We start from the raw sequence: 119,998 nt of genomic DNA on the forward strand, positions 1-119,998 counted from the left end.
CCCTCCCTGGAGGTTTTTAAACTGAGATTGGACATGGCACTTAGTGCCATGATCTAGTAAATGGACTGAAGCTGGACCAAGGGTTGGACTTGATCTCTGAGGTCTTTTCCAACCCAGTCGATTCTGTGATCCTTAGAGTAGGAGCTGCACATCTCCTGTAGTACTGCTATGAAGGCATAGCACCACATTGTCCTTTCATTGTGCCTAATACATAACAGGAGGCCTTCTCCTTTGATTTAGTGCAACAGCCTCTGGCTTTCCCAAGGCTCTGTGTGCTGCTGGTACCCATAGAGGACAACTCTTACCAAGTCTCCAAGCATGACTCCATCCATATCTGATCTTCTCCTAACTTTGGACTCTTCTCCCCCTTACTGCTTCCCATATGGTTTCTTTAACTTCTCTTCCAAGTGCAAAATTCTGTCAATTTTTACTCTTCCTCATACTCTTGGTCAGACTCTTGTATACTGCATGTTATTCAGTTGTCTTACTATTCTAATTTTCTACATCACTCAGTAGCTCAAACCTATAATTAAGAATGAAAATTTCATTCCAGCCATGGCACAATTGTGGTGGATCAATTTGAAAAGACTGAGGACACACCAGGATGTTTGTCAGCAGAGTGGACAAAGATGTGAACAAACTGACAGCTCAGCAAACCTCTCCTCTTCTTGCACATATAAAAAACTGTAATACAGCAAGAGATGCATTGCAGATGCCCACGTAAGAGAAAAATATTGGTAACAATGACATCATGCTTATGAAGGCCATAAAGCGCCTTTGTACAAAGCACAACCTGAATAATGTTAGCCTTCTTTGCTAAATTACTCCTGCACAGTTTTAAGCTCATTCTTCTTTAGCAGTTCTTGCCATATTTAGTATCACGGTGAGTTTGCAAAACTCAAAGCCTCATATTCAAGTGGGGCCCCTGGGATCTGCAACTTCTCAGAACAAGAACTCAGGGAAGAGAAAACATCCTGAGAAAGACCATTCCACCCTCCAAAATCATTACCCCATCAGGTGAGGCATACTTACTGGCATATTTACTTTTGACTCAAACTTCACATGAAGTCACAGAGCAGTCCAGACTTTGAAGGACTGTCTAGAAAAAAGCAAGAGCTCTACATGTGCCACCTTGTGCCTGTCAAAGAATGTGAAGACTGCAAGGCTTATCTGTCAGAGCTTCACTGAGGAAGCTAACAACAGAAAGGAAAATTGGATATAGAAGGAGATTACATGGGACTTTAAGTTTGCAGAGGAAATTTGATTTGGCAAGTCTGAGCAGCAGAGATCATGCTCTCTCTGAATTGGGAGTTAGTTTCAGCTAACTGAAAAATTTATTTTTGAAAGAACAAAAACATGTTAATACACTGTAAGCCTGTGAAGAAATCTCATGACTGAGAACTGGCAACAAGCAAAGTCATTCCCCTCTAAATGTTACCTGGGGGAATTTAAAGCAATTCAAAATTATGTACCTCTATAAACTTATTTCATCTTAAAAGAAACATAAATTACATCCATATATAAATGTTTCTTTTCATGTGTTGGTGTAACCAGAAACCATTTGTGTTATTTTTTTCATAAATACTGCATAGAGAATGATAGTGGTAACTGCATAGAGACAGAGGGCTATAGCTGTCACTGACTAGATCATTCTAAAGAAAGATTTCTGCTTCCCTCAAAGACTTAGGGACTGGCAGGAAAAAGGAAACGGAAAGAAAGGTGGCAGTAAGAATTTTCCAGTTAAGTTCCCTACCAGGTTGTCTTCCAGTGGGCAGAGGCACTGGGGTCTCTGTAACAGAGGGCTCTGCTTGAAGCTGATCATTGTGCAACACTCCAGAGGTGTATGGCAGTTCTGTCTCCTTGTGCTGGCTTTATGGTCATGTCATCGATGGTGCTTGAGACTTTCCAGGCTGTGTAGAAGGACATGCACTGGCTCACAAACATGTATATTCCATTTGCTTTTTGGTTAGCTATTTCCACTGCAGTCATATCCACACTTCCAGCAGAAGCAAGAAGTTTGGGACTAAGCCAGGATAACCTATGAGAAAAACAGAGTGACAGATTATTCTTTTCACTGAAGACAGAGGATAATGCAAGCAAGATGATGATCAGTCCTGGTCTTGTGTCCTCTTAGCATGTAGAATGAGCTGGAATAAGATTTGAAGGCACTGTATGGTTGCTAGGGAGAAAGAGAGTCACAGTAGAGATGGCAAACTGCTTTCTGGATGTCCTTGCAATGAGAGATGACTTTCACATGGACTCCAGATCCAGTGCAGTAAGAGCCACGTCTGTAGCCTCTCCTACGATTGACCAAGTAGGTGGAAGCTCTGTAAATGTCCCTTTGATAACTCTTGTTTCTTCTCTCATGCATTTCCCAATGTTGCAGCTTTCCACCTGAAGATATAAAACCAAATCAGGTGGCTGCTTGGAAGAGACTTTCTCCATAGACTCTCCCTCTCCCTACAGCTATTAAGGAGCATTCATGTACAGTAAAGTGTCTTTCACATTTCTGTGGTCTCACAGTGAGTCTTCACTGCTTTTATCCATTACAAATCACAATTTGGTTCACAAGAGTTTGACTTTTCAATATTTTAGGAATGTTGTTTAAGCATTAATTATGGTTGTTTGCAGAGGAGCAACCACAGGTGTTGCTAACTCAGATTGCCACTGGGAACGGGTGAATACTCTGGAACCAGTTTCAGTAGAAACTAATCCTAAGAAAAACTTACCTAAAAGTTCAGCATTAAACTCTGTACAGGAGGTAAAAAGAGCTGACAACCAATTAAATATACTGGAAACTGAAGGGAAATGTGGGGGTGGAAGGAAAATGGAGACATTTTGCTGTTCCCTGACTGTTGCCCTTGAGAAAGTCATTCCATCCTAAATTTCTCCAATGCCATATCCTTTGTAAGGTTTCAAAACCAACATTTAAAAAATATTTTTAAGGATAACCATGTCTGAAAGTTAAAGCCCTTTGGGGGAGAATAAAAGAAGGACTTCAAAGTAACAAAATGCTAAATCTGGCAACTTGTTTTTAATGGAAGTAAAAACCTTCACAATTTAATACTTTAAAGTGTAATAAGAAGAGGAATGTCACACATAGAGTTCAATTTCTACCCGTGGAATTGTGCCCCTGATTTAACAAATTCCAACTTCAATGCTTCCACCACAACTGAAAAATGTTTTACTGACCTCAAGCTCATTGTGCAGCAGAGGTCCGACAGTATTGCGAGGACTGAGATCAAAGAAGTAGCGGTTTTCAAAGCATCTTGCTAGCCTGACGTGAGCAAAATCCAGCTGGTTAACATTTTGCAATCCAGCGAGTGCCGAAACCCCCTTTTTTTTTGTGGACTTTTGTTCAGGATGAGTTTCTATGTGTTGCATCAAAATATATTTTAGCTTCAGAGGAGTGTCTGGTCTCTCCCTCACTGAAGAGCATTGCTGCACATGGTGCTGAACAAGGATCTAGTTTGCCTTAGATCAGACTTCAGCATCCCAGGATGAGCAGCCTGAGCATTGGCCTTAAGCTGCACTTACCCAGATTGACTTCTGGTGTTATGGCTTTCCCTTAGTTATGAACAACAGCCTTTCCACATGTAGCACTGCATGAAATCAATGGTTTTTTGGTAAATAAATCAATAGAAAATTCTAATCTACCTGTATAGTTTTTAAAAATGTCTTTTTTTTCATTATTATTTTCTCAACAATTCAGTCTCCACAAACTTGAGTACCTGGTTTTAGTACTCCAGATGTGTGACAGAATTCTGGTTGCTGCCACCAAACTGATGCACATCCTGAGACACTAGTCAGGATCTGTCTCAGAAAGTAACACTGATGCAATAAATATCAGCTACGTGCCAGGTTATTTTCAGCTCTCCACAGTGGGAAACTGCTGTCTTGGATAACAGAATGTCTGCAAGTTATTAAATTTTGACCATTTAACCTGCTGGTACTTAACAGGGATGTTATGATTAATGTTTATGGTGTGTTTTGGAGATGAAAGCCACACCAAAATGTGATTAATGATTTGGCTGTTGAGCCAGTAGGACTAACTGGTAGGAGCAGCCTGAAGATGGAGTTGGGTTTGAGGACTGATCTGCTGTGCCCAGCCTCGGGCTCTAGCCTGGCGTGGCTCTGGTTCTCAGAGTGCAATGGCACAGGAGCACCAGCGGAACCTAAACCAGGAGGCAGGATGCTGAGCTGTATGTTTTCTATCTGGTTTAGCTGGCATAAATATCAGGGAAAATGCAATGCTTGGGCAAAGGTAGCAAACATTGCAGTGACAGAAGCACAGCTCAGAGCATCTGCATGAGTTCCTGAGGAGACCAGGCAGAGTGACATGGCCTTGCACATCTCAGGGAGACTAAAGGGGTACTGAAACTCAAATTTGGGTAATGTAAACCCTGTTAATGAATGGTAGGGCCTCTCAGATCAATTCAGAGTAAAATCATTGGTCCCTTTGGATTTAGGACCCCAGAAGAGCGAGATGCAGAGCAGGGAACTGCCTACAGCTAACAGGAGGTGTTAAATACACACGGGTTTGAACTCCTGTGTCTCCCCACTTGTTGCAGGGCTGAGTCATCTCTGCTGACTTAGGAGTCAAAGCCGGGTGGACAACCCCAGGTAAACACTAAACTGAATACCTCTAAGAAAAAACTCACCACCCAGCCCATGGCGAAGTGCATGCTTTAGTTCATTAAATTTAGTTTTCTCACCAAACTTATTAACTCTAATCAACTTCTTCCTATTTCAGGAGCTGTCAAGAAGCAGAAGATCTTTGTTGACAGGGAAAAAGAGGTCATATTCTATATGTTCTATTGAACTTGTGCTTCAAAAAAGCCTGTCAAGAAAGAGTTATGTGACCAAGAAGAAAGGTCTGGACCTCAGATCTTCCCCATACCATCTGACTGCCCTGATCTGTAGGCTACTGTCCACCTTCTTTAGTCATACTCCCAGACCTACGTCAACCCACTAATAGCTATGGCCAAAGCACTCACTTGAGACGTGACTTGTTAGCTGCAGAACCGTTCAGACAGACTAAAGCCAAGACAACAAAACTGATTGACTGACTCAACACACTGCTAACACAGTACTAACAACTCAACACGCTTGGAAAACAAACAGCAAAATAAGTTCAGCTCTCACCAATCTTCCTTCATCCAGATGGTCTGGAATCACAAGGCGAAAGATCCATACACACAGTGCTTCCCCTCAAGAAATAGGTTATTCAGGTTCTATCTGAGGAAAGAGGTCTCTTATTTGATGAGAGGAATAAAGGAAGGACCAGGCAAATTCCAATTTGTCGTTTACAGGCACATCCCTTTTTTGGTGCTGATATAACAATTAGCATATCTGTGCCAATGGCAATTTGCTAGTCTCCCACTGTGCTGACTTTGGCTGTGTCTCAGCTGCAGGGAGAGTGAGCTCCATAGCATTTTGCCACTCTGAGTTGCCCAGTTATTCATATTACCCTCATTTGGAAAGGAGGGCAGACGATCAGACACATGTGCACCCATTTCTCTTACTAATGCATAGTGAAGATGGGGTAAGCGCAGACTAAGACCCAGAAGCTGGGAAATGTTCCCACCTTTTGGGTGGATCCATTCAATTTCTGGAGGGTTTTGGTGAGAAATCTGGCATAAACTATGTAAGTACAACATAGCAACATTACATGCATGATTGATGTAGATTATGACACCTCTCAAGATGTTTCCCTCTCTCCTGCAATGTCCCAGATATCGTAGCCAAGCAGATGTTCACCATTATTTTGAGCCATGGAAAAAATGTAGGATTCACACTAAAAGAAAAAATACAGAGCATGGAAGACATCTGAACTATTCTCTGTTTGCTTGGTCTTGCAAGTCATGAGGAATTTGTTTTTTCTGAGTCAGAGCTGGAACTGGAACACAGACACCTCACGTTCTGGAGGGACCTCGCTATCCAGTACCTCCAGCCATTAGGAACGTTGTGGTTTGTGTTCCTCCCTCAAAATACTGTCCTGTTTTTATGTGGAAAAGCAGCACATTTCTGTGAAACAGAGGAAGAAAGAAGAGATCTTTCCGATGATATTCTGCTCAGTTTCTTGTTCGAGCACATTATTGTGCCCAGTGTCTGCAGGAGGGAAGAAAGACCTCACTGCTCTTAAGATGCAACGGCTGCTGGCTCCATTGTCTTTCTGGGAGTAATGTTTGTTCCGTAATTATAACCCTATTTCACTCTCAGCCATGAAGCTTTCCATTTCTTTAAGATTTCAAGACTCATTTCTATTTAATATGAAATACACCCCTCAAAATTTTCCAGAAAAACGGTTGGCGATAAAAATCCACTATTGTCCATTGTTGGCACCAAAGAAAGGCTGTTGGAACATGGCACGTAGCCATTCCCTCCCACCATTCCCTCCCAGCATTAGCAGTGTTGTCACTGACCCACATAAATGCATTGTTGCCTGAAGCAAAGAGAATAAAGTTATTCTGAACTGATAAGGCTCCTCCCTGATTATTCCCTGCTTGGACTCTGTTACTAGAAAGATGGTCCCCATCTGACTTGGCTGTTCCTCTTGGAATAACCCCAGATCTTCTCTATACTCCAAGTAATTTGACATGTTTTCTTCTCTCAGCAGCACATTTACCCATGAAGAACCAAAGAAGAAAAGCTCACTAGAGAAGGAAGGTCTAAACAGCTCTACAACATCTCACCTCATCAGGAGGTGTAGTAATTAGGCAGGGTAAATTTTATTTAGCAACACACTCACCTGCTTACAACAGGTTTCAAAGAAAATGTGGCTGCTGGAAATGCTTCCATTTCAGACTCTCGTGTGAGCAGCGATGGTTATTGCATGCAGCTCCTCCTTCCACTTCAAGCCAAGCCAAGTGTCACTGCTCAGCTTGGGCTGCTCTCGTGCTAAAGACAGGACCAGGTACTCATTGACCTGGCTGCCCATCTCAGGGACCCGGGGAAGCCAGCTCTGTAGTGGTGCCGAAGCCTGGCTCTATCCTTCTTTGCCAGGCCTGCAAAAGCTGCCGGTCGGTACATTTTGTGCAGTCTCAGGAAATGGCAGTTCTGCTGAAGGTCAGGGCTTGTGAAACAGACACCTTATTTAATTTTTTTTTTCCTTTTCTGGGGATTTTTTTTCCACTCCCTTCTCCATCCTCACCCCACACTTTCCCTGGGTCTCTTCCAAGAACAACCCTGGTGCCATTCTCTCCCACCAAAGGCACAAAGAGTTTCTTTTACCGACCCACTGGCTGTTCAGGATACAAAGAAGTTAAACTAACAATACAGCGATGCAACAGCCCATTACAGGCAGATCTGGATGAGTCACAGAAATAAAGGTTAGGAAGGGATTTAAGAGGCCACCTTCCCCTCTTCCCCAAGGCAGCATAATAATTTTCTCCTAATACATTTTCCAGTGTCCCTGCTATTTCTGCTTCCTTGGAGTACAGCAAGCTCTTGGTTTTTCCTCAAGATTAGTATTTATTGCCAGGATTTATTACTCCTCAGAACAAGTTTGCCTAGTCCTTGTGCTTAGTAAGGGAATACACCACCTTTAATTGCGGAGTTTAACCCCAGAACAAAATACCATCCGAAAACAGCATTTTAAGGGCACATTTAATCTTGGAAAGAGGCTAGTATTCCTCTCTGAAAGTGTTTCTGTTTATAAGATCTAGGTTGCCTAATAGCTGAGATCAGGGCAGATTCAGATGGAGTGGATGTTACATGTACTATACGGTGAGTGGCATCATTTTCAAGTACTTGCTCTAGTGAGCAGAGGTTTAGGAAGGAAGATTGAAGATTTAGAAAGAGATCTGGAATTACTGCATTCAACTGCTTAAAAGATGTGGTATCATCTCAGCATTACTACCCTGACACCACTCATCAGAGATGTCTGCTCCTACAGCCAGCCATAACAGAGATATCTACCTGGTTATACTCATCTTGCATGAAAGTCCAAGAGAATTTGTCTGCCCAACTCCTGACACAGGCCCAAGTCATGTGTAATATCCTCTACTATCACTTGTGCCTCATTTGCAGACTGCTTTGCTCTTCTATCTATTTTAGTAGAAGGTTGTTCTCATCGCTCTAATGATCAGGAGAGGTTTTCTACTTCTTCTGGATTAAATATGAACACAGAACATCTCAAACTACCCAGATCATCCAGAGCACCTACAACATTAATCTAGGTCCCACTGAATAAATAGCCCCAGGAGTGAAGCAGCCCAGACATGTGGGTAGGACAGTCCCCCAGGGCACGGTGATGTGGTGGGGCCAGAATCATGGTCCCCACTGGTTTGAGAGCTCCCAGTTTTGGTAGGAAACCCTTGCTGGGCACAGAAGCTGCAGAAGTGTCTGATGGTGATGGTCTCACTCTCTTACAACATGTGCACAAAGCCCAAGGAGCTCTGCCTTTTATTGGAAGGTGAGGCACTTCCAAGGGTAATAAAACAACCTGAAACAACACACAACGCACATAAAAATGCCAAAACCGGTTTGGTTCTGCACCTGAAAATACAGAGACCACTGGGGACCTACCTGGGGTTTTCTCTGGTGTGGTACAATGTGGTATCACCTGGAGGCCAGCTGAGAGTTTCCTTGCTAACAGACAAATAAAGTTCTTCAAAAGAGCCTGTTAAATTAAAGCCTGCTACTGTGATCTGAGCAGGTTTGCAGTCTGCAGCTGTGCAGCTCTCGTTTTGCATCCTCCTGTGGCTGCTCATGGGTTCTTCATCCCTCACAAATCGGGCCTGATCACCCACCATGTGTCACCCGGCCACCCACCAGCGAGACACGGCTCAATAAGAAGGCACTTGTATTCTGTCCCTGTGCCCATACCATTAAAAAAACACCACTACCATTATTCTTAATGGGGTCAAAGCAATTTTCACATCAAGGTCTTGCAAACAAAGGCAGGCCGTCATCTACAAGGTAAATATTAACAACTCTTGGACTATTTGTAACCTAATGAAATGCTTTTATGGAATATTTCCTACCTCTGTGAAAGCCAGATGCTGTTTCTGTTGGGTATGAATCTGTGGGTGTATTAACTGCTGTAAGATAGAACAAAACAAGGAAACAAACAAACAGCGCAAAGCAAACAGTTCTTTAATATTTTCATGTTAAGGATGCAATTTCAGTGCTGAATAGGTTAAACAGGAGGGGTGGGCTCAGTTCAGCCCAACCTGCAGCTTCATAACACTAGATGGAGATTATTGTTGGCTGATAGCACTAAAATTCTGAGTAAGTTTTCTGTATTTTGGTTTTGTTGGGGTATGATTTTGTTGTTGTTGTTATTTTTTTTTGTTTGTTTGTTGTTTGGGCTTTATGGGACTTTTTGCCTTTTTTGTTTGGTTGGTTTTTAGGAAGGGGATTTAAACAATCAAAAAACAAACTTTAAATGACAATTTTTTTCTTGAACCAAAACCATTGGTCTGACGTTTTGTTCAATTTGACCTGGAGCAGCTTCACTCATGGCTCAATTCAAATGGAAACTGAACTGAAAAATGCATTGGTTCCTCTCTCAGGGCTTTACCAGGTAAATTCATAATAAAGCTGCATGGAAATAGAAGCTCCAGACTGTGTGAAGGAGCTTGGAAATTCCAGGCGTGCTTCTGCCTGAATCAGAGCAAAACCACAAAAATTTCAAGATTCTACATGAAGAAGAAATTAGCTCAAGTTTGATCTTTTTAGTTCACTGAAATATTTCATTTTTTTAAAAAAACAGCATTTAATTTCAACTTTTAAAGGCTACTAGTATGCAAAGGAAAAAAATTTAAAATAAAAACGTGCTTCATAATAAAGAGTTAGTGGGATCCATTTCTAAATCTCCAAATGGAAATTTATAACTGTTTTCTAACATTTTAATGATTTTCTACCATTAGGCACGTAATGGACTGTCCTTTGTGAAATGTACAATTTTTTTTGTTTCAACTTAATTTTATTTCTTAAAAATTTCTCTGATCAATTTTCTCATAATAAAAGCTGTGTTAATTTTGCATATCTGGAAAGTGTTTTGCATGGACAATGCTTTTCATTAACGGTGAAGAGCGTCACAGGCTGAAAATAATTAACAACATAATTGAAGACCTATTTCTATTAGATATGGCATTAAATATGGCACATGGCTAACTTCAAACACAGAATTAGCATCACAAATTTAATGGGACGAACCAGACCCTTTTCCATTATAAAATGAGGCAGCATGTGCTAAATGCTTTATTGGATTGGAACATCAGACCAGAGGCTCAGAAGATCTGGTTTGTGCTTCTACCTCTACCATAAATGTCACAGGTGACTTTTTTATGTACAAGTGCTACAGAGATGCACAGCATCAAACCAAGCTTAAATACATTAATAATAACAAAGATCTGAAATTCATAAACGTTCTTTAGAGAAGAGATTTGAGCACATCTACACAAGGCAAATAGCTCACTAGACAGAGTAACCTCCAGTTCGCAATCCGCTTATTAACACCCAAAATGAGTGTTATGGTAATTAAAGCTGTTAATCAAGAGAGAATATTATCTAGAAAATGATGGACCGAAATAATGATCCTGTGCTGAGCCTCAGTCAGTCCAGAACAGTTTTTTTAATTATTATTTTTTACAATAAGTTGCTGATTTTAACTTGTAATAACAACATCTCCAAACTTGGAGTAGGTTTAGTCAGGTTAGACTGATACAACAAAGCAGGGTAAGTGAAATCCTGGCATGATCTATATAAGACTCTTTTTAACATACATTTTCCGTGCACAGGCTTATATTACAGAACAGCTAATCAATGGAAACATTGTGCTGGCATCTGTGGGTAAAATCTAGACCTTGATGTTGACACCTTTCAAATATTTACAGTGGCTATTGTATCAACATCCTAGTGATCTTTCAGCCAAGTTATACACACGTGCCCACGTCTTCAAAAAGCAGTCTTTTGAACAGCGTATTTTTTTGCTGTGGGCTGCTGTGTGTATCAGATTTGTACTAAGAATATAGTTGTGCAACTGTTCACCTCAACTTCAAATTCGATGTGCATGAATGAAACTGTTGTGTGCAACGTTTGACTGCAAACATCAAAAGCACAGGTACTAATTTGACATAAGAGTTTCAAACTACAATGGCAGGACTTTTCAGGATGTCTGAGGTCGTAGTCCAACTTAAGCTGGTGTTTTCCCTTATCTGTGCCAAATCCAGGCTGTGTTTAGATCACAGGGCAACGTCTCCGAGGCAGCACTGCTCCAGGATATCTCTCCACAGCGACAGCACAGCTCATCCAAGCATCTCATAGAATCATAGAATGTCCTGAGTCAGGAGAGACCCACAAGAATCATTGAGGCCAACTCCTGCTCCTGCATGTGACAACCCCAAAATTCACACCATGCGTCTGAGTGTGTTGTCTTCTTGAAAACTGACAGGCTAGGGTCCATAACTGCCTCCCTGGGAGTTTCTCAGTGTCATACCAGCACAGCTGCACAACGAACCATGTAAACCTTCTTCTGCCTCCTCCCATCTGCCCTGGAGCTCCCCAGCATACAGCATCATAGCTTGAACATGTGGTCTTGGAACCAGCAAGTGCTCAACATAACCCGAAGAGAAGGTGCTGGGTGGGCTTTGCCTTCATCCCTTGCACATGAGGTGCAGGATGTGCTGGCCATCTCCTGTAGTAAGGTGGGATGAGGAGGACAGGAGAGGAACAACTCACTCTCTGAAGGCATCTCCCTCATGCTCCAAACTGCACAGCAAACCTGGATAACATGGTCAAGCTGAAACTGGAGCCTGCAGAGGGACAAGGCCACAAGCCCATCTGGTCCATGCTGCAGTCACCTGGCTCTGGTTTGTGTTTGCACCCCAGACTGGTCACAGCCTTTTGCTGTCGCCTGGGACAAACTGGTCTCTCTGCCTCAGTTACCACTCATAAAACACAAAGGTAGCACTCCTCTCCTACCAGTTATTCCTGTGTGTTTAACTTGAAAATCCTATTTAGCAGATGCATATTTTGGTCTTTTGTGGGTGTGACTGTGCTACAAGCCATACATTACTCCAAAGCCAGGAAGCTTCTCTCGATCACAGACTGGACATGGAAAAAGAGATATTACAGTCCCCTTGACAAGACCTCATTTGTCATTTAAAGTCCGCTTCCATTGATTTTTTTACTTTTCTACCAGACAGCAAAATTAATAAAGATCTGATATTCAGCATTCTTTGCTTGTTTGAATTTGTAAAGACTAGAAGCACCCCAGGCAGACACATAGAAAACTGCTTGTATGACACTAGTCCAACACTTTTCAAAGTGCTATGAATATTTAATTAGAATAGGCACTTTCAAAGTGCAGACACTTCCATGGGCATTTTGCTTCTGAGCTGTAGTTTCTTCCTATTCGTATGTAGAAATCAGATGAGTATCACACTCATTGCCCAGCCAGGGTTTTTTTGTGAGATCTCATAGCCAAAATAACAGCCTTATTTAGGAGCTGCATCAGTGTTTTAACAGACTTACAAAAGGCAGCCCTGTATCCCATCTCAATATTGGCACTCAGGTTGCTTGGTTGGAAGCAGTTGCCTTGTATACACGTATACTTGCAAAGATTTTCTGTTGCTGACAGAAAGAAATCACTGTTCTTCTACTGAATAAACAAGTCATTGTGGATGTCTCTCTTCCATTGCCTCAGCCACTGCAGAAATCCTTACGTCAAGAACTAAGATATATTCCTTCGATATGGGGGTTGCTCTCGTTCAGTGAAGAGTTGACAAACGAAATGTAGCAGGCTTTGCCCTGTGCTGAAGTTAATTTGTAAGTGCATGAAGGAGTGGGGTGCTTGTTCAAGTTCTGTACTTCAGAAAAGTCCTCTTGAGATTTATTTTGTGGCCATTTGCAATAGTTGAGAAACATCTGCAGTTCCCCCGTAAGAGCATGAACATAAACCCACGTTTGACTTGGCCATCCCATTGGAGTCACCATCACAAGTTGAAACTGTTGCATCTGTTGCTGGCATAAGACACTTACCAAGAATGACAGGAGGTGGAGAATCCAGTCACTTCTCATGGGAAATTTTCCCAAAGTTTATTTGTTCCTCCATAAAAACATGTCTGGTTTCAACTTGGCCATGCCTCTGTCCATAAGAGCAGAGGGACTATCGGCCTCAGTACTTTTCTGTGTGTGAAAGAATGTACAGAGTGAAATTAATTCATCTCTTGACCTTTATTTTCAGTCTTTTTCTGATAACCTAAGGTCTTGCTTCATAAATCCCTCATTACAAATTATTTTCTTTGGCTGTGAAAAAAATTTGCTGCAATAAAATCTTTTTTTTTTTCCTCTTGACCTCTCTCTCATCTCATAATATCTTTACTAAAATGTGGATTCTACAAACAGACACAATATTCCAGGATCTGTCTAATTAAAGCTTTTAATGGAGGTAAAGACACTTCCCCCACTCAGTCTTGCTGCTCCTCTCTTTGTCCCTTATGTACCGAAGAAATCACTTTCATCTTGACATTCACTTAGTGGAGGTAAAATTTTACACATGCCAATGTGTCTCTGTGTGCAATATTATAGAGATACCATGTTATGAAAAATTATTAGAAGTGGCATATTTAATCACTTGTAGTTGCAGTTAAATCATCGCTGATGTGCCAGTGACACTGTGAGTAAAGGCTTGTCAGTGTTTCCATTGTATTTGTCTCTATTTTGGAATGTTTCAGATTACATTAAAAAGAAAAATGCAGCATTTCATTTGCCAGACAGGATGTAAATGGCTTTGCAATTTTCAATAACATTCTAACCCGTATTGTGTGCAAGAAGCAGCATAATGTTCCCACACATGGGGTTAGCTAACTGTAATGAGGACAGCTCTATGGCTTTCTTTATTTCTTTGAAATGCAATGAGAAATTATGAGGATTATATTTCTGTTATTTAAATGTTGATTAATTAACAGGTCTGAGTCCTGTTTTTGTCAACATCTCCTGGGAATCACAGAGGACTCCCAGGCAGGTGCCCAGCTCTTCAGGAGAATGTTTGGCATCTAAAATATTTAACAATGGCACATTTTCTCCCAAATCTTTGTCAGCCATTCAAATAAAACTTTTGATTATACCACAAGCTGCCAAAACATCATTGAAGTAAATTGCTTGGGGAGAAGAAGAGAGGAAAGATGCAAGTCAGAAAAGTACCTAAACTGTTGGGGGAAAAGAATGTGACAAACTTCATTTTTTATTTCTGTGACAATGAACAATGTCTGGTGTCTTTTTGTTCAGCTCTACTAGATTTAGATGTAAGGAAAAAACATCTTCTAAGGCTGGAAAGTTAATGTGCAACCTGTTATAGGTACAAAGATGTTCTTTTTGTCTTTATGTCCTTAACACATTTTGTGATTAGCTAGATACTTTTCTACATATGCATTTACAGGTCTGTGTGTACAGAAACACATTATTATATGAGGTGTAATACCAAATACTGGGCACATGTTTTCAATATCACATTCACAAAAATTCAAAGCATAGAGATAGACACAGGTCTAGAGGGTTGGAGAGCTGGGAAAATGTCTTACACAGAAATGTCAGGCACTCTTCTGAAGTCCTCAAAAAGATCAAGGGGGATATGATTTCAGTGTCAAAAACCCTGCACTTCTTTTCTTTAAAGACAGCATATATCACATATCAAAAGGCTTTTTAACATAGGAAAAAAAAAAAAAGAAGGAAAATTAAAGGCAAAGACATCCCAACAAGAGATATGGCCCAATTATCTACAGTGAGTCTGAGCAAACAAATTATACAAGGAAATGGTGGGTTCCCACCTCCTGAAGCATCTCACAGATGCTGTCAGCTTCATACAAACAAGTCATTTGCCTGTGTGTAGAAGTCACTCCGTGAAATATGATGGCTCTGTCATGACTAAGTGCAGAGTAGAGACAAATATAGCTCCTCTTCACCATACCATATGTAACTGCAAGGCTGATCAATCTATGCCCTATACCCTCTTTTCCCTGGGAAACTGTCACTGTTGATTACCAAACTCTATGCTGCTATTCATTATTATTTTTATTATGATAGGGCCTACAGTGCAGAACACAACATGATAACCTTTACACAACCAAATTCTTCTCTCTAAGGGTGCTTGCATTTCATCCAGGAGAAAAACCCCCTTCAGCCACATTATTTTTCACTGGACCTAAAGGGACTCCGCAGAAGCTCAGAACATCTTGCAAGCAAATTCCAAGCAGATATAAGCATTTAGGAAAGCAAGCAAATGTAAAGAGGAACATAATAATCACAGACATTTACACACTGCTGTAAACACAGTTAATGGAAGAACTTGTACCCCACGTTTCTTTTACCCTAAGGACTGTTTGCCGTATTTAACATGCATCTGCCCTCCTACTACATGCAGAATAGGAGAACTCCAAAGCCTCAGTGATTGTGCTTGTCTTCAGATTCCTCTCCTTCAAAATATCAGTTGTAACCAAATGTGTGCAGACACAAAACATTTTGGATGGGATTTCCAAAAACCGCAGTTTCCAGTGAACTCTGCAGCTATTGAAGCCAGCTGAAGGTTTAGGGGGCGAGAGCTAAAGGATCACTACAAATCCTGCTCTTCATATCTATCATAAACCAGACCCTAATCGGAGCATACCTTCTAATAACTCATCTAAGCTACCGAGCTTAGGATCACAAGTGGCAGCCTGTTATATTAAACTGGTTAACATTTGCCAGAGCTTGGCTTTGTGCATGGTCATATTCTGTTATTGTAGTCTTTCTTCCCTGGTTTTCATTTACGGAATATTCCCTCTTTTGAATCTGTGACAGCTTATTGTCTCTGTTTCAAGATTTTAGCATTTTGGATATTCTGAAGCATATTTTCAGGATATCGTTTGACCCCGTTAAGTAGATACATACTTCCAACTATGTTTAATAGGAGTGAAGCACTGCAATTTTTATTCTGTTACAACAGCATAATCTGTAAAAGTCTGGCTTTCTGCTTAGAAATGTTGTATTGTTAGAATATGTTATATTTAAAACTCTGTTTTAACACACAGTGAAATAGATGTAAAACTACATACAAGTAATTAAAATAACCAAAGAAAAAAATGTATATAATTAGTCTTTCTTGGTAGGAAAACAATATAGATATTTCATCTTGTTTCCAGTGTTGTGGGTTTTTTAAGGAATTTTCTTTGACTGCTGCTAAGTACAAAGTTTTAATAACATATTTTTTTCTCTCTTCCTCTATGATGTTTCTTCTGGTTTACCTTTCAGTTATTCACAATGGCGTTAACTCTGTTGCTTTTGCTGTTATTGGTCCAGGATGCACAAGGTTTTTGTGACAAATTTCTGAGTTTGTAGAGAACGTCAGCGCTGGTGATCACAGAGAGTCAGCCTGGAGGGAATGTGGGTCTGGAAGCAGCACTGCTGATGCTCCCAGTGTGGAAATGTTCCAGTGCAGAAGCCTCTGGGCAAAACAGAGAGCAAAGATATCAAACCTGGGGGTCATGATGGCTCCTTCTAGCTTTAATTTCAGCAGAGCTCAATAAGTCGTGACAAAATACGCACACTTCCAAAAGAGGATTGCCCCACCAAAATATCTGAATCACACCTGGAGGCATCTCTCTCTGCACTATGCACAGAGGATGCTCTGGCAATAAATCAGAGCTAAAACATGTGAAGCATGATCCAAGTTTCCAGGTAGCACAGTGATGTTCAACATCACACCCAAGGCAGAGCTCTGGGAAGGCCATCAGCTTCTATGAGCATCCTGCTTTGAATTCAAGTCATCATGAGCTCTTATAAACCGGTTTATAAAAGAAAAAGGGTTGTATCTCACACATTATAGCAAATAAATTCCTAGACAGCACCTGCCTTTGGAAAACTAATAGTTTCCCATAGTTTCTCAGGGTGGGAGCTACTAGAGATGACATCTGAGAAGTGAAAACAAGATGGGAGGGCACCTGTGAAATCCCATCAGCAGCTCCCTTACAAGCTCCTGATTTGCCAGTCTGAACCCCTGGCAGAGAGATTGTCTGAAGATATGAATCACAACGACATGACAAATGAATTAAATCTGCAAACTCCCATTTCATTTACAAGGCTCAGTTTTCATTATTTCCCATTGCAAAGGAAGTGCAAGACTAAAACATCTGGTCCTGTCGATGGCTTTCAGCCAAAGCTTCAACGTCTGCCACTGAGCTGAAACAACAGCAGCCTAATCTCAGTATTGTCTTTAGGTTTTTCCCAAAAAAACTCTTCCTCCACAGTGAGGCAGCGGAAAGAATCTTCCCTCAGTGTTTTATTTCAGGCATAACACATTAAGCTGCAACCGCACACCAACAGCAGATACTTTTCTTCCAGAATTCTGCCACTTTCTAAAGGCAATAAAGTTTCAGACAGGGAGGTTCATCAGGGATAAGGAATTTGTTTCTCTCAAAGGATATTCTTTACGAAGGTCCGTTTAGGAGCAAGTGGTACCTGTTTCTGAACAGCTGGAAAATGCTCCCAGAGAATGTGGGAGGCAAGAAACAAGGAGGTCCCGGCAGAAATTAAGGAGTTTTGTGTCTGAGAACATGATAAGATTCATGGAAAAATGTATTTCAGACTGGATCCAAACTTGATTCTGACGCTTGAGTGTCTACACAGTGCCTGAATGCAGATAGTCTCATAAATATACACAATTTTACACTTTTGCAATGTCCCGCGTGTCGCTAGTGGTAATTATAATTGACTTCAGCACCTCAAGGGTCAAAAGTCCATTATAAAGTAAAGAGGCGAACAAGCTGGATGGTATTCTGAACAAGAGATACTTGGGCCATTTTCTTAGCAAAACTATCAAAGAAAATCTCTAAAAGCTCCCTGGTCCAATCTAAGCAACTTGTGGCTGTTTCAGGAGAGGAGAAATCTCTTGTAATCAGCAGTTTACATGTGCGCAGTGAGACATCTCCAGCACTCCCTGCACCCTGGGTGCTTCCTGTCTCCAGGGGTTAGATGTGGGACTGCATCTAATAAAACCTCCTACTTTGTTTCTTCCTACTTAATGTGTTTCTAGATGATAATAATGTCTGAAATAATATCTGCACATTGCGAAAGATGGATGTAACTACTGTCCTGCAAAGAAAAGGAGAAAGAGGAGAAGTGATGCAATCGGTCCCCAGCTCTCCTCTGTACAAAATTACATTGGTGCTCCCTTGGATATTTGGGGTTTAAATGTCTGCGACTGATCTTGCAGAGAACACAAGGTGGTCAAAAGCAACCTGAAGCAATGAGAAAACACTTCTCATTTAAAACCCCCAGATTCCCAGGAGTTACACTAACTAATACCTGGGTAAGTGCTGTTGAAGACCCAGTAGCAATCACTTTTCCATGCACTCCAAGTGTTGCAGCACTGAAGGGAATTAGTTTTGTTGCTGAAAAAAGATTGACATCCCAGTTTCACCACTCACTTTTGAACAGCCATTATTGCTCTGGATGCTGAGAAGTATTTCTCAAATCAAACATGCCAAAGCAGATGTGGTAATTCACCCTTTCTGTATGCACAGGCAAGATATTTTTGGGCACGTTTTCATCAGATACTTGAAAATGCTCTTCTTCCTCCTTTCCCTCTTCCCCCTCAGCAGGCAAACAAAGCTGAACAACTCCATAGACTCAGTTTAGCTCATCCTAATACAGGCAAATTCCAGACAACTCATTCCATTTTTATTTCCTTTTTTTTTTTTTTTAATTATTGTTCACAGAATAGGAAATACACAGAATAGTTCATAAGAAAAACATTAGTAGCCTCTTTGTTTGCCTTTGGACAACAATACTTAATAAGTTAAGCCTAGCCTATAGCAAAGCAGCCCCAGATGGCCAAGTCTGTTCTAAATAAGCCACTTTTATGAGGCCAGGATGTCTAAAAGAAACACACTTCATAACAGGAGAAAATGTGCAAGCCAGAAATCCAGAAAAATAAAATCTCTCTTACAAAACCACTAGTGTTCAGACTCTACATAAACATGATTATCAAAGACAAACTTGGGTTTTGTTGGGACTTTTTCCCTTTCTTTTTTTAAAAGAAAAAAAATAGTTTAGAAAGCAAATATGTTAGTCAGATACTTATACACATTTCCATTCTTCCATAAAAGAAAAACCTCAAAAGTTCCCTTCACTGGATGTGAAAACTTACCTGATACAGAGGTCTTTGAGATCCTTAGCAGTAGGATACGCACATGCTATTTACAAATTAGCTTACTAAAATGGTATCATTTTTTCAGAGACAAAGGTCTCAAGGCTGCGCTCATTAGGTTCCTGTTTACAAGGGGGAACATCTTTAATCCATGCAGATCTCCAATCTAGATTGTGCCATGGCTTTGTAAAGTGGAGATTTAATCTGTTTTCCCTTGCCTTTTACTTTCAGAGACATCCCAGTTTGTTCTGAAACTGTCCTTTAAAAACAAACAAATGGACAAATGTTGAAAGGTCTGTCCATCACGAGTGGATAGTATAATCAACAAACCATTCTTCATCCACCAAGTGTTGCCAATCTTCAGGAAACAGGCCCCAAATACTAATTTGCTCCAAATCTTATTTAAAGTAACTCATTCCATGAGCAACACAATTACTGGTATCTGCTTTCCCATGAGTTTGTGTCTTGCAGTTGGATTTTCAAGAGTCAAACAAGGTGCAGGGTCTTGCTGACACTTCTTGGTGAGTTTTTTCCTATAATGTGTAAACTCTTTTGTCTAAACTGAAAAGGGTATGTTTGCATTGCAGCCAGTCCTTCGTCACATCCTATACGTGAACACATCTTTTAATGACACAGAGAATTTTATTTCTATTCCTTTTAGTTCCAGTCAAATGATCTCGGAAAGATTTAAATGGCCACATTTTCACACAGTCTTAGATGATCCCTAAGCCCTTGATTCTCCAATAAATGAAACAAAAGATGTAAAAAAGAGAATAAGTTATTATTCACAGACAGAACGACTAGAGATTGAACTAATTCATTTTCTTTTGATCAGCTAAGCTGGAGTACTATTTCTGGGGAGCAAAGAAAGATTCGGATTTCTTAAATGCGTATCACCAGTTGCCCCAGCTATAATACAATGTCCCCAACTCTGTTCTCCTAAACGGTAAAGGTAAACCTCATGCTTATTCATCATAAAAAGCCATAAAGTTTAGATAAACTGGTTTTTAACAAGCTTTTGATTAATTGGGACTTACCAGCAGACTCAAATGTTGCCAACGTGGGTTGCAGCTTCTAATTTTTAGGCACTCTGTGTATAGGTGCTTAGGGTTTCCCATAATGTCACAGAAAGGAAAAATTAGTTCACAGAAGCCAACAAGCTGAGTAGAAAGTAATCTAAATGAGCTATCGGAAAATACTAAAAGAAGGCCAAGTCTTTAATATCTTCCAAAGTGTATATGCCTCTCTGTACCTGTGTTACAAACCCTCTTTCGCAATAAAGCAGGAAACTCATGTCAGGTCTTCCAACACATGACAAGAGAGAGTCAAGGAGAAAGTATCACAACAACTATGTTTTTTTCAAGATGGACTATTTAGCCTTTTGTTGTGCTGTGAAGTTAAGTTTAGGTATGCAACAACCTAACATCTAGAAAGCTACCAGAAACAAGGAGCAAAACAAACAATTCCATTCTGAATAGAATTCTTCTGTTTAGCCTGGAGACCGTTTGTTTTAGTGGGGGCAAAGCAGGCACAGTGGTTGGTTTCTTTCCCATGAGAAAATTATTATGTTATTATTTCAGGTCAGATTGGGACAGTTTTCCTTTTTAATTTCCACTTCGAGCATCAAATTGAAAAACCAATTCTCATCATGGGTCTAATTGCACTGCCTCTGTTCTTTTACCCAACACTCTAAAACACAGCACAAAAACTGAGGTATAGAAATAGAGAACAGAGAATGGAAAACCTAATAGTTTATGCTGAGAGGACTAGAAGTATGGGTGGGTAGGTAGGACACCAAGCTTAGCTGACCCTTACACTCCCTACTGTGTGCTGGGACATGAGCTGCTGTTGCTCCACCACAGGTCTCTGCAAAGGTTATTGTCAGAGACATCTCACGAGATCCCAGGCCTTTGGTTCCCGCATCCTATCACCTACAGAGCACACAGAGATTTATTCCAAAGAGTGAGAAGATTCTGGAGACCTCTCCTGCAGCAAATCCACTGCCCCATGCCTATTCCCAGCATGTTCAGAGGTCTCATTTTTCATTTAGTGTTTCAGAGGGTGATGAATAAAACCACCAGGTGAAGGTACAAAGCTCAGGTACTATTGACACAACACAAATGCAGCACAGCACTGTTGAGCAGGTAGATTTAAACACTGGGAGATGACAAACATTGAATGCACAAATTACCCAGTCCATTATTTCACCGTGTTATGCTGAGTGTAATCGTTGATTAAATGCTGGATCATCAATTGCCAAGCAATGTTTAGCTTTGTATCATCCTGAAATATCTCTTATCATGGAAGTATTTGAACATTCTCAGTTGGCAGCAGAAACAAGACAGTTGCGTTAAGTTAAACCCTGAGATTAAATCTGGTCTCCAGGGCAAAGGCAGAGTGATTAGTACTCCTGTTTATAAGCAGAGTGGCTCTAATCTTTTACTTATAAATTTCCTTCTCCGTCTGTTATCCATCAGGGAAGCAAAGTTCTAAGAAATTGTGCAGATGGCTTTAAGGCACTCTACATTTGCTAAGCAATGACTTGACTTGCTAGATGCGTATCTTGGAGATGGAACTCAGTTTACAGAAATTGCACCTTTTCTAACCTCTCCTGTTTTCCACCCAACAACCTGCGCTGAAGTCCCACACAAGGCATTTTTCACTGCCTGTTCTCTGTACAAAATGGACTTCATTGTGTTGAAAGATGCAATGTGCAGTACCTGTGCCAAAGGATTAAACTTTCATCATCTGGGTTTGATACTCAGATTCATGAGAGGAAATGAGTGTTAAGCATCCACTGCATGCCAGGATATATTGAAAGATCTCTTTAGCAATCCGTGCCAGTATTTTTAAAATAAGGCACATCAGGGTCTTTTGTGCAAGAAAACATTATATCTTCTTAAAGCAAAGTTTCCTTACCATGCTTGCTTATTCAGAGAGACAAGGCAATTCCCCGCAACTTTTAAAATTACAGCAGTTGAAAGGAGAAGGCAGGAAAGCAAATGAGGGCAGAGAGACAATGAGGTGATAACAAGTAACTCAACAAGAATGTGTTTGCAATATATATTGGTGCTAAGAAAGGACAGGACAGCTTTGGACCGCCCACACATGCACATACAACACAGATATCACATCATTGACAGAACCAAAAATAGTACCAGGCAAATTATTCCCTTGAGAGACCTGGGGTAAAAATCAGCCTAACCCAAGTCAATGCTCTACTATTGGCTTTTATGGACCTCAGGTTTCACACCGGCACTCGCAAAACATTATGGTTAAGGTCTCTTACGGTCAAGTCCAGACTTGGAAAAAAGTTAGCCAGGTAAAGTTTCCATTATCACAGATGTCTTCCCAATGTATGTTTCTCTACCTATATACCACCTGGTGGGCAAAGTACTAAAAAATCCATTAAAGTATCAAGGGAACTCTGCACCCTTTGATGGAAAGCTACACGATCTCACAAGACTCTGATGTTCTTAGTCAGACTTTAGCAGAGAAGATCCGTTAGGATTTAGGCGATGGGTGTTGTGATGCCTGGGAATACAACAAGAAATTCAGATTAATTCAAATGAAAAGCACCATAAAACTCATAAGCACCTCAAGGAACATGACCTGATGATCTGCTGCAATAAACAGATAATAATCAAATACTTTTTCAATGTGACCTTTGCACATATTTTTCAAAAGGTTGGGGTTGCTCTGTAGGCAGCACCCTGTGCCAGAATAAAGCCATGTACTTGCTTTCTTCACAAAAGATATTCAGGGCATGTTGTTTGAGGTTAGTTATTGCTTACTTCTGTCTATCACAGCCTGTCATGGTACTGTACATTTATGTGTGGTCAGACTCCTCTTCATTAAATCTAAACCATTTGATTGAAATCAAGGCTCAAAAAATGTGTAACTTCTGCACAATTTTGCATTTCCCATGTTACATAGAATACCATTAAAGGAAAAGGCTCTCTTATTACCCATCAATTTTTAGACTACTAACGTGGGTAATTGAATACAGTTTACAGAGAACAGGCATTTACTCAGACAAGATTTATATAAAGACTTTGCTTTAAGAATGTTATTTGAAGAAAAGAAAAAACATTTTTGAGATTAAGACATAGGACAAGGGCAGGAAAGTCAGGTGAAGTTCTTTCTTCTGTTCAAAGTTTTCCATGTCACTCTAGGCGAATCGCTGCACCCCTTTCTGTTTCAGGTCTGAATCTCTAGGATGAAGACTGCAGTGGTTCTTCACCTCTCTTGAGTGTGCATATGCATATAAAAATGTATTAGAGCTTTTGTTTAGACAAAAAAGCACTCATTTTTTAATTTGTGGAGGCCCCAGTAAAAAGGAGCTGTCTTGGCTGGACTGCTAAGTGTCTCTACAATGCAAATATAAATTACACATTTGAGCCATTAGCACTCCAGTTTTTCGTGAAGTGGGATTCATTTCACCAGCGAAAAGCTGGAAGTCTAATCTAAACTGGCCATCTAGACTCCAGCCATACGCAACAGAGACAGGCATCTCCAGAGGATAATTTTTCCCACTGACAGTAGACACCTGGCACTCCATTCCACTGCCAAAATATCGGCGTTTGTGTCACTTGAGATGCTCTTGCACTGCCAGCTGTTCTCCAGCTGCCACCCCAGATGGACGCACATCTCCAGGACATCCCTTGCTACCTCCACTAGTCCTGTGAGTTGTCTGAGCACCCTACTGCTCTGCAAAGGTCCCTTCACTGAAGTAGCCAAATAATTCTACCAAGGGGAGATTCAGCTTGTGGGTTGACACCTAATTTAAGTGTGTAACATCGACGTCTCTGTGTGAATCAAGAGCTCGGGCCAGGCAGAGGTACAATTGGCACAGTAAAAGGAGAGCAAGTGATTCAGCTGCCCTGCAGCAGATGCCAACATCTGCCAGCTGACTAGCTCTGTAGACTCCTCCAGCTGCATAGACCTTAGATCATCCAATGTTTTGGGTTCAGAACACTTCTTGCCCCTTTTTGAACAGCACAGAATTTACTTAAGAAATTAATTTAATTTATTTATTTAAGACATTACAAGCAGTTATTGGCAAGCGAGCTTTTTTGCTCTATTAAACAATGCTCCAAAACAGAAAAATGACACAATCCCTAATGTGCAAAATGTTTAGCGCCAAGAATATACACAGTAAGCAGATACTAATTACAAAAGAGTGCTAGCAACACCAGTGTTATTTTTGAGTAAGAGAAAGGAAGCCCAGGTGCTAATTCCTTCTAACAGAAACATCTGTCTCACTGGTATTCAGGAATTAAATTCATGTTCCTCCTTCAAACTTGCACTTCTTTGGTAACATGGAAACCTTAATGGAAAATAGCATTTATATGTCTGGCAATTTAATGACAATGTTAATGATAGTGAATGGGGCATGAAAAAGGGAGTGAGAAGGGTTGAAACAGAAGCAGCAGCATCTGATGAGTTTTAAGAAGCACAGTATAAAAGGTGGGCTCCAAAACCATCTGCCAATGTGTCAAGGTGATGGATTTCTAAACGTGAATAGATTTTTTTTCACACTCCATTTAGACTATAGTGCATATGAGAGCAACACAGCAGGCACGAAAAATAGAGACAACTGAACCACACGGCACACTCTGTCATCAACCTTGCAGACTTTGCTCATTTATTTATGTGCAAACAGGCTGCAGGCACCACCAGGTGATAGTCTGAGAGCATCCGTCTTGAAGAGACCGTCCTGGATGTAATCCATTTTTGCCAGGTAGTCTTAAAATGCTCTGATGAAAAAGGACCCCCTGGAGTAGCACCAAGAGAAACTTGCATAGAGAATGTAACAGGTTTTTTCACATCTACTTGAAGGAAATATTTCTGCCTGCACATTTCTCCCATGTCTACTTCAGGTCATATTTAGCATTCAAAGCAGTTTTTCTGAGCTCTTTGTTAAAGATGGATGAAAGGTCAAAGCCTGCAAAGCAGGATACAGCTGTTCCCACCCCTGTGTGCTGACCTTGGATTTCTTCACTCTCTCACTTTTAGAGAAACACATTTTTGTGTTCCTGTTCAGAAAAGTATTTAACTGTGTCTCATTTTAGTAAGTGAGTGGGTGGGTGAACAAGGGTCTCAAATTACATGTAAAGGTAATTTTACAGGTAAATTACAGCAAAAGGTAATTGTAAAGTGTTTCAGAGAGCAAAAAGAAAGCTTTCTATTTTGAAGTAATGAACTAACCTGACTACAGCCTTTCATCATATTATGGGAAAGAGCAGAACAAATTCTCATTATTATATCACTTCCTTTGTGAGGAAAACCACAACCTTCTCTTTGGTATCTATTCAGTGGAACAATTCACTAGTGATACCACAAGTAGAGAAAGAAATATCTAAAAGAATTTTTAAGCAGTTGCACAGATTCAGCTTGATCTTGGAGTGTGAACATGCCAGCGGTGCTTTGGCAGTGGTGTTCATTGCATTTTGGGCTTCTGGCAAGATATGAAGTGGAAAGGCAGAAAAATGTCATCAAAATACTGCAGTTCTTTCTGATAACCCAGGTTATTCACACTTCTTTCACCAGTGTGAATCATGTGAGGCTTTTCTGACACCAGTTGTGCGTCATACACTGTATTGTTGTTGACTTATCTTCTTTAGCCATGTAGCAATAGCAGCACACAGCTCAGGAAAGACACCAAAGCCTACATAGGAAGCAGAGTAGCAGGACTGCAAGATCCCTCAGACCTCCAGCCTGCTGACATTTCTGGGACACCTGTGCTAGGCCGAACCCACCCCATGCACATCCATCTGAGCCGTGATCAAAGCAGAACCACTCGTGTTGACTTGTAATGGTCCAAATTTACTGTTCCTTCACCTTCCCCATGGCTGCTAAGACAATGATGAATTCAGCAGCAGGGCTGTAGAACTGTCTCCCAGACTGGGGACATCCAGCGAATCCCCAGAAACTTCAAAGCATTATTTTCACCCATTCCAGAAACACAAATTATTAAAGACCACTCCATAACCACTACAGGAACTGGTTATTCTAAGACCAGCCTTGACTGAAATAAGACATGCCCTGCTCACTCCATTCCTGTGGCTCTTTAATAACTCTGCTGTTTCAGTTAACTGGAGCTACTTCTACCAGCCAAAACAAATACCACACTCAAAAAGGCTTGTCTTGACTATCAGAGTGTTAACTTTTCCCCTTCTGGTAGATAAGTTGAAATAGGAAAACAGATTGTGGCTTCTGCATCCCCTGGTCCCCACACACAATGGGAATGCGATTACAGCCCTGCCGTGCCCCCAAGGGCAGAATAAAACCCTCTTTCTACTCTGTCTTACAGGGTAGGACATCATTACTCCATGAAATATAATAGCTCAACACTTACACCTGAAACACAATCTACTCCCTTCTCTCTTCATTCTCACTGGAGCTACCAGGGCTCCCTTGTTCCATTATGCAGGATATTACTTTCTCTGTCTGAGAGCAGGAGGGAAGACATCAGCTGTTATCTTTCAGCCGATAAAGATCTTCATTCACGCCTGACGGATTGCAATTTAAGGGAAAAAAAAGAAATCCTCCCTTGGGCTCTGTGAATGGCAGTGCAATAACATAGTGTTAATAGCTCCCAGTCTAGATAACGCCATTACTTCAGACAGTAGGAAACGGAGTTTGATAGTTGCTGAGATGTTTTGATCACCTGTCAGGGAAACATTATGTCTAAGTTTTGCTTCAGTAGAAGTACATCATTAGCATTTGCCCCACGTTCCTTACCTAGCTTAAGAACTGGCATCATATACAATAACAGGCTTTGAGCATAAATCCACGTTATAATGATGAATGGCTATGGGCCCTGAAATCCCATTATATTTGAGTGTGATTCCCAAGAGATTTTTTCCCTTTTCTTTACGTGGACCTTCTCCTGGAAAACCTTTTGCACCCCAGGCATGCTGCTGTGTCTCCTCATTCCCCCTCATGTTGTTAGGAGTTAAGAGCATTTGCTCAAGAGGGTCTCTGCACCTTATTAGATCTTACCCCCTAATTGATCATTTTATTTGAGAAGGAAGAAAAATAAGAGCACTTGTGGTAAAAGTTCAGTCTACAAATCTCTATTATAGGACTATCAATATTTCAGGAGTTACAGGTTTTTTGAGTCTATTATCCAATGATTCTGAGTTGTAAAAACTCAGAATTTTCTTTAATATGTGGCAGTAGAGGATCTAAGGCATTCTTCCATCCTCTCATCCCTGAACTCATTGCTTAGCTCTATGCTTCCCAACATGAAAAGTGCTCTTAGGTTCTAAGCAGCTGTGGAAATAGTGGATATTGACAGATATTCTCTTCAAGATCACTTAAGAGGTGATAAAATCAACTGTTTGTGTGGAAAAATCATCCTGGAAAAATATTCTGCATATTGTGATTTAGATTTCTGTGTGCTTTATCAGCTCCAAATACAGCACAAAGTTTCTCTCATATAATCAGCTAATTTGGAGGACTGGTTGGACCTTTGGAGATCACACCTTGACCTACAACCACCACCAGAAGGTCCAAAACAAAACTGCTTCCTGACCACCATCCTTTTAGCAGCACTTTTAAAATGCTCGGATATATGGCATCACTTCCAGGCTTAACCATCAGTGTCAAAAGAGTCTGGATACAACATCAGGGGAAGTGGGAGTGTTGCAGTAATATCTTCTGTGAGAGATCTCCATCTGCACGTTGGAGAAATGAGCAGCATTCCCAAAGCTTCATCCAGCTTTAGGTGAGCCAAAGGGCAGGCACAGGGAGTTCTGAGGCAGCAGAAAAACAAACTGAGACATCTTGGTAAACCTATAATACATTTGGAAGCCACAGTAATAGGAGAGAGTGCTCCCACTTGCTTGCTAAGAAGTATGGCTGGGTGATAGCAGGAATCGTATCGTTGCTGTCACCCTGGCTGACGGTTAATGCTGAGCAAACCCTTTTGCTGAGGGTGCATTGGATGCCACTGTCAGAGCTGGGTGACACTGCCAGCTGAGCATTCTCCAGTGCTCCTGCTCTCATGCTACCCACGCTACCCACAGCCTCAGATGAGTATTAAAGCAAATGAACTGAAACAGATGATCTGCCCAAAACCAGAAGTGTGGAACAGACCAGGTTTCCTGCAAGCAGTTTGAGGGCTGAGCTTTAATTGCTTTGCCCATGGTGGATACATTTGTGCACATGTATGTGCAAGCCAACACAGGTGTGTGTGCTCTCATATATCTTCTCATGCTTTGTGGACGCTGTCATGCACAAATATGACCCATTGCACAATAAATCAGGTCTGATAGGGGGAATGCAGCTGCCTCGGAAACATCAGCCTGTACCGTTTAGTGCTCCTCTACCCACGAGAGGGAGCTGACAATCCTCCAGCTGAGTTTGACAGCCCCAAGGCTGCTGCAAACAAGAGGTTGAGTCTGGCTTTTATTTTGTTCCCTGTACTTTAGATATATCTTACACATGTTTTTCATAAAGCTGGGAAAGAGTATATTATGTGAGGTAGGTGAAAGCAAACCAGTAAGGAAACAAATTATGTCTGAACTTTTACATATGGCCTGGAGTTCGACAATAAGCTGCTTTTTCCTTTCTTAAGAAAATGGTTGGTTTTGTTGACCAGTTGCTTGAGTTTCTAAAGGGTTCTGACTTGGTGGGGTGACTCCAAATCAAGGTCTTGCACTAGGCTGAACCCAGAGTCTGTGCTGAAGGTGTCTGATGATAGTTATCATCATGTGGTACTTTGTTCTGGAGCACAATTCATAGTTGGTAACACATTAACTGTGCCATAGCTCGTGTTGCCATGTGAGAATCTCAGCAGAGACAGCCATGAAAATCACAGATTTTTACCAAAGCCTGGAAACCCTTGTGTGTGTTGGTAAGAACAGACAGATAAAACTCAATCCATGGCTCACCAGGTCTGGCACTACATGCCACAGCACTACAGTCATTCAGGAGCAAGGCAACAGTTGGCTGGGCTGCACAGGGCCCGTCTCTGAAGATGCGCTTAAAAGCATGGATAAGCTCAGGTTGAAATACAAGCCACAGGTAAGTGGCTACTGCTCCCACTCCCTCGACTGAACAAATGTCTTTCCAATACATTTGCAGGGCTGTATATCACTCCTTGACTCTTTTAAATCATGATACTGCAGTGCACTTTGCTCTAGGTTGCTACTTACGGAGAAAAATGTGAAGCCAGTGATGTTCACCATGGTGTTCTGAAGAGCATGCAGAGATCCTGCCAGTCTGTCTCTGGCAGATGAGATGCATTGCCTTGCTCTCTTTGCCAGCTGGTTCCCAGACAATAATATTCTTCACACCAGCTTTCAGCACAGGGAACAGCAGTCTGCATTACGCAAAAAACAAAAGGACTAATCAAACCTTGCCTGACAAGCAACTTGTGGAAACTTTGTCTAGGAAGAAACACAACTACAAGTGAAGAATCAGGGAACAATGTCCTGGAGTCAGGACTCAGGAGCGAAAAGTGCTTTAGAAAACTCTGGAGGATTCTGGAAAAAGCTCAAGGAGCAGCAGCACAGCAGGAGTGGTGTGGACAGACCCCATGGGTGGAAGATTCCTGCTCCTGGAGCCTAAACCCGGCCCTTTTTGTAGTTACACAGACTTCTTTGTAAGGCTGATTATCCCTTTCCAGCCCCATAGCAGTCTGGCCACCAGGAACTGGAAAGGGCTTGTGCTGAATTTCTTTCTCAAGCAAATTTCCCAGAGCTACTGGGGCTGGGAGATGTAAGCAGGATCAGCCTTTAAATGAAAAATGCACTCAATTTTAAGATGAGGAGGGCATCTGGTGATATTTTTGTATACAGAGATACATTCTCACCAGTTCTGCATATGGACATCAGTCAAAATAAAGTGAGAATACTGCAAAATAAAAATGTTGTGTTTATAAGATCTGACAAGGGATAGAACACAATAAAGCATATTGCCATTACATATGCTTCCTTGACCCATAATGAATCATGGCAACGGAAAAGGTATTGTAGCTGCAGCAGCAGCATAGCAGATTGCCATTTAAATTCCCCAGCAGACAAATAACTCCATGATTTAGCACTCCCCTAGCAGCAGACCACTGTAAATAACACCTAAAAGGCTCAGGAACAACTATGATGTCTCTCTTAGGCCAGAGTTCAGTTAAGCCAGGACACTTTCCTCGCTGATTCTACCTGGCTTTGGTTCAGGTCATTAAAACAAGATGCTCATCATGGTATCAGTAAAAGTGTTTTGGGGTAAATCTGCTATAAGGAAAACTGGTATCAGAGCCCTTGCATACTCTGCACTTTGCAAGGGAACAGGAGACTGCAGCTAAACTAGCGTAAAATATGTTTTACTTTCAAAGCCATAACTGAGCCTAATTTAAATGGTGTTTTCTGATGCATTTTTTGCATTTGCTAAGACTGCATTACATTTTGGGCAAGCCAGCCAGCTGGAAATTCAGCGAGAGCAGTAGGTAGAAATTAGTTCCCCTGTTCACAATCCATCAGTTGGGCATTTTTAGCTCAGGGGCCCTGGTCCCATCTCTTCTTTCCTCACTTATTTTGGAAGCTGAATAAATAGTTCCTGCCCAGAGGAGAGAGCCTGCAGGCTATGGAGACAAAAATGGTCCCCACGAGGGTCCTCATGGTCAAACCCAGTCTACTGCAGACTGAATTATGAAATGTAATCTGAAAACTGTCTTTATCCCTGAGGCAACAAGACTTTGTTTCATGAAAATAAATTGTATTTTCATCATGAAAGGTAGTCACAGACGGGAGTGACTTCACAAATGTGTTTATTCAGGGAAATCCTTGCTCACAGTAAGGTGTATTTTCTGCCTTCAGCCAGGCGTATCAATGGGAAAGCAGAGCCAAGGCACTCTGAATCGTCTTGCAGACAGTTATGACTCTGTTGAGAAGTTTATATTAAAAAAATTCTTGTACAGAATTTTCTGTATTTAACAAAGCTCTTTTGCCTCTTCCCTCATTATTTAATGATTTCTTGGCATTAGTGCCCATTCTTCACTTGTAAAATGTCTATATCACAGAATTAGATTAACTTAAAACTTTTCAGGGTTTTTGTTGTGCGCTCATTTTGCTCTTGCTCTTCAGCACGTCTGCTGGGACTGCTGAGACCTCTCACAATGATTTCAAATGTATTCCCACTGGTTTAACTGCTCCTCCAAGTGTTTACCCCACAAGACAGCAACCACCTTGCCAAAAAAAATTGTCTGAGCAACATTTAGACTCAACCCACCAGGGAAACGAAAACCAGTGCTCATTAAAAAGTCTTCACAGATTCCACCCTCTCACTTGTCCCCCCATCCCCTTTGGATGCACCCTTTACTGTTTTGGAAACATCTGATATACAGAACCGTGTGCACATCCCCACTAATAGCACATTTCTACACAACACCTGCCTCCAAAGCTGAATCATGGGCATTTCTATAACAAACTTTGTAGGGGTAAATTGTATTAGCCCACAGATCAAGCTGAAATTTTAGAGCGACCTATGCAGTTATTCTGATGACCTCCTAGATGGTTTTTCCAAAAAAACAAACAGTTTCTATATGGAGGTTAATGAATGTTTCAGCTGGACAGAAGCCATCTCCGTTGAGCTAAGATCACCGCATTCATCTCCATACAGCAAATTTGAAAATAACCTTCTTCACAACTGGAAAATTATTCCTTGTCCCTCTCTGTTTACCAGCAGAGTTTACCACTTGCATAACAAGTTTTCAGAATGAAGCATGGACAAACTATACAGGGTCTCTTAAATCTTACTTTTTCTCCAAAGAACACAGTAAAATGTAATTGTTGTTTTTATGAATACACCAACAGACAGTTTATATCCACAAAACACTCAATATAGCACAAAGACACTGAAAAACAAGATTTTACCAATTATGATAAAATTCTATATAATCAGCAGCTGTGGTTTAAAATCAACACTGCAAAAATCAGAGTGTTTTTCTCTTGGTTATTTCAGCAAGTCAGACCCAAATCCAAAGGCCTTCTGGAATCAATGCAAAAGGTTGCATCTTCAAAAGGATGTGGTTAATTGAAAGCCACTAAGCAGACCCAGTGGTCCAATCAGTGCTCTTCCCTGGTCCCAGAAGTAACAACAATGCGTTATAGTTGATATGACGTATAATGGCTTGATTTCCACTTCTTCCACCCATGGACCAAAGCACGGAGATAACAGCATTTACTGTGTGATGGTTCACCTCAGACAGGGGGGGCAACTTGGGGTCACAGACTTTGGCAAGAGCCCTCACCACTGTGGTTTCATGGGACATTCTGTCCTTTAAACAGAACTGGACTGGCTCCTCTCTTTTTCTGTAAACTTCGGCTATGTTTCTTCAGAATTTTGGTTTGGAGCAGTTGTGCAGTTCTGAAGCAACTCTCCATCACTCCCTTTACCACAGAGTTCACAGAGTTTACGCAGATTGCGGACTGGTCTTAGTGCACCAGATTCCTTGTGTGGGAGACAAACCAAAACCCTCTGCTGTAGCACACCCTCGATGTTCTCCTACAGGGACATGAGGGTCCCAAACTACATCCTCTGGACATTGCTGCAATCCACGCACTTGGTGGGGCCTTTCTGTGCAGAAGCCCAGACTACTTAGAAAAGGAAATAATCACCCTGAACCACTTAATGTGTGGATGTGATGACCTCAGCAGCAACCCCCTGGACATACCCATCAAATCCTTTCCAGTCAAGTTGCTTGCTGTTGTAGAAACTGCTTTGTACATGCTTAGTTCAGAGTTTTGCCCCTTTACAATGGAACAGGGTTAAAGAGACTATTGTGAGCAAGGCTTAAGGTCTGTCTCTGTCCTTAGCACTTTCTCTGCTATAGGTTTTACTTCATTTATATTTCTGGCTCCTGTGAATCCAGTTCCAAGGTGCTTACAGGTCCATGTGCACCAGTTAGGCTGGGAGCCTGACCTCCTAAATCACCTAATGCTCCTCTGATATAATGTCACAGGAATTCTGTGAATCTAGCCCACCGTCCATGCTACTCCGTTGTTTTTCATAGCTGAACACAGTGGTGGCGGAGGGTGGCTGGACACTTGAATTTCGTGCATCCAGGTGACAGTTACTGGTGATTAGCTTGCTGTTTCCTAGGGCACTAATGGTTTCAGTGCTAGTATCAGCATTAGAAAATCTAGCATTAGAAAATCTAGCTGGTGGTAGCAGGTTGAGTCTGGGACAGTGCAATGAGACAGCAACTGTAAAAGCAGATTTTCCTGAAGAGAAGGATTAACCTAGGACTTAGATGATCACGTTTAAATTAGCTTTTCTCTGTAACAAATAACCCTCAAAGGGAATGCTTTTTGGCTCTATACTGAACACTCAGCTTCAAACTACAAGGGATCCCATCAAATCCCAGTCTATTTGCACTCTTTTCTGATGGTTTACAGTCTTTTTGTCTTTCTGTATGCTGACCATATAACCCATACATTACCTTTAAAACCTCATAACTTGTTGAGTAATTTCTTTTTCTTTTTTATCCTGACCTGACTTGCTTTTAAAACCAGCTGTGTCTTTTCACCTGAGGTGAGGCTTTGCAGCTAGCCTACACTATGTAAACATGTATTGTAACATCCCCAAACCTGCAGTTAGTCAACAAAAGATCAAACAGGCCAACACACTTTCATGGTAGCCATCAAAGTCACTGAGACTTTCCCAGGCAAAGCTGCCAGCTTGCATTTTTTTTTTGTCCAATAGAAAAGATAAGGCTATTTGTCTTTCTTTCACAGTTACAAATAAATAAGGAAAAGAAGGACAGTAGTTTGAAATTGTATCTGAATCAAATCTGTTCATCTTGGAGTTTATATTTCAAGTCTTTACCTGCATTCCAGAGTGAAGTCAAATGTCAAACTTTCCCCCTTTATCTTCTCTCCTTGACTTAAGAGAAGATCAGTATCTTTACAGAATGAAACAACTGTTTTCCTTAAAATGTTTCAATAGGCCTTGATTTTGTAAAACAAGCCACTTCTCTGGCAGGTGCTTTGATTTCAGGGAATTAGAATAATTGCCACAAAAGGGCTGACAAACCTCACAGCTGCTGGAGTAAAAGGAGAAGGAGCTGCACAAACGAACAGAGCATGTCTGGGCAGGAGAAGAGGTGGACAGGGTTTTAGTATTGACTTTGCTGATATACTTTCTCTTCTTACTATTCAATCCATTTTGGTCCTAAGTGTATGTCAAGATATCATCTGCTTTATCCTCTTCCCTAAATCGGCTTTAACAATTGAACCAATTGTGGATGTCTAGAGAAGAACAAAAAGCACAATCAGAGCTGTAGAAAACAAGACTGTTGAGGAAAACGTGCAGAAATAGGGTTTGTTTAGTTTTCACACCAGGAGACTGAAATGAAGCAGGATAGATTAATAAAGTAGCTGCAGAGGAGAAAAACAGGCAGTTCTTCATGCCCACTGATGATAAGACAAGAAGAGATTGGTTTCAACGGCATTAAGAGAACTTCAGGTTGGCTACCAAGGGAGACTTTCCTTTGATGGGATTGATTTTGTGCTAAAATTCTTGTCCAAGAATCTGTAAAAAATCCACCACTGGAAGGTCTCACACACAGCTGATGCAGGAATGGTTTAAGTGTCCCTGATTATGACTGATCCTGCCTTAGAGAAATGGGCTGCAGGATAAAGCACTTCTTTGAAATATCTTCCAACATTATCTCCCAAGATGTCCTTTTATTTTCTCAAAAAGCCTTGGATTAGGACAGCAGTCATGGCTCAGAATTAATTCATATTTTGGGGTTCATCCCTTAGCCAGGATTTCAGTCTGCACTGTTTTGTCCCTTCTCATCTGCTGTTTTGCTCATGCAGAGTGAAAACTGGAATCCAAGCAAGGTACCAGCACTGGGAGCACCCTCAGCTAGCACAGTCCTCACCGGCAGCCATCCCTTACTTTTAATATCAAGCTCTTGCAGAGTTTTTTCACCTGCTACTACCTAATTCCCCTTATGTTTAATCTGAATCCTGCCCCTCTCTCTCTCCTGTTCAGGTTGTACCTCCTCAGGTAGAAGAACTGAGCACCCCAATGTGTGTGTGCAACAGCTAAACCGTTTCAGATGCTCGGCTCAGAAATTATGCCATAGGCAGAAGTTATTAAACAGATGTTGGTTTGTGCACTAGAAAGACATTATTCCCCATGTTGCAAAAACCCACAGGAATTTGCATTTTCCTGCACACTTCTGCTTTTTCCACCCAGAAATTTTGTGTGCAGAGATTTTGAGGACTTTAATGTGCTTCTCCAGAATTTCTGACGATCTCACATTTGAACAGGGATAGAGGCCCAGTTGTAGACAGGCTGTCTCTCACCTCTCTTGCGTCTCCTTGCAGGTGAGGAAATGATCTCTTTATTCTTAAAACTGGATCACCATTTACATGCATGCAGATAGTACGTGTACTTGGGAATGCATACAAAGAAACCTTTTTCACTTGTGACTAAGTACAGCTAACAAAAGAGAATGCCCAGCACAGAGAAATAAGTTTCCACTGCTAAAGTGCAGTGAGGAAGAAGTTAGAAAAATATTTTGATGGCTATGAAATCATCTGAAAATAAAACACTTTGTTAATGTAAGGAGCTTTTCTCTCTCTTCCTGTTTAACACCTTTGAATATATTTTAAACCAGATTTTCTTCTGAACTCATATTAAAATCACTTGTCTCTCTATAGGCAACTTTGCTAATGCTAAACCTGGGCCAATTCTCTGTTCCTGGGCATGAAGCTGCTCAGAAATCACACTTGAAATCCTAGTGCCAGCCTCATGGAGAGGGAGGGGGAATTAACAATTTTGTATGTGTGTAACTGTGGGTTCTATGTGTAAATCCAGAATTTGGCAGTAAATTCTACTGGAGATTACTTTGTATTCCTAAATTTCAGTTTCAAAATAATGTCATGGGCTCCCCCTCTGTACTCTTCTTCTCTGACAGTGTTCTTCATACTGGGAATGTGCAGAACCCACCTTTTCTTCCAACCATGCATTTTTTCAAACCGTCCTTCAGAAAATATTCTTGCAATTTTCCATTATATATAAAATATATGAAGTACTCAATCTAAACATTTAGGAAGGTCTGCCATACTCAGACCATACAGAGATATCAGTCAGGCTGAAGCTGAATGGTTTTCAAAGAACAGTGTTGGTTTCATGTCCATGCGTAGGTGGCAAGGTCAGTTCTGAACCCTCAGGAATTGAAGTGGCTGTACCTTTGGAAGACAATCCAGAGGACTACTTAGAGCTGTAGTTTTCTCTGATCTTAAAGATCTTAAGTCCTGACAACACGGAAACTACCCAATTGTACTTTTCAATTTCTTTTTTCTCTCCCTGTCTTCGCTATATGCATTTGGACACTCCTGCTGGTACCACTCCCTTCCAAATTTACCACCATCCTCTCCTTTCATTCCTTTCTTCATGGTCCAGATTGCCGGTCCTTTCACATTTTCATGTCTCTCTTCTCTGTTGCTTCTGTATCTAAAATGTCCTGCCCAACATCAATAAACTTCATAGACAACAAGGGGATGCAACTTGGTTTGGAGAATGAGGCACTGACTTTGCTTTTGGTCCTACCATCAAGCTAAATGACCTTGAATAAATGTTTAAAACTCATCTGTCCCAAACTGTCCCATCCTGTGATATTTTTCAACAAAAGATGTAAGCTCCTGGGATTTTGTTTTGTTCTGTCACAGCGTCTTGAATAAAAGGGCCCTATTTTCCCATTGGCTGGCTCAGCATGAACATATCCCCTGTAACCACAGACATTTACACCATTAATAGCCACACTTGAGCTTTTTGCTTAAGTTTCCCAGGCAGTCAGAGAGGAACAACAGCACGAACAGTTCACCTAAGCAAATGCAGACTTCACCTTTGGGATGAAATGAATTACTCTGTCAGAAAGCTTGCATGTTGAAAACAGTCCCCCAAATATTAACCAATTGCAATTTTTTGGTGAGTTTAGCTGAAGTATCCAAATTATTTTGGGCCAGCTAGATTGTATTTTTAATAGATAAGCTATTCAGTAAAAACTAATCACCCAGATCTTTCGGGAAACACTAAATACATGAAAGGTGATTTTTCGAAGTTTATTTTAGAAGTTTCTTCATAAATAGATTTTTGGACTTCTGCTTCACAAGGAAGTTTTATCGCACGTCATGCTCCCGAAGAGCTATAACAGTGTGCAATGTATGTGACACACAGACACCAGAAAATCAGCACACCAAACCCACCTCAGAGATCCCGCGTTGTTTTATGTGAGCAGAAAACACGAGTTCCTTGACATCTTGAGAACAACACCGGTACCTAAGCATGGATGTAACACCACAAAAATAAGATGTGACAAAGACAAAGACACTTCTCTTGCTTTAAATGAGAACACAAAACTTCCATGAAGTGGCATCTGCTGAAGATCCCATGGGAAGGAATATTCTGTTTTCCTATGCAAAGTAAGAAGTTCTGAGAGGAACAGATCTTTTGCAAGGCAACTAGATGGAAAGATCCTGCCACTCACCAAATATGCAGAAATGGAAGAGATGAATAACTGACTAGCATGAACATTACACCCATCACTGCTAATCAACGTCACCTCATACAGCTGGAATAGCAGTAGAATATTGGAGTGTCTTTGAATAAGACTAAATAACAGAATGAACTTTTGAAAAAATAGCCAAAGCTTTGCCAAAAGCTATTACAAGCACTGTACAAAGGGGTGCCTGTGAGCAACTGGGAGGGAAACAATAATAATAAACTGGATGAATAACTTTCACAGGTTAATAAATGAATTGCAAATAGCACACATGTCAGACACTCTAGACCTAAAACAGAAACGTGTTCCAAAACAGATTTAAAATGAGATTGTGACTGGGACAAATAGCTTCTTCATCTTTAGAAAAGGAGAGACATTCTCCTGAGGAAAGGATAAATTTAAAAAAAAAAAGTTCCAAATCCAAAATAAATAAATAAATGAATAAATAAATATATACGCATCCCATTTCAACTACCCCAAAGTACCAAGCACCTAGAGAGATGCTACACAAGATACAGGTCCTGCAATGACCAGTCAAAGAAACATTTCAGAGCCCACCTGCAACTGGATTAGGCAGAACTGGGAGAACAGACCTAGCCCTAGATGAAAATCTTTGGCAAGGAAGAGAATTCAGGGAATTTCTTCAGTTATTAGTCACAGTCATTGAAAATGCCTGTGCCAGCTATGTGAGACTGAAGAAGTCACGTAGACAGTGGAAAATAGAGATGGATACAGATCCTGTGAAGGAGACAGAGGATTAGGACCTTCCCATGAGTGTCTTCCTCCCAACACTCCTTAGGTAGGGCTGGTAAAATGTGGAGGCTTAATTATTTCAGCTTCTGTGACTTTGATACTCTAGAGAAATATTGGAGTGGCTTGTAATTCTGAAAACTGGAAGTTTCTCAGCCAAAACCTTGCTTAGTTTGAAGCCAAGGAAGTCACCCCTGTATAGAGCAGCTGGAGATGTAAGGGAAAGGAGATATAAGTAATCAACTGAAAGGAAAGTTTCATCGGTCCCCGTATCCCTCCGATCCCATGCCACTGCACTGACCTGTAGATCATTGCTAAGGCAAGAGAGGGTTGTCTGGTTTTAACAGCTCTGTCGAGACGGCTGCACTACAACTGTGTCATGAGAACACCTGGTAACTGAGGACAGAATGGAGGCTAATCATCTCATTTTGAATGGGCCACCAGCCCAAATACCATCTGCGTTTATTATCAAGCTGGACTGGACTTCAGCTGGGCTTGGAAAAGAAAATTGGATCTTTCAACAAGCCCCTTGAGCCATCCCGTTCACGACAGAAATAGCACTGAGACATCACAGTAAGGTAATGGAAAACATAGTCTTCTTTCTCGAAGTACATGCCTAATGTTTAGAACAATCCTTCTTTGGTAGTAACATTGTGCAGGCCTATAGAAAATAAAATCTATGTGCAGGTGCTCAGAAACAATCCAGGAAGAGCCACAGACGAATCCAAACTACAATCTTCCAGAATCCTTTGAGAATGAGCAGTGACAACCTGCATCTCCAGACTTGCGTTGACATGTCTTTGAAGAGGATCAGCAGCAGTCTTGGAATCACTTAGGAGCCCTAATATTTATTACAAAGGCTTTTAGTACTGAACAGGGCTAAAAAAAAAAAAAATCCTTGGAAATTAGTTTGTAAAACAACACAATATCATAGAGAGTGAAAGCCTTTCTACGACAAACCTCAAAATCCCACATCGAGGATGTAATTCTGTACTAAATTCCCTGGAAGGATTTAACCTCTGGTTCAAATGTAACCAGTTTGCACTACTTGGGGTAGTAAATAATGTTCTACTGCAATGCCAGTACTTGTATCTGCTGCAGAATTACTGCTTATTTCTTTCTGGTCAAATGGCAGTTCTGATAGTGGTCAGTAATGGAAAGGGATGCCTGAGAAACAGAAGTTAAAGGGTGGCTTTGTAGTGAAGATTCATTTGGGCAAATTGGTGTCTGTTACAAGCTGAAGACAGACAGTGTCTGCATGCAAATGTGGGGAGGTAGTGAAAAGAATCCTTACGCAGTGAGAGGGTCCTTTTTCTTCATTAGCATTTACAAAGTAAGTAAGCAACATAAATGTGGGATCTGATGACTGGAAACACACTGGACATGCCCTGCATGTCACCGGGCTCTCAGCCCTCTGTGCCAGCACTGTCTGCTATCATCATGTTCAGGTGTTCTCTTCATCCACTTGAAATTAAGGATTACCATTGTGGAAAGGGTCTGTAATCTCACATCGGTAGGAGATGGTTGTCTACCACTGCACACAAGGGAAACTTTTGTCCTTTAATTCCTTGTTCCTTCAGCAGAATGGCTGTGCTCAGGGAAGGTACTAAGGATATTCTTAGATGCCCTGAATACTTTGCCACACTGTGTACAGCTGGAAAGCAAGGAAAACAGAAAAAGGGTGCAACTCAGAAAATAACAATGCATTCACAAAGCCTGTCACCCTTTAAGAGGCATTTGGACAATGTCTTTAATAATTTGCTTTAACTTTTGGTCAGCCTTGAAGTGGTGAGGCAGTTGGATTAGATGATCATTGTAGGTCCCTTCCAACTGACATTCTATTCTATTCTATTCTATTCTATTCTATTCTATTCTATTCTATTCTATTCTATTCTATTCTATTCTATTCTATTCTATTCCATTCCATTCCATTCCATTCCATTCCATTCCATTCTTCCATTCCATTCCATTCCATTCCATTCCATTCCATTCCATACTATCCTATCCATGATAAGGGATGGAGGGTGTATTCCAAGAGGGGTTAATTTTCTTTGCCTTCAGATCATGTCAGGAAAACAAGCCACAAATTTCTCAAAGAGCATGATGGTAGAAATTACCTATATAAAATCACTTCTGCCATGCTCTGTCACCACTGTGTGTGTGAGAAGGTTTGTGAGCAAGGGAGTAAGGCAGCAATGGCCTCGCACCAGGGCGGGTGATTTTGAGCAGCTTCCAGATGGCACCGGTGTGGTATGTTTTATCTGTCTCATGAAGAAAGTGGATCTGTCATTCAAGTAATTTAGACAGGGTCTCTTTTCACTCTCCTGGAAGTGTTTGACTTTACCTGTTGGTTTTCTTTCTGTTACTCAGGAAATAAAGATTTTTATCAGTTACAGTGGAATAGCCAGAACTTCTTTATTATCAGTTCTGTTGAAATAGGAGGCCAGTGATGACTGGAAGAGCTGGCAGGCTGTGCAGGCTGATGTGAAAAATAATTTACTGAGCCCTGTCATTCAGATAAGGACAAAGAACCAGGTCCAGCTCTGTGGGAAGAGTGCAGGTTAAACAAGGGTCTGCAACTTGGCAAGAGCAAAGGCAGCAGAGGGGTGCGGGTGGGGTTACATTTGAAGTGTGGATAGTGGAAAAAGTATCTAAAAGACACAGCAGAGATGGAAGGTAGCTGAAAAAACATTTACAAGATTTCCTGCAGGAAGGAAGGGACAGAAAATCCATACAAGATCAAGTGCGCAAAATCTTCCCACAGCTCTCAGCCCTACTATTGCACAGACAAAAGGGAGGCATTTTCAGCACAGCTTTAAAACAAGCAATCATTTGCTTGAAATTGCACACATGAAAAAGTTGGTTTTAATTTCCTTGTTGAAGTGCTTTCTTTTGCTTGATGTCAGTAAGTGGCCAGAATAAAACGGCTCAGAAGAACATTATGTTACAGTTTTGTAATGTATGATTGCAGAAAGGAGTTTGCAGGGACAGTAATCTGAAAGTTTTTAGACCTAATAGTAATTCCCTTTAGCCTAGCAGTGTAATCGGAATATACCGTTAGCAAGCGTTTACATGCCATACCCTAATTACAGTACTTACACACAAGAAATAGTGTTATAATGCAGCAGTCCCTGTCTTGGTCTCCTCATGCACAAATACATGAGACAAATCGCTTCCCACGAGCCTTTCAACATGCCAGACAAATGTTTTTTTCCAGAGAAAAGACAAAAATGGAAATCCGACGAAGGCCGGGGCAGAGGAGACGAGAGGAAGGAGACCGAATGGGGAGTGATAAAATGGTGATTACGGAAAAGCACTGGCTGTGCAGCAGGATTAGCAAGGCTGGGACAGCCCCTTTTTTACAGCACATGGTAGCATTTGGTCACTTAAAGGATGAGAAGAACCAGCACAGAGACCCACTCCTGCATCTCCCACCCCACAGACGCCATCACTGCTACACTGGACCATGACAGCAGCAGATACTGATATCACTGCATTTAAAGCATGGGTTGAAACTAAACTGCTAAAAAGCTTTTTATTTCAAATTTGAAAACCTCAAAATATTCCTTGAAGACAGTTCTTCAGCAGGAGCTGAAGGAAAATAGGCTGCTTATGGTTTAACAGACTAGTCCCAGAGAGCTTTTCATAAAACAGTTACAATATTGTAAACGAGAAATGTTGTAAGACTGGCTAAAATGAGAATTTACACAAAGTATAGTGCCTTTTATTTGCATATGACCTCAATGATTATGTGCAAGATTTGGCCCTCTTCACAATAAGTGCCACATTCTGGTTAGAGCAATACGATGCCTTTGTTTTGGCAGAAAATAAATCTCTTAAGGTAATCAAAATTTCATGTAACATATTCTAAAAATAACCCCTTCAAAACTCTCTGTGCCAGAAAAAACAGGAGAAAATATTTGCCTTTGACAGGGATATTGATCTATAAAATGTTTCTTTTCTTCTCCCTGCTTTGCCCTCTTGATTTTCTTCCAAGCTCCCCTCTTCTGGTGCTTTCAACAGAACAAGGGCTTCTTCTGGGAAGGAACATCTTGAAACACAACTTTGCCAGCTGTCTACTGATCTTTATTTACACTGTGGCCCTCTGCACTGTTCTGGCAATTTAGAGAGGGATTAAATCCATTTTTAGCTCTGTAGACTTCCCCCAGCATGTATAAGGACCTTTGCATGAACAAGGCCTTAATATGCACATTATTGCAAAGTTGCTTTGGATGCCCTCTTCCCTGCACAGAAATAAATGGAAGTGAACCTGGAAAAAATGTTTTGCTTCCTATGAAAGTCAATCCACCTAGAAAGGAATCCTCATAAAGAGGAACACTGCTCAAGGCAGGGATTTCTCTGAATAAAGTAAGTGTCTGGGTGCTCAGGAGGTAGATTTCCTATTCATTGGTGTACACTAGTGGCTTTATAATCCTATGGTGACGCAAAGCACCTATACTGGTTTAAAAATACAAGGTTTAGGATCACTGGAACAGCAGTCCAAAGCAGTTGGCTAGACCAGTGTATCTTGCACTTGCTATAATGGTTGTGGAAGCTAATTTAGACCAGCTGTGGCTTCCTCACATTGGTCACCTCTCACATCTTTTTAAGCTAGAGTGAGGAAAATTGCACCATTATAACCCTCCAGGATCAGGATTTTGATTAATACCCACTTTTCTTCAAAGGCCAAACAGTGTAAGAAAAAAATCTGCAGGTCTCTGACTGATAGGATTACAAAACAGGGTGTGTTTTTTCAGTGGAGTGAGGTTGTTTCTTGTTTAGCAGAAAAAAACAAGTCCCTGGTGGGATGGCATTTCCAAACAGCAAATATCCCACCTGTCTCCCTGACCTGGCACTCTGTCACACCAGAAGAATGATGGATTAAAGCTTTTATACAGTTGACTGCTGTTTCTGAGTCTCATTTTTCCACCAAGGGCTCTATTTCCCCATTAGCAAATGTTTTTATTTCGAGCAGACTAAAATGCTTTGTTTGTGCTTTTTTTTTTGGCAAGCCATGATTATGCCTGGTCAAAGGAAGGTGGAGATACAACGCATCCCTTATGTCTTTTAACAGCTCTGTTGGGTAGCTGTCCCTTCTGCTCCCACATTGTACTTCAGGGAAACCATTACTGAGATAGATAAATATAACCCATTAAACATAAGTTGACATACGGCTTTTGAGGGACAGAATCAGATAAGAAAGTATTTAAATATTGAATCTACTTGCATAGATTTACAAACTCTCTGTTTGTAAGAGGAGGAGGCTTACTCTGAAATCAGTCAATCATTTCAAAATGCAGCAAATAAAACCAGCATATAATAGCTGCTGGAAACCACAACCATGTGTCAAATGAACCATCATATTTTCTAGGAAAGAGGATGTAAGAAAGACTGGTCATTGGACCATTCTTTTTCCTGGAATACTATACATCTAAAATAGCAACTTAACAAAACACCACAAAGATCAAGGGACATTTGCTGTCAAAGGAAGCACAGGGTTCCTAAACTGAGAGGCCTTCGAGGCCTGGAGGAACACTACAAATGGACTTTCAGCTTCTCTTGCTCTCCTTTCTGGTCTATTTTTTATCTGTAGTTGTTTGCGGAAGTAAGTCTTTCTCCTAATTCTCAGTTCACACTTTCATACAGAATAGTCTTTGCTCAAGACCTATGACATAAACTGGCTTTCAGAAATCTGAAAATACACATCCATATCTTTGTGGATACAAATAAGTACATGGAGGGCAGCCAGCTACTCTGCTAGCAGTTCCAGGCTAATGATTTCAGCCTTAATATTCGAAGAACTCCTTCAGGTGTTCAAGTTTAGTGACAGGACTCACTGTTTTCAGTGACCTTTGAGAAATGCTACCATGTTCCTGGCCCTTCTTTCCCTGCAGCCCTCAGATATGACAGGTCAGCTCCCTAATTGCCAGTACTTTCATACTTCTCGGAGCAAAATAGTAAGGGAATCATATCTCATCTGTGACTTCTTATAACCCTTCAAACAATTATTTATCCAGTGCATAACTTCCAAGAAAATTCAGTGAAAAGATGAGTGGGTCATCTGCACCCTGTAATCTGTCACCTTCTCCATGCAAGACCAAGCCTGGGATCCTAGGTCAGGTCTGTGCAAAGCCCCATGCAGTGCCGGTTAGTTGGAGTCGCATCATTCAGAGCTATGTTGCTGCTAGATCCAGACTTTTGGCTTTTGATGAACAGAATGTACATTTCCGTCTCCTTCATGAAATCTGGAAGCAGCCTACGCTGTTGACAATACATCAGCATAATTCTTCCCATGGGTGGGCTGTTGGATATCGTGAGAGGGTAAGCTGGTTGTCTTTGAAATGTAGGCCCAAGACCGAGTTGATCACAGCTAGACCTGAGATAACTGAACCAGCTGTATCTGGTTGAGTTCCTGCCTTTTTTCACATCACAGAGAAAACACTTCCTCTGAAGAAAAGGGGAAGCCATCGCTGCTGCTCATGAAAAGCAGTCATGGAAAAAGAACTGGGAATCCATGATAATAATTATATATTGTCGCATTCAAATGTGCTCCTCTGTTGGGGAAAATACCCTGCATGCCATCGTTTGGGGCAACACACATCCAGTAAGCCAGGCAAATCGTTTTGTGAGAGTGAAAGGAAACAAGATCCCTCCTGAGGAGAGCATGAGGTCTTCCCTGAAGACACCATGGTTTTTCCTTAAGCACGGTGTCCAAATCAAATAATTCACAACTCTGTTGTAAAAGTAGGAAGGAATCAGATGTAAGAATCACTCACTGCATAGAAATAGGAGGTTTTGCACAGCTTGAGTTCCTTCTTCCACCCCCTTCTGCTGACAGATTCTTCCGAAAAACGATATAATAATAATCTCATGAGACTATCTATTAGTGGCAGTTCATTACACTAATTTGAATTAGATTCTTGCTTTTAGTTTAAAACTGGAGTGGTTTCATCATTCATGAATGGTCTTCACATCTCCAGGACCGGTGTTAATAAATCAGTGGAACAGATCCTCACTAGGTATTTTGTTAGTTTCTCCTTTCATTACTAGGGCAAGGTTTGTCTATAAATTTGCAGAAATACAGCCAAGTTCAAAACTCTTCTTTCAGAGATTTGCCAATTTATAAATAGTTTGTATTCTGTAATTGTAAAATAGTACCTTTTTTTGCCTGGAGATACCAGTATTTTGTAGTAGAATTTGGCATCTCTGTATAAGATCTTGTATATGTATGTACAGAAGCACATACCATTGCGTGATTTGCCTTTGAATGGAAATTTCCTACAAATATAAATTAAACTATTCCACACAAGTGAATACAGTACAAACACAATTACATCAATGTGCTTGTTACATATTTTCTCAAATTAGTAGAATCTGGTTATCAAATTTATCATGTTCTGCTCCTGTAATAAATCATCTGTGAACCCATTAAAACCATATTTCTCATGTGTCATTAACTGCAATAGATCCAGCACATGCACAAGCATAATCTCCTTCCTAAAGCCAGATACTGTATATCAAACTTTAGGCTTTTCTATGCGGCCTGCTGCAATATTCTTGGAACCAAGGGAATTAAAATGTTCACTACGTATTTGAGACCTCTCAAAGATTGGGTTCATTTCTCCAAATAGGTTTGCTGCTCAACTGATTCATCTGAGTTTTCATTCAGTACCTTCCACCATCAAGCCTCAATCTGCTAATTACCAGCAAAAAGCAACTCCCCCTTTCTCAACTTGCTCAAAATGACAGGTAGACAAAATGTTTTCTGCTAAGAGAAATCTTTCAGCTTCAGCCTCAGCTCATGAACATCAAACCAATTCTGTTCTCCTCTGCCCTTATATCCATTTTACAGCCACGAGCAATTAGTTTTATTTTGTTATCATCCTGCAGCAACAGGGTACAGAAAGGTTAAACAATTTGGTCATGGTTGGACTGGAGCTCTGTGGTTAAAATGTCTTCCAGGAGTGCCAGTGCAGTACTGAAAGTCACCCTTCCTTCGGGCAATAAATACTAATGTTTTTGCGAATACACTTTAATTCAACGTAAGAACAGTGGCAAACTTCACCAAAAACGTTGTTAGAACAGGCTGCCCAGCTAAGTAGTTGAGTCGCCATCCCTGGATGTGTTTAAAAGACACATAGATGAGGCTCTTAGGGACTTGGTTTAGCGGTGGAGTTGCCAGTGTTAGGTTAACAGTTGGACTCACTGATCTTAAAGGTCTTCTCCAACCAAAATGAATCTATAATTCTATAATTCATCCCACCAGCAGAACCATCTCTCACTGCAAGAGAAGCAAATTGCAGTTTGAACAAAAAAAAAGCAAATTGCTGGTAATTGTCAGTACTCTGCATCACTGCACAGCAGTGAATGTCGCACTCATCTCTCCCTCTCGCCCACATTCATTTGTGAATTCTCATTTGTGAGAACATTTCCACCCTGTTCTGTTTCTGACAAAGCTCAGAGAAGTGTCAGGGATATTAGAGCCATCTAGCATACTGCTTACTGAATAGTTCTTCATTACATCCCACTGACTGTTTTCTTTGGAGGGAAACAAACATTCTTACAAATACAACAGATGACATATGAAATGATAAAAGTGCCTATTGGGTAAATGAAAGATCGCTTTTATTCTTAAAAACATCCAGCTTTACAAGTCTAATGTGGAGAGCTGTGCTATGCCAGATACATTTGGAAACCCTCCCAACTATCACTTTGAAACTCTGCCTATTTAAAAGTTTTGGCAACTTTAATCACATGCACAAAAGCTTCAGCAAAATTGCTGTTTTAATGAGGCCAGCTCTGCCAGGAAGCGACAAAGCAACCAATGCCATCTGTTTGCATCTACCCACATTTAATCTATTAATGTGAGTCAAACTTACAGTCATCAGCATTGTTTTACTTGTATCATTATATGGCCTAAAAATAAGCTATGGGTCTTATTCATTGCTGAAGTAACTGAAATCAGCACTATTACGCCAGATATAAGTTTAAGGCAAAGCTTTTTTGGCCAGGAAAGAAAACAGGAAAAGTTCAGCTCCATATGCCGTGAATGCAAGTGAACCTTGGCTAAGCAGACAAATGCTTTTTTCACATATGGATTACAAGCTGAGAACTAACTGCTCTTCTGGGTCACAGTGACTGCATCATGGATCTCTGTGGAGTTAAAATACGTGGAATAAAAACTAGTTTAAAAGATGTTACTATGTTCCTGCGCTACTATCAAATTTCTACTCAATGATCCAACATGCAGTAGCTAAATAAATCCAACTGGCTTCTTTTCTGTGCAAGCCCCGGGTCCCTCAAGATTTTTTTTTGCCATCTATTTTCTACAGTTATAAAACCTTTGGACAACTGCAATGATAAAACATGAATATGGACATTAGTGTCTTCCTTATACTTCAGTGCAAGACTTAAAACCACAAATTGATTTGACACTCCAAAGAAAGACCCTGCTGAGAAGTGTCAGCTTACATTTCTTGATGTCTCTGTTACACATTGAGAATGGAGTAACCGGAGCTGAGTGTGAGCTGCAGGAACCTGAAGCAATTCTTGGACTCTCTGAGTATGAGCTCTAGTTATGTCTCTGCTCCAATACAGAAACTACCATAGGTATAAATCTCCAATCTCTACCTCCTTATTTGACTCTCTCCCAGTTTGCTTTCACTATCTGGCCTCTAGGAAGAAGATCCTGGTGCATGGATTGAAAGGAAGACATCCACCAAGATCCCTGGACTGTGAGTGCCTTAATCACACTTGTCCTGCAGCCTAAGGGAGTTTAAAATGCTTCAAACCATCTTGAAGAACACACAAGGCAAAGACCTGTGCCAGCCTATGTCATGCATGTGAAGATTAGTCTAGGGATATTAAACAACAACATGACCCCATTGACAACACTGTTTCTGAGCACCACCTTCCAAACAACGAGATGTCTGAAAAAATAAAGTTCATTGGAAGACTGATGATCTGTCAGAAAAAAACAGTGAAGGTTTTCAGATAGGGATGATGTGAACTTCTGAGGAAGAGAGCATTATCTTCTTTGGTTGGCAACCACCATCCTTCCTGCTGGAATATTTGAGCCTAGGAAGAGGAATTTATTTCATTTTTGACAGTATGAGACTGTATACATGCAAAAGGAGATACACAATGTCTACATGTTGTTTAACAAGTGCTAACACAAAACAGACATAAAGCAAAGGAAGAGAAACCGTGATCTTTTTAACTCCTATAGGATCTGCAATAGGACATTTCTAGCGGGTAGAGAAGGAAGTTTTCAGGGTTTCCTACTTGCTTCCCACATGTAAGAATGAATGTGTGTGGAATCACTGTTCTCCAGAACTCTTAAAAATAGTTTACAAGAAAGACATTAGTTTCACCGGGTGACTATAGACATTCTCCTGCAATACAGATAAATCTTGCCAGTTCCCCGGGCCTTTCATGGCTTTATTTCTCACTTGTTCAAAAAACTACTTATGATCACCTATATCATCTGAGTTAATGGTACAATTTTCTTTGTTGTCTTGGGTAGCTTATGTTATGATCTCTGAGACTATGCTGGATTTAGGGATTTCATTTTGGTCTTTAGTGGCTCATATCTATCACAAGCCTAATACATATCACAGGGCACAGACTAAAACAAAACGTGTAACTGAGGCTGGCATTTCTGTAAAAGCCCAGAGCGCTGTAGTACATTGGGAGGATAATCCATCATGACTAAGAATTATTATATTCATAAGTCTCCACCACACAAACCGAATCCTCTGATCTAAATGAAATTACTCTGGTTTTATGGCAGCACTACTTACGTTGCATTATAGTCCATTATCTGTGGCGTTTTCTGGCTATAAGTGATGACAGATTCTGGTGCCTTGTATAGCTATATTGCCCATTTACTTTTAGTGCTAGAGCAATAGGCATAAACAAGTCTGTTCTGTAAAGATTTGGTACAGCCTGATTCACATATCTACCTCAGCATTCCTCTCTGGCAAGTACTGTATTCTGCTTTTTGATTCAAATTTTTGAAGGTACCAGTCTTCACTTTTGTCAAAATGGCTCCTTTTATCATGTGTGCCTGATTCCTAATGATTAGAATTTCACTCAGCTGTGACATGAGCAAAATTCTCCAGTATTTTCTGCCCCCTTAATGCCAAAGTTCACAATGGTTTGTAGCTGTTAAATTACCATGTTTACTTCGCAATTTATTTAAGATATCGGTACATCGTGTTCTGACTTAGCAGAATGCTGAAGGGTTTAATGCTGACTTTTCTGAAATACAATAAATGTCACTTCTCAATCCCAGATTACTTTAAGCGTCACTGGGCTGGACAACCCCAAAGGCACCAGCACTGCAGCACTGCTGGAGAGAAGCACAACGGCCGCTGTGTCTGCTCCAGCTCCGACTCATGGTTCTCACACCAGCTGCCGTGGAAAAAAAGGTGCAAACGAGCAGATAGAAATTTCCAAAGAAATGTTTTTCCTAACCCACCAGGTCTAGGCCTTAGAATAAGCTCTGAAAAAGGTGCATAGCAAATAATTATGGAGAATGAGAAATGGAGGGGAGGGTGTTTGTTTGGTTTGTGGTGTTTTTGGTCATTGTTTTGTTTATTTAATGTTTTAGTTCCATATTATTTTCTCAATGCAAGAAGAGGTTTGCGCTGGCCTTGAGCAGCATGGTGATGGGGTGCCAAGGGAACAACATGCACCAGTTGCATTTAGAAAGGAAAGTTCTGATTACTAATAACAAACACATTTCTGTGTTTTGGATGCTATGTTGCTGTACAGGAATACACAAATAATTCGCCTACATGCATTCACACAAGCTCTGCTGTCTAACACCCATAAACACACACCTTTGCCTCCAAACACAAGAAGTGAGATAAACTATGACTCGCTGGATTTTAAAATAGCAATGTAAAAACCTTTAAAAAGCCTCATATATTTATTTTCCAAAGCTGAATCCAGACCACCAGCCATATTTAGCAAACGCTGGAGCCTGAGCCACCTCTCCAGCGCCCGTTCCCCCGCACGGAGCTGGAACGGCGCAGCAATGAATCAGTTACACGCTGCCGACCACACTCCAGCTGTCGTACAATAAACTAAACCGCGGCAGCTCCAGAAGTTCACAGTAGCGGCACTAATTTTTACCAGCTGAGGACTTGAGCCTTTATCTCCTGTTTAGACTTCAGAGCAGACCTCAGATTTCTGCAGCGTGAGTCTCTTCTAAACAAACGGCTGATCTTTGGGTTTCCCCTTTTGCTCCGCCGCTCCAAGCGCTGCAAGTACAGAAAACCATTTCCCAACAAGCGATGGGGCGTTTACACGGTTTTCTCAGCCCCAGAGAGCACTGCAATAGCGTGCAGCGCCGGTGACAAAATGACATTTAATACCTGGAGCAATGGTGTCGTGGATGCGGGAAATGGAGTACCTACCACATGGGTGCTACTGAAATGAAACCCGACCCATGTGCCAACTTCGCAAAAAAGAACACTTTGTTTCTGCCTGGCTTTGGCAAGCCTTTCACCCTGGCTAATTTAACATTAAAGCTACGCTAGCTGTCTCAGATCCATATTGTTGAAGCCAGCTGGATATGCCAAAACCTACAAAGAGAGCAAGCTTTTTGCCTAAACAAATAAAACTGACTGTCACTTTGTATCAGGGCTTAATCCTGTTAATGAGCTACAGGTGGGGCAATTTCCCTGATTGAATGCATTTTTCAGAGCCCATTTCCATTCCCGGTATTGCTTGCTGATAGCCATAAGGTATGTACTGTAAGCCGGACTTGACTCTTACTCAGCAGTTCATTATTTAGAGTGCTTTTTGCCTTTACATCAACTCAGCCCTGCTCTCCTTACCACGGCTGCAAGGAAATGCTGTTCCGGTTTATTGCAGGGTTTGCAAGTTGTGTTCAGGTTTGCACCAGGCTGCAAATTCATAGTTTGGGTTGTGGAAAGGGTTTTTGTGAAGTTTCAGCTCGTTTCAGACTAGATCCACCCTGCTGTACTGAGTATCAGAAGTTTCATGGAATTAAATTAAATTAACAGAAATGAAAATAAGGTAAATTATTTGGTTATCGCATTTCAGTTCCTAAGACCTCACTCTGTGCTGCATAGAAACAGGCCCATGGTTTGGATAGCCTAACATCTGATCAGATAGCAAAATTAGTTCAGAAATGCTATTTATGTTAATAACAAAATATGTTTTTATTTTTCATGTATGTTGCTTTGTTTTTGTTCCTCTGCAAACCCACCATGTTTTCATGGATGTAGAAGAAACAAGAGGAAGTTTTTCTTTGCTTCTGAGAATGAACAATTGAATTCATTTCCCTATTTATGTCATACAGATATTTTTGGGAGGAAAATCCAGGTAAAACCAGTATGTAAAAATGCCACTTTTGTCTCAGGAAGGCCCTACCCCACAGCACCTGGGAAACCTGCTGTGTACCTGATCCTGCTCATGTGCAGCAGGTCGGGTGAGCAGCTTTTTGACCAAGCTCTTGTATGTGACCGCCTGGTTTTCTTAGTTCCACTTGGTCTCCTAGGTACCTGGTTTACTATCCTCCAAAGAAAAATGTGCTATTTCAGGTAAAACATTTTGTGGTTTTGATCTCCCTTTCCTGATTATCAAGTTGGAAAAATATGAAAACCCCACATATTTTTCAATGAACATGGATTTTTAAAAAATCACCCATCTTGGAAAACTCACTTCTTCTCACTCAAAACCAGTTCCGCTGCTGAAAAACTATGTAAGGACCAAAGCTACTTTGAGATATAGGACCTGCACACCTAACTTCCCTAGGCTGCTTTGCAGATCACTGCCGCAAATCATTTGCTGCTTGTTTTTTAAATTAAGTACAAGACAAAAAGGGCTATTTGAGGTTAAATGAACAAGCACCTCTTTGAGTACAGGAACTAATAAAAGGCTGGCCTCCAGCAGCCCGCTATCTCCTGCTTTGTTTGTTTTGACCTGAATTAGATTAGTACTGCAGTGCGATTTCACCCTCATTAGACACCAGGGAGGCTACACAACGTAGCACTCAGCTCAAGGAAAAGTTCAGACAGAGTTCACAGCTAATTAGACATCCCAGGCTTCTCACAGCGAAGAAACTTTGATGGCAGAGTGGATTCTTATGTCTGATATGTCTGAGCTGCATGGACGTGGACTTCTACTGTCACCAGCCCCTGGGGTTTCTCCATTGCCCCAACACTATTGCATCTACCTGGTGCCTTTCCCTCAGTGGTGAACGAGCAAGTGCTGTCTCTCCCCTCCCAGTCTGCACAAAATGTTTACTGGAAAATCACTGAGAATTCTGTTAAAAATAGCAGAGTTGTATGTCACATTTATAAATATTTATGACAGAACCACATAACGAGGCATAACTAAGACCCCAAGAAAAGATATACATAGCTACTACCATTTAGTGTAACATTTTGTCTGCCTTTTTGAAATAAATTGTAAAGTTAAAGTGAGTTGCATTTGGGGGAGGGAGTTGTGGGTTTTTTTGGTTTTTTGTTTGTTTGTTTTTAATATTATTTTTAGACTAAATAATCAGTTGTGAAAGATACATTTGGTATTGCCAAAACAATAATATCAGGTTCACAGAGAAGAAATCAAACATAACGCCTACTAACTGTTGATCAAACATTTGTATTTGTTATCTTCCCATTTATAACAATCTGATTGCCAGAGGTTCGGTCACTTCTGAAATTATGTGGCAAAAAAACCTGCATGTGCCTCTTTTTAAACCACCAAAACCTGGGATGTGTGTAGGAACTATGAGTGTGACCGGTGGTGTTTCACCCCCGCTTGACGTTCATACAAATTGTTTCTCCCTCTTCGATATAAAAGAGACTTGTTGCTCTATTTTAAAAGTAATTGTTGGCAGCGAATAGTTATATTCCAGGCATCTCTGCCCAAAAAGCTTCACAAAGAATAGAATCCCCTTTTGCTCAGATGGTCAGGCTCACGTATCGCTCCTGCCCTGCTTGGCTGTGTTTTCGGAGCCTGAGTGGGAGACCACGGGCTCACAAGCTGTTTGCTGACGGTCTCTGCTGGGGTAAATTCACTGCTGGGTTCTGGGCTCCTCGATGGCAAAATCTGGCCCGTGCCCATAGACTCGGTTTTCGCCATGCTCTGTTAATATACTCTTTCAGATTTGCTTATTAGTGCTTAAAGGGAAAACTAAGAGGTTGTATTCCCTGAATAGTCACAATTTTCACTGTCTTAGAATATAAAGAATGTGGATTAAACACTGCATAAAGTTGGGGAAAATATATAGTCAGTACAGCACTATCTCATTAAATGTGATCTGTGCAGCAATATGACATTACCTACAGTATATTCAAGCAGTTCAATACTGTTGAATGGTAATTCAGGTAAAGTGAAGCAGCAATTAGCATATCATGAGAAAGCTCTAAGGCATTCTGCATAAACTTCTATGTTTTTTTACTCACGAGCCAATAATTTTTTTGGAAACAGGCTGCATTATGAATTTTGGAAACTAAATGAAGCACGACGGGGATTCCAGTTTATTGCCTAACAAAAAGTATTACTCTTTTAACAGTTCTGACAGGCACAGCTGAGTCTTACAAGAGCTATTCCCTTCTCTCCAATCCTTTTTTTTTGTCCTGTAAAACACTCTGTTGCCATATTAACAATCAATGTAGAAACTTCGCAATTACCTCAACAGCATATTGTAGGCAGCTGATTTTCTGATTTATATCTTTCTCAATTGATTCTCAAGGAACAGTGTATGAATTAACCACTGCAAATCACAGCAAGGCTTTCAACGTATGTGTACTTTATATACAGCGTACATATTTGTGATATTTATTTTCTAGCTTGTATCTTTAGTGGTAATAGTTGTAGCTCTGTCATCAACAACTGAGGCATGAGTTTTAAGGGAATAGTAGTTTGAAACAAAGATTGCCCCAAAGAAAGAGAGCTTGAGTTGCAATGCATTAAAATATTGGCACATGAAAAATACATATGAAGTCACCCCTTGGTCTAAGTTACATGGCCAGGACGTGTGGAGTGGATTTCACTGCTGAGGTGTTACAACTGTTAATCATAGGCTGTAGGAAAGTCACTCGGAGTGTTATGGGAGGAGAAGTGCAGGGCCACCACCACACAAGGACTCCAAAGGTGTTTCCGCATACCGGCACAGAGACAACTTTTTGCCCCATCCGCACACTCCTACAAATACTACCAAAAGCTGCCAACTTCAGCCCACCAGTGAGACGCTGAACTCCTTATTCCCAAAAGGCTGCTGTCTCGTCCAGTGTGCAAAAAAGCTTCAGCACTCTGATGCCTTAGCAGTTTTAGTCATAGAATCATCAAATCTTCAAATAGTTTGGTTTGGAAGGGATCTTCAAAGTTCATCCAGTTCAACCCCTGCCATGAGCAGGGACATCTTCACCCAGATCTGTTGCTCAGAGCCCCTGGCCTGGGATGTCTCCAGGGATGGTTCATCCACCACCTCTCTGGGCAACCAGTGTTTCACCACCCTCACTGTGAAAAATTTCTTCCTCATGTCTAACCTGAATTTTCCCTCTTTTAGTTTAAAACATTATCCCTTGTACTGTCCTAACAGGTCCTACTAAAAAGTTCCTCTCCATCTTTCTTATAAGCCCACTTTAAGTGCTCAAAGTCTGCAAAAAGGTCTCCTCAGAGCCTTTTCTTCTCCAGGCTGAACAACCCAGTTCTCTCAGCCTGTCCTCGTAGCAGAGCTGTTCCAGCCCTCTGATCATCTTGGTGGCCTCCTCTGGCCAATGGGTCCATGTCTATCCTGTGCTGAGGACCCCAGAGCTGGACACAGGACTCCAGGTGGGGTCTCACCAGAGCAGAGTAGAGGGGCAGAATCACCGCCCTCAATCTGCTGGTCACGCTGCTTTAGAGGCAGCCCAAGATACAACTGGCTTTTTGGGCTGCAAGCGCACATTGCCAGCTCATGTCCCATCTCTCATCCACCAGTACTCCCAAGTCCTTCTCCACAGGGCTGTGATTTCTAACTGGCTGTGATTTACGGTGTGAAGAAGAGGGACTGCAGCTGGGGTGCCACTTGCTAGCTTCCAGTTGGTGCTGAACTGGAAATATGCAGCAGCTTTCCCCTACAATCTGCAACCATGGCATCAATATTTAGGTGATCAAATGAAGATACAGACCCCCCACATCCACGTGCATCTGTGGCAGGGTACCAGTCATTCAGCCTATGCATATGAACACCCGCCCCTGCCTCACAGATGTCCTCAAAATGCGAATGGATGGGGACTTTACAAAAGAAATTACTTTGAAGGCTCAGGTGATTCTTTTAGGAGAACAATACTGTACTACCCAGCATATCGTATATGGCATAGGTTGTGAGAACATCGGTTAGGTTAAAGGAAAAATCCTTGCTCTATATAAAAACTGCTTTACATGTCATTCACACATTTTCCAAAAGAATTATTGAATACCCTGACGAAGTGATGTATGACCAAATAAAATGTGAGTTTACTGCATACAGATTCACACTTTCTGATATATATTTTTTCTCAAAACTTAGTGCCAACTGTTTCATTTGCCATTTTTCTCAAAACCCACTGTGCCAACCAAATGTCATTGATATGTGGCTTTCCACACAGATAGATAGCATTGCAATTTTTCAAAGGCTATTAAGCATATTGCTTTAAACTTGCTCCAAAATCGGAGGATATGAAGCAAACAGACAACTGGCAGAATTATCCTTTCCACCACATATGTCAGCAAGACCTATAGCTTGGGAAAATGATGCTTTCTGGAATATACCACTAATGTATTTACCGTATGCTGTGCTAGAAGCTTTTTGCATTCATGCTAATAATCTGCAAACTTGGTAATTCACACACACGAACTGGAGCTCTCTTCTTATGTTTCAGCAAAGATTTAATATATGGTGTTGCAGCTTTACTTGGCTCTGTTACTTTTACCCACACGCTCTATAGACTCTATTGGTAAGCTGTGAAATGGTGTTAGAAATAACAGTAACTGTACTACGCTTGTGAAAAAGTGCAAGTCTTGCTTGTTATGAGGTTTATGGGCCTTGCTTATCTCTTAATCTACTTATTCCTTAGTTAGAAAAGCTGCATAATTTGTGAAAGGCTGCTAGCCATGACTAGAAACTGCAAAGATGATAACAGAAGGGGAAATAGATACACAGAAAGTTGGAATTGCCCATTTCAGAGTGCACAATGCAAGAAATGGATAAGGCAAAACAGGTCTATGTATCTATTGCAAGAGGAACGATACCAAACCACAACACAGCAGAAGTCTTGACCAGGGGCATTCAAGCAGCTGTTCTTTAGGTCTTCCACAGTCTCTCCTTGCTTTAAGCACCTCCCAGACTCAATCCACTGATAACACTGCATGGGCAACAGCAGAAAGGAGAACATGCATGAACATCTGAGAATGCACAAGTAGAAAAGCTGAGCAATATTGCAGCACGGTTGTTCATGTCCAAAACATTGCCTGATGCTCCAGGCTGCTTTTCTCCTTTCTCCCTTTATCCCTCCCTCTCTCTCCCAGCTAGGCTTTCCTGACCCTCACTTTCACCACCCCCAATTTATAATTCCCCTGTGCTACAGACAGCAGCTAACATAACAGCTAAGGCACACCGAGCTGTCCCCCACCCAGGCTGAATCCTGAGAGGTCAAAAACATAGCTGAGACTGGACTGCATGATCCCAAATGGCCCATCTGTTCCTTACTCCCATCGCACAAAGCTTTGCCTACCATCACCCATTGGGACTCTGGGAGTTCTGTCGGCCTGTTTGAAATCACTTGAGTATGGAGGAGCTGGAGATGGCTGAAATGTTTTTTCACCATATTCTGTGCAGCCAAATGCATAAAGACACAGATGTACTTAGACCAACTCCAAAGTCAGCTTCTGTTTGGCTCAACACTGAGCTGGGCAAGGATGTGAAACATGGCTAAAATGTGCGGGCGGTTAAGGCAGGGGCCAGAAAAAGCCTTCAGGAATGTCTAGTGGGATTGATTTTCCTCTTCTCTTTTGTGTTGTTTCCTCCAGATGACTTCACATGGGGATAGACAGTCCTTGATCTTGTTATGGAGGCTGCCCTGATAGGAAATGTGTTGCATGCCTTTCTTTGAGAGGCCCTATGTTGGTAAGAACAAAATACCACTTGCATGGGGTGATTCTGTAGAGTGCCAAAGTTAAAGTGGATTCTCTTCATATTGTTGGTCTGCAGAGTTTGGGGGTTTTTTGCTTGTGGGCCTTGGCAGCACAGCTGGGGTAAGTGCCTTGTTTCAGAGGATTGCAAGATGGGCTAGGATGCAGAGCAGCCTCTTTCCAAGATTTGGTGACTTCTGAATAGCTCTAGGGCATCAAGGCCAGGGAACTGTCATTTGCTATGGGCAGGGCTGTGAGGGACCTTTCCCGTGTCCTGCACAGAAAAGGAAAGAAACCCTTTTTTCACTTGTAGAATAGAAAGAATTTTCCTCTTTTGCTGGTAGTAAAGTGTGAGTAACTTGATATCACGGCTTGTTCACTGGCTCCTAATCCTGAAAGACCTTTAACACTCACAGTTGTGTCCTTCATCACCACATGAATACCACCTTGTCCCTAGAAAGTTCCTTCCCAATCCTCTCAAGACAGCTGGTACCTTAGTCACTGGTCCTGCTCTACTCTCATGAGTCCATGACAAATTCTTGGTATCTCTCCAAGAGACAAAGTATCTGGGCTTTAAACATAATCAAATAAAAAGCTGACCAGAGCTCATGAGGTACACCAGCCAAAGGATCCCTGGGGCAGGAGATCACTAACCTTCTCCATGAAGACATTCAGCAAACCAGTCCTTCTGTATGAAGGGCACCCGTGTGCATTGATGCAAATCAGAGTGTTCCTTCCAAACTGTTGTAGCAGTTCAAGGTTCTAGTGACTGTCTAGTCCTAAAGCTTGCTGGAGCTGATGGGATAGCCAGCAATCCTGAAGGTGCAATATGGAAATGCTCACAGTGTGGACACGAGCAGCTATCCACACTGGGGTTTCTGTCTGCCCAGAAGAGATTTATAGGAAGAGTCCGGCACAATGGCACATGTCTGACCATCAAAAACACTCCAGAGGCAGAAAACGCTGATCTACAGGATGAGGTATGTGGCTACTTTTGACACGGACACCACAGAAGGAGAGAATTATCAAATTGCATTTCCTCAGATCACAAGCAGGTTAAAGTCTAGAGGAAAAATAGGACTATCACAGATAAGCCAACAGTGCTGCTTCTTGACAAGTTACAGCATTGTTTCCTGACTGCCAGAACATGAGAGTTCAAAAATAAGTGGTGGCAATTTCACATTTTAATTGGCACAATTGTAGAAAATGCTACTTGGCAAGTATCAGGTATTATGTCTAACAGACTAAGCATTTGTCTGCAACAGACTTTCTTTGTATTACAAAGCAATAAATAGACATGATGCTACCTTATATGGTATAAACGTCACCTTGTGAAAAGATACGTGATGACTGTGAAATGAAGCTGGAGTTGGCAAGGATAACACAAACAGGAGGATACCTTAAGCATTAGTGGTGACCCCCTTGCATGAATAGCACGATCCTGACTTGTAATAAAATCTTATGCCATTGTTTGTATGCGCATAAAATGCCCTTGTAGTGAAATATATACTTTTGTGTTCTGTCCCAGAAAACTGCAAAAGAGATACTAGTGCCATCTTATGACTTGAAGCCAGAAAGCTGCAAGCAGAAACACAGAAAAGAAGGTGAGGCCAGTTCAGGCTCTTTCTCAGAGCTATACATTACAGCTTTACGACTGGGATCTTATCTCTGAAGTCCTGAATATCCTCTGCAATTGTGTGCTGACCCTGCCCCGAGAGACCAGCGCATTGCCAAAGTGCTCTGTTAAGAAAACTTCTCAGCATCAAGCCTAAATAATTTCTTCCTTCACACACTGCTGCTTACCCCATCAGCAGGACTGATCACCGCTTCCATTACTTTTGTTTCTCATATTTGTGGCCTGCTGTATCTGAATTACCCTTTTAACTTGCAGTTCAGTTCGTTCAGTCCCTCCCCTTTGTTGTTCAAGTGTTTTTCTGATGTTTCATCTTCAGACTCTACATATAACACCTTGTTGCCCTTCTTTTTATTATCTGCAGCTTTTCTATAAAAATACCAAACTGAAAAGGTCAGAACAGAACAGTTTTTCCTCAATTTACCCAGAAGGGTGGTATAAGAGGTAAGTTGGCACCCTCTGGTGCATCATTAGTGTACTGCAAATTTCCTTAAAGATTAAATGACATGAGTTCTTTTAAAGCAAAAAATTCAGTGAAGATGGATACTAAGAGATTAATACAAAAACTTTTGTGCTAATTGGCAGATTGAGGAAGCTTTGATTTTTTTTCCTTCTCTTCTTAAAGAAGGAAATTCTGAATTAAGTATCATAACTTGGTTTTGAACAAAAGATAAAAGCATTTATCTTAGCAAATTACATTCCTCAAATGGCTTTTAAATGTGGTTTTTTTTTTTTTTTTCCTGGCAATTATGTTTCATGATATGACAGACAGATGTAAGTTTTGAAAAATTTCACATGATAGTCCTCTCATCAATTTGTGTTTTCAAAATTTTCCTTTTGTCTGAACTGGGAAGCATGAAGGTATCATTCAAAGGTATTTCTGCTCAGCATGGATAGCTCCTGTGCCTTTTTATTTCATTCAAATTACATTCTCTTTTCTCTTTGAAATGTATTTCAAAACTGTAAGATCTCCAAAGATGAGCATTTTTCTTCTTTTTCTCTAGGATCGGACTGTGGCTCAAATTCACTATGTAGTACCTGTTAAGTAGAAGATACTAGTAGATACTGCTAAGTAGCTCAGAGCAGAAGTAAAATTATATAAACATGCATTTTTATACTATTCCTTTTTCTTTATTCATATGGTGTTCCAAGTTCTTTTCTCAGCCTACAGCCATAAAACACTCTCTGCCCATGTTGAGCTTTTATCACAAGAACAAGAGGAAATGGCTTCAAGTTGCACCAGGGGAGGTTCAGATTGGATATTAGGAGAAGTTCTTCATGGAGAGGCATTGGAACAGGCTGCCCAGGACAGTGGTGGAGTCACCATCCCTGGAGGGGTTTAAAAGCTGTATAGATGAGGTTCTTAGGGAGATGGTTTAGTGCTAGAGTTAGGTTATGGTTGGATTCAGTGATCCTGAAGGTCTATTCCAACCAAAATGATTCTATGAAAAGACAAAAAGATGAACTGGTGAAAATGACCAAAGCCAGGAAGATCGTTACTGAATTTGTGTGGAAACCACTGTGGTGAGCAGCAATACAGAAATCATTCAGCTCTCTGGGTGCACTTATTCACATCTTTCAACAAAAGGATGCACTTTTTATTATTGTTAGTGCTGTAAAACTTACGTATATGACTCCTTCCTATACAAATCCTTCTAGGAAATCTTCAGACAGGTTTCATTTCTAGACACAACTTGGCAGGTTTATCAACGTCAAATTCTGTCTTCATTCACAACCGTGCAACTGGGCAGGGGGCGAGTGCAAGGGAGGAGAAACAGAATTGTTCAAACCCAGATATTTCACCTGATCGTAAAATGTAACTTTCAGCAATTATAAAAGGTATAATACAGCTTCACAGTTGTGGATGATGGCTCCACAGTGTGATAATATAGAAATTAGAAAGAATAATATCTTGTGAGCCAAAGAAATAGTAACTATTGGGGAACAATGAAGGTAGAAGACGAGAATCGTATTTTCCTCACCCCATTTCCCAAGCTTTCTAGATCATCTGGAGCTAAAGGAGAATAGGAATTTTTAAGCTACTCCACGCTCCTATACTTGTATGTTTGTGGTATTGTAAAATTAAATCTTTCAAATGAAAGGTGGCTTGGAAGGAAATTTACTTAGAAATCCCATCTAAAATTGGAAGTATAAGAATATCAAGAGGAGAAAACACAAACTTTTCCGTGGTAAAAAAACAAAACCAGTTTTATGTTGAAATAAGGGAAATGTGAAGCTTAACATTTATTACAGAAGCCCGTACTCCAGGGATGTTCACAAAACAGGTGTTTCTCCATCCACTTTACTCTTACTCAAGGGGCACAGTTAAAACTCATCCCAGTAGGTAGCTCGGGAGGTGATGTAAGAACCATAAAATCAAATTCAGAGATAGTAAGAATCATTCCCTCTCTGTTTTCTGGGTGAATTAATGCTTTGTCTCAGCATCACAAAAAAGCCCTCCTCATTTATATAGTCCTTTCTATTCTAATTTTTCTTTTAGGTCAAGTGAAACTTTTCAGCCGAAAAGAAATGTATCGTGTACTCAGGGGACTTTATCTCAACAAAACAGCTTTCAATTTTATTATTTTTAAAATACTCCATGTAAAGTTAGGGCCAAAACAAAACAAAACAAAGGTGCATATTTGATGACTCAGCCATACCAAAATTTTGCCACAGATACATAGTAACAGTGGGAATTTCAAGGCAAGAGTTATTCTTGAAAGAAAAAGGTTCTTTTCTGGCACCCTCCATTCAGAGTCTCCAGTTGCTATTACTGTGTGAGCAAAGGTGATCTCCACTGTCTCTTCATCCCAGTTCCCCCATTTCATTCCATTTTGGGAAGAAATCACTGATGCCTACATCCAATGGTGAACTTCTTGGAGTTCAGAATAGGTACTGTATTATGAGCTTGGCAGAACCTGCTAGAATGTAATATCCCTCAAACTTTACCCCTTTAAATAGTGCAAATAAAAGGTCATCTGCTGAGTAAGAACCAAAATTTGAAATTCTGCAATCAAAAATCCATAAATCAATATTTTTTTAGGGATGGGACACAGCTGTAATACTGTAGAGGCACAACCATTAAAAAACGTAGTTCTGCTGCAACTCAGTGCATTCACAGCAAAAAAATGCTCATTGAATATATAATCATGTTTTGTCTTAACACTTAGTTCATAAAGCCTGTTTATTTATACAATACATTTTAAGCCAAAATGTCTAAAAACAGCAAAAGCATTTTGTACTTCCATTTAAAAATACTGTAGATGTTAATCAGCGAGATCAGACATATTTTAAGTCAATTATTCATGCTGAACAGTTGACTGGTTTATGCCAGTTTGACATTTTATTGAAATTACAAATACTTTGATGTCCGAAGACTTTGTAGGGCTTCTCCAGATGCTTATTGACCAAAAACATTCACAGTTGTTTGCTTATCTTTGTGTTGAATGTCCTCCAAAATTAGTTGATCCTAAAATAAGAATAAAAGTACAAATTGAAAAAAAAAAAAAAGTTAGTAAGACCAGAGGAAAGCTTTATTCATGTAAATTATTTTGGGAACTCATTCAAGGAAGAGAGAAAGTTAAAACTAGCAAACACTAAAAATAAAACCTATGCATTTTGATGAGAATTTTTGTATAGCTTTTTATGAATCTAAATATGCTCCTTTGTATTTCTATTAAAAGATTACATTTCTCTTCCTGTAAAAACATTTTTACCATATTCCAATTTCAGTTACACAGGCGAATGTCCAAAGCATTGTTCTGCATATGAACTGCAATTCACTTGTAAACATACAGCTCAAAGATGGGTTTTGTCACCTAATTTATTTCTTATTTACAATTCTCCAGTAAATAAGTAATAAGCATATGTTATGCCGAAATTTTTTCAGGAAGTCTTAAATGCTATTATTTTCTAAAATATACTTGCCTAAATGTTGTCTTTGCAGAAGTCCAGGGATGGTGATTGGTTGTCTGGTTACTGATGGCTGTGGGGAAGGTGATGTAAATGTGTACAGCTGAGGGGTTCTGAATTCAGGAGGAGCCCATGATCCCCTTCTACTACTTTGTGATCCAGATGATGATGTAGCTGAACATCCACTATGCGGTAGTCTTATTGGTGTGGATCTGTCAATGAAATTAATTCATAGATACGATTTGAGGCTACTTTCATAGTACAAGAGATTTCAAACCCACTTAAATTCATAGTGTTAATATTTTAATAGAAAATGCTATAAATTTTGGTGTTCTACATGTTCCTTATCAGATTTTTACTTCTTTAGAATTTTTAAATATTTTAAAAAGCAGAAGGACAAAACAAATTAGATGAGAATCGGAGATAGGGAGAAAAAAAAAAGCAGCAATATCTTTTTCTGTGTATTTTAAATTTGTGCTAGAAATACATATTTGGTTCAATGATTATAGAGAACAAGAGTTTACTTTTTCTGGAACCATTTTAACTTTTTTCTTTATGTTAAGAATTCTCACAATTTGAGACCTTTTCAATGTTTAGATTAAAACCTGAAACACCTGCTACATGCTGCATTAAGATGTTCAGGTTACTCAGAGAACAGCTGTTGTGTAGATGTTTTGTTGTTATCTCTGATTTTTACAAATATAAAGCAGACAGTTTGTTGCACCTCTTTACTATAAAATTACTACTCTTTGTATGAAAGTACTGTGACTGTAGATGTCCACAGCTACAGGAACTCAAATTATCTCTGCCTGCATTTGAAGAAAGTGATTTCAAAATAAAACCTTCCAGCAATAACAAACACATTCCTATAGGTGACAGCCTGCACAATGACAGTTATTCAGATGTAGACTATAATCTTCGAATGCGCAGATTATTACAGGCCAGACAAGAGAAACTTCAGTCTCTCACAGGAGACAGTAACATCTTGAAAACGTGTTTAATTACCTTGTTGATCCTGCTCTACTATTTTGACTTGACATAATTCCGCATGACTGAGAGCTTCTGTAAGATATGCTACCTGTACAAATTGAATTTTTGAAAACAGGGTCAACATTAATTACCCATTTTACTTAAGAGAGAACTTTGGAGACAAAGATTAGTACTTCAGCTGCATTATTTGGGACAAATTCATGATTGGTTTGTTCAAGAATATAAATGGTGCACAATTACCATAGACAATGACAGATAAGGAACTGGCTGACAAAGTCAAGTCACCATGTCAGTTGATAAAGGATTAAAATAGGCATAAAAAATAATAATACGTTTTTACAGTTTTGCACAGATATTTGCTGAGGCATGAGTTGTCTTTCAGGCTCTTGCTGGAAGAAGATCCAGCAGAAGTGAGAGCGATCAGAAGTCCTCAGCAGCACTCCAACAGATGGTAAAGATGAAAAATTTTCTTTAGTCTCAATAGAGCTTGGCTTTCACAAAAAACATGATATTGTACCATTCCTGCAAATTTTTATCAAGTTAAACACATATGTTTGTTTATTTCACATTCTATCAGTTATTAGACTATTATCAAGATAGCTCTGCTGAGGTGCTCCAGTTCTTCAGCTGTTTTTTTTGCCCCATTAAGCTCTGAGAAGGAAACTCTCTTTAGCACACCATTAAATCATTGCTCCCACTTGCCCTTACTTTTGCAAATATGCTTTGATTCATTCAGCTTTGACCACTACAAAACTTTATGGGTTGATTCTGAAATGTGCTGAATACATAACTGTTCTACATATAATTTTACTATCCAATTAAAGATCTATTTATATTTAGACAACAAAAAACAGTTAACCTCAACTCTCACTATCTTGCTATCCATAAATTTATGGTCAAGCATGCATTTGGGAAGGATCTGAACATATAAATCATATACAACATAAGAAAAGCAATTCTTGTTCCTTCATTGCAATTTCATTTGTCTTTGTTTTGGGACGTTTACATCACGTAGAAATAAGAGTGCTAAAAGCTCCTTATGCATTGCAGATGGATTCTATTAACTGCTGAAGCCAGTGGAAAGTCTGCCTGAGAATGGGCCATTACAGACACACGCCGAATGTAAAACCAATAACAAAGGGACATTTTTAACATGACATTATGGACAATGTTAATCTCTGGTAATTATAAGCAAATATAAGTATGAAGGTTAATAGAAGGTCAACAACATATATTGCAAGTATGCTTGTTCTATTCAACCATACACATCATTACAGTATTTCCTTTGCAACCGTTGATTATGATTGCTCAGCAAAAATCATTGTGGTTACAAGTAATTATTCACAGAACAGAGTAGGTCAGTACTCAGGCGACTTATTTCATTCTTCATTTTTAACCATTTCCCATCTGCTGGATTGATGTCTACATTGTAAGTTTCTTATGCCTCAAAACAATTGAAGTTTCTTCAGCAAATTTGCTGATGTATGGATTTAAATGTATTAATCTTCTTAAGGCAATGCAAATGTTATCCAGCTATGAACAGTATTTTTACTCACCCATGTGTCCATCTCGTGGTGGAGATATTAATGATAATCTTGTCGGACCAGTTGGTGTGTCAGGCTAAATGAATGGCAATGTATTAATTACAGGGTAGTAAGTGTCCTAATTATTAAAGTATTTTAAGCAACGGTGTTACATTTTTGAGGTCTATAAAGCCTTCACTTTTCTGGAGCTCTCCGCTGGCAGTTTTGTTCATAGGAATAAGATGTAAAACCTCAGAATGAAGTTACTATTTTTTACAGATTTACGGTGAGCAGGAAAATAGATGAATCTTAGTTTTATTGAAAGAAGTTGTCTCTGTCACATTCAGATAAGAAAAATACCGGATATTTACATTGTATTCCTAATCAGAATACTAATACAGTGGAAAGCTCCTGCCTTTATTCTCATATTGGAGATGTCATTCAAAGCTTGCAATTCCCTATTCAAATGTCAAGTTCTGAAACTGCTTTCAGATCATTGATTTCTACACCTTTTCTTAACATGTGAAGATACTATACACACATTGATGCCTCTGAGCACTGGCAAAAGCAAGATCACCTAGTCAAGCAGCAAACAAAACTGTTTATGAAAGATGAAAAATAATTATTGGTTCAATTTGTGGTTTATAAGAAACTTTTATCCATCCTAAATGAAATTTCAGGAGAGTTTTGAAAAACAGTGTAACGTGAAGTTGAGTGCCAAGTGATTCACCTTCCCCATTCAAATGCAACAACAGCATTTACATCTCACCTGGTCCTCTGAAATTCCCTTTATGGCCAAGGCAGAGAAACAAGAATGAGACCAATAAGTGTCCTTCAGAATGAGATGAATCACACATACTAATCCATAGGTTATATCTATGGATGTAGTTCTATCTATGGATATAACCAATTATAGGTTATAAAGGACACCCTGAGATGACAGCATAGCTCTGCACTGCAGACCTGGTGAAGGTCGAAATCTTACATATATTTCAATTTCTTAATATATTAGAACTTAAATTTAATGGCAACTCTCTGTTTCATATATTAGCAGCATTCATTTTGGAAACAGTTACAATATTTTTATAGTATAAACCTAGTGAGATTTCAAGAATTTCCCATTTAATTCAGCATCAGAAGCTTAAAAGCCTGTATATGGCATGTGGAGAATATAATTCCAGAAAACAATGTTGTGATTTATTTCCCTTTGGGTCCTTTTTGGGGAGCATCTGACTTCTATTAAGCATCAAGCATAGCTGAAATCAGCTGTTTTAAAGTGGGATAAGGGTAGGGAGAATCCTATCTTTGCAGTATCAACAGAGTAGGAGAAATCAAAAGCATATATGTGTATATATACATATATTAAAACATATATACAAAAAATCCACTTACTTTCCTCATTGGTGAAGGTACAGGGTCAATCTCCATTGGCTCCATTCTTACAACAAAGGTCAAAATAAGTATGAAATTGTAACAAAAATAACACATTCATTATAATGCCAAAATTACATTATATTCTTCATGTTAAATTTGACTAATAATGGGAAAGCATAATACATAATGCATACATATATGACTGTTAAGGACTTGTTCCAAAATCCACTAGCAGTAAGAAAAGTCTATTAATTGATTCTGAGCTTTGGTTTAGACATTTACAGACAAATTTATTTTATTATTAGCATTGTTGTTCTCTTATTCAAGTCAGAATAAATATGTATATTTATATATTTGTTACTTGTCTCCACAAGAAGGGCATCTGAAATTTTACTTTCTATAAAAAATGAAGTCACAGTCTTTTAGCTTGAGCAAGCTGTATGCGCAATTTATCACAGTATCACAGTATCACAGTATGTTTGGGATTGGAAGGGACCTCAAAAGATCATCTAGTCCAATCCTCATGCTGGAGCAGGAACGCCTAGGTGAGGTCGCGCAGGAATGTGTCCAGGCGGGCTTTGAATGTCTCCAGGGAAGGAGACTCCACAACCTCCCTGGGTAGCCTGTTCCAGTGCTCTGTTACCCTCACTGAGAAGAAGTTCTTTCTCAAATTTAAGTGGAACCTCTTGTGTTCCAGCTTGATCCCATTGCCCCTTGTCCTTTCATTGTTTGCCACTGAGAAGAGCCTGACTCCATCCTCGTGGCACTCACCCTTTATATATTTATAAACATTAATAAGGTCACCCCTCAGTCTCCTCCAAACTAAAGAGCCCCAGCTCCCTCAGCCTTTCTTCGTAAGGGAGGTGCTCCACTCCCTTAATCATCTTTGTTGCCCTACGCTGGACCCTCTCCAGCAGTTCCCTGTCCTTCTTGAACTGAGGGGCCCAGAACTGGACACCATATTCCAGATGGGGTCTCACCAGGGCGGAGTAGAGGGGAAGGAGGACCTCTCTCGATCTACTGACCACCCCCCTTGTAATACACCCAAGGATGCCATCGGCCTTCCTGGCCACAAGGGCACAGTGCTGGCTCATGGTCATCCTGTTGTCCACCAGGACCCCCAGGTCCCTTTCCCCTACACTGCTCTCTAATAGGTCATTCCCCAACCTATACTGGAACCTGGGGTTGTTCCTGCCCAGATGCAGGACTCTACACTTTCCCTTGTTAAATTCCATCAGGTTATCCCCCGCCCAACTCTCCAGCCTGTCCAGGAGCATATTGCCTTAGAATTTTTTCCAGTGAGTACAAAGTCAGTCTATACTAGTATTAATAGTTATTATGTATACTTGGATACATAAGACCCTCCTTTTTATTTACATACTTTGCAGAAACAAAGCATGAACTAAGAAAATATACTCATTCTAAACTCACACACACAAAAAAAGAAAAGCTTAGTGTATGAAATATCAACATGTTGTCATTGTTAAGATTTTCATTGAAAACTAACAGATTTGTACCTACATTTCAGAAGTGGAAGGATGACTAGGATGAAGAGAATATGAAGAATAACCATTCTGTTTTCTTGAAGGAACTAAAGTCATTAATAAATTTAATATTAGAACAAAGCTATATCCAGTGATACGTGTTGCATAGCTAGCATCTTAAACCAACACTTCTTACTGGAATGTGGGTTTCTACTTGTACTGGAAAATGGTAGTTGTGGAGTTTGTTCAGGAGGTTTCATGCTAAAGGGAAAATGGAAGAAACAACAGATATAAATTGAAAGCTGGTTTGATTAGTTCATTAGTCTAACTGGTCAATAAAGCATAAAATAAAGTCTTTTATCCATCAATAGCTGGTTTTAACATGATACTATTTGCCATGAACCAAGATAACAATCTATTTGATAAGCTATTAACTTCTCTATATTGTATTAGTCATTACACACCCAATAGTCTCAATTTAGGATAACATTATGGCAAAGTACTTTATGGAACAACAGATGTTAAAATACAACTGTCAATTACAATTCAGTCAAAAATCTTCATTTTGATGCATACATTTCCCAAACTGTAAAAATATAATTATCAAAGGAAATGTTGGCATATTTATGCAATTCACCAACAGCAATGTAAAACTGGTATCTTTGCCAAGAAGCATAAATAGGAGGAATGTGTCTACTAGGCATGTAAGGAGAAGCCCTGGGTCACACTTTCTTGGTAGAATTCTGAAAATCTGAAATTCAGTAAGAACTCTGTATCTGGTATAAGCAAGATGTTATTTATTTGAGATGTAGACAAGGAAAAGGAGGGAGTGGGTAAAAATATATAAACTATGATAATCCACCAGATACGTAGTTTCCTTTATACTGTTTTTCTTTCAGTTATATTACACCGAGCAGCAGAAGAGAGAATAATACAGTATTATGTGCATGTCAGAGTCAAAAGAAAGTCTATACTGAAAAAACACATAAAAGGACAAAATTTTGCAATTAAATTGCTGGCTTTATGGACTGGCTAATAAGGGGATTTCATCATGGTTGAAGACTGGTATTCATAAAGGGACGTTTGTAAAGGGCTTCTCTCAAGAAGATCTATCTACAGGGAGAAGTACATTGTAACTATAAGTACTCTTTATACCCATATTCTCTAAAACGGAAAAAGCAGACAAAGCCTGGTGGGGTTTTTTTCCCAGTAGCTTTCGAAATCTTAGAAAATTGGAAGAATATAATAGGACAGAGAAACAAATGTTATATGGAAAATGTTATAATTTCAGCATAAGTGGATCACTGTAGATTGATCTGTTTTATGTTCTGCTAAGCAGACTTTTTTAAACAGTGGTAATATAGTATAATACATTTTTTCCGTGTTCGTTCAATTTAAACATTAGAGTGCTGTACAGGCTACAGGATATAAGAGCAATTAATTCAGATAAGTATAGCATAAATAATTTTTAAAGGGAAACAACAAAAAAGGGTGAAGAGAGTGCAAAAAATATTATTAGTCACATCCCCTTCAGTTTAGACTTGCAACTGATCCTGTTCAATCTACTCCCTGATGACTCAGGGATAACTCACAGCTTGTGAAATCTGAAGAGAGAAAGTTCTCAAGACGGAAAGTTATAGCAACCCTGAGAACTATATAATGATTTTTAAAAACGTGATCTTTTCAAGCAAATAATTGAAATAAAATTTAATTAAATGAAAACTAATAGCACACAGTGCACTTAGGGGTCAATAAGAAATTTGGTTTTAAGTTGGAAAAGAGATGAAAAGATTAAGGTATATCAGTCAATGTGTGGAGGCATAATGATGGGCAACCTCTTTGATGCATTTTTGAGAAAAGACTAAATTGAGATAAGTCAAGAAGTTGAATTTTATTAGAAACAGATAAAATGAGATTCATGTTACAAAACTCTCCTAGTTTTGCCAGTGGGATAGGAAAGAGATCATAGTACTTTCCAGGCTGGGAAGCCTATTGTCAAAAAACACAAGCATGTTCATGTAAATGCAAATAAAAATTTTAAAACTGAATATCTATATGACAGAGATTGCTAAAAATTCATTTTTAAAGTAATTACTGTCTTGAATTTAAAATTAAAAGGATTTTTTTTTCCTGGCAGGCTTGATTAATGTGAAGAAAATTGACCTTATGACAGAAATCATCGTTCATTTATTTCCGTAAAAATATGCTTTTTCTACGCATTAAACACAATATATGAGAAAGGCACACAAAGTATGGCTTTTAAGTTGTTTTATCAATTAAAATTACTGTTGTCTCATTACAAAGACTATTTATCATTTACTTCTGTTGCATTAAGCCTCTTACCATTGCATTTGATGAAGTTGCTGAGTTACCTCCTTGAGAGATTCTTCCAGCTTCATTGTCTGTGACATAATGGTAGATTTAAACAAAATCTATTCGTATGATATATAACTTCATTTTCATACAACTAGTATTCTAAAGTGCTGAAAGGCTGTTTTCTATTGGTTTTAATCTGAGATGTCATTGCTATTCCAGATTTATTGGGGCAAGACTATAGCTGTTATATGGATCCGTGAAACAGTCAGTTTGAAAAAGATATGCTGATTTTTGGCAGTTACAGACTTAGTTCGATCACCTTTTGTTAAGTGTGCTGGTAGTATTGGATAAAAAAATACTAAGAAAAGTACTTAAAATAGCTTAATTTTTTCGTCTGTTTTTCCCTGTCTGGTATAAAACTTACGATGTATTTAATATGGAATTATCTGGCAAAGATACCAATAACTGTACAAAATACCAAATACCATGTTCCCATACTGCTCATTTCAAATTCAAAATGTATTCAGTTCTTTGCAGTATCCATTTCTAACAAGCTTACATGAAGAGTATTTCCTATTATGTTATGGACACAACCAAAAATCTCCATTAAAGAATGTTATGAGCTTGCAGAATTGAAGAACATTGAGGTCAGGAACGCTAGGTCGACTTCCTAGTATGTGCATTTTTTAGTCTTTCATTCCATTAGCATATATTATATTTTATGAAGGATATAAAAATTTACTCAATAGCATCAATCTGCATCTGTATTTTGTCCTTGATTTCCATTGTGTGACCTTAGTCCTCCATTACTTCATGCTATTCATATTTTGATTTGAAGAGAAATTATTAATTTTCTTGTTAACTTTTCATGCTTCTCCTCACAATATTATTTGAATTCTTTAATAACGTCACCTGATATACCTTTGTAAAGTCATATTGTCAGTGGCAAATATTATGCTCTTTTTGCAGATGTGAAACTCTGCAAAACAGTTTAAAGACAAAATCTAATTTACATGAGATCTGGGGAGTTTTTTTATTCTTGTCTTTTCTTTTTCCTAATGAGAGATAGGCTTAAGTAAGAAAATGACCAGTACGGATAGCAGGAACAATGTACTGTTACCTGTTACCCTGTCACTCTATAGGACTGAATCATTCCAAGGTCAAAATGCCTTAAAGAAGGTGAATAACTATTTGGTTGTCAATATCTTTGGGTCCTAACACAACATGGGATCTAGACTTGCCAGGAATATGGACAACATGTGCCCACAGTACACACCATGATCTGCATCCTGTGATCTCTGCAATGCACAGAAACAGCAACAAAGGAGCTTTTATCAAGGTCATGAGAGCTGTTGGTTGACAGTGCCAAGGATGACGTACTAGAAATAAGGAAGGGGACCACAAACTAGAGAGCTAAGTATGAAAACCTGGTTGTGAAGTTCCTTATGCAGTACTCTGCCTTTCCCAAAGGCCAAGACCTGCAGAGTGGAGAGCAGCAGGAAGCAACACTTGTATCAAAGGGTAGGTTTGTGCTTCCTCACCTCCCTGGAGGTGTTGCCATTCGCCAAACTGTTTATACCATAAATGATTCTTGCTCCATTCTTTTTCCACTCACCTTCAACAGCAAAACCACCCAAAACAGTGTGCCATTGAAACAGCATCCAACTAAATCATCAGCTGTTTCAGTACTGAAGACTAAACACCTGCCTCAGGTCACATACTTTACAACCACTTTAAATGAACATCTCGACAGTAAATAACTTAGTAACTTACCAACGAAAAGCGTCAAAACTCTGCCCAGGTTCTTTGGAGATAATATTTCAATTTATGCAAAATTCTATGAAGAGCTTTATTTTACTTACAGTTTCAGTTTTACCATCCAGAGTTATTACAATAAATTAGAAGGCAGCATAAAATCAGAATTCCTCCAAGAAGGACAGGACCTTGAAAGATCTACCCACTCCCCAGTACACTAGGACTGATCCCAAAATGCAGTCATGGAAAACAGGGGAGAATGGGCCACAGAGAACTCAAGTTTCGAAGCTGTTCTATCCATGAGAACCACATCAGGTGCTCTCTTCACACTCAAGATAGCCATTTGGGCAGCTCTATGAGTTTGCGTCTATCATTTCATACATAGGGCACCTACTGATGGGTTGATTCACCAGTATTGCCAAGTAGCTTTAGTGATATACCTGGCCATGTCCTTGGAAATGAATGAAACAGTCAACTATTTTAACAAATATTTAGAAGTAGCAGAGAGATGAAAGAAAGAAATTTTCTTTCCAGCCTACAAAGGAAGAGTCACAAATTCAGTACCTGTTTTCCACAGAATAGTTAATTCTATTCCCCTTCCTATTGAGCTATCCCTAATTCAGGGTACTGGCCCTTTGTCTTGTTCTCCCCTTAGTTTCCCATTCAGTTTGTCAGCCCCAGTCATCTTTTCCTCTGGGCTTATTATCTGAGTACCAATCTCTCCACACATCTTCCACTTTCTCCTCCATACAGTGAACTAGTCTATTCTCTCCTTGTCCATTGACTCTCCATTTAATCTTGGTCACCCCACAACTAAAATATGTTTTATTAAATAATAGTAACCATAATTAATAAAGTCCTCACAGATTTTAAGCAATTAAAACCTGGTATTTATAATGACGGAAATGAGGCAATACTGAAAAATTATTCTAAGTATTCCAATGGAAGTTGAAAATAGTTTTTAAAAACAAAATGAAGTAAAAAGGTAAACATAAGCAGTAAAAATAAGAAAATAACAATTATAGTTACCTTTTGTCTCTGGTATGCTAATAAATGTTTACGATGTTTTTCTTGAAATTCTGCAACCTAAAAAATAAATACAGTTATGTCAAGTTTCACCTGATTATGTTTATGCAACCTCAGAAAAAAGAAAAGGTGATGGAGAAAAACTTTCACAGTATTAAATTTTTTTCTATATTTTAATAAGTATTTAACACATCTTGAATTCTTCTCCAAAAAAAAACATTCAAAGTTATTAGCACTGATAGAGAAAGCCTTATAAAGTTTATTTAATCTAGTATAACCTATCCTAGAGGTGGTAGATTTATTTTGCTGAATTTATGTTTTAACACTGTGTTTAAGAACAAGGTAAAGACATTGGAAAACCAGTTTCACTGCAGTGTTTCTTATTCATTAGTGCTAGGCAAACACATAAATTTAATGGCAACATAAAAAGTTATCTGTCTTACTGACAATTATAATTTGCCTTGTAAAAATATCCTGATAATTAAAAAATAATTGTTAGACACTCTGGTGGTGTGTAAGCACCTCTTGTGTCCAAATGAGGATCATAAACCCTGACAGGTTGAAAGTAAAAATATACAGTGCAGGCAAGACAAGAGCTTGAGGGACAAATTACAAGAGGTAATAACTTACTAATAAATCTTTCTTCTCGTGTGTAAGAAAACTGTCAAGAAAATGTGTAGGGATAGAGACAACCAAGAGAAACACTCAGAGAAGATGAACCCATGGTGGAGGATCTAATTGAAATGGTTACTTTTCATTTGCTGTAGAGGAGCCTGGGAGGTTCCCATTGGATACTGATTAAAGGATCAGAAGTGTCTTCAGAAGCACTGATGGAATAATGAGGCACTCCGAAAGTAATGGCTCTGAGCTGCCTCCCACCACACAGAAACGAGGTCTGGGGTCTATAAAGGAGAAATCTATGAAAATGTCAATTCAGTGCTCAGCATCAGTCTAAAAAAAGGAAATAATACCTTAGAAGTGGTAAAAAATGCAGACCTGCCTTGAGATCTTTTGCTTTTCAGGAATTAGATTGTTCTTATTTTCAATAAAGACCAGCCTTTGAGATCAGGGATCTTTGTTAACTTGCTCACTTTGGTTAAAAAAATAAATAAAATAAAATAAAATAAAATAAAATAAAATAAAATAAAATAAAATAAAGAGAAAGTACATTCAGGTCAGGGCTTCAGCTCAGTTTTTAATGTGTAACTTTTTATTGCTATAATTAGGACATGCTGTTTGGACACATTTGAGGTTCTGGTAGATGTTATATTTCATTGCATGGCATTGAAAGTGATTTTACATCATCAAAATAGCCAGACTAGGAGTCCTGAGAGAGAACTTGAAAACACAAACAGTGACCATGCTGAATAATTTATGCTTTCTTAAGTACTTTTGAACCTGTGGAATTAAGGAAGTAAAGACAGTAATGAGCATACATTCATTTTCAAACATTTCTTCATGTATTTTTCCCATTTATATAAAACACAGTAGAAGTTGCTATTTTATAGAGTTAAAAAGCTTTAAGGCAGATTCACCTGTGTTATTTCTTTTGCGTATTTCTTGCATAGCGTATCTATTCCCATGAACAGTGATTGAATATCAGGACTTGTCTACCAAGAAAAGAAAGTATACCAAGGTTAGCATTTTTATTTGCAAGTTATATTAAATAAACCATTTTATGAAGTGTTCTTTAAATTGATTGATGCATATAAATAAAAAATGCACAGATGAAGAGTAGGATGATTCAGAAACTGAAAACAAGCCCATTTTTATTTTGTCTCCTTAATAACCATCTGCAAAGCTTTGTGCTTTTGTTTAAATATATTACACCCATTTATACTTCGTGTAACTAAGACAATAACAACTTACGGAGGACGTTCAGGGGAGATGCTGTGATTCCCTGGAGGAGGCATTGCCTTCAGACCAGCAGCCAGGTTTCTGGCAGTCCCCTTCTGGCCTTTGTGGTTCTCACCACCCCCAGACACATGGATGCATCTTATAATCAGTTTTGTTTCAAAGTCCTTTTTTGGAATGGTTCCAATGCTGACTGGGATCCCTTTATCTCTCCTGACTGTTGGGCAGCAGAATGCTATCCCAGCATAATGAAAGAGCTATTAATGGTAGCTGAATTTTGCAATTATTTTGTGACTGAGACTTTTAATCAGACACCATGATGTGACCTCGCAAATGGCCATCTGTGTTTTTAGAAAATGCTGAGTAAGTGCTCTGTGGCTAAGCTATCATTGCAATAAAGATATATTTATTATTTCTAGTGAGAAAGAAATGCTACGAACTGTAAAGTGAATTTCAGAATGATAGTGACATTTTGACATCTATCCAAATCTACAAAGCAATGTAGACAGCTTAGTTAAGTGCTACTTTAATCCAGAATACATGTATTCCTAATTTATTCATAAGAAAAAACAAACAAAAGACAGCCCCAAAATAGTCACACTAGTTATAGTGCTAAGTTAAAATTGTTGTATTACTAAGAACTAACAGTGATCACATTTCAATCACCTTCTACTGTAAGAGTAAACATCTTTTAAAAATGAAGAATCTAGCCAAAAAAACCATGACACATACCTGTAAACTGTAAACTACAAGGTTCTCTTTGATAAATTGTGATTGTGTAATGGAAGGTAGATTTACAACCAGCCAAAAGCTGAATAAGAGGCAAAACCAATCCAAACATACTTAGATGATAAAAGATGATTGTCCCAGAAAAAAAAATCATCCTTCATGTAAGGAACCACCTTTCAAAATCCAATCAAAAAGAACTTAAATTGTTGCCGGCAAAATGTAAATTAATCCCAGAAGTACTAAATAATCTCAAAAAGTTTAAAAATTTGAAAAATTAGAGAAAGGTGAATTATTGAAAGAAATAGGAAGTAGACCACCTGTGAATAAAGTAACAGTTTTCTAGGCTACTAAGAAAATGAAAGATAAGTATTAACACTTTTAATTGAAAAATCTTGCATTGAAATCAAAAAGCTTTGTTACATTTGGAAATGCACAAACACATAGTAAGACAATATTTTTACCTACTCCGAAACCGGCATAACACTAGTATGAAATCAAATATCTAAGACTACATAACAGCTGCCTTTGCCAAACCTATTTTCTATCTATAAGTATATTCTATATTTTAATAATAAGAGAGAACTGAGTCTCATATGTACGAAAAATAATTACATAAGGAGCTAAATTAATAACAGATTTGTGTATTTATTTCCCCATTTTCTGACATCAGCTGCTCCAATGTCCTGTACAGCAACTCATCTGAGCAAAGAGGAGATGAGGTTTGGTTACCGTAGAATTGTTTGTGTAGTTGCCAAATGCCCTTCTGGTTATCAATGGGCTGTTCTTGCATTTCCCAACACCATGGGAACTAAATTGCTTTTCTTTGCTTCCCCCAGCTACTCCTTTTTATAGAACTCGCAGGAGGAAATTAATTGTATTTGAGACTTCCTCTGCTCTTTTGAATTTAGTTGACATTAGCCAAAGCATTCACAGGGTGAACTGGTAGACTGAGAAAGAGAAAAGCAGATAGACACCACAGTCTGATCCATGGACAGTATTTAAGTAAAGAAAATACAAACAAGACAATAAAATTTAATCTAGAAAAAATAACATATACATAAAAATACATTTGGAGTCTTTATAATGTACTCAGAGGAGGCAAGCTCTAGAAACCTATCTAGGGTCCTAACAAAGCCATGACCTCGGATTAAGAATTTATAAGATCTCAGAAAAATAAAAACCAACCAGTTTCATTGCTGATTTGGAAACTCTTTAAAATGAAGGTTTGTTGAACACTGTTTATATTTCATCTGTTGCATGGAGGAGTAGCAGATGTTAACATGATATTCTGAAATAATGAACAGCGATATTCTGATTTATCGTAGCACTTAAGCATCCTCTGGGAAAAAGCAAGTGAGGATCGTGAGACACAGAAGGAAGATATAAAGGTGACAAGCATACATTACTGTAAAGATGAGAATATTTAATGTGTAGATGTTGATTGCCCCAACATACAATTTAATGAGGAGTTTTAACACATTTATAGGACCTTCTACTCATTGGGAATTCTTCCACAGCATCAAGCTCATAAAGGTTACCAGGTATATTTCCACTCAGGTTCCTGAATTATAGAGCTATGACTTTTTTACATGCATATTTAATTATCATTCCAATCATTTTATCTGTTCTTAATCAAGGCTAAGCAATCATCATTAATGTCTTTTTTTAAAGAATATGGTAATTTGCTTCCTTCCAGTCCTCCAGAGCAGCAGCAGATTCTAATGAAACACCTAATATTTTTGTTAGTACTCCAATCACCGCATTTTTTAATTCCTTCTGTATTTTTGAAGCAAAGCGTCAAATTCTGTTCAAATGCTGCTATTTCAGACTGATCTAACTTCAAAATCAGCTTTGTTTTGAGCAAGGTGTTGGACAAGATGACCTCCAGAGGTCCATGACAATCTGAATTGTTCTTGTAGCCAGGGTAGGCTCATACTGAAATCTTACTAAAATACCTCCTTCAGAAATTTCATGAGAGGGTTATGTTTTGGTTTTATTTTATTACTGTGTGCATTGTTCCTTTGTATTATGTTTGCATTCTGTTGTTTTGATGTAATTTTTTGGTATTTTCTTCATCCTGTTTCAGTTCTGTGAGATTCTGTGTTTACAAATACAAAATATAGTGTAACAATTTCTTACTTTTTTGTATGCAGTATGTAGAAGTAGACATTTCTATATTTAGATATGCATCATCTCAGTTTTAAACACATCTAGCGAAATGGTGCCCTCCTTCAAGGTCACCACTTCAGGTTTAGTCCCAAATTGTCCTCTATTTTGCATACATTATTGTTTTATAGCCTTGTAGGACTTTACGTGTTAGATGTATTGAATGCTCCTAGTATTTTTCTTTTATCGTTGTAAGTCAAGCTTGTCTCACAGGTAGGCATCAGTCTAGGAAAATATAACTGTTTTCACAAACCATTTATGAAATCAGCTAAGGAGAAGATGGTTCCTGGGAGAAACAGGAAAATTAAATCTTTCTAATGATTTCTCAAGAAAGGGACTCAGAAGCTGCTCATTCTCTAGTGAATAACAAGAATTCCTAACAATATTTTAGATCCTTTCTTAATCACATAGCCATGAGGAAAATAGCTAAGCTTAAGAGCAAATGGAGAGATAAACCAAAAACACTCGAAAATATTGATGCACCGCCATGCAGATTTTCAATTCAATTCATTACATGAAATAATCCATTATAGTCCAGTTTCCATGATGTTACAAATGCTGAAGTCAATAAATACCACACTTTGAAAGTAGTCCCTGATGTTACACATTAGCCAGTCATATTTCCTGAAAAGGTTGGAGTGATCTACAGTCCAACTTAAATCTGAAAACCTAAAGAGTTTCCATAGGTTTTCATTGTAAGAAATCCATAAAAATAAAAGGTGCATAATACAGAAGTATGTAAGTTACCTATCATTAGTAAATACTCATGTCACAGTTGGCAAACAAAAGGGAAGTATGTTGTAATGTAAATAATGTAGCTGTTAAATAAACTACAGACTGATGTAATACAATAACAAAGCTTCATTTACCTGTTTTGAGAGGAATAATGTACGACAAGGAGTTCTGCAGATCAAACATTCATCTTTTTTGCCTGTAAGGTAGAGACACAGTTAACATATACATTAAACTCAATAGATCTCAGATACATTTTTAATAGAATTTGGTGCCTAAATCTTTGTTTGGAGCTTGTGGAAGGAACACGAAGTTTAAACAAGAAATGCAAATAAACATGAATACAGAATTTTATTCTATAACCATTACACACAGTTGCACAGGGAAAATGTGTGTGACGATTATCAGGTCTTACTGCAAATAAGGATTCATGTAGATGATTTTATGAATATCATTAGTGTCACTGAATGCAGGTGACTTTTAGTTCCTCTGATTTAAATAGGAGTACTTGCCTGGTTTAATTAAATGTATGCTTAAGTGCATTAATGAGTTAGAGTCAACTAGATATATGACTTTTTAGATTGGGGCCTAGTCTGGCTTTCTTGATAAAATATATGAAACCTTAACTTCAAAGAATTAATAATTCTACCTTGTGAAAAATTCATCACATCACTTTCTAAAACTTGATCATTTTTTAAAATGTACCTTTGATAATTTGCAAACGTAGTAGCAAATAGTTCTAGTAGATGCATATGACTACAATAATAGTAACAGATAATTTTACTAGCTACCTCTTTTCTATGGGTTCTAAGATTCCATGTTTATAAACATCTTTAAAGAGTAAATACATTTTAAGCCTGATATCAACATAATTTAATTAACAGCAAAAAACATCTCATGTGTCAGGATTTTTTCTGCCAAACAACATTAACAGCAGAAAGGAAAGTTGTTGTTCAGCTTCTAGGAGCCTGCAAGTTGCATTTAGACAATGCATTTTATGATCCTCTCTCCTCAACAGCAACCTTATGAAAACTTCTAGTCAAAAGTTTTTAATGCTGAAATACTGATTGGTCATTGATTTTGTGTGGCCTTACAAAGACCAAGGCAATTAGCATGACCTAAAGGGAAAAAAACATTGATATTTGGTTGTTATTCTTTTCTTTTGATAAGCAGCTTCCCTACTCTGCTATCTTTTCCACAAGTGATTCTAAGCACATCACAGGAGGCCCAGAATATGACTCAGGAATTACATACAACACACAGGAGGTTCACAACATCACCTCCAGTCCTCCTAATGCTGCTGAAATTTTTCTAGAGTCTCATCAACTATATTGACATTTTAAATGTCTTAGGACTCTTAGCAAAACCTGCCCTAAACAAATCTTAAGTTTTCCAAACTGATATTTCACTAAGGAAAAAGCATGTCCCTTCCAAATTTAGACAGAACAGAATGCCATCTGACTTTTTTCTACAATGTAACCATGGATTCTAAGCATCCAGACCCAACTTTTATTAAAGCCTGGAGTTTTCTGTCCCTAAGCCTTGCTCTCAGAGCCCCCTTGCTCCAGCCACATTCAACTGGAGGCACACAGAGGTGGTTTCTCCTATTTAAAGAAAATCAATAGCAAGAACTGAACAGGTTTATCAATAAGATAAAGAAATGTTCAGGCCTTTCTTTGTTCCACTGAAATGGTAATGTTTAAGGTAAATGTGTACACGCCAGAGCTGCCTGACCTGCTGGCACAGAGGGCTGGGCCACCAGCTGCCATTACCTTTCTGGAGGCAGATCTCACAGATAACATGGCCACAGCTCGTGAGGCTGAACCGCGGGGTGGGCTTCTGCGGCTCGCACAAGCAAACGTTGCAAAAGACCTGGAAGGCCATGGGCAGAGAGGCCTGGCAGGGAGCAGGAGGCTGAGGAAGATGCCGCCTCCCCGGGTGAGGCCTACAGGGCTCCCGCCGCCATGTTCCTTCGCTCTGAGGTGAGGGGTGGCTGTTCTCCTCCCCCACCGGGGGGGCTGATGCGAGCAGAGTTTAATCTCCACACCCTAAAAAAAAATGCTTTTTCTGGCCCCTCGCTATCAAACTGGACAGGGTGCCCACACGGGGGATCACCTCTGAGAGGTTTCCCCACACGTGGGTCACTGAGCTGCACCCGTCCTCCTCACAGGGGTGGCCATGGAGCGGGGGCCGCCATCCAGGCAGCAGGCGTGTGGAGAACAGCAGGGGCTTTTCACCCTTCTAAAGGCAGGAATCTGGGAAGGTTGTTAGTTTGCCATCCAAGGTTTGTTGTTGCTTCTTTTGGTGGAGAAAAATGTACAAAGGAAGAAGTCTGGATTTTCGTTTTTCAGACTGAAGAAAAAAAATGCTAATTTCCCTTGATGAAGATTTTAAGAGAGAATTCCCTCACAGACTTGCTGTGCAGGCTGTAGCTCTGAGTGTGACAGAACCACAGACTGCATAGGAGGAACCTACGGCTTTTAACTTCATAAAAACTGCTGCCCCTAAAGTGCTTCCCAAAAGAGCTATGATTCAGCTTCTGCTTTATAGAGTTAATTAAAAATCTTGAAGGAGACTGAAAACATTTCATCAAAGCAAAGATATTTAATTATTATTATTATAGATAAAGAATGAAGGGCTCTCAAGCTCTATTCAAGGTTCCAAGTCTCAGTGCTGGTTTGAGTATAGACCTAGTTAATACAAAGAAACATAATCAGCTCCTTTATAAATTCTGCCATGGAACCTGCCTTTTTGGTTTAAAAGCGTAAGTGTATTGTGAGATAAGTTTGTCATTGGGATGTAGTTAGGACCCTTACACTAAATATCAGCTAAAGTCTGAATCGCAACCTTGTGGCAACACTTTATTAAATTTCCTTCCAGGATTTCATATACCATATGGTTGGAATACATCTTTCCTTGTTTCTTACCACCAAAGATTTTATTATAAGACATGTTGTGAGTGCTCTGCAAAAGTGAATTTAATAACATTTATTTACTGGACATTTCAAGTGACAATTTTAAAGTCACAGCATTTTTAAATGTAAGACAAACCTCAGTGAGTAGCTTTATGAGATTTTGTTTTGATTGATTTGTTCTGTAGAGCATCACTTTTTGTCTCAACTTTGTATCAACTTTATGGATTCTTACACACTCACAGCTATATTTTCATTCCCGTACTGTGAACATAAATGAACTTAAAGGGCAATGTCATTTCCTTGCTAATGAAAACAAAGGTGAGAAGACAGAAAAAAGAAAGCAAGCAGTGGCTTTAAAATAATAACCAGTCTACAGAGATTTCAGCATTCACTAACTTTTAGACTAGTGAAGGGTCTGGAAATACAAGCAGGAAGCCAAACCACAACATTCTACTATGACAGTGCTCTCTAGAAACTTTTTAAAGAACATCCCTTTACATTTTAACCAGCTGCTGAGATGGGTCATTTTATAACCACCTCCCACTTCTTCTTACACAATTACTGCTTTGTCAAGCTAATTATCTGAATTTTTAACTGCAGCTTTTGACTTGTAACTGCATGATACTGTAGCTACTATGTTAGTTGTACACAAACTAGCTAAATTAAGGCATAAAGATATATTCAGCCAAGCTGCAATAAGTGAAATCGGATACACAATTAAGTAAAAAACTGGTAAGTTTCTTAGGCAGTCATGTTACAGTTGCTGATAATTAAAAATGGTTATGGAACGCAGAAACAGACTGAAGAATTCCATGTCAGAATAGCTTCAAATAAAATATATAGGCACAAATTCGATGTTTAGCAAGAAACCTGTGATTTGGTTTACTTTGACATCTTTCATAAATACTATAATTTACATAAACACTGTGGGAAAGGTCAGATCTTAACTCTATACACTAATGTTTGGGGCCTATGTGGGAGAAAAAAAAAGTAAGTGTAATTCCAAATGGTTTGTCTGGGTCTCTCTCTTACATGGCAATTGCTGCAACCACTGGTCATAATATTAAGGGTAAGCTCCACTGTCACTTCAACTTTGCATATTTTAAAAGAAAAAAATCGCAATTATATTTAAGGAAAAGCTAGGTGTTACACAAACATAGGTCGAGTTCAAGACACTCTCACCAAGTTAACCCTTACATCATATTATTATTGTTGTTGTTATCGTTGTTATTATTATTATGTTATTGAACTTTTTTATATCAACCCATAAGTTTTCTCACTTTTACTCTTCCAATTTTCTCTCTTATTCCCCTGGGGGTGGAAGTGATGGAGTGGCTGCGTGGTGCTCAGTTGCCAGCAAGGATTAAACCACAACAGTAGAGAACTTCGAAAAATTAGGAAAATTGTTTTAGATTTCTATTTTAGATTTCACAATCCTGAGTTGAACTTAAATGTTGCCTTACTCATTAAGCCCCTCTTCTAGATTTAGCTTCACATCTGCAGAGGAAAAGAAATGGATAAAAGATTCACGGAGTAAAACATAAAGGGATACCAGAGGCTGCGATACAGATTGAGAAACCAGAGTAAGAACCAGCATAGAGGATGAGAGAAGCTTGAGAGTTATCTACAACCAATTTTCTCTTAGATACGAGGTCAGTTCGGAGGTTAGGTGTTAGATGGTGTTCAATTATTTAATCTGTGCATTTACTTTATAAGACTTAAACAAGCTTCTTAGATATTAAGAAATCTCCGAGAGACTTGATTTGCCAGATTCCAACTGAGATGAGGATTATTGTTTGTACGATAGCCCACCACAAAATACTGCTGTTGGTTTCTTCACTTGTCTTCCGAAAATTTTCTTCACGCTCCTGAAGAAAAAAAAGGAAAAGCATTATTACCTTCTGGCATCTGTATATTTCATGCTGCTGTCTGGGTAACTAGACAGGCATCACTCTTCTGCATGGTAGAGAACAAACATGTTTTTCATGTTGATAAAACTGAAAGCTTATTCCTATCCATTTACAAATCAAAACTGAGAATCACACACACTGTAACCTGAAGCTGAAAGGTAAACAGAGCTTCCCCTTGCTCAGGAAATATATGTTGTACTAAATATATTCCATTAGTACATGCTTAAGCATTTTTAGGTTTACAGTCATCTTCATACTGCAGACAAGAACCTCGTTGCAGGCAATACTTTTTTTTTTTTTTAAATTAGTTGGTACATTTCAAATACAGTCTGACTGCCAGCATATGTATAGAAAAGTGAAGACAACGGGTGTACAGTTGTTTGAAGGAAGGCATTATTTCTAACTATGCAGAGATATATAAATAAGTGCTCAGTCATTTCCTTAACCACTCTAATAAAGTTTATCCACACAGACCAGCATGGAAACAACAGCTGGCATCATCACCAGCAATGGTACCTGCCACCTGCTCAGCTGCTCTTACCGACTCTGAACAAGAAAACTATATTTGGAAATCCCTTCTTTAAAATAGCACCTGTTGCTACAAGCATGAGTTCACAGTGATTAATTACTTTTTAAGTGACAGCTTAAAAATATTTTGCAAGGTAATGTAGGTATGTTGGTTAAATAGCTTTTAACGAGTTAGTTAAAAATAACACTGCAATCAAATAATAAATCTCATAATACTTTATAAATCAATCAGCCTATGTACAATATATTTAACATTTCCATTGGCAACACACATACTCTTTCATAGTTCTGTTCTTTAGACACATGATGAATTTGCTCAATTAGATGTTCCAGTCTCATGTTAACTTCATTCACTTTGTCTTTGGCTTGAAGAACAGATTCATCCAAAAAATGTTCTCCAACTCTGATGTCCAGATGGATACGCTGCAAACAGAAAAAATATTTTCCTTACTGTGTCTTCTTTTCAAAATTAAAATACACAAACAAACAAACAGTGGATAATTTCTGTTTAAGCATATTATAGGAAAATAGTTTTAACTGCTTACAGAAATCCTTCCTAAAATTAGAATCAGGTGGGATATTTAAAGTGTTTCTTAATATTATTTTTTAATTAAAAATATACATTTAAAACTTTCAGTCCTGTTAGGGCATTATTTTATGCTAGTATTGATTAAACCACCATGAATGTTTTCTGTTCTTTGTCCAAATGTACTAAAAGAATGAGCACTATTAGGACTGCCCATTGTATTTCACATTCTATTCTACTATTGCAGAAATTACATTCTTCAATACTACTGCAGTTCTTTTTCTGCACCTGGTTTATTTAGTATGAAATACCTCCCAATATCCTATAAACTATTGAATGATCTATAGCAAAAATGCCCAAACTCACCAAGCAATAAACACAGAGAAAGAATGCAACTTGCAATATCATGCAACTTATTTTGACATGAATTAACAATTTCACTAAAATTAATAGGAAAAAGTTCTTCTAGTAGCCGGTTTGAATCTAAGAGGAGATTGAAAAGTTTTAGCCAAAGAGATCATCTGCGGAAATCCTCAAGTTTGGTATTACCACGACAGAAGCTTGGTGTATTCAGACATCTACCACAAATGAAGAGCACATCCACCTTCAGCTCTTTCAGCTCTTTTAGAGTTAATTAACTGAACATTCAGAAATCCACCTTACAACCTTATGGTAGCCTTTGTCCATTAATTTATTAGACTTTGTTTTGAAGCAGTCATTACATCTGGTTCTTACAGAAGACCACTTAAAGATTTAATTTAGCTAAATAATTTTTTTTTTCTTTTGTGATCTTTATTCCTGCAGATATAATTGTGAAGAATAATATTTTCCTTGTTTTACTTCTGTGTTCTTAAGCTAAACAAGCACCCTATTTAATATCTGTGTTTTCAATGTTCTTCTTCCCCGTACCTCTTCCCTTCTTTTAATCAGGATCACCAGAACTGTACATGGTGCATGTGTCATGTAAAATTATATTAATACAGCTCATCTATACCAGACAAAAATCTCCTGGTGCATCCTCAGAAACACATTCATGGTGTGTAGTTAACTATGACCAACCAATGCCTTATCCGCCTTACCCTTTCTAGTTGATGAACTCCACAAATTTTTGTATTATGACAACCTAAGTGCTTTTGCACTTTCTATGATTAAATTTCCAGTAATTTCCATAAATCAGCCCATAAGAACACCTACATATTCCAGTGTAATAGCCCCACTTCAGTGCTGTTAGCTCTTCTTGGTTCTGTCATCTACGCGTTCTCAATGCATACATCTAGCATTAAATTGGGTCTACCTCACTTAACACATTTATGAGATGTTTATATCTAGCTGGTTATCTAACTCTTGCAGTCAAGTGGAAAAAAAAAAACACCTCTACACAATATTTCGTCTCGTCTGTTCAACTACCTTTGGAGAAGAGGCATATAGCTACAATTTTCTAAACAGTACTAATGACATTTTAGCTGAAATAGAAATAGATTAATGATATCACTTCTGATGTCTTCTTTTTTTTCAAAATCTCTATTAAGACTAACTTTGTTGGTAGTAGACAATGTAAAGTATGGTAACATGCTCTTAATTTGAATATCTTTCAAACATTAAAATTTTATAGTTTCTTCAGGCATTCAGTCTCAGTTAGTGAAGATATGAAATATCCTTATGAAAAGTGCTTGTGCTAGTCAATCTTATGTATGTGTCTGTTTGAAGCAAGTAGCCAATCTTATTGATCAGAATTTTTCATATTCAAAGCACCATACAAACATTAAATCATTCTATAGTTCTATTAATCTTGCCTCTTTAATCTTGACTTCTTAAATATCAGAAGAGTCTTCTTATCTCTTCATCTTCATAATTCTAGGTTTCTTTTCTTTAATCACTAAGAAATTTTGAATTATCTGCTAGAAGTTAGACCAGCTTCTAATCTAGTTTGTAAGCTCTGCAGTTTGGATGTCATTGCTAGTACGACAACAAAGAATATTTAAGAAATACACCTACCAGTCTACTTCCTGGAAATGACACAAGTCTTGTGTAGTTAGACTGGAAACAGATACTGTGCTCCCCAGATAGATAGGATGTAAAAGAAAATGTTCCTTGTGGCCCATACAGTTTTGACAATATTACCTGTAATTTAGATGTAATATATGTTGATTATGTACATTATGAATGCCAATAAAACAATCAAAAAACAGTGCTGCGAATCAATTAAATTCCTGAAATCATCAGGTTGATCTGAATTTCAGAATAGATTTAGTGAAAAATAAATTTAGCTCACAGTAAAAACTGAAATGCTATAGATTTCTGCAATGTACAAAAACCAATGCTCTCTACAGCACTTAAGGTTGGAAAACTAAGACCTTGTCTAGGCACAGAAATAAATTGTCTATTGCTGAAAAAGCTCAGGACCTCATGGCAATGCAGACAGTTGCTATGCATGATGGCTTTATGTAGCCTCATGGTACTCTTGACTTTTGCAATTTAGTTTATCATCAAACTTCCTTTCTGCTGCTCAAGTACATTCTGTACCATTTTACTTCATTAGTGAATTTTCATTTTTTTAAAATCTAAACCTTTTTTTTCTCAGTTGTCACTATTCTTAATGACAGAGTTTCCCGAATCTGTTAGTGATGCAAAAATTGTCCATACAAATATCAAACATTGTAATTTCTGTTTACTTTGATAGCACTCATAAGGTCCTTATACCTTTCAGCATCAAAATACTGAACTAGCTGGTAGACTGTGGATTTATGTTTCCCAAAAAGTGCCTATTGTTTTAGATAGTGCTGCATGCCGGTGCCAAAAGTCAACTCATAAATCCTACAGAAACATTCATAAGGCACATTTACCTCATCAGAAGGACTTGTGACAGTCACAAACATTCCCAAACCAGGAGCAGATTCAGGAAAGTCTTGTTCATGTATGTTCCAACGTTGTACTTTGTAATTCCCTGAATAAAAACAGAGATGAAAATATGTTAAATAAAACATTGCTTAATATTAAACAACTTTATTGCTTTTTCAGCAAAAATATAAAGATAAATTATTAACAATAAAACAATTTATGTATTTCATGAGCTAATGATTGAAATTGCTCAGGGGGCACTTTATGACAGAGTGAAATGCAATAAAGTTTTACTATACTAGATAATGTTCTAGAATACTATAAAAACAGTTGATTAACAATACTTTCTAATTACTCCTAATGCTCTGACAAGATTAGCATACAGACAGTATGCTGAGACCTCCAAAAGCATAAGTGAGCTGTATTCAAATTACATTTACTGGATTTCCTTTCATATTTATGACATTATTAAAAATAGATAGATAGATAGATAGATAGATAGATAGATAGATAGATAGACAGACAGACAGACAGATAGATAGATAGATAGATAGATAGATAGATAGATATTATTTTTGCTACCCCCTTTCAGTACTACATTTATAGTCTTTGAGGTGAATTTAATGTGCTTGTGGTATCACAAGTGAAATGGAACTTTAGCACACCTTGAATTGCTTCTTTCCTGAACAGTGTTAATCAAAAAAAGTAGCTTTCCCATTCACATGGGGAAAACCATGTTACAGAAATTCTGGTATGAACAAGTAAATCTGTCCAAATGTGTAGAAGCACTATGGAGGCAGCAATTCTGCTGCTGTAGAATTAGAAGAGATTCTTTTTCTTTGTCTAGTCAGTTAAGCGCTCTGGAAACCATCATTTCCTTGTGTGATGGGTACACAATGTGTGAGAACATTATGACTTGCCTCTGCTGTGGGGAGTTATTTTCAGTGTGCCCTCTTTCTTGTCACCATGTTTTTGCTATATTCAGCAATCACAGATTTTCCTGTTACATTACAAGCTATCTTTATCATTGCATAGGTTAGATCATCATATAGCATTGACTGGTACCTACCGATTACCAGTGTGTCACTGGGAACGTCTTCAATTATGCATTTCTCTTCTCTTTCTCCGCTGTGAAAATACAAAGCAAGTGAAAAAGAAATCCAAGAATTCATTAGAAATCCTATTAATTGGCTTTTCATGTTTCTATGTATCCCAGTTGTGCTGCTTTTGAAGAAAACTATTTACAAATGCATGTAGTCCTGTGGTCATTCCTTGTTTGCTTCTCCTCAGTGTGTATTTGAGAGAGAAAAAAAACTGTGAGAAAAGGCAGCTGGTGGTTACACATTTATAAATAACTACAGTATGTTCTGCAGAATGAGATAACATGAAAAAGATAACTTATAAAAGCCTTCTTATTTCCCAGCACCTAGATCAAAAAAGTATTTTATATACATAGAAGAACATGAAACGGGAAAGGACCTCTCAGGTACTTGAGATCAGTTCCCTAGATTACTTTACATTGTCTCTTTCCATAAACAGCACGATTTTCAATTTAAATGAATTTGTTAACTTTCATTTCCCATTTATTCTGGGTGATTATTCCAGAGCTTCACTCCTCTTCTACTAAGAAATCTTGTACAATCCTGTACAAAACCCAGAGGGACTACATAAAAGGGTTGAAAGAAATACGAAGAAAGCCAAAAGAAATCGAAAAATAAAAGAATCTGAAACACTAACGAATATGATACCACAGGGAAAATAAGAAAAATCTAACACTTTCTGAAAACAACTTTTTACAGAAGACTGTCTTTTTCTTAGATACTGCCTAATAAATTCTCTAAAGAAAGTTCTAGTGTAAATCAAACAATGACTGAGGTTTTATTTTTATCCTTTGTACTAATACAGACCAATCTGTATGTCTGATGATTAACTCGTTTACCATTTAAGTGTTCCTTGTCTTATAAACTGAGACCACTGGGTCTGAAAGGTTGATGTTGATGTGAGACAATACATGGTCCTTATCCAGCAGGGAGGACCCACCTGGGGGATCATTTCCAGTAGAGGGGACCCATCTTTGAGTTCATTTTTGCTTCCACAAGCTCTCTACACTCCTGTGGGAGGCTCTGTATTTTGCTCACTGACTCTCTCCAACCCTGCTATATTCCTCAGCAGCACGTGGCATTTGCAGGTGAAATTGTTCAGTGATATCCCTGAATGTGCCTTTTATGGACCTCTCAGTTCACTTCAGAGTCCTTCCATCTTGACTTCAGGATATGGGATACAATCCACCTCCACTGCACACACACATGCCATGTATGTGGCTCACAGTGCTGCAAACAGGGAAAACACCATTTTCTTGCTGGAATTTTACCAGCATTTGCTCTGCTTGAAAAAGTGCAAGTTGGATTTTATTTTATGGTTTGGTTTTATATAGCCATCAAATGCTCAGCTGCGTAAGTTGCATCCTCGACACTATGCACGCACCAAGGGATCATGATTAGCCCTTGTCTCATATTGTCCAACACCTCCTCTGAACTTTTCTTTCAATTACCTCATTAAATGTCCCATTTGTATTTACTGTTTTTTGGTTACATCTGTACTAGTAAATAAAATTATGTCGGTCTTCCTGTCCATTTCTGAGCAGTCTTTCTGAGAATCTGCTTTGGTAGGAGATGCATTCTGCTAGCCCTGGTAGCTGTAGAACTGGCTCCATCATAGCACAAGTACTTGTGTTTTCCTAGAGGCAAGGAAGAAGGACTCATCATCAACATCTGCAACCTAAATATCTAACATTTCAGGAAAGTAACTCTTATTGGATTAATTCACATCTTAAAAAAAAAATACTGATTTATGTTTGTTGCCCGTATCTGCGCCTGCTACCTGTGAAGTTATCTCAGTAAAAATATCGAACACTGGCACAGGCTGAAAACCATCATCAGTTCAGTCCATTTGGCAGCATGAAGTATCTTCACACAAGTTCTAGCACAAGTATTAGTTCAACTCCAGCAAAATGCAACATCCCTATACTGATAAAGAGATTGTCAGACCTGATTCCTTAAACCTTACTTCTTATTCTTTGACTCCATGTAGTTAAGGACAGAGGGATCCACAAATTGCATCTCATGGCCATTGAATCCTTGGGAGTCTCAAGGGTGATATTAGGGCTCCTTTACTACTTCAATATTTATCCATCAGAAATAATTTTAGATTTTACAGAATCTCATCATATAACTAGACTCTTAACCCTCCACAATGGGGAAATCTTGACTGACATGCACCTGCATAAATGCTCATGCCTTACTACATACACCTGCAGGAAATACAGGTTTTGATTGACTACTTGAAGTTTCAGAAATTCCATGTTCCAACGGCAGAACACAAACAAGATGTACAAGAGGTTCCATGTTCAAGAGGATTCACCCTGTCCAGACCACTTGGGACAGACACATTACTTCTGTACATTTGGCTAACAAACACTAACATAGTAGGGCTGCTGGGCTTCAAATAAAAATAATCAGCCTCCCGGTGATTGGGTTTTCATGCCGCATGTTGAGAGCTTTTTTGTCTCAGGCATTCGCAGTACTTGTGAATTATCATGGCCACAACTTCTGTATGCTACATCCCATTAAACCGGATTAGGTGACTCCAGGATTCCTGTATCAAGTGTTAGATTTATTTTCTGAGCACATTAAATATTGTCATGGAGCAGTCAGAGCTATTTTATTTTGTTGAATCATTCATGACAGATCAAATATTCCCAATGTACTTCTGTTACCTGGTACTGGGAATATTATGAAATGGACTTCTTTGCCTTTAATACCATTGAATACTCTCAGATCTTTTGCTCACACTCCAGAAGGGACAATGCTCATTCAGTGATCAGAAAGGCTGGCATACGCTTTGCCTCCATTCTACAAGTTTGGAACACATTACTTTCCATGACCATGCTCAATATAGGCAGTGTGGCTAGGGTATTAGAGCTATTTTTCAATGAATCCAAGACTGTCCCTCTCCAGAATAATCTTTAACAGCAGATTCTGCACTACTTTGACAATTGCCTGCAACATTTCATAGTAGACTTGGTGGATGAGATTGGGTCACGTGTGGTGGGTTCACTTACCTGCTCTGATACAGCCTCTCCTCAATTGTAGGAAGGCATGTTTACTTGGCAAAATGGAACAGGGTCTCAGTTTGTAAGTCTATTTCTCTCTCACAGGCACACACATACCCTGGGCATCCATCCCAGGCATTCTGGTGTATCTGTTAGAATGAAATATCTGCCCTTTCCTTTAGCCCACCTAAGGCTCACACAGCAGAACGTTCTGCTGTGGTACCAGGGAGAGCTGTTCAGTTCACAGATCAAATCAGTCTTTCACGTGCCTTGACTTATCTACAATATTACCCTGGTTTTTTTCCTAATCATTCGCCACCAAAGTGCTGTATTGGTTGCCTGCAGAGAACCCACAGCCTGTAGAAAACCATAAATATATAGACAGCTTCAGCTGGCACTCTAACCTCCCAGGAGACAATAGGAAGATCTTTTGTTTGCTCACAGCTAACTATCCTTAAATTTCTTAAGGTATTGGACAAGTTGTTCTCAGTAATGAGGTACCCTGTTCCATCATGGGAATTGAATTTGGTGTTCCCACTTTTTGTAGGACCACAGTTCAAGTCTGTAGTGATTCTTGCTGCTACACTTACCTTTAACCATACTTTCCATTCTGCAAGGATATCTGCCAAGGCACCAAAGCTGATTCTTCCTACAAAAATTCTTGCTAAAAAGAGAGTCTCTCTGTGTTTCTTCATTGTTCCAAAATTTTTAAGATAAATCCATGTCCCAGACATGTGAAGAAGTAAAATTCTAGTTTTCAGAGAACTGCTGGGAAGGTTCCTCCAAAGATACCTTGTGGTTTGTAGGTTTGTTTTCCATAAGTTTAAACTTGCATCTGATTTCTACCCAAGACCTTTCCTGAGTTTAGTTCCTGTCCTCAGAGAACATTTAAATATATTCTTCAATATATGTTTTCTGAGACGGTGATAATTGCGTAACTATATAGTAAATAACTTTAGCAGAAAACATAGAATGGGTAAAAAATAATATAAAAAGAAGAAAAAAATGAAAAGGCAGAGAATTCCACTAAACACAAAATGTAAAAATAATACTGTAATAACACTGCTCCTATTATAAAGTGGAAACAGAGGAACCTGGGAAAAAAAATATAAATGTATAATAAAAGGAGTAAGTAAAACAGGCAACAGTGGGAAGCTGCAGAATGCAAGATGTAGATATTCCTAAACTTAACTCTAACATCTCTGTGTTTATCCGCATTTGCAGGACCAGCCTAGCCTAGTGTGATAACGTTGCAAATGTCTTTGAGTCTTTGCAAGATTTATCTCCTGGAAGAAAATTACCTTTTAAATGTTTCAGCCCTACAGAGAATACAGTGTGCATAATAAAATTTCTGATATTTCGTTCATTCCAAAAGGAACCTACTCCAATCAACCCTCCTGTTCAATATCTGTGCTGCATGTTTGTAAAATCACAGTGTGCTGTAAAAGTTTTGTGGGCTGACTGTAAACATATTCTATTGAATGGCGTTACTCAAAAATCCTTTTCCTAGTTGGTAGCCACAACTTTTTATAAGCCATGTGTTTCATTCATTTTATATTCATTCATAATAACAGTTATTTGAGCATTAAAACTTGCAGTCAGGACAGTTTCTGGCACATTGTGTTTTGTTATATGTGTGTACACCTCAATTTTAGATAATATTAAAACATTGGTAAGTTTTCTTTGTAGAAAGGTGAGGAACAGAAATAGCAGCAAACACATTTGAGGAACCATAGACACATTTACTGCATATATATAGACAATGATATAATTTACATTATGGTCAGCAGTGTTAACTTCGAGATATTTGTCACATGAGGAACATACAACCAGTCGGCTTTAAAATCTCGGAAAGCACTCTTCATTAAGTTCTGAGGTTTTCTAGTAGTATCCACATTTCTGAATTTTTCTAGTAACTTTGCTGGCTGAGTGTCCTCATGACAGCTATTCTCATTTTTCGAGGAAAAAAGAAGAGACATTTTCATGTATTCATAAGTTTCAAGACAAGTTTGCTCAGTTATACTATTGCCACACCACAAACATCTGAACACTCTGATTTATGTAAGTAGTTTCTGAAGAAATGCATGTTAAACATGTTTAGAAAGACAACAAAAATGCCAATAAATTATAAAAACATAATTTAGAGAAAAGCTTAATGTCTAGGTATAAATAGCTGTAGATCAACAAATTACAGTATTTAAGAACGTTACTAGTTTAGATTTTGTCATTGAAAGATTTTTATGTGTGTATTTCCAAATGTCTTCTCTTCTGCCACTAGAGGGTACTCCAAGAACTTATAGTATATTTATAGCCAGGCTTTATCTGGAGTTTCTCGGTCTGTAAATGATCAAGTACTGTTGTCATACTAAAATTTAGGAATTTAACCCCCCAAAATCTTTATATTAAACAACAACTTTCAAAACCAGTCTAATATACCTTTTCAGCAGAATAGTGCAGCATACCCAAATTATAAGGAACATTGACTGACATGTAGTTTAGATTTAATTAAACTTATCCTACTTTTAAATTATCTAAATTATCATCTTTTCTTTATTTCAGACACAATTCTCTGGTTCACATCCTGTTTCTTCATCCAGATTTGGACAAGGGTTCCCATTATTGGCAGGGTGAAGAAGTACAAAACGAGTTCTGATCTTGGTCCCTGTTTTGCTGCAAGGACCTCGACAGAGACCCCAGGAAGACCATTGGGAAACCTCACAGTCCAGTGGTGTTTCTGCAATATACACAAGAAAAAGGTAACTTTACATAAATTTGTGCTTAAGGCAAATACATAGTTGGCAAAACATTAAGGGATGATGATCAAATACTGTCCTATCAAAAAATGCATGTGATATTAATACAATCCAAATGTTGTCTCATAAATAAAAATGTTTGTTTTCAGCTCCTAAGCTCATCAACACTGGTATTATTATATTATTATCATCATTATTGCAGTCGAGACACTGAGGTATTATTAATCTGAACATATAGAATTGCTATTTAAAAAACCCCTATGGTTAAAATCATTACATTCAAAAGATCGATTTACAAAACATTACTGTCAATTTTATAACTAATTTGCCTTTGCATGGCTTACTAAAAACACTGAGTCTAAAGCATTTCTCTCATTTATTTTGGTATATTTATATTTCTTTGCAGATAGAGATTGTTCCTGTAGTTGTTCATACTGAACTCCATTCCACTTCAGAAGTAGAAAAGTCCAGTTTTGTAATCATTAAATCATCTTCCTCTTGTTTAGTGTGTATGTTACAGTTCCCTTTGCCAACAAAGATGTTCCATCACTAGAAGCTTTTTAATGTTAAAAGGGTTTTCAATGTAGTTTTAATTTACTGCAAGAAAATAAGTCAGAAACTCTGAAGTACTTTCCATAATGTATGCTTCCATTTAAAATACCTTTCGTAAAAACATAGGTGACTACTTCTTAGTAGGTTAAATGAGGGTATTGCTTGTCACCAGAAATTACATGAAAACTATGAATTACAGAACTTGTGGGTAAAATAGGTGTCCACAAAATTGGCTTTAAATGCCATACTAAATGTGTGACCTCAGGTATAATTTTCTGGTATTACAATGGAACTCCCCACTTCTATTGTGATCACTCGTTCCCATGTTTCTAGAGGGAATGAGTGACAGTTTCACCTGTACTCTGGATTTTGGAATATGTTTTAAAATAGACTGATTTACTGGTGAATATACAATCAAGTGGGAATATATGATTAAAAACTATTTTTGAAACACCATACTTTACACGTGTTATTTTAAATTTACATGCTAAAGAGGGCCAAGTATTCTTTTCAAAAATTGCGGGAAAGGTCCATGACTGCAAATGAGGTATGTAGCACTCACTTTGAATATTTCTCGTTTACTAATAGAAATACATTCAAAAACTATACATTGATAGAGAAATACATTTGTTAAAGTATAAATCATGCATTATTCACTGTGTAGGGAATGAGTTTAGTTTTAGTGGCTGTGAGGTGACCTCAGCACAGAGCTAGAGACACGTAATCTTCAGACATTCTGGAGAAGCTCTTGGAACACAGCAGCTCTTCTAGGAATACAGTGGAGATTTCATCTACTGCTGTCTCCCAGTATTTAGGAAGTCAGTCTTCTTATTTTTAACCCTTTGTCTTACACTTTGTAAAAATCCACAAGAAAAGTATAAGGAGAAAATTTTGGTGGGCATTGTCCAACTGCTCTATTTCCCTTAGAGCAAATATTATGTTAGTTATGTGTCTGTTAATCCGAAGATTTGAATATTACCCTTAAGACTGACTTGAATCAGTAGTTTACATGTCTTCCTACCTAAACAAAGTTATTAGCAAATGTTTTTCAGAAAGAAAAATGAGTGAGAACATTATTTTTGTTGCCAGGATGTGTGTTTCTATCACAAATATGTCCAAATCAATTGAATTATACCGATTCTTATTGCACGTAACTATCAAACCCTCTGACCCAGAAAGATGCAACAATAATAGTTCTTTTGCTCTATCATGTAAAAACTAAAGGATTAATATTAACTTCAAAGTTGCAAAGCATTTGGGAACCCTGATTCTGACCAAGTGTTGTTTCTTTCTCATAAAATTCACTGATCTACCCCAATAATAAGGCTTAAGTAACCCTCACTGTGGATATAACCCGGACCTTTGAACCATAGTTCAAACATGCAATCCTTTCCTCATTCTTCCCAGGATTCTCTTTTATGTCAACTGGCTTGTTTTATTTCCCATGTTTGAGTCTGGAAACTATTCCTGTGCAGACAGGATAATATTCTGCCCAATCACCTGCCAGATTTCAATGTATTTTCTTGAGAGAATGAAAATAACGGCATTGAGCATATCAAAGTACTTAGCACTTACCTGAGACAGAGTCTATTACTTCATTGCTTTTAGCTGGAAGATTAAAATAAGGTGCAGAAAGACCCAGCTGGTTTTTCCTTAATTTCACCATTTTTACATGAGCAATAGGTGGCAAAATTTTGAGTTTGGGATAATAAAATGAGTTTGCTGGGTGACTTGGAGATGAACAAGTGATCTGTGAAGTAAAAAGGGGAACCTTATAGAAACCACATCATATTAACAAGAAGATAACTGTAAAATCACGTTTACACACCATGCTATTACTTTTTTGGCAAGTAAAATGCATATAACCGGTTTATATGAACCTCAATTCACACAACTACTGCTGGTAATCCCAGAATTTTTAATTTTTATGCATAATGCTTTAAGACTGGGCACAATGATTTGTGCCAACCTTTAGATAGAGGACTGCAGTGGGAGGTACTGAAACTCAGCAATGTACAGAATGGTTTGATAGGAAGCGGAAAATGTTACTGAAAGGAAGAACACAAGAGTATTACATAATAATGTTATGTCTGCTATAGCAGCTGTAACATGTATAAAGGAGGCCAAATGTACTGTTTCTCAGCTTCTCTGTTCCTTTTCTCATTACTCATTAGCACAGCATTTAGCTCTAGAAAAACTGACCTTAAAGGAAGGATTAATGGAATGCTCATAGCATTCAAAACATTTGAATCCCCACCATCCTTAATGGACCAAAGCAAGTATGAGGCATATAGAGTAGCAAACAAGCAAAAGAGACTGAAAGTGGGGTCACTGCAGTAGTGATGGAGATCTCTGCTTTCCCTCAGCTCCTTCCCCTGAAATGTCACAGTCTCAGGTTTCAGCAATGTTTTGAACTAAAAACTCCTCCCCACAACAGTATTCACTACTAAGAATTTTCCTGTCTAGATGCATATTTAGGAATGCCAGGACTTTTGTGAATATTTTTATTTTCCTGGTGTTTTAAGAATCGTTAAAATAATATTAAAATAGTCAGCTTTTACATAAAAATACTTTAAATATAGAGAAAATTTTCATGAACCATTTGCATATACCTGATACATTTGAAAGATATAGAAAATAAACCAAAGCAATAAGGTCATCAGCTATGTAATAAATCCATACATAGACATTATCAGCACTCCAAAATACTGAAATAAGTTTCACAAGAGTCTGTCCTGTAGTCATAAGGTCTTTTTAAATGGAGGACCCAAAACATACAGGTATGAAGTTCTAAACTATGTACATGCACCTACCTCTGTAACTGTGTCCTGTGGAATAGTGGCAAAGTTTGGGGAGGAAAATGTGAAACCACTATCAGTTCCAGCATCATATGGAAATAGATCTACTGCCACTTCTTCCATCCAGTGATCTCCTTCACAGAGATTTAGGCTGTCAATACCCACAAACCAGTCAGGGCTTGGAACAATTCGTACAACAAATGAGACCTAATGAAACAAAATCCATCAGGATTGCATCACTTATTAGGAAATGCTCCAGTCCTGCTTATGGTCATTTTAACTTAAAATTTTTGAAAGAAAGGTCATTATGCTCTTCTACTTTCTAGAAGCTGCAAAGTGCTCCCTGCAACGTGCCATCCTTTTTAGTAACTCTTTGCTTTATATTGTTTCTAAAAGCGAGAACTCAAATATTTAATTTTGTGTGCTAGTGACATAAAATAAACTTTGAAAATGAATATGTGCATTTACTTACTAAAGGATGTCTTGGATGCACTTCTAATTCAGTGGAGGTTTGTCCTGTACCACTGGAAATGGCAGGAGCAGAGAAGATTCCATGTACACTCTGAATTTTCTCTCCAGCTTCTTCTATTTCTTTCATTAATACCCACGCTTCACCCTTTTCAGCAAAATCCCGTACACCATTGCTGGCATATTCATTTTTTTTCCACATGCTGTAGTCAGAACTATGAGTAACACCTATTTGAGTGAATACATGGCATGACATAAAAGTCTGGTTTAGATTGTCTTTATTTCTTCAATTTATTGGTTTTATTTCTGAGGTTTAGAAAAATGTGTATAAAAATGAGTGAACACTGAAACATTTGGCTTATCACTGTTTATTTCAGCTGCAGCCAATTGAAAACAGAATCCAATTGAAAACAGTTGGAGATTTTTGAAAGCATTGTGGATACTTCAATTTCTGCATTTCAGTATAACTTCAGCTATTTATTTCCCCTTTTCATTTCCCCTTTTCATTAGTTATCTTCAAATTGACTATTAAGAAGAAGAGAAAAAAAAACAATATCACAGATTTATCTGTTCTTAAAACTTACCTAACATTGATGACCACTGTGCTGGGGGCCTATAAAGTGGATACTGCTTAGGGAAAGCAGTCTGACTCCATTTCCCTGTGAATATAATGCTGTACTTGGCAAGTTCCTCTGTCGCGCAAATAGAATCATCACCCACAGGCAAGCTGCTGGCATAACCCAGGATTGTTACAAGGAACGTCCAGATAACTTTACAGGAGCAGTAGACAAACATCAGGTTTTCCATTCCCTTCCACACACACAAAAAAAGACATATTAGTCACTTTAAACTCAAAATTGAATAAGAGTTACATAATAAAATGTAACCTACTGTAAGTTATAACCCAAAAGAAAGCATTTATCTGAAACATTAAAAATTATTATGCTTCTAAAAACATTATTATAGTGCTTTCAGGTTTGATATTTCCATGCTATATACTACAAATCTGTAACTCTACCTGGGACAAGTGTTTCTCATGAATATAAAAATATCTTAACCTCGTCCATAGTACTACCTCTGAGAAAAATCTGTTTCTGATTTTCTTTTGAAATCTTATTAGAGCCACATCTTGAATTAATTAGAGTAGCAACTGTTTCTGTGGAAAACATTAGTGTTATATATTTTCTTCTAAAGATTAAATTGCAGGTTACGTTGCCAAAAGAAATGATTTATTTTAATTTTGTATTCTACAAAGGCTGTTTTATGGCATAACATTTAAAGTCAAATACATTTCATATTTATATAAATTACTTTGCTGTCATAACTTGTGCATTAAAAATACATTGTAATTACTTCAGATTGTTTAAGCTACATAGTTGTTAAAAAACAATATTTTTTTAAAGTTGCTGTCATAGGTTGTACAAATTTTGCTTTTAAATGACTATGGTAATTGCATCAGACTGTTGAACTCCAGCAATTGTTTAAAATAACAGCCTTAAAAACTTACTTTTAAATGCTTTTGTCCTCTGAGAAAACTGTAAAAATATAACTCAAACTCTAATAATATATTAATTTGTAAAAAGAGCTGTGAATACTCACTAAATGTTTCCTCTGGAGCACTGGTAGGGGGAGAGCACCTGCTTTTGCTGGCAGCTGAGTTGGTCTGCAAGAGAAGACAGTAGGAGTCTTGCTATTTATGCCTGAAGAGGGTCCCTTTGGTCCAACAATTATTGTAATCTTTAGACTTTCCAGGTTTGCAAAAAGCATGCCATCTTCTCCTCTGCAATCTTTTTGGATGGACTACCAGAGGTTTCCTGTCTGTCAACTGGTTCAGGTTCCTATCAGAAGACTGTGATGCCGAATAGAAGAAAAGCTTTAAAAAAATACCTTGGATTCTTAGCAACAGTTCGAGTTTTCTGGTGCCTTTACAGTTCTCTGCTCTTATTAATGCCTCCAAGCTATACAAATGAACCAATTCCAGCACTGAAATAGTTCTGGTGAATACACTTTAAATGAGAAGCATGTTTTCTTGTAAGTTTTATTGTCTGACAGATGCTCCTTCCAAACATTTACAGAGAGCTTGCTCACTCTCACACACCATATGTATGTGTTCAAATAAAAGGGGTGAGGCAGCTAAAAAAGTCAAGAGGAAAAAAAAGTTAGCATTTCATAATTGCACATACTCACACAGACTGTGTCTCCTGCAAATGTGAATTAAAGTAGCACAGTGTATATTTTTGTGTTCTACAGTACCGTATGCTGGATGATGAAAGGGCTCTGTAACATTGTGGTTTCTTTGGAAAGAGTGGTTTTGGGAAGCTCTGAAATTTTTCTTAGCTGTCTTCAGAGTAAAAACCCCAAATAAAAATGTTATTATTACAGTTAAAACATACATCCTCTGAAGTGCAGTACATAGACATACATCACAAATATTATTTAAATTGTCTATGAAATATTATGCATAATACAGTAACCCAATTAATAAATAATGTTTCATATTTATTTTCAATTATTTCCCCACCAACTTTTAAATAAGGCTGATCAGAAAAGGAAATTGAGTTGAAAACTTTACAGTGAGCCATGAAGAAAGTCTTTCATCCAGGCTTCTTTTGAAATTGTGAGGAATGTCACTTAATTACTTCCACAGATCTCCAATATGATGGTACAGCATATGGGGAAAACAAACAAACAAACACCCCGTCATTCTTCAGATTAAAGTCCCAGGCCATCATAGGTATATAGATTAAGTGACATGCTATCATCCACCAGGAGGGAGTTACCAGACAACCAATTTGAGCTTTGTGGCACTTTAACTGGAAAATTATCCTTCCCTTCTGCCCCATACCCCATGGTAAATCAACAAGAAAAGCCAAGAGGATGTCTGACTGAAATTTCCATTGATTATTCTCCTGGCAAAATGGAATCTATTGCAAGTTTCAACATAGATGGATTGAACACCCATAACCAGAATTCCTGTATATCTTGATATAATATAGGAATTCTGTAGCAGGTTAAGGCATCTGGACATAGGCATGCCCGTTATTTCTAAGGCTCTTTCCTCCATCCTATGCTAATGCAATATTTTCCATGATTTATTTCTGTCCCAGGAGCCAGACTCCATCAAGAAAAAGAGCAAGGAGACTTTGTGGGTACTTTTATACAAGTTCTTTGAGTGTTTGTTGAAGGATGGTATTTGAATTACATCCAGCTCACTCCCTCCTGTGCACAGAATTCCGTATCCGCAGGTTCCGAGTCTATTTATATGAGAAGTGGATGATCTTTCCAGCCCAGGCAGCCTTCTAGAAGAACTGTACAAAAGTCCCACAAGTTTTAAAGTATATTGCTCACTGTTAAAATTACTTAAGGCTTACTTATTTATTACTAAGTAGATTTAAACTTCAGTAGGTTTTGTTGTTTATCCTCACAATGACTGAACCAGCTAACTTCACATGTTGAAACATGCTGTCACACTTCCAAAACAACACTTAAAATGAGAACAAATCATTTAGCTCCAGATCCAGCACAGAATTATTTAATATATCAAACTAGCCTTTTCCTTTCGAAGAAAAATTACTGCCAAAAGGAACATCACCAGACTAGATCATTCTGGTTCCATGACTACACGTTATGAATGTGTCCAGGAACAGGACAATACATGCAGGCTGCATAACTTGGCACAGCTATTACAAGAAAAACTTACTAAGTGATAAAAGAAACTGAACCATTGGAAGTCATTAACTTGGGAAGTCATTTGAGGTTTCCAAGTGCAGAGTAGACAAACAAATATCAAAAATCACAAAAGTTGTGGTTGATTCTTCCCTTGGAATAGGAGTACATGATGCTTTGTATTGAGCATCCAAGTGGCTTTCGGTTTATCCTTCTAGAGCTCTATTACTCCAACTTCTTGAGGTTATCGTGGTCTTCAACATCAAATACGAGGTTAATGGAATACAACTGAGTCTAGAACTTTTGTTTTCCTACCTTACCAGTGTGGGAACGAGATACTTTGAAGCATTTTAGTTTGAAAAAACAAAGATGGATTCTTTCCTCAAAGACTGCAGATACTTACAGGGAAACTGGATTAGAGTTCTTATACTTGTTCTCTGATCCTAGTCCAAAATGAAGGTTTTCTTCCTTACCATTCCTGCATTGGACCTTTCCCTGTTTATAGGGAGGGTCGTAACCATGAGGGCCCTACCATGATCAGTTTCTCAGGAAGGATTAAAATCTTCAGGACTGACAGCTTCATTCTTTGTTGGATTCATAAGGAAATTGTTGGACAAAATATAGTGACTGTAAATTCATTTAATTATCTTCTCTCCCCACTCCCCCAGCCTCAGAGCTGAAGGAAAGTGAAAACAGAGAAAAACATACAGAGTAATGTTGTCAGAAACCACCACCTTGAGGATCCCAGTCCTATTTCTTTAAATGGAAACTGTGCTAAGCATCATCAGTCTCTGACATTGTGAAGGACATTAAAACAACAAATGTATCTCATAGATAGGAAAAAATAATAAATAAAATAAAATAAAATAAAATAAAATAAAATAAAATAAAATAAAATAAAATAAAATAAAATAAAATAAAATATCTCTCCACAGATTTCCACTCAATGAATTACTTTCATGGCTGGGAAACCACAGACACCAAATTTCTGTGGGCCAGCAGTTGCAGAAAAAAAATTGCTGTGGGATAAGAACCTATGCTTGCATTCCTTCTTCAGTCTCTATGTCCCATTAGAAAGCAGCTGAAAACTCATGGAAAACTGGAAAAAAAACCCCTTCAATTTAGACACTATTTTGCCCATATACAAAATTAGAGTTTTTCCTTCCTCTTTCAAAGCAAAATAGCTTTTATTTTTCAAGTTTGTGTCTCTTCAGGTACACCTACTTTCTATCCACATGCATACCTCTATAATGTCTGAATGCTAGAGGCAGCAGGCATAGAAAGCTTGTTTTACAGAAGCATCGGTGCTAACGTGCCTTGTGTTTCATTTTGCTTGCAGAAGTGTGCAGCTGCTTCTGTTTCTCGTCAATCATACAACGGTCTTACAGTTCCTGCAGGCTTTACCAAGATTCGCGAGATGAAAGCTGGAAAGTATAAAACAAAAAAGGTATCCAGTTATTTTTGGTCTTCAAATAACAGTCATAACTGTGTCTAAAATGCCCTGTATTTTTGCTAACCAAAAAGAAGTCATAAAACAAGAAAACAAGGAAAAAAAGCCCTATTTATAAATATACAGTCAATAGCATGTTGATTCTCAAATCATTTACAGCATACAAAACATTTATATGAACACATTTAGGCTATCACACAGGAATACACCACATTAAAAGGGTGTAAATTCCATTGTGATTAGTCAGAGAATAATTTAGCCCTTTCTCTGATAAGCAACAAGATTGGCATGATTAGTTATGACTTTTCTATTAAACTGTAAGGTGAAGAGAAAGGAGATTTCAGTAAAATGATTGATCTGAAGTTAGTTTGCCCACCTTTATTCAGAACAGAAGCTCCAGAAATTCCGTATTAATATTCCTGAAGTATTAGCACACATTACAATTTTACAAAACCAATTTCTGTTTTGCTGGTAAGGAGTATATTTGCAACTTTGATATTCACAGACTGTTTAATATGCTTATGACTAGCTAGCACCTCTTTGTCTACCAAGAAAAACATAATGTTGTGTTACTTAAGAAGGATTATACACCCATACTTTCACTCCTGTAGTTACCATGGATACACAGATGATTATGGACACTCAGCAATGCCAAAAGGTTTATGTTCACTTAACACCCTCTGAGCTTTAAGTTGTAAAATCTCTAGTACCAAATTGGCAAGGAGTAGAATATTTTATTATGGAGAAATTGTGGTGTTGGTTCAGAAGTTTTTATAAAATTAAGTATTTACATAGGAGAATTAAGCATTCCCAATATTGGATGGTGCAACAGTAGTGACAGCAGCTTTAGTCTCTATTTATCTGTTGGGATAAAAAATTAGTTTCCAGATTGAGGTGCTTAAAATTAGTGTACACGTACGAACTAGATATGTAAACTGCCACTATATACAATATATTATGGAGTCAATAGAATCTAGAGAACTATTCAGCTAACCCTTTAACCCATATCTATATTTGACCAAAAGAATAACTGCTAAGTAGCTCTCTGGTCTCCAATAACTGTACTGATAAGCTCTCCATTGATCAGATACCCAGCTCTCATATAAGCATCTACACGTAAATAAGACACCTCTGGCTTTTGCTGAATCCCAAGCCAAACAGACTCCACTAGATGTTACCTCTGACCACTATAATCAAGGTTCAACCTGCTAGTAGGGAATTGCAAATTTACTCTGTATTTTGAGTTTAGAAATTCCCTTTGTAAGTGTGTCTGGTTTGGGGTTGAGGGTGATTTTTTTGAGGTTTTGGGTTTTGTTTTTTTTAATTCAGAGGTCACTGTGAATTCAAGCCAAGATGAGAAAAGGATAAAGAAAAATCACAGTTTTATTGACCACGATGACACCAATCAGCAACAAAAAGCTCCTCTGTCATCTGCATTGTTCTGTCATCTGTAATTAAGTCACTTCTAGTACTGAAAAACCTACTATGTGGGCCAGCACTAGATAACCAAATCAAGGCTCCCTACAACTAGAGACTATGCTTCTCTTTGGACTTGTTTAGCATATCTATTTTAATTTCTTGTTCCACCGTTTCCAATATGAAGAGGTTTGGGGGTTTTTTGTCGGATTTAATTCTTCTCACATCCTGATGTTTCTAATGGAATTGTCTTTATTTCCAACCCTCACTTGTTAATAAATTCAATAGTTTTCTATTACATCATATATAGTATTTAAGATAGTTTTCCATACAAAGGTTTAAGAAGAAAACTGAAAACTGGCTAAGGAAAATGGGGACAAAACTACAGCAGGATAATTAGAAGAATAAAAATTTGTTCTTGTTATGTGGAAAATATGGATTGCATCTGCCAACAAATCCAATCTTCCTATTATATCTTTCACTTCACTTGTGAAATGGAAGGAACCTGTACCACTGATGTTTGCATTTTTGTTTGCCATTGAAATTCCACTGGATTTGAACACTAAATAATTCTATTCATACCACTACAAAGAATGACTTTCTAAGACCAATTTGATGCTTTCTTTGCCTTGTAGAAATGTCAGTCCTCTATCTCTGTGGCAACACTGTAGAAGACCACCAAATTATATTTCTAAAATAGTCACTATCAAGACCACTCTTTGCTTACATTATTTACTGCTCCACAGTCAGTTTTGTTGATTTCTCTTGTATTTTTTTCAAAGGTCTTAAATATATTAAGTGATATTTGTGGAGTTATTAGAGTTACATCTTTAATTCATGTGAATAATGAGATACTGTAAAAAATGCATTGATCTTTTCTGGGAAGCCATCCATATAACACAGTCTGCACATAGCCCTAATTTAGTAAAAGATCCATTATTTGCCACCATAGCACAGTATCTTCTTCCCACCCCAATACTGGTGAGGAATCAATAAAGACTTCAGAATAGAATTGGAATGAGGTGTCATTGTCCACTGACAGTGAGACCACATTTTTGGGACAAAGATAAATTTCTTACCTTCCACCATGGAATTTTAGGGTAATCAGTATAAATTTCTTGTTTACATGTATAATTCTGTCATCATTCTTTAGCTTGGTTGTAACACAATCTAATCACAGTAAGAAAAACTATGACTCTCCAATTTAATGACAGGTGATTTTAAAAGATTATGTCATTTGAAAGCAAAAGATAAAGACCTCAGGCACTTGTAGTATTGCATTCAGCATTTGTTAGACCTCATCTAGAATGTTATATCCAGTATTGTCCTCCACCCACTTAACCTCCATACAAGACACTGATAAAAGGCTTCCAAGGGAACTTGACAGTGGCCTTCCAGTGCCTATAAGGAGGTCATCAAGAAGATGGAGCTAGACTCTTCACAGTGGTGAGGGAGGACAAGTGACAATGGGCATAAATTGAAGCAAGAGAGGTTCAAACTGGATAGAAGGAAAAACGTTTTCACCATCATAACAGTCAAGCAGTGGAGCAGTTGGCCCAAAGATACAATGCAATCTCCCTCCTTGGAGGCTTTAAAACAAGACTGGATAAGGCCTTGAGCAACCTGATCTAATCTCAAAGTTGACCCTGCTTTGAGTAGGAGATTGGACTAGAGACCTCCTGAGGTCCCTTATAACCTGAACTATTGTATATTATATTATTAAGAAAATTTGCTTCTGATCTTATTTCAATGCTTCAGGTAACAGCAAAAAGCTTTGACCTGTCTAATAATTTCATAGGTTTTCTCCACATCTGGGATTTCTTTTTCATAAGTAAAACCGGGAATATAATTGCAAAAGTAAGGTATATAAAGGAGGAGCATGTAGTGCTGAGTTCTATGGATGACATGAATACATGTCTATGCCATACAATGGAATTTAGTGCAGGATTCCCTGAGTTAGCGCCAACCAATCTCTCTTCAATGCACAGAAGGAAACTTCTGACAGAATTACCAACTCTGACAGCAGAAAAAGAAAGTAGCTTTCATGACATACATACCCAATAGCACAAAAGGTCTTAAAATTAGTACAGAGCAGAAGAAACCAGAAATAAGACGTTACTGTTTCTGACCACAGGCCAGTATGTCTTGTCTACTACAAACAACTTGCTCTTCTCCAGAAATAATGGATGAAATAAAATGTTCTATTTGCCCTTTCATTCACAAAAACTCAGGTGAATGCGAAATGTAGGAACAATTTTTTTCTAATTCAGTATTTTTGCCAGTATTGCAGAAAATGATATTAAAAAAAACAAACAAACAACAACAACAAAATGCCAAGAAGACGACATTTTCTCTTTTGAAACTGAAGAAAGCTGCTGTTTAAATAATGGGCTATATAATTTATTGTAATTTTTACTGCTGTTGCAGATTCCTGCATTATTAATAATCATAAATGCCTGAATTTTATTTATCAATTATTACAGTGAAAAAGTGAACCTAAAGAGATTACCAATTTAAGTTTTCTCCTTTATATTCTGTATTAACTACAAATTAAGGATAAATGAATATCATTTTGTATTTCAGGAAGCCATAGTGCTCATTTACTTCTTTTACTTCTGAAACTAAATCAATGTCGAGTATCATGCTAGGAGGCACTGTATTGCCAGAAATGCTCAAATGGATTTTTAATTCTGAAGCACTGGTATAAATATGAATTAGCATCAGCAGAAACACACTACAATTATGCCAATGTGAACATAATCAGAGTCTGACCTAGTCTTCCAAAAGATGTAAAGCTCATATTGTAATTTCTTTTGTCAATAGAAAAGCCATTTCCCAGAACACATTTTAAATAACCACTCTGAATTTTGTTTGCAGATTCAATTAAGAAAAGATATTATTCTTCACTTCATGTCCTAACCTGTTCTTCAAAGTTACAATGCAGTTTACTGAATATATTTTCAGTTGTGGGTTCTGAGAAGCAATTCTAGCAGTTGTCAGGAAAACATTTCATACTTCTGAATAAAATGCATTATTCGAAACAAAGGAAAAAAAAATGCAATAAAGTATTACAGTTACCCTTAAAACTAAGAGTAAATAAGCAAAGAACTGGGGCAAGACTTCAGTGATCATTTACATTTTTCTTTTTCTCAGTCCTCATGTTTAGTTCACTATATGAGCACTAGTAGCCCTGTATGATCATTATGCCCTATATGATCATTAGAATATGACACATTTCTAACTGTCGCTATAATTACTATAATAGAAAAAGCCAGAACAGTCAAAATCAAAAATATAAAAGCACTGATTTACTCATCGAAAAAATGGGCCCAAAGTTCTGTAATGAATGCTCAGTAAAAGCAACAGAAACTAAGCCCTAATCTTGGATGTATATAGGATGTAAAATCATGTTCTTTAATTTTGACTCAGTAAATCTATGTGATCAGCACAAACATTTATTCCTAAATGTTTTGTGAACAATATTTAACAAATTTATTTTATGGAATCATAGAAACACCAGCTGGGAGACACCTTGAAGATCTCTTGTCCAACCTCTTACGCAAAGCGAGGCTGTCACCTCACTAGTCCAGGCCGGTTCTACCTTTGGCTGAGCCATGAAAAGCACCATGGGTGATGATTTCCACCACCTCCACGGGTTACCAGTTCCAGTGGTGCGGTACCACACTCCTGTGGAAAAGCTTCTCCCCCTCCGCAATCTGAACTTCCCAAGGTGACGTCTGTGGTTACTGCAGCATCTACCATCGCCAAGCAGATTCTTGGCTTTGCTGTCTTTGCTTCAAGTGCTTGCAGGCTGCTATTAGATTGCCCTTGACCTCCTTCTTAATAAACAAGCTCAGATCCCTCAGCCTCTCCTCATCTGCCATGTACTTTAGTCCGGCTTGTCTCGACAGCCCTCCACTGCACCCTCTCCAGTCTCTTAGTATCCCTCTTGATTTGGGAATGACCACGGTGTTCAGTGTGGCCTCACCAGTGGTGAGTACAAGGTGTCTCAGTCTGCTGGCCTTGCAGCTCCTGATGCAGCCCAGTCTGCATTTTGCTTTACTCACGATGAGAGCATGCCACTTGCTTTCATTCACCTTGGTGTCCTCAGTAATCCCCAGCTTCTCTTCAGCATTGCTGCTATTTAGCCAGGTGGTTCTCATCTTGAGTTAATGCACAGGGTTATTTTGATCCAGGGGCAGAACTATGGACTCCTTATTGAAGTTTTTGATTTTGGCTGCCTCTTCAAGACCATGAAGGTCTACCTGGAGAGCAGATTCACTGTCTTGTCAGCCACTCTGCTGATTTAGTATTGTCATCAAATTCACTATGGGTACCCTGTTGCATCAGGTGCTATACGTTTATAGAATACTCTAGTATGATATAAAGAAAAAGCTTTTACCTTTTTGTTAAGTGTGAATCCTCTGCCTTTTCTGGAAATCATAGAGCCTTTCTCTGGGACTTCTCCTTTTAACAAGCCTTTGACAGGTACCAATACTCTGTTTAACACATTTCTGTTGCATCTCCTACTTTTCACATTCACTATTTTGAAAACTACATCAGCATTTGCTTTCCCTGCTGTTGTAGTGCAGAAGCAGATGTCTTTATCTTATTAGTGATTTTGACACTTCTCTTGGCTAAGTAACTTTATGTAAATCAGATTGTATAAGCAGCTTACTACTTGTGAGTAAAATAGTCAGAGATACCATAATGCCGACAGCGAAAGAATTCTCAGAAGCATCAATCTGTCAAACTTTGGATCATCCCCAGCAGCAATATCAATATTTGTCCTTTAATAATTACCCCAGTGTTATAAAAACTGATATAAATACAAACAGCCATTTCATTGCATCTGCAGGTAAGTAGATCTTTCCTGACTCTCAGTGTGAGAAGCTGCCTTTACAGATGCTTACAATGGTGACAGTACTGCCTGAGCTGCCTTTTTCCCCATTATTATAGAACAAAATATTTCTGAAAACAACAGTTTGTAAAATCTACTGTCAAGTGCCTCGTAATTTATGATGGTAAATCTACACGTTACATCACAAACCTCAAACCATTATCACAGGAATCGCATAATTTCACAGTACCAACTTATTTAAACACTTTCTTTTTTGGATACCTCAACAAAAAGCCATCAAATATTGCAAATCAGACAACCAGAACTATACTTACTACCAACCATTACTCTCTTACACCAATCCATCAGCATCTCAGCTAGTTAGTGTAATATAACAGATATTAACAAAGCAAACAGATTGGCTCAATAAAGACAACGCAGATAGGATTTAGGATACAATGCTGCTGCAAAGCATGTGGCATTTGGACTTCAGTTCATGTTCAGTAACACTGCCAATTATCCCAAAACAGGGAGGAAAGCAGGTTAAAAATAAAAATGCAAAATCCTTTCTGCTCAGTTTACATAGGGTTCAATGTCTTTTGTTGACAGTTTGGTCCTGTAGCTTATACATTTGTTTTCCTTGATTGTACTAGTATTGCTCAAGGATATAGAACATCAGAGAACCTGGCTCACTGTATGGGGGCCCACACGTCTATGAATTTGTATTGTCAAAACACAGATTTTATAAATAAATGATGTCTTAAAGAGAATAGAAAATATTCTTTGCAGCATGTATTATATGGTATTTGCTTTCTTGGAGAACAGAAATGTTTGATTTTAGCATCTAGGGATAGAAAAGCAGGCAAAAGTTGAGGGAAACAGAAAAAGCGTTATAGCATGCTCTTAAATCTCTCGCACTAACCAGGCACTAGTTGTCATCACTAATTAGATCAACTTCAAGAGTTTAAACAGCAAGCTCCTTTTTCCATGGTTTCTAGTCCCTTGTAGTAGCTATTTGTCTCCTTCTACTAGCAAGACTGGCCAAATAAATTACGCAAGGGATAATTTACTAATATTTCTGTAGTCATTTCCAAAGAAGGAAGAGAAGCCCTCCATCCCAGAAAGTTGATATATAAACATTTGCTTTTATGAGGTTTGGAGTCTCTGAGGTCTGAGCCTTGAGGTACCACTAACCAATCTTATTATGAGTGCACCCCAAAACACTACAGTAATTCTAATCTCTGTGTTTTCTTAGAGCACAGGCAACCCCTTAATATACAGCAAATGTAGATCTTCTGCATGATGCAGATAAATAAAAGTTTTGAAAACAAATTTCCCCCCGTTTTCTATTTCCTTTCAGAATGAGCCTCTCCTTCCAGCTGCTCTGGAGTCCAGAGGCCTTCCTGGGCTGCAGCAACCTCCACAGGGTCCCTCGGGGGCTCCAGGAATGCAGCCTCTCCTTGACCTCTGAGGCTTGGCTGTAGATCTGCTCCTCAGCAACAGGCAAGCCATGTGCTCGGTCAGGAGGCTCTCAGTCCACATGCAGACACTGCAATCTCCTCCTCTCCCTCCCTCCCGGCCACCTGACACGACTGCCACAGCCAGGAAAAGCAAATCAGAAGCAAAAAAAAACCCACCACCATAAAAGAGAGACTAAGCCATGAACAAAAGACTCAATTTTGTCATGTCATGAAGGCAAGAAACAGTGCAAACTGGAGACGCTCTGTACTGCCTCCATCTAAACTGCAAACTTTTAAGGCTCAGACGTGCACCCCATTCATTTTCCTGCTTCATGTAAGACCTAAAATGAGACCTGGACTCATCAGCTCTCCTTAGGCCCTGGTTTCTGGGGAGAGAAGATGAAGGTTTATGAGCCAGAATGGTTCAGGCTTACGCTCATCTTTCGGAATCTGGATGGCACTAGCATAGCCCAGAACAAGGATGATATAAATCACACAGAGTCACAGAATGTCAGGGATTGGAAGGGACCTCGAAAGCTCATCCAGTGCAATCCCCCTGCCGGAGCAGGAACACCCAGATGAGGTTCCACAGGAAGGTGTCCAGGCGGGTTTGAATGTCTGCAGAGTAGGAGACTCCACAACCCCCCTGGGCAGCCTGGGCCAGTGTCTGTCACCCTCATCGAAAAGAAGCTTCTTTTCAAATACTTGTATTAGGCAATATAGAATAGAGCAGATGGATAGATCTTACAAAATAATTAAAAATGTGTCCACCTCTTTGTCTGACCTCTCGAGTCACCTCTCAAAGATGTTGTTGAATAATTGTCTGCCCACCTTCTAACACTGTTAACTGTTACCATGGCACCTGTCTGCTTCCTAAAATAATAAATCACATGATTAATTCCAATCTGCGCAGATGAAAAGCAAAGCATAACTTTAGAAAGTTTCTTCAGGAAAACTCAGTGAAAGAGTTGGCTATTACTGAATGTAGGCCTTTTTTTGTAGGAACATGATGTTATTATGGGCTGAAGTTCTCACTTGAAGCAGGAACAGTCCCTGGGATGTGCCCCTGTTGGATGCGAGGGGAGAAAATAAACAAGAAATAGGAAACTAACCCTTTTGGTGATATGAATGGCTCTCCCATAACCACACCTCACCTTTTTTGTAAGCTCTTCTCTGGCTCTGTCAGATATCAAAAACTTTATCAGTTATGAAAATCTACAGAAAACTGAGAAATTACAAACTCTATTTTCTGCAGTTTACCATCTTCAACATCGCTTAATCATGAAAGACATTACCAATGGTGGGATTCACCGTGGCCTGTGTGTCAGTCCTTACCCTATTCATATCCATACACAATGGATAAATTAGATTCATCATGTCTTCATGACATCTTCTCATAGAAAGGCCTTTTCCTTGCTGTTTTCCTTCAGATACATTGTAAAGTCTTCCTGAAGCTACCTTGAAAATCCATTCTGCTCTACTGGTTTTTTATTCACGGTAACAAATATCTTGCCATATACCAAGTCATTGATGTTCATGCACAAAATGCCATGGATTGCTCTATTTTTCTATAGAGACTTTCCACATGCCATTTATAGTGATTTTTCACTAAAACCCACTGTGGTACTGCCATTAGGAAGCCATTGACAGTATTTAGGATATATGTCAGGTTGCATCAGCCTTTAATGAAACAGTTTTCCAACTCTTACTTTCACATAATAACAGCCATTCATTAGCTCCATACACTTCTGAACAGATAAAGATTATTTATTTAAAAAGTTTTTAAAATCCCCATAAGTAGACGTTTGTAAGATCTGTAGATATCTTATTTTCTCTTCCCAGCCTTCCCATTTCTCAAGGGAAATCCAAGAGAGAGGTTTCAGATCTCAGATCAGAGAACACAGAAAACATCCCACCTTTTATCCCCACCTGAAACAGTGTTTCTCTAGAGCAACTAGAACAGAAATCTCTGGTAGAACACCACAAATATTGTACACTTTTATAAACCTTCCTCCTTCGATTTATCCATCAGACTAGCAGACTCTGAAGGGTTGTATTATGATATCACAAATCCTCTTGGCAGTAACATTTGGAAAATTAAGAACTATCTTAATTTTCTAGAGTAAAAGAAGACTCTCTTGAGTCATCCACAGTATTTGATACAAGTCATCAAAGCTCTAAGTTTTCAGTCAGAGAAAAAGATAGGGAAATGATGTGGATTGAGGATTTTTTCTCTCAGGAACATGACAAAAAATACTAGAAACTTACTACAGCTATCTCAGCTCTGAGGTTCTAGAAAAAAAAGAAACAAATAAAAGAACACATAAAATCCAGATACAACAAAACAATTTTTTGGTCTAAAATCCATATACATTTTTCCTGTTGCATTACTAACCTCTGACCCTATCCAATGCATGTGGGTGTTTTCAGTATCTGTTGTTTATATCCTGTATTTTTAACTCTGATGTAATATTTCAGGACATTAAAAGGCTATTAGAGCAACAATGGGCCTTCTTTTTTTCCAGCATTCTTTCGCTGACCTCTCTTGATTAATGCTCCTGTGTGTTTATTACTTAAGTATGTCAGCATTACCAATGCAGAAAAATAGGGAGGATAGCTAGATAGCTTCAAAAATCTTGGACGTCCACAGTTGTCACATGGAGTGTTTTGGGCTTTTGATTTTTTTTTTTTTCCATAGATATAGCAATAAAAGTAGTTCATTTCATATTTTGGAAAAGTAAATATTTAGGTTAGAATATCAGTTCCCAGAGCACTTCTCATATGCCCATGATATTTCTCTGGAAAATGTAAGAATGACAAAATCGATTCACTCAAAAGAATGAAACAGAAGTTTGTGGATTCAGTAGTTCCAGGAGATCTTTGAAACCTGGCTGAACCTCTCAATCGTATTTGTTCTTTAAAAGTTTAATCTCTCTTTCACCTTATTGCACGGAAGTGTATCTAATTTCACAACAGCTTTTCATTTTACTCACATACTTAGTAAGACTGAAATGAGACATTTTATCTTTCATTTTCTCATCGTATGGAAAATTCATGAAAATGTGAGAGCAATGCAGCGCATGGAAAATTGTTGCTTTGTCTTATAAACCCGGCCAAGAGAGGTTCGGAATATTTACAAAAATAATCCCAGAATGCAGCAATCTTTTCAAAGTTGGACAGGTGCTAAGTATTTTGTTTTGTTAAGTTGGCTAACCTTCCAGGAATCAAGTATATGCCTTTTCAAGCTAGTTTTAACTGTTTCTACCCAGCTTTTCAGTGAGCTACTTCAAAAAGTCTTACCATACTTTTCAGATGACCAAATCTGCTTGCTAATACTAACTCTTCAAGCAAGGGCATCACTATTGTCCACCTGTGCAGAGAGAAATCCAATTACTTATAAACTTGTTAGCTTGTTTTGATTCTAAGAATCAAGACATCAACATTTTAGCTCAGGTGTCATCTTTGGAAGCAAATTTCCCATTCAATCCCATTCAATAATGCTTTTGTTCATATTATGGACTTGGACCCCACACAAACTGGATTTTGGAATGAAAGTGAGTAGAAGGTGAGCTCTGGCAAGAATTCAGCCCACACCATAACTAGAGCCAGCCCAGCATTAAAACCTCCTGAAATGTGTGAATGCCAGATCCTTAGTACAGACTCTTTCATTTTATCAATCTGCTTATACTGGTCTGCGCTACTTGCTAAGGTGGACACAGTTTCTAACTGGTCTTTGATTTCACAGACCCTCAGAAGATGCAGAACCAAATTCTAAAGTGATTTAGTCACCTAAAATGTAATTAAAATGCATATAGGATTTAAGGATGTGATCTTCTTTGGGACTTAAGAAAATGTCTTTAATTGCTTATCTGCATCTTTAAATGCCTAAGTGTCTTTGAAAATCAGAACCTTATATTTCTGTGCTGCAGTTCCAATATCTTAAAATGAGGATAAGTAATAATATCCAATTTGACAGAATCTGATGAGGATAAATAGATCAAAAATTGTGAGCTGCTCAAATCACGAAATAAGAGGGTTGAATCAATCCATAACATAGATTGCTTTCATATCTCAGATCAAGGTTAAACAAAGGCTAAAGCTCTGCATGCATGATTTGCAAATGCAGTTATGCTAATAGCGTGATGATCCTAATTAGATGATCAGCTGCATATCTGACTTTTGATAATAAGTCCTAATGTGACTTGCTAATCAATGTCAGATATGGGAATAGAATGTAGAATTTCTGACTTGTGAATCCATGCACTAATTGCTAAACCAGACTGCCTCCCTAATGTCATCCATTTCAAAATGTTCTGTCTCCTGCTTCTACTCATCTCGTGTATCATTTGAACAGCATTTTGTGGATCACCAGACTGTTAAGACCAGAAGAATCCACTAAAATCACATTATCCAACCTCTAAATAATAAGGGCCAAAGAATTTATTGTTATTTCATATTGGGAAATTATTTTTTTCTTTTTACCATAAATTAACATTAGCAGTCTTAATTTTTTACTAAGCTACAGAACATTTTTTTCAAAGACATCTAATTTTGATTGCAAGATTCCAAATGATGATGAATTTGTCACTTTCCATGAGAAGAAATGTCAATTATCAATTGCCATCAGTGTAGTGAGATGTTCAAAAATGAGGTCAGATTCATCCTAGTTTTAAAAATTGCATTTAATTGACGGCTTAAATGTTTCTGACTTCTGATTTCAGCCACAGTAATACGCTGTAATGCCTTCGACTGCTAGATTAAAGATTCCTACATCTCAGATCACAGATTGCTGTATAAAGGAGATTATGAAAGAAAATTAATCACTTTAATCATATCGCTTAATTCACTGTGGGAAGTAGCTCAGCTAAGAAAATAATAGAATTATTTTAGCTTTGGCTGGTTTGGTTTTCTTTTTAGCTTAGCTATAGTACAGAAAAATCTTCAAAGGAACTATTACAAAAACAGATTTTAAAGTGAAACTGAAACATTTGCCTGGATTCACTCTTCTTTCCAATGGACAATCCCTGTATTCTATACCTGAAAAGCAGGGAGGGGGGAAACAAAAAAAAAGTGCGTCAGCTATTTCTTTGGGTTTTGTCAACACATCAGAAAATCATCTTAACAACTGGGATACCATTAATTAGCTCACTGGGATAAATATAGCTTTCAAAGCAAAATAGGGTACTGTGGAATTTCCATACACAATAAATCATTACCCCCTCAACAGACGTATGTTCGAATTAACAAAACTGAAGAAGTGCACAAAGCTGGCATGACAGGACACTGAATCAAAGCTTTGTCTATATAAAAGTGTTACATGAAATAGTACCAAAATTTTATATCAGGATAATGCTTGTGTATAAAATTGCTAGCAATTGAAAATATTAATGTAAAACTGAAGATTAAGAACTTAGAGAAAAGACAGAAAGTATTTTTCCTTCTAAATGCATAGTACTACATACAACATTACGTTACATATTTGCAAAAACAAAATCTATGAAAAAATCTGTTATACCTGTATTTAATTTTATCTCTAACAATTATTATTAGATTGTGGCCTAATTGTAATGTGATGTATTTTTTTCATCTTATGCAAAATTTTACTGTGGGGAAGGAAAAAAGAGCACAAAGTTTCTCATTTTAAAAGTGAGTGTTTGCTGTGGCAGCTGCAGCTTTGGCTTTATGTCATAGTTTGAGCTCTCAAAGGGCACAGAAAGGAACAATAACAGCCACTATGGCCCCAAACTTATCACCTCCGAAATACCAATTTAGACAGGAAGAAAACAAGATTGAGTTTCTTGTCTAGCAAAAAACTTTCACTAAAGAAAAAACACATATTAAATTAAATAGTTAAGCCATTGTTAATTAACCAAATTCTAGAAAATAAAATAATACATTTCAAGTAATTTTGAAAAGGTCTGATTTTCCTTTTCTCCTTTCTTTCCTTTTCCCCAGGAAAGTCTGTGTGATAAAGAACTATACAAGCAGAAGTTCAGCTCCCACAGAGGAAAAAATCCACCATTTAATTCTTTGGAATACGTATGTGTACTAAAATATTCCATCTAGATAGCAGTAATATCCACAGTATAAATTACAGAATAATATAAGAACATTGATCTATCATGAACTTTCAACTCCTCACCTTTGCTCTGCTCAAGAAACCATTCCTCCTGGGACGAGTGGAACTGTACCAGACAGTCAGAAATCCGCCAAAAGTGAGAGTTCTACGAGACTGAACAAAACCTTGATTTGCAAAGCAAAAATAACGGGAAAAAAAAAAAATCTATAGGGAAGTTCTGCAGAGTAAAGGGAGGGAAGGTTTCTCCCATTCTTTTCCTAAATGGAACATTCATTTTTTAGGATTTTTTTTTCCTTATTAAAACACGTAAAATAAAATAAATGTTAAAATCCTGTCAAGACTAAATACTACCAACTCTGGCGCAGAAAATGGAAAAGAATGGACCACAAATAAGCAGTTAACCAGCCTTAATCACAGCTCTTAACTGTATACTGGGAAGTGCTCAGTGTTGCAAGGTTAGTATATAAATTTGAATGGAATTGAATTAGATCACATATTAAATAATAAATGAGCAACCAGAAAACAGTTAGTTCCTCTGAAAACGAAAATTTTAATAGCTTAAATAATTAAAGGTCAAGAAGTTTTATTTAAATAAAGTAAAACCACTTTGTGCCCTGTATTAATATATCTGGTAGTTCCAGTGATTAATATTCTAGAGAAGCAACATCTTTGTTCAAGTTTCATTATGCTACAGCATGAAAACTAGCAACATCCATCCTATTATTATCCTTCCAGCACACTCTCAGCCAAACCAGAGATACGAGTTATGTTCCTAATATTTACAAGATTAAAAATAAAACACGTTCGAATTTTTTCTCTGCTGGCAAACGAAAAAAGATCGCCTATTTTAAAATGCTGCCTTCTAGAAAATCCCCAAAAGGCAGACACATTTTTGCATGAATTAAACAGAATTATTTTGTATCTAATTAAAACTCTGAAACCACTGCTTACTTACCAAATTTGACCTTGGTGCTGAGGGATAACAAAAGATGTAATATTTCCTTTGTCCATCCATTATAGACACACATCAAATATTGCAGAGGGAGCATCTGGTTTTAAGAGGCACTTACTTTGGAATGACAAAATCAGACATTTAATGTACTGAAGTGATACATTTTGATTTCTCTTACTGGCCTTCACAATTATCATCAGTATCTCTATAGTGTGTTTTTCCTGTTCTGCCAAACAAACCATATTTCTGTTAATTATATGACTAAATGGCTCATTCCGAACTTAATACCTCCTAAAGCCATCAGCAGATGTTCCCTTTATAATCATTGATGTCATTCCGTAAATGATTGAAAAGGAGACGGTAAATGGAGTGCTGAACGCTAACTTTGGCGTTCTTGTCTAAGTTTAGCTGTTTAACAGGAGTGCATCTGGCCTGCCTCAGCAAAACAGGCTGTCTCCATCAACAGGGACGCTTCCAAAAGTGAATTCATCCTGCTAAAAAATACACAGATGAAACAATCACATCACACTCCTCACCATCTCTAGAGGCAGCCTATCTAGCCCAGGCAAAATTGCTGCCTTTGAAATAGCAAACAGGTGAGATTGATGTCATCTTTTAGCTGACTAGGATGACAAGCTGCAGGTCAGAGGCAGTTTGTAGTTTCAGCTGATGTTTCATTAAGATCAGGAACCTGCCAGCTGTTGCCAGGAGGAAAGGTCTTTCTTCATGGCAATACTTCTCTCAGCCACTTCCACAGGTGGCCTCCCAATCAAATTCAGCAGGCGCATGAAGTCAGAGATAAATATTCTTAGACTGACGATGCTCACTTTGAAGCCAAAATCAACAGTAATAAAGTTATCTCACTTATGAGGTCAATATAAGTATTTAATGCAATATTTTTAAAACACAGAGGACACAGAGCAGAGAGGCAATGGGAGGAAAAAGGATTTACTTGGACTGTCAATTGTACCCTTTAAGAATACCATGTCTTTTCTCTTATTTTTCTTGCTCTTCTATCAATCTGTACCACAATTTACTACTGAACGAGTTTGCAGGAGAAAAAAAAAAAACTGTTTTCCCCCTAAATAGCTACCAGCATGTTCTTTCTCTATAAATCCTAGTGAGATCCTCAGTGGTGGCATAACTGTTAACAAATACAGAAAGTGATATGGAATAGCTCCATTTCCCCAGCATATTAAAACTACAGTTGTCAGCATTTAATGTCTCTGATATCCTTAACCCCCTACAAGTTGTGGAATTAGCTAAAGCTTTGCCTCTAGGTATCCCATCAGGATGCTCCAATACAGAGATTTACATTCAGTGTAACTCTCTAGGAGTAAAATATCTTTTTTGACATCCTTAATGCGTCATAATAACTGCAAATTTATTGTATCAAGCATTAACCACTTTCTCCTTCATACATGCCTGGAGCAAGGAAGAAACACCACTATTATCATAAGTATGCTACACTGAATGAACAAATATGCAGAAGCCTTACTGCATACTTCAATCACTTACATTATTTTTAAATGATATAATTTTAAAATATGTTCTTTTTAGAATCATAAAAGAAAATTGAACAGATGGTTTGAGCTTAATTTAGAGTAATTTGTCTGTTAAAATACACTGCATTGCTAGTGAGTTTTCATTAGAGCACTAACTCATTACAAGGGAGTTGTAATTTATTGGGTAGAGTGAAA

At 38.4% G+C, this 119,998-nt stretch overlaps 3 protein-coding genes across 6 annotated transcripts; all 3 read right to left on the minus strand.

Annotated features, from left to right (window-relative positions):
• Positions 1-62,905: 62,905 nt before the first annotated feature.
• RNF212 (ring finger protein 212) lies at positions 62,906-81,203 on the minus strand. The gene is made up of 11 exons (XM_065837300.2): positions 80,809-81,203; positions 79,174-79,235; positions 75,091-75,165; positions 73,559-73,615; positions 70,802-70,860; positions 68,655-68,719; positions 68,496-68,565; positions 66,993-67,038; positions 65,634-65,697; positions 64,093-64,165; positions 62,906-63,299 (listed from the first exon to the last, which is right to left on the minus strand). Exons 1-11 carry the CDS (start codon positions 80,918-80,920, stop codon positions 63,071-63,073), a joined length of 912 nt encoding a protein of 303 aa, XP_065693372.2. The 5' UTR covers positions 80,921-81,203; the 3' UTR covers positions 62,906-63,070.
• Positions 81,204-81,620: 417 nt separating this feature from the next.
• Positions 81,621-89,033, minus strand: LOC136101389 (transmembrane emp24 domain-containing protein 11-like). 2 transcript variants are annotated; one of them, XM_071808345.1, is made up of 6 exons: positions 88,999-89,033; positions 88,823-88,881; positions 87,759-87,859; positions 86,911-87,036; positions 84,666-84,812; positions 81,621-83,819 (listed from the first exon to the last, which is right to left on the minus strand). In XM_071808345.1, exons 1-6 carry the CDS (start codon positions 89,004-89,006, stop codon positions 83,670-83,672), a joined length of 591 nt encoding a protein of 196 aa, XP_071664446.1. In that variant the 5' UTR covers positions 89,007-89,033; the 3' UTR covers positions 81,621-83,669. The 2 variants fall into 2 exon arrangements, with proteins under 2 accessions (XP_071664446.1, XP_065693568.1); XM_065837496.2 differs by lacking the exon at positions 88,999-89,033 and having other exon boundaries at positions 88,823-88,985.
• Positions 89,034-93,585: 4,552 nt separating this feature from the next.
• SPON2 (spondin 2) lies at positions 93,586-118,649 on the minus strand. Of its 3 annotated transcripts, XM_071808471.1 has the most exons (9): positions 118,302-118,649; positions 117,410-117,499; positions 103,418-103,525; positions 100,035-100,098; positions 99,020-99,245; positions 98,440-98,663; positions 97,983-98,174; positions 96,745-96,919; positions 93,586-94,598 (listed from the first exon to the last, which is right to left on the minus strand). In XM_071808471.1, the coding sequence occupies exons 5-9, from the start codon at positions 99,240-99,242 to the stop codon at positions 94,420-94,422; spliced, it is 993 nt and encodes a 330-aa protein (XP_071664572.1). In that variant the 5' UTR covers positions 99,243-99,245; positions 100,035-100,098; positions 103,418-103,525; positions 117,410-117,499; positions 118,302-118,649; the 3' UTR covers positions 93,586-94,419. The 3 variants fall into 3 exon arrangements, with proteins under 3 accessions (XP_071664572.1, XP_065693799.1, XP_065693797.1); XM_065837727.2 differs by lacking the exons at positions 103,418-103,525; positions 117,410-117,499; positions 118,302-118,649 and adding an exon at positions 103,345-103,363; XM_065837725.2 differs by lacking the exons at positions 103,418-103,525; positions 117,410-117,499; positions 118,302-118,649 and having other exon boundaries at positions 100,035-101,448.
• Between the last annotated feature and the right edge of the window lie 1,349 nt (positions 118,650-119,998).

This window comes from Patagioenas fasciata, chromosome 4 (assembly GCF_037038585.1).
Source record: "Patagioenas fasciata isolate bPatFas1 chromosome 4, bPatFas1.hap1, whole genome shotgun sequence".
NCBI lineage: Eukaryota > Metazoa > Chordata > Aves > Columbiformes > Columbidae > Patagioenas > Patagioenas fasciata.

Coding starts and splice junctions, on each gene's coding strand:
- SPON2 (XM_065837725.2), bottom strand. CDS start 100,202: ATGCTTTTTGCAAACCTGGAAAGTCTAAAGATTACAATAATTGTTGGA. Junction 99,246..100,034: donor TGCTCCAGAGGAAACATTTA/GTGAGTATTCAC, acceptor TGTGTGTGGAAG/GGAATGGAAAACCTGATGTT. Junction 98,664..99,019: donor ACAGTGGTCATCAATGTTAG/GTAAGTTTTAAG, acceptor TCACTCAAATAG/GTGTTACTCATAGTTCTGAC.
- RNF212 (XM_065837300.2), bottom strand. CDS start 80,920: ATGGCCTTCCAGGTCTTTTGCAACGTTTGCTTGTGCGAGCCGCAGAAG. Junction 79,236..80,808: donor TGAGATCTGCCTCCAGAAAG/GTAATGGCAGCT, acceptor TCTACCTTACAG/GCAAAAAAGATGAATGTTTG. Junction 68,720..70,801: donor CAACTTCATCAAATGCAATG/GTAAGAGGCTTA, acceptor TTTTCCCTTTAG/CATGAAACCTCCTGAACAAA.
- LOC136101389 (XM_065837496.2), bottom strand. CDS start 88,952: ATGAAAAGCCAATTAATAGGATTTCTAATGAATTCTTGGATTTCTTTT. Junction 87,860..88,822: donor CAGTGACACACTGGTAATCG/GTAGGTACCAGT, acceptor GTTTTTATTCAG/GGAATTACAAAGTACAACGT. Junction 83,820..84,665: donor AAGAACAGAACTATGAAAGA/GTATGTGTGTTG, acceptor TTTTTTCTTCAG/GAGCGTGAAGAAAATTTTCG.